General features: G+C 33.8%; 5 protein-coding genes, 3 long non-coding RNA genes and 1 pseudogene across 37 annotated transcripts in view; 3 read left to right on the forward strand and 6 right to left on the reverse strand.

Moving 5' to 3' along the window:
* Positions 1-5704: 5704 nt before the first annotated feature.
* Positions 5705-32986, reverse strand: LOC111898538 (uncharacterized). Of its 25 annotated transcripts, XR_002852607.3 has the most exons (19): positions 32464-32984; positions 32221-32386; positions 31577-31757; positions 30851-31026; positions 30549-30624; positions 24162-30437; positions 24040-24088; positions 23828-23861; positions 23259-23393; positions 22921-22981; positions 22599-22686; positions 17998-18064; positions 16913-16978; positions 16584-16638; positions 12124-12252; positions 7120-7321; positions 6811-7032; positions 6593-6627; positions 5705-6198 (listed from the first exon to the last, which is right to left on the reverse strand). It is a non-coding gene; the product is annotated as an uncharacterized LOC111898538 (long non-coding RNA). The 25 variants fall into 25 exon arrangements; XR_008232523.1 differs by lacking the exons at positions 16584-16638; positions 17998-18064 and having other exon boundaries at positions 32464-32536; positions 32743-32984; XR_008232521.1 differs by lacking the exons at positions 16584-16638; positions 17998-18064 and having other exon boundaries at positions 32464-32562; positions 32743-32984.
* A 12414-nt stretch (positions 32987-45400) lies between these two features.
* LOC111898536 (uncharacterized) lies at positions 45401-49101 on the forward strand. Of its 2 annotated transcripts, none has more exons than XM_023894441.3 (16): positions 45401-45850; positions 45969-46086; positions 46193-46371; positions 46463-46570; positions 46683-46747; positions 46895-47000; positions 47077-47160; positions 47269-47415; positions 47498-47626; positions 47706-47773; positions 47887-48005; positions 48086-48153; positions 48273-48386; positions 48455-48577; positions 48656-48747; positions 48843-49101. In XM_023894441.3, the coding sequence occupies exons 1-16, from the start codon at positions 45698-45700 to the stop codon at positions 48964-48966; spliced, it is 1797 nt and encodes a 598-aa protein (XP_023750209.1). In that variant the 5' UTR covers positions 45401-45697; the 3' UTR covers positions 48967-49101. The 2 variants fall into 2 exon arrangements, with proteins under 2 accessions (XP_023750209.1, XP_023750208.1); XM_023894440.3 differs by having other exon boundaries at positions 45402-45850; positions 46190-46371.
* LOC111898537 (uncharacterized) lies at positions 49006-50642 on the reverse strand. Its single transcript, XM_023894442.3, has 5 exons — positions 50213-50642; positions 49811-49932; positions 49558-49649; positions 49372-49458; positions 49006-49280 (listed from the first exon to the last, which is right to left on the reverse strand). Exons 1-5 carry the CDS (start codon positions 50575-50577, stop codon positions 49173-49175), a joined length of 774 nt encoding a protein of 257 aa, XP_023750210.1. The 5' UTR covers positions 50578-50642; the 3' UTR covers positions 49006-49172.
* An 8971-nt stretch (positions 50643-59613) lies between these two features.
* Positions 59614-60849, forward strand: LOC128126020 (U-box domain-containing protein 4-like; annotated as a pseudogene).
* Positions 60850-90494: 29645 nt separating this feature from the next.
* On the reverse strand, positions 90495-91235 carry LOC111898535 (uncharacterized). Its single transcript, XM_023894439.3, has one exon. It carries the CDS (start codon positions 91233-91235, stop codon positions 90495-90497), a length of 741 nt encoding a protein of 246 aa, XP_023750207.3.
* A 135-nt stretch (positions 91236-91370) lies between these two features.
* LOC111898553 (uncharacterized) lies at positions 91371-93955 on the reverse strand. Its single transcript, XM_023894452.3, has 2 exons — positions 93907-93955; positions 91371-93802 (listed from the first exon to the last, which is right to left on the reverse strand). Exons 1-2 carry the CDS (start codon positions 93953-93955, stop codon positions 91371-91373), a joined length of 2481 nt encoding a protein of 826 aa, XP_023750220.2.
* Positions 93956-95426: 1471 nt separating this feature from the next.
* Positions 95427-98969, reverse strand: LOC111898534 (uncharacterized). Of its 5 annotated transcripts, none has more exons than XR_002852598.3 (10): positions 98445-98969; positions 98301-98335; positions 97768-98211; positions 97501-97605; positions 97371-97417; positions 97201-97275; positions 96726-97110; positions 96463-96646; positions 96106-96152; positions 95427-95663 (listed from the first exon to the last, which is right to left on the reverse strand). It is a non-coding gene; the product is annotated as an uncharacterized LOC111898534 (long non-coding RNA). The 5 variants fall into 5 exon arrangements; XR_006192873.2 differs by having other exon boundaries at positions 97201-97417; positions 97768-97944; positions 98047-98211; positions 98445-98967; XR_002852599.3 differs by having other exon boundaries at positions 97201-97417; positions 97768-97944; positions 98072-98211; positions 98445-98966.
* Positions 98970-124823: 25854 nt separating this feature from the next.
* On the forward strand, positions 124824-126515 carry LOC111898533 (ribonuclease 3-like protein 3). The gene is made up of 3 exons (XM_023894438.3): positions 124824-125431; positions 125665-125811; positions 125991-126515. Exons 1-3 carry the CDS (start codon positions 125006-125008, stop codon positions 126264-126266), a joined length of 849 nt encoding a protein of 282 aa, XP_023750206.1. The 5' UTR covers positions 124824-125005; the 3' UTR covers positions 126267-126515.
* Positions 126516-136087: 9572 nt separating this feature from the next.
* The window catches only part of LOC128134195 (uncharacterized), a 9640-nt gene continuing 1548 nt past the window's right edge, over positions 136088-144179 (reverse strand). The window contains exons 2-5 of the long non-coding RNA XR_008232548.1: positions 144013-144095; positions 143653-143864; positions 142965-143032; positions 136088-142576 (exon numbers count right to left, since the gene is read on the reverse strand). This is a non-coding gene — a long non-coding RNA (uncharacterized LOC128134195). The remainder of the gene's footprint in view (positions 142577-142964; positions 143033-143652; positions 143865-144012; positions 144096-144179) is intronic.

Raw genomic sequence — 144179 nt, forward strand, 5'->3', positions numbered from 1 at the left:
CGAGTGCACTCGGGAGATTCGTCGAGTCTAGTCGATTCATGACAACCCCAGCAAGCTCCAACTCGGCGAGCTAACCCCTAACTCGACGGGTCACCACCTGACTCAGTTCATCGGGACAAAACCCTGGCTACTCACCGAGTCAGCGGCTCAACTCGGCGAGTCTATTCAGACTCTTTTGCATTCAGACCATTTTAGTGCAAGATATTTTCCCAAACTTCAGATCTATGCTCACAAGGCTCATTAATCACGTAAAGGTTCAATCTTTATGATCATGCATCGCACATCTAGCTCTAACTAACAAAATAACCCTCATAATGGTGTTTTAGGCTCAATACTCTTATGTGACTGCATAAAGCTGGGATCATGGGACTCTCTGGACCTCTCAAGGTCCAGATTTGATGTCTATGCCTCAAGGGGTCTTCACTTTCATCATAACTCAACTTAAAAGAGGGTAAAGAAACCCTAAATTCATGAGATCTACTAACCATACGAAAACAGGTGGAGATTTATACCTTAAACAACAACTTTGAATGAATAGTAGTAGATCTGAGCCCCTCCAACAATTTAGCTTGAACACTCTCCTTCTTCCTTGCAACATGCACCCAAAATGATGAAAAATAGCTCCCTCTTTCTCTCTATGCTCTTTGGATCAATTAGGGTCTCTCAAGGGAAGTGTGGCCGCAAATGAAGGCCATAAGGACCATTAAATAGGTCACAAACCCGGACAATTAGGGTTTTTCTCAGCAGCGTTGACTCGGCGAGTCAGATACCCGACTCGTCGAGTCCATTCATTAACACGTCACCAAAACACGACCCTACTTGACGAGTTAAGGCATCAACTCGTCGAGTCATTCCTCATATCTCGAAATGAATACTCAAAATATTATCCCTGGAAATCCGGATGTTACATCTCGTGTCGGCGGTGTACGATGAGTTCGACCGAGAGGGTTGGCATGGAGACGTTGAAGAGGGCAGAGGAAAGAAGAGGGAGGAATTCTTCGGTAGCGAGAAGAGAATGAACAGAGGCAGTATGGTAGGGTTGGGGCATAAAAGGAAACACGTCTTTTTTTTCTTTCAGATGTGGCCTAGAGTCTGACCGAATAAGAGGTTATTTTAAGATTAAGATGCAAAAGTAAGAGATAAACAAACACACTTAATTGGATGGATTCATACATGCTTATTTTTAAGAGGTATTAAGTGGTAACAAATAACCCCTTAGTCTAATTTGCACCATGAATATTGATTTGAAGGTATAAAAATCGTGTTGCTAAGGAATGCAATAAAATTATGATATTATATGCAGGCATAAAGTGTTTATATTATTAAAAATTTAATGTTAAAGCATACAAAATATAATAGATAAAAATGAATGTACATATCACTTAGGATGGATAAAGCTCCATTATTTGATTGGTTTTCACATTGATTAATGCATTATTAAATTGTCAATAAGAATCTTAAATTGCTTTATTAAATTATGAATGATAGTCGTAAACCGGTTTATTAAACAATGAATGGGAGTTCTGATGTATGTGTTGCACATAAAGTGTTTGATGAAATGCCTTAACAAAACTCAGTAAGTTATTAAGCTGTGAATATATGTTTTTATGTATAAATTTGTGAATATGTAAGTTAAAGTTGTGAATGTGTATTTTTTGATGCACTAAGTTGTGAATTAGTGTTTGAAATATTGAATTAAGATGTGAATTAGTGTTTTAAATATTATATTAAACTGTGAATTCGGTTTTTTTATCCATATCTGAATTTTGGAGGGAATGATGTTGGTGGTATTGGCACCTGTGGTTGATGGCGACATATGGTAGTTGGCGGTGTTGATGGTGGTGGTATAGTATGTATATGTTCTATTTATCATTCTTCGTCTTTGTTGATTTCAGATAAGTTATCCTCTTTTATGATTCATGTATATGTTTTTCTTTCGATGTTTGCCTCTGAAATATGAGATAATTTATATATGTCCTAAACTGTTAATAAGTTGTTTAATACACTGAAATATGAGATTATACTTATAAATGAGATGTGAATGTATTGTATTAAATTATTAAATTGTCAATAAGAATCTTGAATTGTTTTATTAAATTGTGAATTATAGTCCTAAACTGTTTTATTAAAATGTGAATGGGAGTTCTAATGTATGTGTTGCACACAAAGTGTTTGATGAAATGCCTTAAAACAAAATTCGGTAAGTTGTTAAGCTATGAATATATGTTTTTATGTATTAATTTGTGAATGTGTAAGTTATTAAGTTGTGAATGTTTACTTTTTTGACGTATTAACTTGTGAATTAGTGTATGAATTAAGTTGTGAATTATTGTTTGAAATATTGTATTAAACTGTGAATTCTATTTTTTTTTTCAGATATGATTTTTGGAGGGAATGATGTTAGTGGTGTTGGCACCGGTGGTTGATGGCGGCATATGGTAGTTGGCGGTGTTGATGGTGGTGGTGGTGGTGGTATAGTATGGATATGTTCTATTTCTCATTCTTCTTTTTCGTTGATTTCAGATAAGTTATCATCTTTTATGATTCATGTATATGTTTTTCTTCTGATGTTTGCCTCTGAAAAATATGAGATAATTTATATATGACTAAACTGCACAAATGGTCCCTGTGGTTAGCTCAAAACTGTCACTTTGGTCCAAAAAAATTTGAACTAGCACCAGTGGTCCAAACTTTTCATTTTGTTGCGAGTTTAGTCCAAAGCATTTTAAAAATTCTTCAAATGACGGATTTGCCCTTTTTTATTTATTTTTTCCTTTTCTTTTCTTTTCTTTTATTTGGTATTATTTACTTACAAATGGTCTCTCTCTCTCACACACACACACTTAAACTCATTCATCCCCTACAGATCCCATACTCATCTCCAATGACCCACCATCAACATCAACAAGTTCAACTGTTCCAGAAATCAGGACTTACCCCGACTTCTTATTCATGAGTTTCGAATCAGGTCGTAGGAATTTAAATTCCATCATGATTTATGACATTAATGATGGTTTACAACAAAAACAATACTACTTTACCCCTTTTATGTGTTCTTTAGCAAACGATTTTTGTTTGCCTTTTTCAACCTAAGAATCGAAGAAACCCATCATTCCAAAAATCAGAAATCAAAACCCAATTTCCAAAACAACATTATAGAAATGTTTTTAAGAAACCCACAATAAAAAATCTAAGATTTGGAGAACTCATACATGTGTCTAATCTCCTTATAGATAATGCTGAAGAAACCCAGATGCAGATGAACAAACAGGTGAAGATGAACATACATAAAGACTCAAATATCGACCCAGTCACATAAACACACACAAACACATGTCTCTCCCTCCTCCCTGTTCTGCCATGGTTCAAGAAATAGCGGAGAAACAAAAAGGAATCACCGGCGACAAGAATTTCAACAGAGAACCCTCGTTTGAAAGTAACGCAGATACGCTGGGAAAAAGGCTATTGATGCTGTCGTTGATTGGTTAAGAAATTTATTGGACGAAAGCTAGGGTTTAATGGAAGCACACCTGTGACGGCATTAGGCGGGCGATTACCGACATGTTCCATCGGCGGAGCACGAATCCTATGTAAATGAGAGCTTTATGGTTTCGCTGGTTGAATTGGAGTCGTAAGGAACAAGAAGAAGCAGCAGACGAGGTGGGGTAATTGGACGAGGGTTTCTTGTGTGTGAGAAAGAGAGAGAGAGAGGAGTTGTAATTAAATAATACCAAAGAAAAGGAAAGGAAAAAATAAATAGAAAAGAGCAAATCCGTCATTTGAAGAATTTTTAAAATGATTTGGATCAAACTCGCAGCAAAATGAAAAGTTTGGACCTCTTATGCTAATCCAAACCTTTTTGGACCAAATGACAATTTTGAGCTAACCACGGGGACCATTTGTGTAGTTTAATCTTTATATATATATATATATATATATATATATATATATATATATATATATATATATATATATATATATATATATATATATATATATATATATACACACACACACACAAAACTATGAATAAGCTGTCTAATACATTGAAATATGAGATTATACTCATAAATGAGTTGTGAATGTATTGTATTAAACTGTGATTTTTTTTGTATTAAGTTGTGAGTTTTATTCATAACTTAATATAATAAATTCACATTTTAATATATAGAAATGTCTGCAGATATGAATGCATAAATATAAAATTTAAGTTGAGAATATGGATGTAAGTATATAATTTTTGTGTATTAAACTATGATTTGTTGTAATAAGCTATGAATTTTATGAATATATATATTTTTTGTGTATTAAATTGTAAAATTTGTTGTATTAACTATTAAGCTGTGAATTTTGTATATTAAATTGTAAATTGACTGTATTAAGTTGTGAAACAACTGTGTTAATCTGTAAATTAACTGTATTAACCTGTGATTTTTTTTCTTTTTATAAATTATGTGTTTAGTTCTGAAATGAGAGGAGCAAGAATCATTATATATAGATCTTGTTTTCTGTAATTTTAAATATATTATGTAAAACTTAAACTGTGAATATGGTGTAAATTAAAATATGAAAGAAGCACTGCCTTCAGATCTAAAGGTGTAAATGTATGTTTTAAGTTAAGAATATGACAATTTTGTATATTAAATTATTAATTTGTTATATTAAGCTGTGAACTCTATGTATCAAATTGTATTAAGTTTTCAATTGATTGTTTTTTGCTTTGAGTTTTTCATGAACCTTTTGTTAAAATATGAATTATTTATGTTTTATTTTTCTGATGAATATTTTTTGTTGTTGTATAAGTATGTAATAATGCATTACTCTTTATAATTGTTTTGCATTAAATTCAAAATGAATGAATTAATAGGTTTATTAAATTGTGAATGTAATATTTAAGCTGTCAATACATGAATTTATATACATATATGATTTTGAAGGAATGATGGTTGTGATGGTGGCACGGCCGGTTAGTGGCGGCATGTGGTGGTGGTGGAAGTAGAGTTTGAGTTTGACTTCTTTAAATATGTGAATTATTGTAAAATGAATTGTATTAAGTTATGAATTGTGTATTAAATTGTAAATAGGTTGTAAAAAGTTGTATTCTATATAAATTTTATGTTAGAATATAAATGAATGTATGAATATAAATAGTAGACTATAAAATTATGACCTTGCCATTTTTTTTACTAAAAAGACAAAAATTAGGATTTTAACATTTTTAGTAATATTCACTATACATATTTACTTATGAACTGAAGGTTCCTAAGGTTTTTAATCTTTTGTGGTTCTCATTTGAACCATATATATATATATATATATATATATATATATATATATATATATATATATATATATATATATATATATATATATATATATATATATGACATTTTGAAAAATCAATTCATTTAATTTGAGAAGGCGTTTTGAGATTGTTTATTTAAGATGTTTATTATAGTTTGGTACTATTAACAATAATTTTTTAGTGTTTAGATAGAATAAATAAAAAGTGATTATCCACTTATATAAATAATTTAGATAAGTTATTTCCTCTTATAACTTATTTTTAGGTGGTTTATAACCAGGTTCGGTCCTGAAAAATTAAATATTTTTAAAGGCTTAGGACAAACAATCGTTATTATAAGTTCTTATTTTTAAATAAAAATATATAATAAAAAAAAATTAGACCCAGTGTAACTGCCTATTTTGCTCCCCTCAATGCCTCCATGTTAATAACTTATTTGAAAGTGTTTAGAATAACACCTCCAAGTTTACTTTTTGTCAATTCGATCGTCATATGTTTGCAATAATATTCACCACAAAAACAAACTGAGGGTGTAAATTGATAAGTAAACCACCTGGAGGGGGTACTCTAGACATATATTATAACCATTGGGCATATGAAGCCTTATCTTTAAACTTGAGGGTGTGAAATCTCATAATATGGATTGGCTTGCTTTTAACTTTAACGTGTACCATGCTCCTACGCATATCCAATTGGCACATCCAATTGAATGATCCCGAACAAATGTCATGTCCTCGAATAATAAACTCGGATTTCAAATACATCTCCCGTAGAAGAAAGTAACACCAACACCGTATGATGGTTGTGATTCAATGATATCAATGTAGTATTTTTTTTTCTTCTTGTTATATCCCACAAGGATGCTAACAACAGGACAAAGTGTTGTCTCTAATCTGCATTGAAAACAGGAAAATATTAGGGGTGTTTTGGTCTGTTTTTTAAAGAATGGAACCTGTCAATGAAAATAAGAAATTCAGGGAATCAGAACTGCAATCTGTCACGTTTATTCTTCAATTTAGGGTTGCAGATAGTAGGGAATGGAGGCTTAAATTTGGGACTGTAGTGAAATAGTATATGCCTATTGGTTTATCTTTTTGAGATTCTAAGTTCAGTATTTATCTACTCAATTATTCCACTTTTTACTTTGTCATTCCATCCAACAAAAATGAAGATTGCAAAGCAATTACGAAGTCCACAATTTGTTTGATTGACATCAAAACTCAAGAATGCAAACAGAAGACCAAAAAGTAAACATAACCAGGTAACAACAAGAACACAAGAGCTTACCATATTTACTCTTCTGGCGACACCAATCCTGCAACCTATGTGAAAAACGAAATCAATAAGTAGAGAAACACGCAGAAAGGATCAAAAAAAAAAAAAAAAAAAAAAAACACATGATTACGTGGACCATCAAATACGATAACCTCAGAGCTGTAAGCATCTCAACCCTGGTGCTGAATCTGAATGCTAAACAAATAAAAACATTCAACTACATGTCTTACTCTTTGTAAAAACAGATCAACAACCTTGCAAAACTCTTATTTGATTACGAAGGCATTCTTTTGGATTCACTTTGCAATGATTCCAATGTCCACGTGGACCAGCAGATAGTGGGCTAATATGTGGTGAAACTCTCAGAAAATGGAACACCACTGGACGTATCTCAGTACTTTCATCGAACACTTGGCGTGCCAACTTTGAACCTCCACCTCAACATGTAATTTCTTTGTGGAAGGACCAAATTTTCGAATCAAATCAGCAGAAGAAATACAATTTAATAAAATATGAAAGAATTAGACATCATTAGTTACCTGATTCAAGATTAAAAAAAAAATCTCCAGAAATACGCACATAAAAACAGTCGTATGCTTCACTTCTTGCTAAAATCTTACAGAAATCACCACCACCGCCCTCTATTCAGATAATAACAACCCTAGTTTACTGCGATGGCTTTCCTTTCCGACGTCGTCGCAGGGATGGAGAATGTGTATAGTGGTGTTGGTGGTCCAGGCCCTGTGTGCAAACAAACTGAGATAATAGAAGAATAAAGGAAAAGATATATATATATATATATATATATATATATATATATATATATATATATATATATATATATATATATATATATATATATATATATATATATATATATATATCCGATTTTTGTGTGCATCGATTTATGTTTTTCGTGTGCAGAAGAAAGCAAAGCCCCTGTGGAATAGGTCAAGGCGATGGATAATCTGTATTGAAAAGAGATTTCTTATTGGAAGGAAACGGCGGTGAGACAAGAGGTGGCAAAAAGGGGAAGCACAGCTGGCGGAAGCTCAATGGAATAGGCATTGTTCAGCTGGAAATAACCCCACACACGGCAAACATGCAAGAAAGACAACCGACCGACTCAAATCCAATGGAAGATCACAAAAACCAATCCGAGAAGCAGAAACAGGAAACCACCAAAAGAATACCATGGTTACTGTTCATAAGAATCATAACTATTAAAGTATATAAATCTTAAAGTATTAAATAACTTGAAAATATGGAAACTTTAGTTGAGACTTTCCAAATTTTGCATATTATTAACCAGTCAAATTACTCTTATGACTGAGTAACTTGCGGGTCTACTTTATTTTTTTTTTATATAATACTAATATTATCATATGGCCGTTCGAAAATAATAGTTTGAAATGTTTTTTATTTAATAATAATTATTAATTTTTTATCTATAGTTCTTTTTTTTGAAAAAACTATAAAAATGATTCTATTTTTTTTGCTAAGGTCCAAAATAGTTTCATATTGCAAAAATTGTCTTTATTTGAGGGTTTTTCATTAGGGATATATCTCTAATTATAACAAACGTTAAAATGTCTCCGAAATACCCGAAATATTGCTAAGGGCCATTTTCTAGTCGATTGAGGGGTCCGGATATGTTGAAGGCCCTGAGAGGGGGTCCAGACGTGTCGAAGGCTCAGAGAGCGGTCCAGATAGACCGAAGGCCTGCGAGATGGTCCAGTCATGTTGATGACTCATTATGCATGTTGTTTGTTTATATGATATGATTATAATTGTATGACGTTGGTATTTTGGGGAAACTCACTAAGCTTCGGGCTTACGGTTGTTGATTTTGTTTCAGATACTTCTGATAATCGCGGGAAGGCGAAAGCGTGATCATACACCTCCTTATGTTTTTATAATTTGATTCTGGGATACTCTGACATTAAACCATTTTGAAAACATGTTTGTAAGAATTATTGGTTTTTGAATGATTTAAAAAGTTTTAAATTGGCTTTAATTTTATAGATGTTACAAGTTGGTATCAGAGCCTTGGTTTGAGTGAATTGGAGGAAACACTCGTGTGTCTCTAGTCTCAAACTAAGGACAAGATTTTAAAATGATTTTTCAAATGATTTTCAAAATACTAAAGGAGGATGCAAGTGTACAATCAGTCGGAGCCAGCGAAGTAGAACAACATGATAGTACTAGACTAGGGATCTTCAAGAATTGCATGATAGAATTGCTTGATTATATGTTGCCTGCTAGCCTAGGTTTTTTCCTTATGTGAAATTGACATCATTACTGTAGTTGCTTAGTGTATGCATCACGGCCGTACATAATTAAGATCTTATAGCCTGAGAATGTTTGGTTTGGCCTTATTTCTTGTTCTTGTCTGATTAAGGGCTTAGGTTAGGATCATGTATTCAAAAGTCTATAGGGTCCAACGTTATGTATGGCTAGCATACACGAGTGTTGCAGAGTTGGTGGAAATTTTATGGATGGGTGGGTAGTGCGAGGCCGCGAGGCCAGTTATGAGTTATTTAGCATTCCTCTAGGAGTGAGGATTGAGCGCTCGCTATGTTTATATATATTGTTAGGGTGTTGTGATGATACTTAAGACAAATATGGGTAGGTGTGGAAGGTAGTATGAGCCCGTACTACTGAAAGCACAAGACCCATATGTGTAGCAAGGAAGTCACAACCCCTAGGGTTTGGTTGGGAGTAGGTTCCTCGTTGTTTATGTGGATTATCTGATATCTTCTTGGTATACTTTCGGTATGGTGGTTATGAGACGATTTAAGGCCGGATCTAGGTTAGGATCAAGAGTTGGCAGCCAGGATAGGCCAGCTGTGACAGAGGATCGCGTCAGGGAGATTATTTGGGAGGAGGTGGTCGAGATTGTACGGATCGGAGATGTTTGGGTGTATTAAGACCTCCATGGTGAAGTACTTTGAAGAGCGTTATGCAGCCATTACTAAGACGGTTGCCATTGCAACTTCAGCAGTTGTAACAACGGCAGGGGGAGGAGCTAGCGGCCAGATTGTAACCGGGTCTTCAAATGGTGGACTGTCGCCAAGGGCAAGATTCGCGGTGGTAGTAATCGGAAATGGCACAGATTTGGCATTAGACAAATTCGCACGTTCAAGTAGCTCGAGTATGTATTTTCTTTGAGACAAAACAATGTCGGACCCCTGTTTAACAATTTCAACCCCCAAAAAATAAGATAACGACCCCAAATCTTGTAGAGCAAAAGTGCGACTAAGATTCTGAACAACCCGGTCGATATCAGCGGTATTGTTTCCTGTAAGAATAATGTCATCAACATAAACAAGCATATATAAGAGAACACCGTTAGAGGAGTATTTAAAAAGTGAAGGATCCGTTTTAGATACACGAAAACCAAGAGCATGAAGTGTTTCCTGTGAGAATAATGTCATCAACATAAACAAGCATATACAAGAGAACACCGTTAGAGGAGTATTTAAAAAGTGAAGGATCCGTTTTAGATACACGAAAACCAAGAGCATGAAACCATGCTCGGGGAGCTTGCTTAAGTCCATAGAGAGACTTGTGGAGAAGACAAACATGATCAGGTTTGTCCAGATCAACAAAACCCGGTGGTTGTTGCAAGTAGACTGTCTGTGTGAGAGCGTCATGTAAGAAGGCATTTTGAACATCAAGTTGTCGTAAGGGCCAATTATGTGAGACTGTCAAGGATAGAACCACCCGAAATGTAGTCGCTTTGACAACGAGACTAAAAGTCTCATGATAATCAAGACCATGTTGCTCATGATAACCTTTTGCAACAAGACACGCTTTGTAACGTGTAATTGCCCCAGTCGGATCCCGTTTGAGCTTATAGACCCATTTACAACCAACAACATTAGCATTCGATGGAGGAGGCACTAAGGACCAGGTGTTGTTGTGTTGAAGAGCAGAATACTCGTCGGCCATAGCCTGACGCCATTGAGGCGATTTTTTAGCAACGTTAAAGGTGCCTGGTTCGGTAGGAATAGTAGTAGTATGATAGGAGGCAAGATTATATGGTTGAGAGGGTTTAGGATTATGACGCAAATTAGAGGGACGAGGACGAGGTTGAGAGGAGGAAGTGTCGGGTTGGGAGGTAGAAGTTGCTTGTTGAGATGTGGTGGTTGTTTTAAGGCGTCATGCAAAAGGTATAAAGGAGAGGTGGAAAAGGAGGTTCGTGTGGAGATGTAGGGGAAGAAGATGATGAAGGAGATGGTGTAGGTGATGTAGGAGATGTATTGGAAGGAGATGGTGTAGGTGATGTAGGAGGTGTAGGGGATGTATTGGAAGGAGTGGATATGCCAGGTCCAGGATTAGGATAAGAGGATGTATAAGGATCAAAGAAAGATGTGGGTGGAGATGGGGGGCTGATTTGGTAAGGAAATAATTGTTCATGAAAACGAACATGACGAGCGATATAAAGGCATTCGGAAAGAGGGTCAAAGCACTGATAACCATGGTGGGAGGTGCCATATCCAAGAAAAACGCACAAAAGAGATCTAAAATCCATTTAATGCTTGTTATACGGACGGAGATGTGGATAACATCGACAACCAAACACACGAAGAAAGGAAAAATCAGGTTTGTGTTTGAAAACATGTTCGAAAGGTGAGATATTGGAGTTGGTATTAGAAGGCATACGATTTATGAGATAGACGGTTGTGTCAAAAGCACAATGCCAAAATCGTTGTGGAACACCAGATTGACCAAGAGTGAGGCCGGTTTCGACCACATGACGGTGACGACGCTCAACAACGGCATTCTAAGACAAATGATGAGTAATGCCGAGAGATGAGAAAAACTTAGAGAGGTTTCGAAATTCACCTCCCCAATCAGTTTGAACATATTTTAGTTTGGTTTGAAATTGTCGTTCTACTGTAAGAAGAAACTGTTGGAAAGTACTAAAGACATCAGATTTGGATTTTAAGGGAAAAATCCACATAAAACTAGAAAAATGATCAACACATAGTAAGAAATATCGATGGTCTTCAAAAGAAGTAACAGGGGCTGGTCCCCAAACATCACAAAAGAGTGAATCTAAAATATGAGAACTTTTATAATTAGAAGATGATAGATGAAGTTTTGAAGATTTTCCAATAGAACAAGAATCACAAGGTGAATTGACAAAATTGTTTGATAAAGGTAAACTATATCATGAAATCATTGACTTCAACAGCTGCGGATGGGGATGTCCAAGTCGTTGATGCCAAGTGACGGAAGAAGCACGGGTAGCGGAGAAAGCAACTTTAGACGAGGTAGACTGCAACTGCGGAAGGTGGAAGGAGTAAAGGCCGTCACTACTTGGACCATGAGGAGGGTAGTGTGAGTATTCTCGTCGTTCACAGCAAAAAAAGAAGTGTGAAATTCAAAATAAACATTATTATCATCGCATAAATTTTGAACAGAAAGAAGGTTTTGTTTGATTTCTGCAACATGAAGAATTTGTAAGAGATGAAAAGTTTTATTAGGAGAATAGAGTTTAGAGGAGCCAATATGGAGAATGGGTAAACCTTTACCGTTGCCAACAAATAAGTTGTCATGGTCATGGTATGCCTCGGAGTGATCAAAGCTCGAGAGATCGGATGCAACATGATGACTAGACCCAATATCAGTGACCCAGGAAGAGGAGGCCCGGGATCGATAATCTGCAAAAATAGCAGATGGTTGTTGTTGTCTCACACATATGGTGGAGGGATCTCAAAGAAATGACAATTTTTATTAGCTCAAAGATTAACATGTCACATCGTTTATTAGATGTCTCGGACTCGAGACTAAAACTAGGTCTTGTTAATCTGCATTTTCTTGTTTGACTTTATTTGTAGGGTTATGTTTAAATTCTTCACAAATAGAACCCAAGACAAAGAAATCACAAACAAAGCCGGACAAGAAAATGAAAATGAACAAAGGATCAACGCAAAACCTTAAGAGTAGAAAGAAAATAAATGGAAAAGAACTCTACAAACAAAGTTACACAAGTAAATGCAGTTAGAGAAGAAATCTAAAGCATAACCCCACAAACTTAACCCAAGAAAAGAATTCTACCGCAAGATAAGAAAATGAAGCCATATAAGAAAATGAAAATGGGAAATACTTCTAAAATAAAGCGCTACAACAAAGAGAACCCATTAAAACAATCCAAAAGAAAAATCTGTCAAACAACGCCACCAAGAACTCTAAAAACAAACAGAACCTATAAATAAAGCCAAACAAGAACTTTACAAAATAAATAAAATCAGAACCCTACAAATAAAGCCACACAATAACTCTACATAAAAAGTAAATCCCTACAAACAAAGCCACATAAGACAATGCAAATGGATAAGAACCCCAAAGTGGATTTCTTCAAACATAACTCTAAACAAGACCTCCAAGAAAAATCCTATAAACAAAGCTCACATAACATCTCTACAAACCAAGCACTAGCCTACAAATAAAAGACACAAGAACCGTACAAACAAAGCAAACCCACTAAATAAAGCCACACAAGAAACGATGGATGGATTCATAAGTAGAACCCTACAAACTGAACTCAAGACATGAATTCCAAAGCAAAATCTTACAAACAAAGCCACACATGAAACAAAGAAAGCAAAATCACACAAGAACTTCAAAGTAAAATCCTACAAACAAAGCCACACAAGAACCAAACAAAATAGAACCCTACAAACAAAACCACAAAAGAACTATCTACTAAGTAAAACCTTATAAACAAAGTTACTCTACGAACAACGTAGAACCCTACAAACAAAGCCACACAACAAAATACAAACAAAGAAATGTATAAACAAGGCATAAAATAACTTTGCAAATAAATAAAAACTTTACAAACAAAGTAAAACCCTACAAACAAAGCAAAACTGGTAAACAAAGCCATACAAGAAAAAAAGACACAGTTTCAAACATAGAACCCTATAAACTAAACCTAAGACATCAATTCCAAAGTGGAATCCTACAAACAAGACCACACTAGAACCCTACAAACAAAGTCACACAAGAAAGGGACACAAATTCAAAAGTAGAATCATACAAACAAAGCCACACAAGAAACAAACAAAGTAGAACCCTATAAACAAAGCCACACAATAAAATACAAATATATAATTTTAAAAACAAAGCCACATAAGAACTTTGCAGACAAAGCAAAACCCTATAAACAAAGCCACAATAACTCTCCAAACAAAGTAGAACCCTACAAACAAAGCGATACAAGAAAATACAAATGAGAAGAATTCCAAAGTAGAACCCTACAAACATAACCATAAAAACAAAACCATAGAACTCCACAAATAAACCCTACAAAAGAAATCTACACAAGGCCACTACTAATAAAGCTACACAAGAAAGTGCAAGTTGATAAACAATATCCAAAGCAGAACCCTACAAAAAAAGCCACACAAGAACTCTACAATGAAAGCAAAACCTCACAAACAAAGCCACACAATAACTCTGCAAACAAAGCAAGTACCATACAAAAACTCTACAAACAAAACAGATCCCTACAAATAAAAGCCACAAAAGAACACAAACAAAGTGCAACAACCCTAGAAACAAAGCTACACAAGAAAATGCAAATGGACAAAGAATTCCAAATCCGAAGCGTACAAACAAATTGTGTCTAATTAATATGTAAAATATATTGATAACGTAGGAAGAGTAATGACACCTTAATGGTTGATGATTGGCGGAGGGCAACTAGGGTTTGAACAAAAGTAACTATTTATGGAACTCTCAAGCATGACCAAAACTATAAAAAACCAATCTTGCTATCGCCCAAAAAAAAGAAACAAAACTTGTAATCAACACAAAATATGTTTAGGGCATTAAAGAAATGGATAGAAAGTAAGAAAGTGTGTTTAACTAAAGCAAGAAAGAATCAGGGAACATGACTGTGCAATAGCTTATGCAAATTTTTGTCGGTGGCTTTTTGAACATATTACTAGATTTTTCTAAAACAAATATTATTAACCATAAACAATTAACTAAAAGCGAAGTCTCTACAAAAAACACTGATGGTGCATAAAATGATTAATGACTTACCAATTAAGGGATACTTTAAAGTAAAACTACATTTGGAAAAAAAAAATCTATATACAGGTGAAATTAAACAACCAAAAGTAGAAAATAACACTATGATCAGGCTTATAACCAAGACACAATAGTTGTATTAGACAATAATAATATATCTAAAATCAAATAAGCATTAGTAACTAATAAATGCTTATGGACAAAGGCAAAAACCATAAAAATAAGAAATAACAATCCTAAATTGGGAAAGCTTTCAACAGATTCAAGAAAGAAAATTATCGGCGATAACATATCAAACATCCCAATCAGATATAACGTTATTGAATTGTATATCCTATCCTATTACACACAAACATATGAGAACCATAAACACACAACACCAATTATGAACTACGACAAATTATCAATACACATTGGAGGAATTCAAACACGAACAAACATTGAATCCATCAAAGAATATGGGGTTGAAAATCTTCCTGGATTTTCTTCTCACCTTTTACTTAAAACATAAAAAATAAAACTTAAAGACATATTAGTAAATATTTCACAACATTGTCGATGAAATAAATAACCAACATAAAAAAAACCCTAGCTACCTACCCACAGATAAAACTGCAATTGGACATGAACATGTAAACAAGAAGATATTTTCATGATCAGTTGTGAAAAGTCAAGTCTGACCAAGAAAAAGTTGTATCGGGTTTTAATATAAAAACTACAAGACAACATGCATAAAACACACCATATACAAATAAATGATTTGATGAAAACACTGCAAAACAAGAGCTAAAATGATGTGTTGATTGCTGTTAAAGATCATATATCCTAAAACTCTTTTAAGGATCCAGTTAGAATTACACTTACATTTCCAACTAAAATGAGGCAAATAAATAAATGTTACATAAGTTCAAATACAGAAACTAAACATTCAAAAGTAATAAACAATAACACTGAGTAAGTAAAAAAAAAAAAAAAAAAAAAAAAGCAAGTGTTGGCAAGACAACTTGTCACCAAAAGTAAAATTTCAAAACAAAGAAAACCATAACTTATTTCCTTGACACATGAGTGTTTCTTATTTAAAATTGAATCAGAATCAGATAATTAACTCATAAAAGATATTGAAACAATTAAACTAAATAGATTTACAAAACATAACAGATAAATACATCAATCAAAACAAGTAATCCACACAAGAAACAAATAAAGTAACCCTATAAACAAAGCCACACAAGAACTCTCTACAAAAAAAAAAAGTAGAACCTTTTAAGCAAAGCTACTCTAGTAACACAGTAGAACCCTACAAACAAAGCCACACATTTAGTCTACAAAAAAAAAGAACACTACAAACAAGAAAAGAGACATTCAAAAGTAAAACCCTACAAACTAAACCAAGACATGAATCCCAAGGCAGAATCATTCACACAAAGCCACACAAGAAACAAACAAAGTAGAACCCTAGAAACAAAGCCACATAACCAAAACAAAACCATACAACTCTACAAACAAACCCTACAAAAGAAATCTACACAAGACCTCTACAAATAAAGAAAAACCTTGCAAACAAAGCCACACAATAACTCTACATACGAACAAAGCAGATCCCTACAAATAAAGCCACATAAGAACACAAACAAAGCGCAACCACCGTAGAGACAAAGCTACACAAGAAAATGCAAATGGAAAAAGAAGCATAGTGTCTAACTATTATCTTAAACATATTATTACTAACCTAGCAAGACCAATGACACCCTAATGGTTGATGATTGGCAGAGGGCAACTAGGCTTTGAAAAAAGTTAACTATTAATTATGGAACTCTCAAAAAACTATAAAACACCAATCTTGCTATCACCAAAAACAAAAATAATCAAATATCTTTTTGACATAAAAGAAATGGATAGAAAGTAAGAAAGTGCATTTAACTATAGCAAGAAAGAATCAGGGAACACGAACCTGCTATTGCCTATGCAAATTTCGGTCTGGGTGGCTTTTTGTAGGAATCAAATATCTGTTAATAGATTTTTCTAAAGCACATAATATGAACCGTAAACAATTAACTAAGAGCAAGTCTTTAAAAAAATAAACCAATTAAGAGCTCTTTTATAACAAAAAAAAAAAAAAAAAAAAAAAGTTAATGGTGCATAAAATGATTAATGCCTTACTAATTAAGGGCTCTTCTTATAACAAAGAGAATGGGAACTCTCATATATCTCAAAATTAAGAAACACCACCTATGTTATCAAAAAACTTGTAAATAAACTTAATATAATAATGAAGCTAACCTGCCATAGATGCTGCAAATTTTGATCAGACGGCTATTTGAATCTGCCACTAGACTCGGTAAGAAACTGAGAGGGAAAAAAAATAAATCAAAAGTGAGTCTTGATATATACCAATAATAAATAAATAAGTGAGTAATTTGACCATTAAATATAAATAAATAAAGCCAGAAATGGTGTAAGTTTTGAATTGACAGCTTTTTGCATTTCACATGAATGATAAATTTAGAACAAAAACTAATTAGTAATATTAAATGGAAAATATAAAAGTAGCTAGCCCAAGTGGGTGAGGGATATTTTAAAGTAAAACTACGTACATTAGGAAAAAAAAAAGTAAGACAAGAATCATATACAAGCGAAATTAAACAACCAAAAGTACAAGGCACAATAGTTCTATTAGACAATAATAATATATCTGAAATCAAATAAGCATAAAAATGTAAACAATATATTTTCAGAGGTAAAAATGTCAACTCTGACCAAAAAAAAAAGTTGTATTGGCTTTTAATATAAAAACTACAAGACTACCTACCACCTTTTACAAAACACAATATACAGATGATTTGATGAAAACACTGCAAAACAAGAACTAAAATTATGTGTTGATTGCTCTTACAGATCATACATTCTAAAACTTTTTTTTTACATTTCTAACTATATAGCAGTATAAAATGAGGCAAATAAATAGATACATACTACAAATAATCATGTGGCTACAAGAAATTAATAAAAAAAAGTAACAATGCCATAAATGTGACATAACTTCAAAAGACAGAAACTAAATATCCATACAAGTAAGTAATAAAAAAGCAAGTGTTGGCAAGAAAACTTGTCACCAAAAGTAAAATTTCAAAACAAAGAAAACCATAACTTATGTCCTTGACACAAGAGATTTTATGAACATAAAACTTATTTAAAATCAAATCAGATATATAACTATTAAAAGATATGAATATATTTCATTAACTTGAGTAAACAATTAAATAATTTGTTTACAAAATAGAACAGGTAAATACATCAATCAAAACAAGTAAACAATTTACAAATTAAAAGTAACAGATAGAATGTAAAAAACAGGAAACACAAACCTGCCCATATGCAAATATTTGATCAAGTGGCTTCTGAAACTGATTTTTCTAAAACAAATATTATCAACTACTAAAAACAAATAACCATCAACAGAGCATACAAAAATGTAAGGAATAAAATACATTTCAAAACCTGTCATAAACATAGATATGCTGTACAATGCTTTTATTGGTAGGTTGTCAATGTAAAATGTCTTGATAAGAAATATCTGAATGTTGTAACACAAAGAAAACGGAATACTGCAGTGGGTTGATTTTACAAGAGAAATGTTCTATGATTGCTAATATTTTCAAAGTAAAATGACTAGATACTAGATAAGAAAAAAAATGCAAAAATTTTTTAAAGTAAAATGTCTTGATAAGAATTTTTTTGAAAGTAACAATGTTGTAGTGGAAAAAAAAAACCTAATAGGTGCAATGTTTATAATTGGGTTGATTTTCATAATAAAAGACCTTGGTAAGAAATTTTTGAAGCAGAAAGAAAACTGAAAAATCAAATGCTATAATTTTTAACAGGATATGTGCTTAAAATATAAAAAGTGAAAGTACAATGCTATAACTCATAGATTTTCCAAAGTAAAATGATTTGATAATGAAAATTTTTTAAAACAGTTAAATTTTTCGAAGTAAAATGCCTTTGATAATAAAAATTTTGACAAATTAAAGTAAAATGACTTGATAAGATAAGATTAAAAAAAAAGTTGTAATATTGCAACTAAAAGAAAACAATTGGGTTGATTTTTCAAAGAGACAGGCGCTTATAATTGGTAGGATTTTTCAAAGTAAAATGCCTTTATAAAAAATGATAAATTTTTCAAGTAAAAAGATTTGATAAGAAAGTAAAATGCTATATATGGTAAACTTCTCAAAGTTAAATGCCTATATAAGTAAAAAATGTAAAGACTTGTAAAAAATTTCATGATAAAAAATATTTGAAAGATAACATGACTTACTAGAAAATTAAAAAAAAATAATAAAAAAAAAACTAAAAAAATGTAATGTTGTAGTTAAGATGATATTCAAAAGAAATGTGCTTTTATTAATAAAACACAAAGTACAATGTCGTAATTGGTAAACTTTTAAAAGTAAAATGCCTACTTTAGTAATAAATGTAAAGATTTTTGTTAAAAAATATTTAAAAGTGAACACGTTTAATAGGAAAAAATATCTAAAAGAATGCAATGCTCTAATTGGAATGAGTTTTCAAAAGAAATTTGCTTTGATAAAAAAAATCTGAAAGTATAGTAGTATAATTGGTAAAATTTTCAAAGTAAAATGCCTAGATAAGTTAAAAATGTAAAGATTTTTGTAAAAAATGTTTTTATAAAAATATCTAAAATTTAACATGTTTTATTTGCAAAAAAAAAACTAAAAAAATGCAATGCTTTAATTGGAATGATTTTTCAAAAGAAATGTGCTTTTATTAAGAAAGCATAATGTATAATGCTATAATTGGTAAATTTTCTAAGATAAGTAAAAAATGTAAAGATTTTTGTAGAAAATGTCTTGATAAAAAAATATCTGAAAGTAAAAACCAAAAACAGCAATGCTTTAATTGGAATGATTGTTCAAAATAAAAGTGCTCTTATTAAGAAAACAGAAAGTAAAGCAATATTAATGGTAAATTTTTCAAAGTAAAATGCCTAAATAAATAAAAAAAATGAAAAGATCTTTGTAAAAAATGTCTTGATAAAAAATAATCTGAAAGTAAATATATTTTATTAAAAAAAATAGAAAAATGTAATGCTTTAATTGGGATGATTTTTTCAAAAGAAATGTGCTTTTATTAAGAAAATTGAAAGTAAATTGCTATCATTGGAAAATATTTCAAAGTCAAATGCTTTGATAAGTAAAAAATATGAAGACTTTGTAAAAAATGTCTTGATATAAAATTATTTGAAAATAAAATAGCTTTACTAGAAAAACCAAAAAATGCAATGCTTTATATGGGATGGTTTTTTCAAAAGAAGTGTGCTTTCAATAAAAAAACTGAAAAGTACAATGCTATATCTTGTAAAATTTTCAGAGTAAAATATTTATACAAGTAAAAAAGGTAACTAATTCTTGTAAAAAATGCCTTGATAAATGAAGATTTGAAAGTAAAAATGTTGCATTACAAAAAAAAAAAGCAAGGCTAAAATTGGGATGAATTTTTAGAGGAAATGTGTTTTAATAAGAAAACTGAAAGCACAATGCTCTAAGTTGTAAAATTTTCAAAGTTAAATGCCTATATAAGTAAAAAAAAAACATTTTTTTGTAAAATATGTCTTGATAAAAGAATATTTGAAAGAACAATGTTGTAATTGGTAAACTTTTCAAAGTAAAGTGCCTAGATAAGTAAAAAAAGTACAAAATTTTACAAAAAATGTCTTGTTAAAAAAATATCTGAAAGTAAAATGGTTTAATAGGAAAAAAAACTAAAAAGATATAATGCTTTAATTGGGATGATTTTTCAAATGAAATATGATTTTATTAAGAAAATTGAAAGTAAAATGCTATCATAGGTAAATTTTTCAAAGTAAAATGCTTTGATAAGTAAAAAATATAAAGATTTTGTAAAAAACGTCTTGATATAAAATTATTTTAAAGTAAAATAGCTTTACTGGAAAAAAAAACTAAAAAATGCAATGCTCTATCTAGTAAATTTTTCATAGTAAAATACTTTTATAAGTAAAATATGTAAATATTCCTTGTAAATAATACCTTGATAAAAGAAGATTTGAAAGTAAAAATGTTACAATGCAAAAAAAAAAAAAGCAATGCTTTAATTAAGATGAATTTTTAAAAGAAATGTGTTTTTAATAAGAAAACTTAATGAACAATGCTCTAAATTGTAAAATTTTCAATATAAAATGCCTAGATAAGTAAAAAATGTAAAGATTTATATAAAAATGTCTTGATAAAAAATATTTGAAAGTAAAAATGTTGTAATAATTAAAAAAAAACTAAAAGATGCAATGCTTTAATTGGAATTATTTTTCAAAAGGAATGTGATTTTAATAAGAAATTTGAAAGTAAATGCTGTAATTGGTAAACTTTTCAAAGTAAAATGCCTAGATCAGTAAAAAATGTAAGATTTTTTTAAAAATTGTCTTGATAAAATAATATCTGAAAGTAAACATGATTTAATAGGAAAAAAAACTAAAAAAATGCAATGCTCTAATTGGGATGAATTTTCAAAAGAAATCTGCTTTAATAAAAATAATCTGAAAGTACAATACTATAATTGGTAAACTTTTCAAAGTAAAATTCCTAAATAAGTAAAAAATGTAAAGATTTTTGTAAAAAATGTCTTGATAAAAAACTATCTAAAAGTAAACATGTTTTATTACGAAAAAAAACTAAAAAAATGCAAAGCTTTAATTGGGATGATTTTTCATGAAAATGTTCTTTTAATAAGAAATAGAAAGTACAATGCTGTAATTGGTAAACTTTTCAAAGTAAAATCCTAAATAACTAAAAAAATGTAAAGATTTTTGTAAAAAATGTCTTGATAAAAAACATCTGAAAGTAAACATGTTTTATTAGAAAATAAAAAATTAAAAAAATGCAATGCTTTAATTGGAATGATTTTTCAAAAGAAATGTGCTTTTGTTAAGAAAATTGAAAGTAAAATGCTATAATTAGTAAAAATTTCAAAGTAAAATGTCAAAAAAAGATGTTTAGATTTTTTTATAAAATGTATCGATAAAATAATATTTGAACTTAAAATTGTTATCATAGGAAAAAAAACTAAAAAAAACACAATGCTTTTAAAAGGAAACTGAATGTACAATGCTAAAATTTGTAAAACTTTCAAAGTAAAATGCCTAGTTGTAAAACATGTATAAAATTTTTAAGAAAATGTCTTGATAAAAAATTTGAAAGTAACAATGTTCTTAAAAAAACAAAAGAAAAAAAAAAGAATGAATACTAAAACGGTGTAAAGCTTTGATTGGGCTGATTTTTCAATCGGAAATGAGCTTTTAATAAGAAGACTTAAAGTACGATGCTGAAATTCATAGTAAAATACCTTAATGAGTAAAACATGTACAGACTTTTTAAAAATCTTGATAAAAAAAATTGAAAGTAACAATATTGTAAAATAAAAAAAAATAAAAAATAAAAAATAAAAAAAAAAAAAAACACTAAAAAGGTGCAAAGCTTTAATTAGGATAACTTTTTTAAGTAAAAGTGTGCTTTTAACAAGAAATCTTAGTGCAATGCTATAATTGTTATAAATTATAAAGTAAAATGCCTAGAGAAGAAAATAATGTAAGGACTTTTTAACAAAATGTCTTGATATGAAAATATTTGAAAAAAAACAATGCTGTATAAGAAAAAAAACTGAAATAGTACAAAGCTTTTAATTGCAATGATTTTTCAAAGGGGAATCTGATTTTAATAAGAAAATTGGGAGTAACATTGTTGTTATAGAAAAGTCCAAAAAAGTGCAATGTCATTATTGGGTTGATCTTTAAAGAGAATGTTTTAAAGAAAAAAAAAACAGAAACATAATCTAAAATGCATAGATATGAAATGCTAATCATTGTAAACTACCATAGAAAACAAGAATGAAGAAGACACAAAAACATAAAGATGTTAAGTAGAACAGAGCATACCTGGAATAAAAGCTGAAAGTATTTTGGTATTTCTCAGAAAACTTGGAGCATAAGAAAGATTCAGTATCTCCACTATAACTGACAACAACTAACAACACACAACAAAATATACAAAAGTTTAGTATCATTCTCAATTCTATCTTACTCTTACATTGTCACTAAGAATATTCAAAATAGAAAAGATTGAAAACAGCAAAACATGCCTAGCACTGAGAAAGAATTCCCACATCTCAACTTAAGTGTCAAAAGCCTTCAGTTTCACCTTCAAATTGGTGTCTGTTATAAAGAATCAAAAAAGAAAATAACAAAAGATTTACTTGACCTTAAAAGAGCATACAATCTTCTTCCTGATCCTATAAACAGGTTGAATTTTGGTTCCTCTTCTTGCAAAAGGATAAAATGAAAAACAAAAAAGAATAATAATTACTCGCATATAAAATTAAATAGCAATGTATTTTACTGTTTTGAAAAATAATATGTAACAAAAGTGCAATGTCAATATTGTTATCAAAGTGAAGGAAGGTTGCTACTATAGATAAAAATATATATAAGTTTGTTGCAATTATGGGAAAAAGTACATATGTACATTTCTATTATGCATAAAAAAATTAAGTGCAATGCCTAAATTGATGAAAAAAATGAGTATATCATATTGTTTACCTCACAATCGATTTCAACGTTGCTTATTGCATTTGAAGGCTTTGATTCAATTATATCAATGTAGAATTTATTGTTGTTATATCCCACCATAATTCTATCTCCTCTCCTGTTGTTAAACAAGACAAGTTCTTTAATCTGCATTGAAAACAGGAATGGAATCTGTCAATGAAAACAAGAAATTCAGGGAATCGGAATTGTAATCTGTTGCATTTTTGGTTTCGTATTATTCTTCAATTTAGGGTTCCAAATAGGAGGGAATGGAGGCTTTAAAATTGGGATTGCAGTGGAGTAGTAAATTAGTTACTTAGTTTTTCTTTTTGATATTCTAAGTTCAGTCCATATCTACACATTTATCCCACTTTTTACTTTGTCATTCCATTCCAAAAAAAATGAAGTGCTCCAAAAGAAAAAGAATTATGGTAGCTTTTGAACCCAATCCTGATATTTCTCAAACTCAAGATTATTTGACAAAGTCCATTGTTCGTTTGTTTGACATCAAAACTCCAGAATGTAAACAGAACACCAACAAGTAAACATAACCAGGTAACAACAAGAACACGAAAACTTACCATTTTACTCTTCCGGAGAGACCAATCCTGCAACCTATGTGAAAAACGAAATTAATAAGTAGAGCAACACGTAGAAAGGATTTAAAAAAATGGAACATATGCGCACCAATTGAACCAATTAAGGGCTTTTTTGTAACAAAAATAAACCAATTAAGGGCTCTTTTTATAACAAACAAAAAAATTGATGGTACATAAAATGATTAATGACTTACCAATTAAGAGCTCTTCTTATAACAAAAAAAAATTAGATCTCTCCCATATCTGCAAAGTTAAAAAACACCACCTACATCATCAAAAAATTTGTAAATAAACTTAGCATAATGATGAAGCTAACCTGCCATAGATGCTGCAAATTTTGATCAGGTGGCTATTTGAATCTGCCACTAGACTTGGTAATAAATTGAGAGGAAAAAAAAATCAAAAGTGAGTCTTGATAAATACCAATAATCAATAAAATAAAAGTGAGTAATTTGACCAATAAAGAAAGCCAGAAATGGTGTAAGTTTTGAATTGACAGCTTTTTGCATTTCATATGTATGATAAATTTAGAACAATAACTATTTAGTATTATTAAATGGAATATATAAAAATAGCTAGCCCAAGTGGGTGAGGAATATTTTAAAGTAAAACTACGTACATTAGGAAAAAAAGTCATATATATATGTATATATATATATATATATATGAAATTAAACAAGCAAAACTACAAAAATAACATTATGATCAGGCTTATAACCAAGACACAATAGTTGTACGTATTAGCCTATAATAATATATCTGAAGTCAAAGAAGCATTAGTAACTAATAAATGCTTATGGACAAAGGCAGAAACCACACGATACATAAAGATGTAAACAAGATATTAAGAAAAAGTTGTATAAAAAACTACAAGACTACCTACCACCTTTTACAAAACAACATTCATAAAACACCATATACAAATGATTTGATGAAAACACTGCAAAACAAGAACTAAAATGATGTGTTGATTGCTCTTAAAGATCATATAATCTAAAACTCTTAATAAGAATTACACTTACATTTCTAACTACATAACAGCATAAAACGAGGCAAATAAATAGATACATCATACATACTACAGATAATCATGTCGCTACTAGAAATTTATAACAAAAAAAAAGTAACAATGCCATAAATGTGACATAAATTCAAAAGACAAACTAAATATCCATAAGTAAACAATAACACAAGTAAGTAATAAAAATGCAAGTGTTGGAAAGAAAACTTGTCATCAAAAGTAAAATTTCAAAAAAAAGTAAACCAGAACATAAAACTTTTTTAAAATCAAATCCGATAATTAACTCATAAAAGATATAAATATATTTCATTAACTTGAGTAAACAATTAAATAATTTATTTACAAAATAAGCAAATACATCAATCAAAACAAGTAAACAATTTACAAATTAAAAGTAAGAAACAGGAAACGCAAACCTGCCCATATACAAATATTTGATAAAGTGACTTCTGAAGCTGATTTTTCTAAAACAATTATTATCAACTACTGAAAACAAATAACCATCAACAGAGCATACAAAAATGTAAGGAATAAAATACATTTCAAAACCTCTCATAAGCATACACATGTTGATAATTAGTACAACATATTTTCTTATTGAATGTTGTAACAGAAAGAAAACAGGACACTGCAATGCTTTAATTGGTTGATTTTACAAGAAAAATATGCTATGATTGGAAATGACAATGTAATAATTGGGTTGATTTTCAAAGTAAAGACCTTGGTAAGAAAATTTTGAAGCAGAAAGGATACTTGAAATTGAAATGCTATAATTGGATTAAATTTTCGAAGAAAATGCGTTTGTTTTAAGAAAACTAAAAGCGCAATGCTTTAAATTGTAGCTTATAATAAAAAAAATTAAAAGAACAATTTGATAGATTTTTGAAGCTAACATGCTATAATTGACATTTACAATGTTGCAACAGAAAGAAAATCGAAAAGCGTAGTGCTATAATTAAAAGATTTTTCGAAATAAAATGATGTAGAAAAAAGAAAAAGGAAAAAAGAAAAATGCAATGCTATAAATCATAGATTTTTCAAGTAACATGCCTTCATTAGAAAAAACTGATAGATTTTTCAAAGTAACATGACATTAAAAGAAAAAAAACATGAAAGTTACAATGCAATAACGGAAAGAAAATTGAAAAGTGCAATGCTATAAACGAGTTGATTTTTCAAAGGTAAATATGCTTATAATAATAAAACTGAAAATGCAATGCAATATTTTATAGATTTTTCAATGTTGTAGTAAAAAAGAAACATACTGAAAGTGCAATGCTAAAATGAGGTTGATTTTTCAACAAGATATGTGCTCAAAATAAGAAAAGTGAAACTACAATGCTATAACTCAATAGATTTTTTATAATGAAAAAATTTGATAGATTAAAGTAAAAAGAATTGATAAGATTTAAACAAAAAAAAAGTTGTAATGTTGTAGCTATAAGAAAACAAATGGGTTGATTTTTCAAAGTAAAATGCCTTTATAAAAAAAATGATAAAATTTTCAAATAAAATGATTTGATAAGACTTTTTAGACTTAAGATTATTAGATTTTTCAAATTAAAAAGTTGTAATGATGGATTATTCAAAAAATAAAGTGTTTTGATGAGCAAAAAACCAGGATAAATTTTCTAAAGTAAAATACCTTAATAAAAAAAAGTTTATAGACTTTTTAGACTTGATAAAATAAAATATGAAAGTAATAATGTTAAACAAACAGCAAAATGCAAAATGATGCAAAATGCAATGCTATAAATGTGTTGACTTTTGAAAGAAAAATGTGCTTATTTGAAGAAAACTGAAAGTACAATGCTATAGTGGGTAGGTTTTCTAAAGTAAAAAGCTTTGATATAAAAAAATGATAAATTTTTCTAAGTAAAATGCGTTGAAAGAAAAATGAAATAGATTTTTCAAAATAAAATCACTAGATATGAAAAAATTTGATGGATTTTTCAAAATAACATGCCTTGATGAGAAAACTATTATTATTTTTTCAAAGTAAAAAAAAAAAAGGATAGATATTTCAAAGTAAAGTGACTTGATATGATAAAAGACATTGATAACAAAAAACTGCAATTCTATAAATGGAAATTTTTTGAAACAAAATGTGCTAATAAGAATTTTTTGGAAGTTACAATGCTTTAAACTGTAAAGATTTATATTGTATGATTTTTCAAAGGGAAATGTGCATTTAATAAGAAAACAGAAAAAATAATGCTATAACTGGTAAAATTTTCAAAGTAAAATGTCAAGATAAGTAAAAAAAATGTAAAGATTTTTAATAAAATGTCTTGATAAAAAATTATTGGAAAGTAATTGCGATGATTTTTTAAAGTACAATGCTTAAATTGGTACAAAGGAAAATGTTTTTTTAATAAAAAAACTAAAGCTATAATGCTATAATTGGTAAATAGCTAAAAATAGTAGGCTTAGATATGTAAAAGATGTAAAGTTTATTTTTTCTAAATTTGTCATAAAAGAATATTTGAAATTAAAAATGTTGAAAAAAAGCAATAAAATAAAAATAAAATAAACTAGAAAACTGTAAAGTTATAATTGGGGTGATTTTCAAATAGAAAATGTGCATTTAGTAAAAAAAACTGAAAGTACAAAGCTATAATTGGTAAAAGTTTAAAAGTAAAAAGCCTGATATGTATAAATTTAAAGAGTTTTTAAAAAAAAGTACAAAACTTTATTGGGACGATTTTACTAAAGAAAATGTGCTTTTAATAACAAAATTGAAAAAAACAGTGCTATACTTAGTAAATTTTTCAAAGTAAAACGCTTAGATAAGTAAAAAAATATAAAGATTTTTGTAAAAAAATGTCTTGAAAAAGAATATTTGCAAGTAAAAATGATGCAATAGTAAGAAAAACTAGAAAAACATTTAATGCTTTAATTGGGATGATTTTTTCAAAAGAATTGTGCTTTAAAAAAAGAAAATTGAAAGTACAACGCTATATATGGTAAAAAATTTGAAGTAAAAAGTTTGAGAATTTTTGTAAAAAATGTCTTGATAAATGAATATTTGAAAGTAAAAATGTTGTAATAGTAAAAAAAAGCTAAAAAATGAAATGCTTTAATTGTTTTTTCTAAGGAATTATGCTTTTAATAAGAAAACTGAAATTACCATGCTATAATTTGTATGTTTTCAAAGTAAATGCCTTAAAAAGTAAAAAAAAATGTAAAGATTTCTGTAACAAATGTCTTGATAGAAGAATAACTGAATATAAAAATGTTGTAATAGTAAAAAAAAACTAAAAAAATGCAATGCTTTAAGTAGGATGATTTAATAAAAGATATGTGCTTTTAATAAAAAAAACTAAAAGTACAAAGCTATTATTGGTAATTTTTTCAAAGTAAAATGCCTAAAAAAATGTTCTGATAAAAGAATATTTGCAAGTAAAAATGATGTAAAAGTAAAAAAACTAAAAAAATGCAATGCTTTAAGTAGGATGATTTTATAAAAGATATGTTCTTTTAATAAATGAATAACTAAAAAATGAAAGTACAAAGATATAATTGGTAAATTTTTCAAACTAAAATGCCTATATAAGTAAAAAAATGCAAAGAATTTTGTAAAAAATGTCTTGAAAAAAGAATATTTGCAAGTAAAAATGATGTAATATTAATAAGAAAAAAAGTTAAAAAAAAATGCAATAAGAAAACTGTACAACGCTGTAATTGGTAAAATTTTCAAAGTAAAATGCCTAGATAAGTAAAAGATGTAAAGACTTTTTAATAAAATGTCTTGATAAAATAATATTTGAAATTAAAATTGTTTTAATAGGAACAAAAAACTTGAAAATTCAATGCTATATTTGGTATTATTTTTCAAAAAAATGTGCTTTTAAAAAGAAAACTGAAAGTACAATGCTATAACTGGTAAACTTTTCAAATTAAAATGCATAGTTGTAAAACATTTATAAATTAATTTTTAATAAAATGTCTTGATCAAAATGTTTGAAAGTAACTATGTATCTAAAAAGGTGCAAAGCTTTGATTGGGATGATTTTTCAAAGTAACTGTACTTTTAATAAGAAAACTTAAAGTAAAATGCTGCAAATGGTAAAATTTTCAAAGTAAACAGCCTACATAAGTGTAAAATGTAAAGATTTTTGTAAAGAAATGTCTTGATAAAAGAATATTTGAAAGTTTAAATGTTGAAATAGTAAAAAAAAAAACTAAAAAAATGCAATGCTTTAATTGGAATGATTTTTCAAAAGAAATCTGCTTTTAAAAAGAACAATGAAAGTACAGTGCTATATTTGGTAAATTTTTTCAAAGTAAAATGCCTAGATAAATAAAAATGAAAATATTTTTGAAAACAATTTCTTGATAAATGATATTTGAAAGTAAAAATGTTGTAAAAGGAAGAAAAATTAAAAAACGTAAGGCTTTAATTGGGATGATTTTTCAAAAGAAATGTTCTTTTAATAAGGAAACTGAAATTACAATGCTATAATTGATAAATTTTTCAAAGTAAAATGCCTAGAATAGATAATTAAGAAATGCAAAGATTTTGTATAAAACGTCTTTGATAAAAGAATATTTGAAAGTAAAAATGTTGTATTGGTAAACAAAAATTAAACAAATACAATGCTTTAGATGGAATGATTTTTCAAAAAAATATGTGCTTTTAATAAAAAAAAAAAAAAAACTAAAAGTACAATGCTGTAATTGGTAACCCTTTCAAAGTAAAATGCCTAGATAATTTAAAGATATTTTGATAAAAGAATATTTTGATTTAAAAATGTTGTAACAGGAAAAAAAAAACAATGCTTTAAACGGGATGATTTTTTTAAAAGAAAATGTCTTTTAATAAGAAAATTGAAAGTACAATGCTATAAACAGTAAATTTTCAAAGTAAAATGCCTAGATGAGTAAAAAATGTGGATAATTTTGTAAAAAATGTCTTGATAAAAGAATATTTGAAAGTAAAAATGTTGTAATAGTAAAAGAAAATTTAAAAATGCAATGCTTTAATTGAGATGATTTTTCATAAGATATGTCTTGAAAAAAAAAATATTTATTCTAAAAAACTGCAAAGCTTTAATTGAGATATTTATTCTAAGGAAAATGTGCTTTTAATAATAAAACTTAATACAATGCTATAATTGTTAAAAATTTCATAGTAAAATGCCCAAAGAAGAAAATAATGAAAGGACTTTTTAACAAAATGTCTTGATATGAAAATATTTGAAAGTAACAACGTTGTAAAAGAAAAAAAACTAAAAAAAAAAAATTGCGATGATTTTCAAAGGGAAATGTGGTTTTTAATAAGAAATTTGAAAGTAACATTGTTGTTACAGAAAAGACCTACAAAAATGCAATGTCATAATTGGGTTGATTTTTAAGGAAAAAATGTTTTTTATAAAAAACAGAATCTAAAATGCGTAGATATGAAATGCTAATCAATGTAAAGTATCATACAAAAACAAGAATGAAGAAGACACAAGAAAATATAAAGATGTTTAGTAGAACAGAGCATGCCTGGAATAAGAGCTGAAAGTATTTTGCTATCTCTCAGTAAACTTGAAGTATCAGTTTCTCGACTATAAGTGACAAGAACTAAAAACACACAACAAAATATATAGAAGTTTAGTATCCTCTCAATTGTATCTTACATTGTCAATATTGAGTTTATTCAAATTGGAAAAGATTGAAAACAGCAGAACATACCCAGCACTAAAAGAGAATTCCTACATCTCAACTTAAGTGTCAAATGCCTTCAGTTTCATCTTCAAATAATTGGTGCCTGTTATAAAGAAAAAAAAATATATTAACAAAAGATTAACTTAACCCTATAAAAACAGGACACTTCAACACACAAATACCCTAATATTAAATGGTAAAGTTAACTAATCATTTACTTTTAGTTCAATTTGTTATCCACAATAGCAACTTCCAAGATATTTTTAACCAATAATAGCAAAATATATTAGTAAGCAAAGTGCAAGTACATTCCTATTAATAAAATATACCTTTTGCTTTTGAGAGGCGGCATTAGAACTGAACACGAGTTTTCCCTGAGTTTGGTGGGAGCTAGAACCGGTAGGAGGCGGCAGTGGCACACCTCCACCAGTTGTTTTCCATTGGAGGCGGAAGTGGTGGAAACAGGAGGTGGTTGGTATTTTAAACAGGTTCAATTTTGCTTCCTCTGGTTGCAAAAGGATAAAAGGGAAAACAAAAGAAATGGTAATTACTCACATATAAAATTACAGGTGAATTGCAGTTAAATATCAATTTACTTTACTGTTTTAAAAATTAATATAGACAATCTACTCTATTTCTCTTTACCCACGAGATAGCAATATACTTAACAGCACTTTACCTATAACAGCCAACCTACTTACATACTTTTACCAAAATGTGGCCCAAAATAACAATCTACTTACATTTTTATTTACTGATAATCGTAATATATGTAAAAAAAGTGCAATGTCAATATTGTTATCAAAGTGAAAGTAGGTTGCTACTATAGGTAAAAATATATGAAAAGGTTGCTTTTATGGATTAAGAAATCTAAGCATGTTGCCATTATGAGAAAAAGTACATAAGTACATTGCTTATATGCATAAAAAATGAAGTACAATGCCTATATTGATAAAATAAAAAGTATAGCATGTTACTTCCTACATTTTTCCCTAAAATCATCAGATAACATAAGATCAAATTTATAAAACTGCTTGAAAACATGCAAGTAATACCTTGGTCAGGTGGCAAGGATGATAGGGGTGGGGCCTCTTTGGTTCCTTGTAATCAAGACCACAATCGGTTTCAATGATGGTTATTGGATTTGAAGGCTTTGATTCAATGATATCAATGTAGTATTTCTTGTTGTTATATCCCACAATGATCCTAACAACAATCCAAAGTGTTGTCTCTAATCTGCATTGAAAACAGGAAAATATTAGAGGCATTTTGGTCCGTAGAATGTCTTTTTTAGGAGTGGAAGCTGTCAATGAAAATAAGAAATTCAAGAAATCGGAATTGTAATCTGTCACATTTTTTGTTTCGTATCATTCTTTAATTTAGGGTTGCAAATAGGAGGGAATGAAGGCTTAAATTTGGGATTGTAGTCGAGTAGTATAGCCTTATTAGTATTAATTACTCTTTGTTTAACATCAAAACTCAAGAATGCAAACAGAACACCAAAAAGTAAACATAACCAGGAAACAACAAGAGGGTTAGTTATATTTGGTGATCGATTTTTCACACTAAATCAATGTGCATAGCTGAAATTGGAGTAATTCCATTCAGAATCCAAGATTACGCACACCTTAATATCATATGATTAATTACAAAAATAATATATAAATAAATAAATCAAAGAAGGGAGAAACAATGTTACCGAGTAAGCAAGTGTGAATGATTCGAATTGTTGCAGGGGATTTGGAGAGCGGAAAGGTTTGTGGAAAAGAGAAATTGTGGTTGGAGTTGGAGTTGGATAGAAATAGGTTTTGGGGAAGACACAAAGGCAAAAACGCGTCGGGGTCGTAGTGTGGATCACACATCTCCTAAACCAAAACCAGAAGAATTCCGTTAGAGGATTATTTCGTTTCTATTAACTTGTTTAGAGAACGGATAAAAATACCTGAAGAAAAAATGCAGAGCATGAAAGAAGAACAGCTAAGAACGCTTGCTCTCCGACATCATCGTCTGTTCCACTGTCGCCAATTTCTAGAGATTAGTTCTGTTTTGGAAGTGGCATTATTTACTGGAACCGGAGAAAACGACTAAAATCTAAGTGTTCCTTTCAGAACCCAAGAATCTACATATAGTGTGTTTAAAACCCTAGAAAAACGCATATGTATTTTCGATGAAGAGAAAGAAAACGACTAAGAGCATACCAAGAACGAGGAAAACGATTAACCTCGTAATTTGATGAAAACAAAGGTGGATACGAGAGATCAGGAAGAAGAAATATGAATACCGAAGAGTACAAGAGCCTGGCGCTCTTTTGTAGTCAAACGAACCGTTTATGGAAGATCATGATTTTAATTAAGAATTGGCATTAAATAACTTGAAAATATGGAAAGTTTAGTTAAACCGACATTCCAAATTTTGCATCTATTTCGTATTAGGGTTCCTTCATATTTAGTATTAACCAGCCAAATTGCTCTTATGACTACCGAGAGTATCTTTTAGTATCTAATATAATCATGATTGAGAAATTAAATATTTTCTTATTTTATTCCTATATCTTCCTATCTATTTTAGATTATGATAATATTTTTTTATTTTTTGTTCCTAATATTTTCCTATCTATTTTAGATAGTGACAAGTGTTTAAATTTGATTAGGATGTTAAATTTGTACACCTCTCATCATCTTAAATAGATAGGAAAAAAAGATATGAAGATTTTTAATTTCTCATAATCATATTGGTCGTTCAAATTAATTGTTTAAAATGTTCTTTTACCAATAATCATTATTTTTTATTATACCTCTTTTTTTTTAAAAAAAACTGCAAAACTGTTCCATCTTATTTGTAATTTTTTTACTAAGGTCCAAAATAATTTCAAATTGCAAAAATTGTCCTTATTTATGAGTTTTTCATTATGGAATTATCTGTTTTCTTCAACATGCGCCCCTCATATGAGGCTAGTTTTGTCTTTTCTTCTTGAGGAACCAATTTCACAAGTAAATGTTTGAATTTCAGCTATTAAATGTCGTCTTTCGAACCTGAGTGTTATTTCAAACCCACGACCAAGAACATAGTGCTATGCTACTATGTAAATTTTGTTGTTGAAAGAAAAAACAAAATCCAACAATGAAGTTGCCTAATTAATGCTTATATTTGCTCACATGTCTTATAGTATTTTTGGGATGAAGCAAATACAAGTACATGCTTTACACATAATTGGTCTTTGATCGATTGTAAATTAAATGTTACTCTTTATGAAGCCATGAACAGATGAAGACCAAATGTTAAATTATTTCATATTCTTGGTCAGTGGCGAATCTAGAACCAAAATTCACGTGGTTCCTTATTTAAGTGAAACCGAAGAAATGAAAGATTAAACAAAATAGGATCGGGTCAGGTCATATATCTTAAAATATTTAAACATAAACTCAAAATTTATATTAAAGTTCCCATAATTATAGTCATTTTCATTATTTTATCTAAATCAAAGGCGATCTTGTTACGTACATATCTCGAAGTCGGAGATGTTGTTGATAGGCGACGTTTCACAAAATATAGTTATGTTAATTTTTTTCTTCATTTAAGTTTAAATAGACGAGGCTATTACCAATTGATTAAAATTTAAGTGGAGTGTGACATTAGACTATTTTAAATGGATTGAGATATAAGATATGACTTCAAATGGTTTGACACATTTCTTTTCTAGACATGATTAGGTAGGTCCTTATAATTTGTAAGGTAGGTCTCCAATTTTTTTATATATAATATATAATAGATTTTAAAATGTTAGTAAAATGTTAGGTGGGTCCTAGGACCCACCTTCAATACACATGCCTTCGGTTGTTGATGCTTCATAAAGAATAATAAAGATAACTTAGGAAAGTTTGAATGTAAATCAGAAAGATGAGTCTTCTTAGTCTACTATTTCACTTCGGCATCTTTTCTCAAAATCCCACTTAACCTATTTATGTTACTAGATTTATGATTGATCGTGATTTACTTTTTGTTCCTCCTTACGATTTAGGGTTGCAAATAGGAGGGAATGAAGGCTTAAATTTGGGATTGTAGTCGAGTAGTATAGCCTTATTAGTATTAGTTACTCTTTGTTTAACGTCAAAACTCAAGAATGCAAACAGAACACCAAAAAGTAAACATAACCAGGAAACAACAAGAGGGTTAGTTATATTTGGTGATCGATTTTTCACACTAAATCAATGTGCATAGCTGAAATCGGAGTAATTCCGTTCAGAATCCAAGATTACGCACATCTTAATATCATATGATTAATTACAAAAATAATATATAAATAAATAAATCAAAGAAGGGAGAAACAATGTTACCGAGTAAGCAAGTGTGAATGATTCGAATTGTTGCAGGGGATTTGGAGAGCGGAAAGGTTTGTGGAAAAAAGAAATTGTGGTTGGAGTTGGATAGAAATAGGTTTTGGGGAAGACACAAAGGCAAAAACGCGTCGGGGTCGTAGTGTGGATCACACATTTCCTAAACCAAAACCAGAAGAATTTCGTTAGAGGATTATTTCGTTTCTATTAACTTGTTTAGAGAACGGATAAAAATACCTGAAGAAAAAATCGAAAGGAGAACAGCTAAAACATCATCGTCTGTTCCCCTGTCGCCAATTTCTAGAGATTAGTTCTGTTTTGGAAGTGGCATTATTTACTAGAACCGGAGAAAACGACTAAAATTTAAGTGTTCCTTTCAGAACCCAAGAATCTACATATAGTGTGTTTAAAACCCTAGAAAAACGCATATGTATTTTCGATGAAGAGAAAGAAAACGACTAAGAGCATACCAAGAACGAGGAAAACGATTAACCTCGTAATTTGATGAAAACAAAGGTGGATACGAGAGATCAGGAAGAAGAAATATGAATATTGAAGAGTACAAGAGCCTGGCGCTCTTTTGTAGTCAAACGAACCGTTTATGGAAGATCATGATTTTAATTAAGAATTGGCATTAAATAACTTGAAAATATGGAAAGTTTAGTTAAACCGACATTCCAAATTTTGCATCTATTTCGTATTAGGGTTCCTTCATATTTAGTATTAACTAGCCAAATTGCTCTTATGAGTACCGAGAGTATCTTTTAGTATCTAATATAATCATGATTGAGAAATTAAATATTTTCTTATTTTGTTCCTATATCTTCCTATCTATTTTATATCTTCCTATCTATTTTAGATTGTGACAATATCGTTTACTTTTTGTTCCTAATATCTTCCTATCTATTTTAGATGGTGGCAAGTGTTTAAATTTGATTGTGATGTTAAATTTGTACACTTGTCATCATCTTAAATAGATAGAAAAAAAAGATATGAAGATTTTTAATTTCTCATAATCATATTGGTCGTTCAAATTAATTGTTTAAAATGTTCTTTTACCAATAATCATTATTTTTTATTATACCTCTTTTTTTAAAAAAAAAACTGCAAAACTGTTCCATCTTATTTGTAATTTTTTTACTAAGGTCCAAAATAATTTCAAATTGCAAAAATTGTCCTTATTTATGAGTTTTTCATTATGGAATTATCTGTTTTCTTCAACATGCGCCCCTCATATGAGGCTAGTTTTGTCTTTTCTTCTTGAGGAACCAATTTCACAAGTAAATGTTTGAATTTCAGCTATTAAATGTCGTCTTTCGAACCTGAGTGTTATTTCAAACCCACGACCAAGAACATAGTGCTATGCTACTATGTAAATTTTGTTGTTGAAAGAAAAAACAAAATCCAACAATGAAGTTACCTAATTAATGCTTATATTTGCTCACATGTCTTATAGTATTTTTGGGATGAAGCAAATACAACTACATGCTTTACACATAATTGGTCTTTGATTGATTGTAAATTAAATGTTACTCTTTATGAAGCCATGAACAAATGAAAACCAAATGTTAAATTATTTCATATTCTTAGTCAGTGGCGAATCTAGAACCAAAATTCACGTGGTTCCTTATTTAAGTGAAACTGAATAAATGAAAGATTAAACAAAATAGGATCGGGTCGGGTCATATATCTTAAAACATAAACTCAAAATTTATATTAAAGTTCCCATAATTATAGTCATTTTCATTATTTTATCTAAATCAAAGGCGATCTTGTTACGTACATATCTCGAAGTCGGAGATGTTGTTGATAGGCGACGTTTCACAAAATATAGTTATGTTAATTTTTTTCTTCATTTAAGTTTAAATAGACGAGGCTATTACCAATTGATTAAAATTTAAGTGGAGTGTGACATTAGACTATTTTAAATGGATTGAGATATAAGATATGACTTCAAATGGTTTGACACATTTGTTTTCTAGACATGATTAGGTAGGTCCTTGTAATTTGTAAGGTAGGTCTCCAATTTTTTTATATATAATATATAATAGATTTTAAAATGTTAGGTGGGTCCTAGGACCCACCTTCAATACACATGCCTTCGGTTGTTGATGCTTCATAAAGAATAATAAAGATAACTTAGGAAAGTTTGAATGTAAATCAGAAAGATGGGTCTTCTTAGTCTACTATTTCACTTCATCATCTTTTCTCAAAATCCCACTTAACCTATTTATGTTACTAGATTTATGATTGATCGTGATTTACTTTTTGTTCCTCCTTACGATTATGAAACTCTAATCACTCCAAATGTTCATATATTAAATACTTTGCCTAAAACAAACACAAGAGTACATCTTTCGGTTCACAATAAATCCAACAAGAGGTGTCAAATCAATTATTCCCAATAATCATCAAGTTAAGGGGAAACTACCATCTACCGGTTCACATATGTACATTCATAGAACATCTGTCCAACACATCTCAGGTCCATCTAAAGCATTTATTTAGCTAGAACATACGCTTATTCGACCATTACGGGACATAGTGCGAGTGTATTTTGGGTGATGGCCTTGTCAAAGCTTAGGGTGACATTTATGTTATTACGTTTTAAACATCACTTATTTGACTTTTAGGTTACTTTAAGTTCTTGATTCTTTTTGGGTCATGGGTACATTTTTATATTTTGTAATTTTGTGATATGCTTCATTATCTATACACAGCCATGTGAGTTTCACCACAAGTTTTATGTTATTTAATTATGAGGGTGTGGGTAGATTGGTATCACGGTGGAGTGTTGTAGGTTCATTGCTATCACAGTGGAGGTTGAGGGCAACAATGAAAGTGACTAAATGCTTTAACAATGCCTAAATATCAACATATAAAGTTTATTATGGGTGGGAAACAATAAGGTACATGACTCGTGTGTTTTTCTAAAGGATTCACATGGCCCACAATATCTATGGATATAAAACTACAAACGAGAAAAAAAAAGTTTAAAATTGGTTACAGATGATGATGTGTTGTGTTGAACTTTAATTTAAATATAATCTATTTTATTTCAGGCATATATATATATATATATATATATATATATATATATATATATATATATATATATATATATATATAGGTTATAATGTGGATGGAGAACTATTGCGCGGACGTATGGACAGTGTTATTTTATAAGATTTACTAATAGAATAGGTTGTTTAGTAATGTATGCGTCCAATCTCACAAAACTATTGTCATTTTCATACATTCTCACTATTTTTATTCATTTTTGTTCTCACGCATCGTTTTTCACTCATTTTCATTCTTACAAAATACGACTCAATAAACAATCCGACAACAGTCTCACAGAATGAGAATAATAAAAAAAAATATAATAACCTTATAGATAGTTTAATTAGTGAGAATGTGTGCTAAAGACAATAGTAACAAAAATAACGTCTCCCTCAAGTCCTCAGCACCACCTCTCTTTCTCTCTACAACTAATTGGACGATCGACCGACACTGCCGCCTCTCTTTCTCTCTACGAATAATCTAATGATCTCTTACACTTCCATCCTTCACGCTCTCACCATCAATGGGCTCACCTATAACCAATTCTAAATTGGAGAAGAGATTCTGAATCCGAAATATTTTGTTCAATCTATAATCGATTATGAACAAAATTCCTAGTTCAATTATGCTTTCGGATTGATTTGTTCCTCCGATATTAAGTTCTGATAATGATCGAGGCAGGAAATTGGATCTCAAAAAAGTTATTTGTGATCGGTACATGTGATTCAATAAACTCAACAACAATACGATGTTTCAGATTTTGTGATTTCCAAATGCTTTCACCTTCACCGTCAATAGATCTGTTAGATCTACGGTGTCCTCTTCGTTAATCATGGTAATTCCCCAAAATCGTTTGACCTAATTAGTATAGGTGTTTTAGATCATCGTTCCTCTTTATCGTTTTTCTAATGCATGTATTATGTTTTTTTTATGAAACTAATACATCAATTTTTGAGTTAATTGTTCCAGAGTTGTTTTTTTAAACGTCATTTCCTTATTTCATGTCCTAAGTATTATGTTTCAGTTATCTTCACTCTTAGGGGCTGTTTGACAGGATCTGAATCTTTAAGAACTGAATTTTTAAGAGGTCTGAATTTCTAAGAGGGTAAATTTTTAAGATCTGAATTTTCAAATGTTGTTTGATTGGAACCTCTGAATTACAGTGCTGAATTATAAAAATGACTATTTTACCCTTCTATTTTATTTTGCGCTTAATGTAATGATTTTTTTTTATAAAATAACCAAATCAACTTTTTTTATAAACACAATATAAAATCCAGATTAAACATAATTGAAAATTAATATTAATCCAAATCAAACATAACACTGTCAACAATAAATTTCAACATATCAGCACATAATAACAAGATCAGCAAATGAAAAAAATCAGCAACTTATAATAGCAGTTAGGAACACATTTTCTATAAAAATTCTATCTGAAGAATCAGTTGAACTTCTATAAAAAATTTCTAAAGAACCAGTCCTGTCATGTATATTCTTCATTACCTAACCATGAGCTGCACGACAAATCAATGGAAACATGAGGAAGGAAGGACCAATCAAGTATGCATCAAAATAATTATACCTAATTACATCTACTGTTCATTGATTTCCTATACGATAAAAGCAAAATTAATACCTATGAAAAGAAAAAAAAAATGCAGAAAAACATAAAAACGGGAATGAATTTCAAAACTCGATTTTTAGACATAATTTTCAGTATAGATTCTTTAAAATCTCGATTTCAAACAATTTTCAGGTTTCGATTTCGATTTCGATTTCAATAACTAGATTATGAGAAAACCAATTTCAAAACTCGATTATGAGAAAATCGATTTCAAAATTGGAGAATGAAAAACACACCAACAGAGAAAGACCGGAGGAAGGTGGTGATCGGTGGTGGTTGTTGGGGAAATCCATTACATGAACTCAATTTCAGAAAATTTAGGAGTGATAGAATTTCAGCGATTGGAGAAGAACGAAAGCCATACCTGATGCCTTGCTGTCGGACCGAGGGTCTAGGACGGTGGCGTCGGAGGTCTCGTGTAACAACGTAAATTTTCAAACAAAATTTTCATTTAAAAATCGCATACTTTTCATAACATATTGTATAAAAATCTCGTTTATTCAAATTACAAAACATAACTCCATTAATAATCCAGGATCCTCATAACTCTTTCTCTGGTGTGTACAATCAAGTCGGTGCCCTCCCGCGATCCTGAGAAACCTGAAACACATAACACATTACACGGTAAGCACAAAGCTTAGTGAATTCCCTAAAATACCACATACAACACATAAGCCACTGGAGGCTATAACTCGGTATGACCCTCCGGTCAATGTGTCTCAGCAGGACCCTCCAGTTCCGTAGCTCGTTGGACCCTCAGGTCCGGTCTAGCTCATTGGACCCTCTGGTTCGGTCTGATCGAGGACCCTCTGGCCTCATGAGTCGTTGGACCTTATGGTCGGTCTATATAACACATAGCATACATATAACACAATGCACATAAATCTCAAACATACACATACACATAAGACCCTCCGGTGTAACATCCCGGGATAGCAAGAGTAAAGTTGAAGGGCTAAAAGAGTAAAATGGGAAAGAGCGACTCAGCGGGTCGCAACTCTAGTCGCGTGTTAAGTGACCAACTCGACAAGTAGCATGGGTGCACTCGGCGAGTTGGTGCTGAGTGGAGAAAACCCTGAATCCGGAGGTTGAGCCCTATATAAAGAACATTATGTCTTCTCCCCAGCCTCCTTATCATTCCTTGAGTTCCAGAAACCCTAAATTCGTGAAGAAACCCCATTGTTGAGTGAATTGGAGCTTGGAGAAGTGGTTGTTGAAGAAATCTTGAAGGAGAAGAGACTTGGATCAAAGGGCTTTGCAAGGATCCAGATTAATCTTCTCTTAGAGCTTCCTTTTGAGGTATTATTTCATTGTTTGAGCTGCTATTGTCTAGATTCATCATTTTTGGGGGTGTTAGAGATCATATCTTTTGGTGTATTGGAGTTACAGGTTAGATCTGAGGTTGCTACCTCAGATCTGGAATGGAGAAAGGCTTGAATGCATAAAAGTCCCTGTTGGTGAGTGTTTGAAGGAGCTATTTTGTCCCAAACCCTATCCCTATAGTGTAAGTGTCTAGATCTCCTTGGATTCACGTAAAGTTTGCCACTTTACGTGATGGATGGCCTAAGGAAGGGTAGATCTATGGTTTGGATCATCTGCATGGCTTGGAAAGCCACTGTATGGATTCAGACCCGGTGGTACTCGGCGAGTCACATGGGTAGACTTGGCGAGTTGCTTGAAGATAGGCTGGAACTCGACGAGTTGGAAGAACAACTCGGCGAGTTGGATGAAGATGGCGTGGAACTCGACGAGTTGGAAGAAAAACTCGGCGAGTAGGTTGAAGATAGCCTTAGAATCGACGAGTCTGTTCTTGGACTCGACGAGTCTTGTCGAAGAGTCCCAATCTTTTCTGGTTGAGCCGTGAATCGGTGAGTCGAGGGGATGACTCGGTGAGTTGTGTGTGAGTGGACTCAGAGTTGTTGAACTCGGCGAGTCTCGGGGTGACTCGGCGAGTCATCGGGTTGACTCGGCAAGTAGAGTCAGTCAGGGGTTGACTTTGACCAAGGGTTGACCAGTGGTTTCCAGGGGCATTTTGGTAATTGTTGGATATTGTTTTGAGTTCAGTGCATTGGTGGTTGTCTAGTAGTGGAGATCGTATCAGTGATCGGAGCAGTTTGGGTTATCTGTTCAGTCGGCAGTTTCGAGGTGAGTTATCCTCACTATATTAACAGGGTCTAAGGCACCAAGGCCGGCCCTTATCGGATTGAGATTATACTTATAAATGAGATGTGAATGTATTGTATTAAATTATTAAATTGTCAATAAGAATCTTGAATTGCTTTATTAAATTGTGAATGATAGTCCTAAACTGTTTTATTAAAATGTGAATGGGAGTTCTAATGTATGTGTTGCACACAAAGTGTTTGATGAAATGTCTTAAAACGAAATTCGGTAAGTTGTTAAGCTGTGAATATATGTTTTTATGTATTAATTTGTGAATGTGTAAGTTATTAAGTTGTGAATGTGTACTTTTTTGACGCACTAACTTGTGAATTAGTGTATGAATTAAGTTGTGAATTATTGTATTAAACTGTGAATTCTATTTTTTTTTTTTCAGATATGATTTTTGGAGGGAATGATGTTAGTGGTGTTGGTACCGGTGGTTGATGGCGGCATATGGTAGTTGGCGGTGTTGATGGTGGTAGTGGTGGTGGTATAGTATGGATATGTTCTATTTCTCATTCTTCTTTTTCGTTGATTTCAGATAAGTTATCATCTTTTATGATTCATGTATATGTTTTTCTTCTGATGTTTGCCTTTGAAAAATATGAGATAATTTATATATGACTAAACTGCACAAATGGTCCCTGTGGTTACCTCAAAATTGTCACTTTGGTCCAAAAAAGTTTGGACTAGCACCAGTGGTCCAAACTTTTCATTTTGTTGCGAGTTTAGTCCAAAGCATTTTAAAAATTCTTCAAATGACGGATTTGCCCTTTTTTATTTATTTTTTCCTTTCCTTTTATTTTCTTTTATTTGGTATTATTTACTTACAAATGGTCTCTCTCTCTCACACACACACACTTAAACTCATTCATCCCCTACATATCCCATACTCATCGGACCCATACTCATCTCCGATGACCCGCCACAACTGTTCAAGAAATCAGGACTTACCCTGACTTCTTATTCATGAGTTTCGAATTAGGTCGTAGGAATTAAAATTCCATCATGATTTATGACATTAACGATGGTTTACAACAAAAACAATACTACTTTACCCCTTTTATGTGTTCTTTAGCAAACGATTTTTGTTTGCCTTTTTCAACCTAAGAATCGAAGAAACCCATCATTCCAAAAATCAGAAATCAAAACCCAATTTCCAAAACAACATTATAGAAATGTTTTTAAGAAACCCACAATAAAAAATCTAAGATTTGGAGAACTCATACATGTGTCTAATCTCCTTATAGATCATGCTGAAGAAACCCAGATGCAGATGAACAAACAGGTGAAGATGAACATACACAAAGACTCAAATATCGACCCAGTCACATAAACACACACAAACACATGTCTCTCCCTCCTCCCTGTTCTGCCATGGTTCAAGAAATAGCGGAGAAACAAAAAGGAATCACCGGCGACAAGAATTTCAACGGAGAACCCTCGTTTGAAAGTAACGCAGGTACGCTGGGAAAAAGGCTATTGATGCTGTCGTTGATTGGTTAAGAAATTTATTGGACGAAAGCTAGGGTTTAATGGAAGCACACCTGTGACGGCGTTAGGCGGGCGATTACCGACATGTTCCATCGGCAGAGCACGAATCCTATGTAAATTCGTAGGGAACAAGAAGAAGCAGCAGACGAGGTGGGGTAATTGGACGAGGGTTTCTTGTGTGTGTGTGAGAGAGAGAGAGAAAGAGAGAGGAGTTGTAATTAAATAATACCAAAGAAAAGAAAAGGAAAAAATAAATAGAAAAGAGCAAATCCGTCATTTGAAGAATTTTTAAAATGATTTGGATCAAACTCGCAACAAAATGAAAAGTTTGGACCTCTTATGCTAATCCAAACCTTTTTGGACCAAATGACAATTTTGAGCTAACCACAGGGACCATTTGTGCAGTTTAGTCTTTATATATATACTAAACTGTGAATAAGCTGTCTAATACACTGAAATATGAGATTATACTCATAAATGAGTTGTGAATGTATTGTATTAAACTGTGATTTTTTTTTTTTTGTATTAAGTTGTGAGTTTTATTCATAACTTAATATAATAAATTCACAATTTAATACATAGAAATGTCTGCAGATATGAATGCATAAATATAAGATTTAAGTTGAGAATATGGATGTAAGTATATAATTTTTGTGTATTAAACTATGATTTGTTGTAGTAAGCTATGAATTTTATGAATATATATATTTTTTGTGTATTAAATTGTAAAATTTGTTGTATTAACTATTAAGCTGTGAATTTTGTATATTAAATTGTAAATTGACTGTATTAAGTTGTGAAACAACTGTGTTAATCTGTAAATTAATTGTATTAAGCTGTGATTTTTTTTTCTTTTTATAAATTATGTGTTTAGTTCTGAAATGAGAGGAGCAAGAATCATTATATATAGATCTTGTTTTCTGTAATTTTAAATACATTATGTAAAACTTAAACTGTGAATATGGTGTAAATTAAAATATAAAAGAAACACTGCCTTCAGATCTAAAGGTGTAAATATAAGTTTTAAGTTAAAAATATGACAATTTTGTATATTAAATTATTAATTTGTTATATTAAGCTGTGAACTCTATGTATCAAATTGTATTAAGTTTTCAATTGATTGTTTTTTGCTTTGAGTTTTTCATGAACCTTTTGTTAAAATATGAATGATTTATGTTTTATTTTTCCGATGAATATTTTTTGTTGTTGTATAAGTATGTAATAATGCATTACTCTTTATAATTGTTTTGCATTAAATTCAAAATGAATGAATTAATAGGTTTATTAAACTGTGAATGTAGTATTTAAGCTGTCAATACATGAATTTATATACATATATGATTTTGAAGGAATAATGGTTGTGATGGTGGCACGGCTGGTTAGTGGCGGCATGTGGTGGTGGTGGAAGTAGAGTTTGAGTTTGACTTCTTTAAATATGTGAATTATTGTAAAATGAATTGTATTAAGTTATGAATTGTGTATTAAATTGTAAATAGGTTGTATAAAGTTGTATTTTATATAAATTTTATGTTAGAATATAAATGAATGTATGAATATAAATAGTAGACTATAAAAATTATGATCTTGCCATTTTTTTTACCAAAAAGACAAAAATCAGGATTTTAACATTTTTAGTAATATTCACTATACATATTTACTTATGAACTGAAGGTTCCTAGGGTTTTTAATCTTTTGTGGTTCTCATTTGAACCACTTTATATATATATATATATATATATATATATATATATATATATATATATATAAAAGACATTTTGAAAAATCAATTCATTTAATTTGAGAAGGTGTTTTGAGATTGTTTATTTAAGATGCTTATTATAGGTACTACTAATAATCATTTTTTAGTGTTTAGATAGAATAAATAAAAAGTGATTATCGACTTATATAAATAATTTAGATAAGTTATTTCCTCTTATAACTTATTTGAAGGTGGTTTATAACCAAGGTCGGTCCTGAAAAATTAAGTATCCTTAAAAGCTTAGGACGAACAAGAAAAATGGGTCCTTATCGTTATTATAAGTTTTTATTTTTAAATAAAAATATATAATAAAAAAATTAGGCCCTATGCAACTGCCTACTTTGCTCCCTCAACGCCTCCATGTTAATAACTTATTTGAAAGTGTTTAGAATAACACCTCCAAGTGGTTTACTTTTTGTCAATTCGATCTTCATATGTTTGCAATAACATTCACCACAAAACAAACTGAGGGTGTAAATTGATAAGTAAACCACCTGGAGGGGGTACTCTAGACATATATTATAACCATTGGGCATATGAAGCCTTATCTTTAAACTTGAGGGTGTGAAATCTCATAATATGGATTGGCTTGCTTTTAACTTTAACGTGTACCATGCTCCTACGCATATCCAATTGGCACATCCAATTGAATGATCCCGAACAAATGTCATGTACTCGAATAATAAACTCGGATTTCAAATACATCTCCAGTAGAAGAAAGTAACACCAACACCGTATGATGGTTGTGATTCAAGTTCAGCTTCGACCACACCCATCCAGCTCCAACCTCAATGGCAATGGCTTTTCTCTACACCCTTCTGTTTACAATAATATCCAGAGATCAAAGAAGCTATCTCTGCAACTAAGAGCGGCCTCTTCAAGAACTCAGGTACACATTTCTTGCTTCTGAATCCTCAGTTCCGTTTGTATAATATAATGCACACAAGGTGTTTGATATTCGTCCTAGCTGAACCATGTGTCTAAAATTCGGTTCCCTTGCCTTTTAGAGGATAATGGAGAGCATTTCAGTAGGTGGGGAAGTTGGAGGAGCTGGTGGGGCATACTCTTATGATGCTTTAAAGAGATTGGATAATTTGTGGTCTACTATCTGCTCTGCTGAAACAGGTCGATAGTTAATTTCAATACCATCATCAATTCAATGTTATGCTTTCCCACAATTTGGCAAAATTTAATATGAAATTTACATGTGAATTGCATTGCATTGCAGCAGCTATTCAAGAACCCAAAAAAATTGTGACAAATACCCTTGGATTGTTTGATAATGACATGAATGAAGTGGATAAATTTGATGTGTTGGTTTGTGGAGGTACTTTAGGGATCTTCATTGCCACTGCATTAAGTTTGAAAGGCCTCCGTGTTGGAGTGGTGGAAAGGAACTTACTAAAAGGGGTATGTATGTACTATGTGCTTTCTTGTGTGCTATTTTTTTTTAAATTTTAAGTGAATTAAGCTATTGACATTTTGGTTGGATTAATATCAGAGGGAACAAGAGTGGAATATATCAAAGAAAGAGCTCCTGGAACTTGTTGAAGTTGGCATCTTAACAGAAGATGACATTGAAGAGGCCACAACTTCAGTTTTTAATCCCGTAAAATAATACTTTATTACAATAGCATCCAGCTTTCAGTTAACAAAATTTTAATTGGTTTATTTATTTTAAACTCAAAAGATCATTCATTCTTGTTATTTCTAATTTGCAGAACAGATGTGGATTTGAGAGGAAAGGGGAGATATGGGTTGAAAACATTCTTAATCTTGGTGTTTCGTAAGTTTTTCATTTGAGTTTTTTCTTCTATAATAAATAATTAATTAATTCATGATTTAGTGGTTTATATATATATATATATATATATATATATATATATATATATATATATATATATATATATATATATATATATATATATTGTAGGCCTGCAAAACTTATAGATATTATGAGGAAGCGATTTGATTCACTTGGTGGAGTAGTCTTTGAGGGCTGCAGTGTGTCTAGCATAAATGTTTATCAAGATACAGCAGTAAGATCTTTATTACCTATTTGCTTAAATAAATAGCTTTGGTTGATGAATATTGATAACTGACTCTGTTTTGAAGGTATTGGAACTAATGGAGGGAAAGATTTTGTCGGCTAGTCTCATAATTGATGCAATGGGGAATTTTTCGCCTGTGCTAAAACAGGTCATGACAAAACTAAAACAATTCTTTTTCTTCAGATTATAATCAAACATAATATAAGAAGCTGATTTTAGTAGAAGCATAATATAATAATATATAAATAAACAACAGATCAGAGGTGGCAGGAAGCCGGATGGTGTTTGCCTTGTTGTTGGTTCTTGTTGTCGTGGTTTCAAGGAAAATTCTAGAAGCGATGTCATTTATAGCAGTGCAGAAGCAAAGCCAGTTGGAAACTCTCAAGCACAATACTTTTGGGAGGTAATTCACTAATTATCATTTATCATTTGGAATTGGATTAAAATACTAATTGAATTAATGTTTTTTGGTAAACCAACAACAGGCATTCCCTGCTGGTTCTGGACCGTTGGATCGAACTACTTACATGTTCACTTACATTGATCCACAACCTACTAGCCCTAAACTTGAAGATTTACTAGAAGATTATTGGGATTTAATGCCCAAGTATCAGGTAAACTTTTATTATTTATTTAAAAAAAAAAAAAAAAATAGATGCCTCATGATTTTGATCTTCTTCCACTTCCACCCAGGAAGTCTCGTTGGATGATCTAGAGATTCTGAGGGTTATATATGGAATTTTCCCAACTTATCGTGACAGGTAAGTAAAAAAAATGCAATCTGATAAAATCTTTTTCTTTTTGTCTTTTTCCCATATAGTATAAAAATCTAATTTTTCTCATTTTAATTCATTGTGGAGAAATGAATCTGCAGTCCACTGCCAGCAGCTTTCAATCGTGTTCTACAGTTTGGTGATGCAAGTGGAATACAGTCTCCAGTTTCCTTTGGTGGTTTCGGGAGTTTGACTAGACACCTTGGAAGAATATCAAATGGTAATTAAAAAGTCAAAAGTCAAAAGTCAAAGTCAAACCAGCCTCCATGATTATCATTCATTTCATCTTTTTTTTGTCAGGAATACATGAAGCTATCAGTTCCAATCTCCTGGATTCTGACAATCTATCGTTATTAAATCCATACATGGTCCCCATTTCCTCCCCAATAAACCCTAATTAAATTAATATTACTGTTTTAGTTTAATATAATAAAATAAATATATATATATATATATATATATATATATATATATATATATTTTTCAGCCAAACTTAAGTGCATCTTGGTTATTCCAAAGAGCCATGTCAGCAAGAAAACAAGCCGGGGTCCCACCAGATTTCATCAACGACCTTCTCCATGCCAATTTCATCAGCATGCAGGTATGAACCTTTTCTAGCTTTTAACTCGCCATATTAACCATGGTTAATTATTCATAGCATTTCCTCAGAGTCTAGGGGAACCAGTGTTAAGACCGTTTCTTCAAGATGTTATACAATTTGGTCCTCTCGTGAAGACACTAGGCCTAGTTATGCTAACCAAACCTCAAATCCTTCCTTCAATATTTAAACAGGTAATAATTTTATATATTTATATTCACTAAAAGAACATCAGATTTATAAACTAACTTAACCATGGTTTGGTTTAACAGGTTGGGTTACCTGTACTCATAGACTGGCTAGGACATTTTTCGCTTTTGGGTTCTTATACATTTCTTTCCATATTCATTGACCCATTATTAAGGTATTATCTTTCATATAATTATAATTTATTAATTATTATATAATATGTCTTTTACATTGTAAGATGATTATACCAAATTTTTAACTTTCTGATAGGCCTGTGATTGATACGTTTTCAACCGAGACAAAGTACAAATGGAATAGGAAACTTGAAGCATGGAAATATGGAGCTGGTTTAGACTACAAATTTGAAAGTGAAGAAGTAACCAAGAGTACATAGAACCAAAGGCAATAGTATCAAATTTGTGGTTATTTAAAGTGTAAAACATGAGTTTATATATTAATAAATGCTTTTCTAGCATAGTGTAAACATATGATACAAGTATACAACAAGATTGACTAAATTATTTATTCATTTAACTTATTTACAAAAATGATCATAGGCATGTATAACAAAGTAGAAGAAATCTACTGACTTTTGACTTATTAGGTAGATCTTTTGGCACCCAACATTCTTGAAAGCTCTTTAATCAGAGGCTTCTCTTTAATGTCTTCCTTCTTCTCCATATGCCATTCCTTAGCTACTCCTTCTGCCTGAAAATTTTGTAAACCACATTAAACTGATTTGAACTTTAGTAAACTAATTAAAAATCTTAGCGAAAAGTTATTTGATATTTTAACATACCCAAGTTCTTAAAGGGCCCATTTGTTCCTTGATTGATTCGAATTTTGGTTGAATGATATCTTTTCCTTTGGTTCGAATATCATCAGTCTGAAAAACACATGAAAAGTTCATTGAAATGTCAACAATGTAATCTTCACAGATAATCAATAACTTTAAAGATCAAGAAACTGCAAAAATATCACTTACTGTATGTAGCTCAAGCTGTGAAACTGCAAGTCCAATAGTCAATGTGGCTCCACCAAAGATAATAACAGTGGCAGCAGCAAATGCTTTTGCAACTAGGGTTCAAAAAAGATAAGGTTCTTCAATCAATATAATAACAAATACTACAAACAGCAAATCTCAGTTTCAGAACTTGTAATGATTATGCATCAGTATGAAGTCATCTAGTGAGTGAGTGAAAGATGAACAAGTTATGAAAACATGAAGCGAAACCTACTTTGTGATAATCCAACAGCTGCAGCCTTCAACTTCTCAGGATTAATCGGGGTGTACTTGTCATTACGCAGCTCATTTGCTGTTGAAGGAGAAAATGAATGCTCTGTGTTAGGAAACTGCCATCTGCAAGTAAGATAAAAACCTCAGAGATCGATTTGAAAACTGAAAACCATGGTTCCTAAAACAACAAGGCTTATCGGGATTTACTGAAACACAAAGTTAATTATCTTCTTTAATGAGATTTCATAATGTTCTTGCATTCCAGAAAGCAAAACCATATGATTTAGAGCTTGAGAAAATAAATCAAATGCTTCATTTAACATTAAGCTCGAAATTACATACGTTTGTCCAAAAATCGAGCGAGTTATATGTAAGGCTAACAGAGTACGCAAAACTGAAGTACCTTTTGGGTCCAAAAGTAACTTGGGGAAGGGATACGTAAGCCCTAAGAGGGTTTATAGCATCACGCGATACAGAAGAGACGCCGTTGCTTTCATCGGAGTTGAGAAGCCACTTGGATCCATTCGACAGCGTCGAATCGGAAGGTGGTCGGAAAATCCTTGACGGTAAATTATGCTTCAAAATCTCCGGAAGGATATCGCTTTGGTTGTCAGGGACTTCATGAATTGTGGGCGCCGGAGGACGATTAGTGGCGGCAGTGGTGGACTTATTGGTTTTTTCAACGAGTCGACCGACGGCGTGCTTGGATTCTTGTAAGAAGTAAGCGCCTTCTTTGCCTGCCGCCAATCTTCCGACGATAAAACTCATCACAAAACCTCTGAACTGAGATGGAATTTGGTTGATTTTGTGTTTTGGCAATGGCAGATGAATTTGTATGAGGTGATTTATATAGGGTGAAAAGATATGGTGGTGTTTGGTTATGGGAGAAAGTCTATCCCCTTTTTGTTTTTCTTAAAATAGAAATGGGTAAAAATGCATTTTTACTACAAAAGCGACCTAGTGACTAGTGTTATATGTGTGCGGTTGTTGGGTTAACGTTGATAGAATATAAATTGTTTTTTTTATAATATTATATATAAATGTCAAAATATTTAAGGAATTTAAATTTTTTTGAAAATAAAAAAAATAATGAATTATTATAATAGAAATATTTTTATCTTTTAAATTGAAAAAAAAATTTTAAATAAATAAAAGAAACTAATAAACTTTAATTTTGAGAAAAAAAAAATTAAATAAATAAAAGAAACTAATAAACTTTAATTTTGAGAAAAAAAAAATTAAATAAATAAAAGAAACTAATAAACTTTAATTTTGAGAAGACTAAACTGTACAAATGGTTCGTGTGGTTTACTCAAAATTATCACCTTGATCCAAAAATATTTGTATTATTAGCACCACAGGTCCAAAATTTTCATTTTTATTGCTACTTTGGTCCAATTTGTTTTAGAAGTATTTAAAATGACAGATTTACCATTGATATATTCTTTTTCAATATTTTTTATTAATAAAATAAAAAAATTCTCTCTCTCTCTCTCTCTCTCTCTCTCTCTCTCTCTCTCTCTCTCTCTCTCTCTCTCTCTCTCTCTCTCTCTCTCTCTCTCTCTCTCTCTCTCTCTCTCTCTCTCTCTCTCTCCACCGTATTCCCCCCACATCTTTTTTCTTTTTACCCAAAAAGAACACTTCATCTTCTTCATCTCTTCCTTCTTAAATCGATATGGGTTTGTGCAAACCAGATTCTGGAGTTTCTGGATCTATTCTCCATGATTCCATCATCGTCTCTCAAAAACCCATAAAGCAATATAAAAAAAAAACCCCAAGAAATCGATCTAGGTGCAGATTCAGAAATCAACCTAAAATCCATACATGCGGATCTTGATCTGATGTGGATTCTTCAATAATGTAACGACGGGAAAAGAAAGGAAAGATTTCTGAAAATCTGTCTGATGACCTTCATCGGCTGTTACTTTGAGTTTTCGATTTCCATCACATCTTTAAGAATCTTGAGCTCACCTTGAGCTTGCTCCAGTTGAGTCTCCAACCCTATAATTTGCGTTCAAAGCTTCTATTAGTTAATCGGCTCAAAAGTTGCACTTCTCGACGATCATTCAGTCATTAGATGGTGGTGTAGCAGATTAGAGTCGAAAAAAAAACATTGAAACTCAAGAACCGATGATCTGGAAAAAAAAAAAAAAAAAAAAAACACAGAACCCTAGATCAACGTTTTTAATGGTGTCCAGATTCGAAGATACGTATGTGTTCATCTTCACCTGATTGTTCTTGTTTTTTCATCTTTATCTAGGTTCTTGAAATCTTGGGTTGTTCGGTGGTAGGTTTTTTTTGAATTTGGGTTTTTTTTATTCATTTTCGTAATGGTGGATTTCTCAAAAATCAAGAACATGAACTCAGAGATGAACACATATTTCTGTAAAAATCTCCTTAGATATTCGATTCTATTCTTGGTTTGAAGATTAAAAAGAAAAATCATTTCCTGAAGAACACACATTTGATTTCTCTTATTTTTTAATGATTTCTGGAAATGTATATATTCTTGAAATTGGGTTTTCATTTTTGATTTTTGGAATGATGGGCTTTCTAAAAATATATAACATAAACTCAGACATGAAAATATATTTCTACAAAAATCTCCTCATATCTTTGATTATTTGGTTGAGGAACACACATAAAATCGTAGAGAGAGAGAGAGAGAGAGAAGGGGAGAGAGAGACAGAGAGAGATCGTTGAGAGAGAGGGAGAGAATTTTTTTTCTTTTAATAAAAAAACATTTAAAATAAACTAAAATTTTGAAAAAGAAAATATCAAGGGTAAATTTTTCATTTTAAATATTTTTAAAACAAATTGGACCAAAGTGGCAACAAAATAAAAATTTTGGACCTGTGGTGCTAGTCCAAATATTTTTGGACCAAAGTGGCAATTTTAAGTAAACCATAATGACTATTTGTACAGTTTAGTCTTTTGAAAATTTTGAATTTAAAAGATAAGTTTATTAACGAAATTGATTTTCATTTATTACTATATTTGTTGCAATTATTATATTAAAATATTATATAAAATTTAATAAAATAAAAAAACTTATAAAATAATATGTAGAAAAAAAATTATTTCAAAATAACAACAAATGACATTTGACAAATTGAATGAGAATATGACAAATGACAAAAAAAACCCTCATTTATTTGAGAGGATTCTATTTTTATTTGTTATCGTTATACTATGAAATTGTTTATTTAATAAAAATTATAAAAGTTTAACTAATATTATAAGGTTTACTTAATATTTTTTTTTTAAATGGTGAAATGGCATTTTTACATGTCATAAAGACAAACATAAATGTAGAAAAAAATGTTTACATAGATCATTTTATACATTTAATAACATGTGTTTTATGATTGCTGAAAATACTAAAAATAATGAAAATTGGATTTTGGTTAAGTTTAAGCAAGTGTCCAAAGTGTAGGTCTAAAATGAAACATTGGCCGTTTTTAAAAAATATTTCCAATTTTGGTCCTTATTACTGTAACGTCCAAAATTTCAAAACAATTAAAACTTTTCAAAAACCACTCATTTTAATAACGTTGTTACAAAAGGTTTTCAATACATTATTTAACAGAGTATTTTCCCAGGTTCATATCATAAACATCAACGCGAGGAACGGTACGATCACGCCTTTGCCTTGTCACAGACTCTTGAGAACCTGAAACATAAAACCACAACTGTAAGCCCGAAAGCTTAGTGAGATACCCCCAAAATACCAACCACATATACGCCCTTCCAGGCCACGACCTTCCGGTCCATGTGTCTCAGGGGACTTTCGTCCCTGCTGGGTAAACCTTCCGGTCCTACCCACGCCGACCTTCCGGTCCACAACACAACATATTGCCTTCCGGCCCATAACATATTGCCTTCCGGCCCATAGCATAAAATGCATACATAACATAACAAATCATAGATCGACCCTACATATCGGGTCACACCCCAGATCTAGCAATCATAACACATAATCATATAGCAGTTCACAGACACCAATCGATCAACAGATCACATATCATAGCATTACTCTAAACAAGATACCGGTCTAGCCGGTCACTAGCATAACATTACCCTACGAATCAGTCAACATACTAAATGCATACATACGCCTTTCCAGGCCATGACCTTCCGGTCCACATAGCAATGCCTTCCGGCCCATATCATGTAATGACAACTACCCGGATTTCCATCCGATAAAAGGGTCGGCCTTGGTGCCATGAACCCTAGCGATATAGTGAGGATAACTCACCTCGAAACTGCCGACTGAACAGATAGCTCAAGCTGCTCCGATCACTGATACGATCTCCACCTCTGGACAGCCACCAATGCACTGAACTCAAACAATAAACAACAATTACCAAAATACCCCTGGAACCACTGGTCAATCCTTGGTCAAAGACAAGGTCAAAGTCAACCCCTGACTGACCCTACTCGCCGAGTCAACCCTATGACTCGCCGAGTCCCCATACTCAGAACTTCACTCAACCCGCGATTTAACTCGCCGAGTCACCCTAAGACTCGCCGAGTTCAACAACTCTGAGTCCACTCGCCCTTGACTCACCGATTCTCTAAGATTCCCTTTCTACACGTCGAGTATCCCCCTTGGCTCGACGAGTTCCTCCTGGACGAATCGCGGGGCCACCCCGACTCAACTCGCCGAGTCTGAAGAACAACTCGACGAGTCCCAGTTAATCTTCAAGCTACTCGCCGAGCCTGTTCATCGGACTCGGCGAGTCCATGCCATGCACCCGCTCAAACTGCTTTCTAAGGTCAGAACCGCTCCGACCATTCATAGGTCTGGCCTTCCTAGACTGATTCATCACGTAAGGTCCTCATTTCGGTGCTCATAATACACCCCATGACTCATAATTACATTTTGACCTAAGGTATAAGGATTCCAATCCAAAACCTCCATTGATTTCCGAAATACTCAGGCATGGGACATTCTGGACTTCCAAAGGTCCCAATACATGGTTCCAATCGCTTGGGGGACTAAGGTAACACTCAATCTAGCCACAAAAGGGTTCAATAAACCCTAAATCCATATACACATCAACATAGAAGAATGTAACTCGAAATATTACCTGAATAATGTGCTCTCTGTGTCCCCAATCCACAGAACGTGACTTCTCTTGTTGTTCCCTTAACCAAGCCTCCTCTTCCTTGCAAAACAACACTTCCAAAATCAACAATGGTCTTCTACCTTGCTCCAGATGCTCACAATCGAATTAGGGTTTCTCTCAGAGGACTAGGGTGAACAATGACGGCCATAAGGTCCCTCATATACGTCCCAACCCTGAACGGTTAGGGTTTTCGCTTAACAGCGCAGACTCGCCGAGTCCATATCCGGACTCGTCGAGTCCAGTCGCGAACCCGCGACCAGATCCGCGATCCTACTCGGCAAGTCTAGGCTCCAACTCGCCGAGTCCCCTCTTAAAACACTCAAAATCATAAATATAACAATACCTGGAATTCCGGGCTGTTACAATTACATTTTCCACCCATTTTTGCACACTATAATCCTAGCAGAAGTAGAAAGGAAGAAAGAGGAGAATCTGCATGAGCAGACTATAAATCTAACTTTCATCTCATAAAAATAATTCCTAGCAATACAGACACAACATGAAATAGCATTGTACTTTTGTTTCTTTGACATTATTAGCGTCCCACTTTCATTTTTTTTTAAAACAACAGTAAAGGTGCATAACAATCTAGATACACTACACACATATAAAATGAAACTACATTAACATTCCCACACAAACATCAGCACACACGTAAATAACATGAAATAACATTGTACTTTTATTTCTTTGAAATCTTAGCATCGTACTTTCGTTTCTTTGAAATAGACAAAACAATTAAAATACATTAATATGCCCACACACAAACATTGTAACGCCCCGACTCTCGAATACCAATTTATGGTTATAAATTCTTATGAATTCAAGATCTACTCCACGAGTTGGCTGTCTGAATCGTCGAGTAACAGCGGGTTTAGGCCTCGTGTTTAAGTGACAAACTCGCCGAGTCGGAAGAGTGACTCGACGAGTTGGAGCTGGAGGGTGAAACCCTAATTTCCGGGGTTTGGCACCCTATTTAAGGGACCATTAGCCTCACTTAGTTCCTTCGTATCCTCTTGAAAGTCCAGAAACCCTAATTCGTGTGTGTGCTCCATATTAGTGTAAATTTAAAGCTTGGAAAGAAGACCTTGATGCAAGAAGCTTGAAGATCAAAAGGTTTGAGGCAAGAACGTTTGTGGGTCTGAAGTCTATCTCAGCTAGCTTCAATTGAGGTATCAATTCATGATCTTGGCCTTATTCCTTTCTAGATCTCTTTGGATGAAGTTAGGGCTTCTTGGCTTGGTTATGAAGCTATTCTTGGTTATGAGCTCAGATCTGAAGTTGTAACTTCAGATCTGAACTCTCTTTGATTTGTAAGTCCATAAAGCTATCATCATTGGCAAGTATGAACCCCTTCTTAAGTGTAAAACCCCATCTCAAGCTTGGTTTTGGCATTTTGGGTCATTAGAGCCTTGCATGCACGTAAAGTTTGCAACTTTACGTGATAAGCATGCCTTTGGGAAGTTGAATCTGCAGTATGGAGCCTTAGCATGACTTAAAAAGCATATGTATGGATGAAGGATTGAAGGGACTCGGTGAGTCGCAGGGTAGACTCGGCGAGTCATATGAAGATGGTCTTGAACTTGACGGGTTGGATGAACAACTCGGCGAGTCCGATGAAGATTGCCTTGGGCTCGGCGAGTGGCATGGTGACTCGGCGAGTTGGCAAGTTATGCAAGGAACTCGGCGAGTAGATGAGGGTACTCGACGAGTTGAGGTCAACGTGGACTGTTGACCTTGATAGTTGACTTTGACTTTGACCAAGGGTTGACCGTTTTGACTTTTGAGGATGATTGGTACGCGGATATTTATGAATTGGATCATTGATGGTTATACGTATTGGAGTTTGGGGCAATGTTTCAGGAGTGTGATTTCGTGGTTCGGTCCGACATTGGAAGGTGAGTTATCCTCACTATATCAACAAGGTCTAAGGCACCAAGGTCGACCCTTTCTCAGATTGTATACTTGTATTTGTTTGATATGCTTATTGATTTGTTAGATCGGCATCCTGGTAATTAGGACGGTATTATGTTTAGTGACCTGGTTTAGGTCGTTATCCTGGTATATAGGATGATGCTATGTTAGTGACCGGTTAGGTCGGTATCCTGGTTAGGATGTTGCTATACTATATGATCTGCTAGATCAGTTTATTTGTCTATGGACTATTATGTGATTATCTATTATATGTGCACATGGTTGTTTGTTTGGGGGTTGGGTTGAGGCGGGTCTTGCTTTGTGTTGTAGGCCAACATACCACTACTAGAAAAAAGGCCTTTTACGACGCTCATTGCGCGTCGTAAAACGCTCAGACGACGCGCAAATGCGTGTCAAGGAAGGCCCTGTCATAAAGAGAGACGACGCGCATTTACGACGCGCAGTTATGACACGCAATGCGTATCAAGGAAGGCCCTGTCATAAAGGAAGATGACACGCATTTGCGTGTCGTAACCTTACGACGCGCGTGTTTATGATACGCAATGCGTATCAAGGAAGCCCCTGTCAAGAAAGGCCATGTCATAAATAAAGATGACACTCATTTTTGCGTATCGTAATTTTAAATGTTAAAAAAAATATTATTTATAGATTTACTAATTTTCAAATTAAATTTGCATTTAATATTAAATGCAAATTTAATTTGAAAATTAGTAAATCTATAAATAATATTTTTTAACAGCATATTGAAATTATCATAAGAACGATAATTCATTTCAAAAAAATATCACATGTCAAACAAGTTACCTAAGCATTACATGTCAAACAACACTACATGTCAACACTAATAACACTTAAAAACATGTTTTTTCCTGCATTTGGAGCATCCACAATTCCTATATCAGCAACCAACTTTAGGTCCAATTCTAACCACCTGTAAAAGAACAACATTGTAAAAGAACATTAGAAGATCAACATTTGCTTGATTTGACGATTCAACATTACTTGCCCTTGGACCAATTTTAGGTGTAGAGTGTGGTGTAGCAAGTTTTGAAGGGTACCTTTTTGATGAGAACGCCCTTGCATTGTCGTTCCCCCTAAAGATAAACATGAAGCACAAACTAAGTTTGCTCTTGTCAGAAGCTGCAATTTCTGCTGTCATGAGTTTGTATAAGTTTTGAAGGGTACCCTGAGACATACAATCTCCTCCATCAGACCATCTCTTGTCCATGCTAAAAAAGAGATAATTCCAGTGAAATTCCTTCAACTATGCCCATGTAACTTATAATTCCAATGCAATTACTTCAACTATGGGTGTTTTAGTCTCGGGTGTCAGGTTCACTATTGGGGCATGTGTATCTGTGTTGGTTAATACCCGGGCAGATAGATCGGGCAGTTGTGATTCATTAGTTCCAAAAGTGGCAATTGGGCTGTGGCAAACTGGATACCACCTGAACACTTATCCTAATAAATATCAATCAGAAACTTATCAATAAGCCTAATCATTATCATTAAAGAGGGATAAAAGGAGGGAGGGGTAATTAAGTAAATAAACCTGGCACCAGTTGAAACTTATCAATAAGCCTAATCAGTGGCAGACCCTACAACACCATAACTGCCTTTTCCAACCACGTCTTGAACTTCATATCTTCCTGCCTCTCCATATTCGGTGAAGAACTCTCTTTCGAGCTGTATACAAGAAACAATTACTTGGTTTTTGTCAACAGTAACAGTCTTTAGTAAACAGTAACTTTAATTTTAAAATTAAATTTCACATTAGAAATAAAGAGATTTTACATCTTAAATGGGGTTGATTCAATATTCAAGATTCAAGGAATGGGGTTGATCTTACATTCTAAGGTGAAAAAGTTAATATTTTCAAAACATAATGGTTGTTTTCACATATAGGGTTGATTCAAAATTCAAGATTCTCTCTCTGCTCAGATTTATATTTACTTTTACTACTATAAAAACTTGTAAAATGTTTCTAAGAAGATAGTGTATGTGTGTATCAATCATTACTTTCCATGGATTCTTTCAGCAGAGAGACTATAAAATGTTTCCACCAATAGTAAATTGGGACAACATGGATTAGTCTACCAGGAGACCACAAATGGATTTCCCTGTTCAGGTATTACACACTATATATATATATATATATATATATATATATATATATATATATATATATATATATATATATATATATATATATATATATATATAGAATATAAGAAAACCATACCTCTTCAAGAAATCTAAATCGATGATAGCATGCAAAACGAACATTTCCAACAGAGATTATTTTGAGAATGTGATGCATGTCAATGAAAAAAGTTTTTGCACTGCTTGCAACAGGAAAGAGGTCAACAGAATCTGAGAGTTGAAAACAAATGATTAGTATAAGTGTAAAATCATAATTTAATTTACAGACTTACCCTTTTCACTTGCATAAACATATATAACTCCATCTTTCATCTTGAAATGAGAGTTTGCAATCAAGTCCCATACAAGAATATTTCCATTTTGATCATCAGATATCAGCTCAGTCTGCACACCCAAAAACAAACCAATAAACCAAATTATATATAGGTACATGGCCAAAAAAACAAATCTAATTTTCACAAGGAACAGAATCATGGACACCTGATTTGGATACAAAACCATAGTGTTAAAAGATTCAAAACTAGTAGAATTCAGCCAAACCTCTTCACCATCGAAGGCCAAACCAATAAACCAAATGAAACATATGGGATATGAAAAGCCATCGGCTATTGTCTTAAAAGCTATAAGGAAACAAGTGGAAGGATCTGATCCCAGCTCAGAAACTAGGTCAAAAATTGCTGATTTGTTAAGCTTAAGAACAAATCAAGAACTTCTAATCGAAGCTGTTGCACTTGAAAACTTGAAGGAGAATGCTGAACAAGCAGAAAAGATTGGGGATTTGGAGTATATTGAAGAAATGATTGCTCTTGTTACACACATGCATGATTGCTTTGTGGAAATGAAACAATAAGAAAGCTCTAACCCTGTTCCAATTCCTCCAGACTTCTGTTGTCCACTGTCACTTGAATTGATGACAGACCCTGTGATTGTAGCTTTTGGGCAGACATATGAGCGGGGGTATATTCGTAATTGGATCGATCTTGGACTCAATGTTTGCCCTAAAACAATGCAAACTCTTGTTCATAATAATTTGATTCCTAATTACACTGTGAAAGCATTGATTGCTAATTGGTGTGAATCCCACAATGTTAAACTCCCAGATCCTGTAAAGCAGCCATTAAGGTTAACCTTGAATCAACCTACTTCACCTAGATCGAATGGAATCCATCAGGAAGAAGCTTCTTCTCCAGTGCATCGTCATGTTCATTCATCTTCAAAAGATTCTGGAAAGGGGAATGAGTTTAATACGGTTGAATCCGGTGAGAAAAGTTTGGATTTCGGTGGACCTGGACCTGGACCATCTGGAGTGGATGAAGGATCACCACCGGAGGCACCTGCAATTGAGTCGTCTTCTTCAGCTCCGGCAACCGCTTACAACAGTGATGCTTCAGGGGAGCTGGCGGCAGAGCCTCAGGCTGCCATTGCTGCTTCCCAGCATGCAGTTTCACCTCGATTTGGAAACAGAGCACGAAACCAAATATGGTGGAGATCATCTTTTGGGCCGAGAGTTGTTTCTTCTGCTACTGAAGCGAGACCTGATCTCACGGAACTCGAAACGCAGGTGAAGAAATTGGTCAGCGACTTGAGCAGCGCTTCCATTGATACAGTCAGGAACGCCACCGGTGAACTCAGATTACTTGCGAGACAAATGAAATTGAAAGGTAGAGGCGCTACACTCCTTTTTTTGTTCGTGTCACCACACATCAACATAGAGAAATCGAGAACCCCTGCAGGTTTGATCTGTTCAGAAGACGGGATCAAAGATTTGGTGATATTGCGATTTTGTTGTGGGAGAAAAGAGGATTTGTGATGATATTAGGTTTTTTTTGGGTATTAGAGTAAGAGAGATAGAGAAAGAGAGAGAGTGAGTGAGTGAGAGAGAGAGAGAGAGAGAGAGAAGAAAGATGGAAATAAGATAGAGGATAACAATGGCGGCATTTCAAACTTTTGGGATTTTCGTTTCCCCCCAGCTGCAAAAAAAGAGAACGCGCCTTTCATTCAAAAAATATAAAGCGACATTTCTAGACGACGCCCATTTTTAAATAAGTGCCCTCCGTGTTTTTAATTTTTTTTCTTGGACATTAATTTTAGGGCACGCACAAAAGCGTGACCTCTATCCTTCAAAAGTTTGAAGAGATGACATTATTTTTAGAGCGCACGCTTTTGCGTATCGTAAATCACCGCGTGTCATTGTTTGCGCGTCATTAAAGGCTGTTTTTCTAGTAGTGTACCCAGGGCATACCGGATAGACTATAGGCCTAGGAGGGCACCTAGTTAGGCCGAAGGCCCGACGAGTGGTCCGGATAGGCTGAAGGCCCCAAGAGTGCGGTCCAGACATGCCAAGGCTCGGAGAGTGGGCCAGATAGACTGAAGGCCCGGTGCGGGCGGTCCAGTCATACTGTAGACTCAAAGAGTGGACCAGGTGGACTGAAGGCTCAGTGCGGGTGTACCAGTCACACTGTAGAATCGAGATGCATGGTTGTTCTGTATTTGTTGATATGATATGATTATGGTTATATGAGGTTGGTATTTTGGGGGTAACTCAATAAGCTTTCGAGCTTACAGTTTCAGTTTATTGTTTCAGGTTCAGCGGATGGCCGCGGGTAGGCGAACGCGTAACCGTACACTTCCTCGATTAACGATTATGATTCCTGGGAACTCTGATGTATAAACTATTTTGAAATCAAATTGTAATAATTGAATGGTTTCAAATGATTTAAAAAAGTTTTAAATTTGCTCGAATTTTATGGGTGTTACAAACATGTTGCTTTCACTTTGCGCCTTTGTGTCATTTTAGATCCCTCATAACCCAACACATGGTTGATTCTTCAGTTACACAAGATATTTCAGTTAATACGAACCATAATCAACTAAGTTTTGTTTAGATGGCCACTTCATCATTGATGAATTTGGTGATGAGGGTAAGTGGTGGTGTTGTATGGTTGTTTTTGATGGCTTATAGTGTAACATCCCAAAAATTAAGGCCAAAAACACGGGCGTGTAACGCCCAAATTTTTTTCTACCAAGGTACACCTAAATTTATCAAAAATCATTTAAAAGTTTTACAAATAATCTTAGTGTACAATGGCACTTTGGTATACAAGAAGTTATCACAAGGATCGTGCTGGCAGCAAGCACATGATCGAGCCAGGCGTCACAATAAATCTACCTGCAAAATAGATCATCACAAAAATGTAAGCCTCATGGCTTAGTAAATAACAACTACTAAAACATAATCAAATAAATCATAAATCATACAAATAATGTAAATCATGTATATTCCACATAATTGTCACATACGTAATCATTTCATCAAAGGACTCATTTCTTCGGTAATAATCTATCTATCAAATACCTGTCCAATCAATAATCAATATCACACTCATATTAAATCTCATGCTCAATGACCAATATATCAAATGTGTTATATCTTCCAATCATAATATATCTACGGATCAAATATTAATCTATTAATATATCATGATATATCTCAATATTTCTTCAATCTCTCAGTCAACAATTAATATTCTAAATAACAATCAATTATATAATAATCATCACAATTATCACAACTATGAATATTAGAGCAGCGTTACTCACCTAGTAAGTCGACATGCTATGTTGGATTAGGTGTCTAAGCCCGTAAATACAATTGGTATATACTTAAATTGAAAGTAGCACAGTCCTTTTGGGTTGCCTTCACTCTCGCAACTTGACATAATGACTTAGAGAGAGAGAGAGAGAGAGGTTGAATTTGTTATTTGAAATAATAAATTGATATAATTGATTTATTAATGTATTATGAGAATGATATATTAATTAGAAATCATGTTGTTTAATTAATATTTAATCAGAAATTAATTTGGAATTAATTTTGGGATTAAAGGAATTAATTAAAAGTGCATGGTTGTTTTGCAATTTATTGGTAGTTATGAAATTGGACTATTTGATCCCTTAGACCAGAAGGAGTGGGAGGGAAGCTTCCCTAACTTTTTGTGGGCCATACCCTCCTTTCCCACACTTTTCTTTCCATCACCTAAAACCCAAGGAATGGGTGGGAAGCCCTTCCCTCATTTTTTTTATTAAATAAAATTAATTTTTTTGTTATGAATTATAATTTTTAAATTAATACTAAACACAAAATTTAATTAAAAATAAAAAGCATTTCATTAATTAAAATAAAACTTACATTAAACCTAAAATTTAAAAAAATAGAAAATTAAAAAAAAAACACACACACACACACACAAACTAAAAATCAAAAAACCAACAACGACCTACGGAAAATATTTTTCAGAATTTTTTCCCTCTACTTCATCACGAGCTCGAGAGCCGGTCCCGAGAGATGATCGACGTTTTCTATCAAAAACTTTATGTATTCCATTTCTTGTCTCTCCGCCCGCTCCTTTTTCCCTGTTTCTTCTTTTTCTTTGTCGAAAGCCAAACGTTCGGAGAAATTTAGATTATATCGATCAAACGACGATGTTATCTTCCGCATTTCGTCAATGTCCACGCTAAAATCAGATGCACTCGAAGAAGTCCCTTTTCCCTTTCTTTTCGCTTTGTCCCTACCCATTGGGCGGACAGTTTCTTCTAGCTTGAGTTTGTCGTCCTGATTTAAATCTAGACCGACCCGAACATCGGAGGAGGCTGTGTAACCATTAGAGCCCGTTTTCGTTCGCTTTGATTGTTGGACTCCAAAAATAAAATCCCGCTCATATTTTTTCCACCTAGGACTTCGGACCAATAATTTCCAACAATCGTGCCACTTGAATGGTTTTCCGACTTCCTCAAGGTAAAACTGCAACGCTTCTTGAAGTATTTTCTTCATCGCCTTGGCCGCTTTTTCGTTGGGTTTTTAGGTTGTTGTACAACCTGTTAATTTTTGAAATCCACTTTGCTATTTCTCGAAACTTCGAATTAAGTTGATGTTTCGTACGATAGTCGTCACATTTTCCTAGCTCCTCTCGAAATCGTTCTAAAATGTGAAACCAAAAATGTTCTCCCGGTTGTGCGTTTCCCTGAATCGAATCTTCAGAAATATCAACCCAAGCTTTGACCAAAACTAGCTCTTCGTGTGGAAACCATGTTGTCGGCTTTTGTCTTCCCGGTTGTGCGACACCCTCGCGCGTTTGTTTTTTTTCCCTTTACGCCTTTGTGGTGGTGGTGTTGGTTGAGTTTCAGGAACCATGCCTTCTTCTTCCGCGTCATCCGATTCATCGACAAGTTAGTGTTGTTATTGGGTTTGGGTTTGAGTTTCAGTTTGAGTTTGGGGTTGAGGTTGATTTGATGATTGTTGATCCGGAAACACAACAAAGTTCGAAAACATTTGCGATGGAACATTTGAAACTTGCATTGGGTAATATTTGCCAACATTTTGGTATTGGAATTGCAGTGGGGATTGAATGGGGGCATTGAGTTGGGGGCAGTAAACTCCTTGCGGGGATGAATCGATAGCAAAAATGTTGCGAGGAGGGATGTTTATACTCGAACCATGACTTTTTTTTTTCCTTCGATCGGAAGTGGGGATTTGATTGTCGGGATTCATATTTTTTGTTGATATAAAATAGAGAGAATAAAGGATAGTGTGATGTGTTTTAAGTTATATTTATGTATTTATAGGAGTGGTAAAAGGATAAAAAAAATTAAAAAAATAAATATAACCACAAGTAGCCGTTATAGCAAAAAAAAATTACATTTTTTACCGTTAAATAACGGTTGTTTTTCAAAAAAAAAAAATGCCGGCCAATCGCAGCAAGAGAGAGAGAGAGAGAGAGAGAGAGAGAGAGAGAGAGAGCGGGAGAGGCTCCCCTTTCCGTTTCCCGCACCGACGGTGCGGTGTTCCGCCGGACGGGAAGCTACCCGCTTCCGTTCCCCGTGCCCGCTCTGTCCGGCCTTAGAAAGGAGTGGACGACAATTATAGAGATGACCTATAAGTTTTCGTCCAAGACTTTTAGATAAGGAGTCAATGGGCTCCTTAGGCCCTTAGCTAAAAACTAGGGTTCCTCCAGCAAACCCTACCTTTGGGACTAAGCAACCAACAACTATATAAGTAACACCCCGCTCCCGAGTTCAACTTAAGGAGAGAAAAGAAAGGAAATGGGAGGAAATGAGAGGAAAGCAAGAGAGAATGATGCTCCCGAATTTCATTAAAGGAAGGAAGTGGAAGGAAATGGAAGGAAAACTTTCCCTCCTACCTTTCCTCCCGATTTAGGAGGATTTTAAAAGAAAGAACAAAATGTTTAACTTTCCTTCCATTTCTTTCCAACTCGGGAGTACAAATGACAATTTCTTTTTCCTTTCTTTTCTCTTCTTTTCTCTCCTTACTTTCTTTTCTCTTCTCTTCTTTTCTTTGCTATAACTCGGGAGCGGGGTGTTAGAATTTAGGACCCCCATGCTATCAAATCCTAGTAGAGCCAAATTCTAGTGCTTACTCCTCCTCTCTCCTCTCATCCTCTTGCATAGAGTGTTGTAAGCCATTAGAGATTAAACTACATTTTAACACAACTAATTTCGCAGATACACAGATATTGATGTATCTCAATATCTTAAAAGTTAAAACATATTTTGCATTGGCCAAAAACATAACGACTATTTAAAAAGCAATTATATATCATAGCGATAAATATTGTATTCTATGCTAATTTACATGTACAAGAGTTTTCCACTTTCCAACAAAAATTTACTAAAAGAGGCGAATAAAATATTTCGCATCAACCAAGAACATTAAAAACGTCTCTCATAGCACATTCAGAAATGACTATTTAAAAAAAAAAAAAACTGTTATATGTTGTAGTATCAAAATAACATCTTATGCTAGATTATATGTATCAAAGTTTCAGTAAAGAAAAAGATAAACTAAAAATGGTCAAAAACAAAATGATAGGGCCACAAACTTTTTTCAGGGCATCTTGAGAAACGGCTACTAAAAAACAATTCCTAGTGCTAAAATATGTATCAAAGTTTCCAGTAAAGAAAAAGATAAACTAAAAATGGTCAAAAACAAATTGGAGTATTATATTCTACTTTATATGTATAACAGCTTCAAGCAGAAAAGATCAATAATATGTTTCACAAAGCCAAGAACATCCAATAACATTTCTTAAGGTGTCACGAGAAATGATTGTGGTCTAATATATATATATATATATATATATATATATATATATATATATATATATATATATATATATATATATATATATATATATATATATATATATATATATATATATATATATATATATATTGCTATCAAAGACTTTTACATGTATATTAGCATACCATCAATTTATTACTTTGCCACTATGAAATGTTCTTGGCCATTGCTCTTAGACAAACTCCAATCGACAGACAAAATGGTAATTTGTCAGGCCAAAAAAGTTCCAATCGACCAATATATGGAACATTATAACGGTGATTTAGAATAATAACCATCGTTCTAAAAGGCATGACTAAGTCATCAAAAAACCTTCATTGCGGCGATGTTAGATGTGGCTTTGACAACACGTTACCGCTCATCCACTAGGTGGTTAGGTAGGTCCTAGGACCTACCTAAGTTCTCAATTTCATTTACAATCTTTTCTAATAAATGAAATTTTTTTTGTCACTTGTCACACTTTCATTTAAATTGTTAAATGTCATTTTGTGGTTATTTTGAATTAATTTTTTTTTCCACATGTCATTTTATAATTTTTTTTATTTTTTAAATTCTACATAATGTTAATGTAATAATTGCAATAAATCTACCATAATAAATAAAGATCTTTTTGTCATATGTCATATTCTTATTCATTTAACCAAATGTAATTTTATAGTTATTTTAAATTAATTTTTATTCCACATGTCATTTTATGGTTTTTTCTATTTTATTAAATTCCACATATTATTTAAATTTAGTAATAAATGCATATCAATTTCATTAATGGATTTTGATTCTAATTTCAAAATTACTAAATTAAAGTTTCATTAATTTCTTTTATTTATTTATCTAAATTATCTGTTTAAATTGAAAAGAGAAAAAAAAACAATTTAATTTTTATAATTCAATATTTTTCTTACTTTTCTTATAAATTCAAACTTTTCAAATATTTTGAATTTTATATTTAAATTTTCTTTTAAAGGAACTCATATAATACATGGGTCTAACGTTTAGTTTATATAGTAGAAAAATTATGAATTGACTTAGAAAAAATAGATGACCTACCTTGAGTTTGTTTTTTTAAAAAAGCTTCTTAAAAAAAAACCATTTTAAAAAGAGAAATATATAAGTTATTAAAGACAAATTGTTATTTTAAATTATGAGATTGATAACAAAAAGTTAATCACTCTTAATCGACACTCTCAAAATATTAATAAATAAATAAGTTGTTCTAATAAAATGAAAGCCCACATGCCAAAGACTCTCACTCTCCGTTCACTGCTTTATCAATGAACTAATAATCAACTAGTTTTTCGTTAAAACATATGCATTTTTCAGTTATATTTCAATCGGGTTTTTAAAATTTATAATCGGTGGCACAAGGTGCATGAGCCGATTGAGCTGGTTCAGTTCTTTTAAGGTACATAAGCCGACCCGACCCCAAAAGTGTTGTTGATTTTTTTTTTATTGGCATCACTTAATTTAGAAACCACATGATTTTTAGTTTTAGATTCGTCACTGACTATGACACGAGGTTGGTTTTTTTTTTAGATCATGAATGAAACTATTGAATATGTGTTAAACCTTTTATTATTAAAGAGTTGATATAGTTCTTCTAAAACCTTGAGGTGGAACTCGATGATCTAGAGTCCGATGGTCTCAACACCACTCCCCAAGATAATCTCATTAGCCATTTAGCCCCACTTTGAAATCACTTTGTTTCAAATATTTCCTATATTATCCCCCATATTTGGCAATGTTCCTACCAAAATCCAAATGGATGGTTAGTATCGAATTTTTCATAATATTTGGTTACTTTTTTTTAAAAAACTTAAAAACAATTATTTATTATAAAAAACAAAATTATGACTATTTTTATTCGCTTACATCATAAAATTTGTAGATATATAGTTATACACTATATTGAATCAAATAGTAATGAAAGGTTAAATCTAGGGGTGTTCAAAAATATCCGCATCCGAAATATCCGATCCGAAATTATCCGAAATTTCGGATATCCAGTTTTTCGGATACGGATAGTGAATTTATAAAGTTTCGGATATTTCAGATATCCGATATCCGAAAAAAATAATTTTTCTTTATTTTTTAATATTTTAAAATGAGAAATTAGAAACATTGACATGCTTAATGGACTAATGTTCCCCACCATTTTCAACTTTTTCGTGACCATTCTTTTCAAACTTTTATTGCAAACCTTTCCTTTTACAATCGTTATATATTTGTTTGTTATAATCCAGGTTCGTTGACTTATAATCAAAAACTATTTAGTAAATGCTACATATATTTATTTGTTGCTATCGATATCCATCTATGTCGCAAGATTTAACATAGTTGCTATTATTAATTTTAAGAGTTGCAGTATTTTTTACGGATCGGATGTTCGGATGCGGTTTAAAACTAATGAAATTCGGATATCCGGTTTAATATCCGAAATTTCGGATACGGATTCGGATATCAAAAATCAACTATTCGAATTTTCGGATATCCGGTTTTAAACATCCCTAGACTTAAACCATATTATCATGTCAACATTATGTCAAAGGTCAACATTACTTGGAGTATGTCCCAAGAAATATTGACTAAAACAAATAAACTGAATACAATAAAATAGTGCGATTATACGTAAATCTAACAAAGTTTTTCCATGACTCGTCTTTATCAAGAACAATTCATAATCAAGAGAAATGGCCAATAAAAATGGAAGGATTTCATATTTTATTAAACATGTATTTATCGTTAGATGACTTGTAAAAAAAGTCATGGATTCTGATTTTTATATATAAAGTATAGTTGAATACTGAACTATGGCCTAAGGGTCAAGGATGTTGACGTGATGTACTGATGTTAATATAAAAATTAATAAAATTAGACAATGAGTCTTAGATTATAATGCGAAATGGAATATGTTTGAATGAAATAATATTATATCCATAATGTAATTATTATGGATAATCATTTGAGAAAAAGTAACAAACTTTTAATTTTGGTTATATTTAGTCATTAATTTTTTTTTTTCGTGTTTGATTTACCCTTGAATTATTCGAAATTGTTCATATTTATCCTTATGACTGGTAAAATTGTTTACATTTTATCCTTATGACCAGATGTTACCGGTCATAAGGGTAAAATATGAACAATTTCGAATAATTCAAGGGTAAATCAAGTACGAAAAAGTTCATAAATATGAACAAAATTGAAAATTTGTTACTCTTTTAAGTAATTATTCTGTAATTGGTTCTAAGCGGAATATGAAGGTCATTTTGTGATATTATTGTATAAGGTATCAAAAACAACATTTAGAAATGCACCAAATCGACTTTAATCACAAAGAAATTGAAGGAAAAAAATTGTGGTGGTTTCATACATACTTAGAACACAGGCAGCGGTTTTCACTCCGGATAGTGGAGACGGTCGTTATAGATCGATACTTTTCTTCCTAGTTGTTACTTGCATCTACCTTTTCTATTTGTATGTTGGTTCTATATGTACTTCCCATTGTGCTCCTTTTGATTTTCTTTTTAGTTTTATTGCTCGTATGTGTACTTTTGCTTTTGTGAAACTCTATTGATTATTTCTTCTTTGTGGGTTGACGTTTTATTTACAGTTGAATAAAAATATTCTAGTTAAACGTTTATCTCATGAACTAGGATTTAAAGTCATGAACTAAAACATGGTTATTTGGTACGTACTCTATTACGTAATACTCTTTACAAACACAAAACAAAACAAATCATAGTGAATGAAATCAAAATTATCAATCTAAGTAATTTTTAACGGTAAACAAATAAACTAACAAATTATTACAAAAATGGACAATGACTTGAAAGGGTAATAAACTTTCAACTTTGTCCATATTTAGTCGCTGAACTTATTTTTGTGATTGATTTACCCTTGAATTATTTGAAATTGTTCATATTTTACCCTTATGACCGGTTGTTACCGGTCATAAGGGCAAAATGTGAACAATAATTCAAGGGAAAATCAAACACGAAAAAAATTTAGTGACTAAATATGACCAAAGTTGAAAGTTCTTTACCCTCTCAAGTTATTATCCCAATAATTATTAACTCGAAACTTATTAGATGTAGTAGTTTCATTGTTTTAAGATCATTAGGTCGAAATTATATATTAATGTTTGTTTTTCAAAAGACGTGCCTTATTTTTTTATTATTAAAACCTAAGACATTTAGTATTTAGTATTAACTAGAAATTGCCTCTTTCCCGATTTGCGGGGAGGCACCGGTAATTTCCACATTCCTTTGGTAAACTCATAAGTTTTAATGTCCGCTCTGTGGATGACATAATCTATAAATTTTCTATTAGACAGAGACCCTTTTTCTAGTTTTTTTAAACACATAGACCATTTATTGTAAAAAAAACATCCACACAAGAACTTTTTTTGTAGATTATAGGGACAATTTTGTAATTTATTTTCTACAAAGTGACTAAACCTGTCAACATACAAAAGTCTTGTAACTAAAATCTCAAACCCAAAGAATATACTATTTAAATATATTGATCATTTCTTAAAAAAAAACTACACATAGACATTTTCTATAAATTATATACACAACTTTTATAATATTTTCTAAACATGGACCAACCTATCACCATTCAAAAATATTGTGGCCAAATTAAGTCTAAAACACAAATCTATACTATTCATATACCGGTTGTTTTTTATTTTATATAATAATGTATTCTTTTTCTAAATGATTCAATTTTAAATCTAGTAAAAGTTGAAAAAACATAAAAATAAAAAGTCGGATCATTGATCCCTCGTATACAATTACATTTTTTCTACTATATTTACTTGAAAAGCAAAAAAAAAAATAGTAAAAGGTAATAAAAATGGTTGAGACACAATACTATCAAACAAATTAGTGCCATTTTATAGATGCCTATGATTAAAAAGTGTCGAATTTTTATCATCCATAAACCCATATGATATCAACCTCAAACCTTTTTTTTTCTAAAATACTCTAATCCGTAAATGATTACCCCCTAACAAATACACTTTTCAGCAAAAGAGAAACCTATAAATGAACATTAGAACAGGCACAGAAGACCAACTCGTTGCCATATAGAGATCACCAAAGGGCAAGTAGCAAAAAGATGGTCCAAAATCTATGCAATGCCTTCACAAATAGGGCATATAAGTGAATCCACATCCACTCCATACACATACAAATTTACCCTTGCTGGAAATATGTAAGTATCAAAACACCAACCCAAAGTATTTACTTTATAGGTTTAAACTTAGTCTACTAAGTCGGTTGACCACACATATCGAAGGTACAAACATTAATTAGATGTCTTGTAGAAGCAAATAAAAACTCCAGTGGTATCAAGATCCCAAACTCACTCATTACCTACCATTGATTGAATGGAAGCTCTAACGGCTCTTTGAAGCTCATGCAATTGCAATATCTCAACCCCATCTTGGTTTTCCTCACCATTTCCATATTCACACCCATTACCGATTTAAGCACTCACTCTAAACTCTTTATTCACATAAAAAGCATAAAGTTTTAGAAATCTATGACGAAACGATGATGCTCATAACCAAATTTCTTCCCAAAAAAGTAGAATCGTCATTATCAACCTTTTAATGAAAGTATACCTCGAAATTGATTCATTTACTCCCTCCGTCCCAAAATTATAGTCCATCTTTCCTTTTTAGTTTGTCCCAAAATAATAGTCCACTTCTAAAAATAAATTATATTTTTACCAAAATACCCCATAATTATTACTTAACCAACCAAACATTTAATAAAACATATATTAAATGCAAAATAAGGACAAAACTGTCATTTATTATATAAAGTTAGTGATAATTAATGTTTTTCTTAATCTGTGCGTTTTTTTGTTTGTGGACAATAATATTGGGATAGAGGGAATATATTAAAGGTGTTTAAAGGACAAAAATGTTACTCGAGACACTTTTAGTTTTCCAAAAACCTATAAATTTATATTAAAGTTGTTTAAAGAGACAACAATATATAGGCATTGATGGCAAAGCTTTAGCAAAATGTAGTATTCCCGCTACTTGGCTTTCGATTTCTAAAACTAAAGAGGAGCTTGAGGAATAGAACATTTCATTTGACAACCTTCTTGTAAGGAAGATTGGGGTCGGAGACAATACGTATTTCTGGAAATATATTTGGTTTGATAGCAGGCTCTCAAGGATGTTTCTCCGGGTTTATACAACATCAAATCTGACAAAAATTACAAAATCACTGATTGGATTCTTAGACCAGGTGCTTCGGGGAATTGGTGTCGGAAAGGGAATCCGAGGGGGAGGAATGGTGTTGAACACACACAATTACATGCCATTAACTATTTAGTAGTTGATGTCTAACTCACTTCGACCCATGATTCTTGGTATTAGGTACTAGCATCAAATCTTCTTTGTAAGCTCATTGAGAACTCTCATGGATAAGATGGTTATTGGAGATGACTTATTAGTTTTTCAATGGGTGAATTGGGTTTCTATTAAAGCAAATTGTTTTGTCTGACGGATTTTGCTTAACAGAATCCATGTGGCTGTCAATCTTACAAGGAGAGGCGTTAATTTGGAAGATAAGGTGCTTTTTGACTTGGTATTAAGAATCTCTGCTCTTGTTAAAAAACACAAGTCATTAAAAACTATTTACTTCCACAACTTTTCTAGATTCGATGGTATTCTCTTGCTAAAGCACCTCTCCTACCCATTCTATTCAACTATTGATAAGGGTATCGACCATCACTTCTTTGGGTGCTACTTATCGGCGAATATCTGGAGTTAATTTTATAAATGGTCAAATCTTTTACCCTCTCCCTCGGTTTCCATCTCGGATCTGTTTGCAAAGTTGAATTATTGTGGTCTTAGCAAGAAGTTTAAAAGATTAAGCTTGATCTTATCTACTTTGTTATTTGGTTGACTTCGTAAGCCCGTAATGCTCTTGTTTACAAAAGGATAAGAAGCTTTGCTTTAAAGACGATGAAAGAGATTCAACTTATTTCGTACAAGTGGTTTAAGCATCGAGTCAATCTTGATTCTCTTAAATGGAATGTTTGGTGTTGTTCTCCTAGTTATGCTTGTAATAACTTCTTGTAAATTTTTTCTAGCAACTTGCTAGCTTTTTTAATGTTATTTTCACCGTTTTATAAGAAAAAGTTACTTAAGTTATTGGTTTGGTGATGTTTTAAAATGTTTTGAACTCTTAAAAATATGGGTTAATGGTGTTTTAACTTTTAACGTAAGTTATTAAAATTTGTCGTTTTTAAGATGTTAATCGTAAATATTTAATTTATTAATTTGTTTGTTTTTAAATTATTGCCTTATGTCTTATTGATTTTGATATCGTTACAACTAATAGTCTTTAAACTCTTAAAACCACAAATAAGTTAACAAATTCACACGGTTAAAATTGCATAAAAAACACGACACCAACCCCACAGAGTTAAAAACTTCAACCACATAAAACTAAACCATATAAAATAACCGCATAGCCTCACTGTTACATTAACCGAACGACCATTCGGTTTCTAAAATTTAATAACCCCATTCCGCCTAGTTAGGCCGAAGGGTGCGTGCCGGAAGTTTTTCCTCACTTTTTGGATGCCACATCATCATTTCCTCCACTTTTCTTTCCCTCACTAAAAGCGCGTGGGGGAAGATTCCTTCATTTTTTATAAATAATAATAATTGATTTTTATGATTTATAATTATTTTTGAATGAGTAATAAACATAAAATTAATTAAAAATAAAAACCACTACATTAATTGAAATAAAAATTACATAAAAAATCTAAGATTTAAATAACTAGAAAAAAACAAACAAACAACAATCTACGAAAAATATTTTTGCATAATTCGCTCATTTTTCTTCAAAACGAGCTCCAAAGCATGTCCCTAAAAATGGTCGGTGTTTTCCATCAAGAACCTCATATCCTCTATTTCTCGTTTATCTGTGTGCTCTTTCTTTTTTGCTTCCTCTTTTTCTTTGTTGAACGCCAAACGTTCAAAGAAATTAAGATTAATTTTCCAGAGTTTGGGGTGTTTGAATTCGAAACATTTATTTTTTTTTCTTTCTATCGGAGTTTGAGGTTTGGTTGTTGGGATTCATTTTTTTTGAAAAAAATAGAGAGAAACTGATAGAAGGAGGTGTGAGTTTGAACATTAAAGTATATATATATATATATATATATATATATATATATATATATATATATATATATATATATATATATATATATATAGATGTTGTACATGGTAAAAACTTTAAAAACTCAAATTTTGGATATGTAGCCGTTAAGTAAAAAAAAAATATATATTTTTTATTTATTATCGTTGAAAAACGGTTGGATTGGAAAACAAAATTTATTTATTACCATTTTTCAACGGCTAAATTGAAAAAAAAAAAACAAAAATTCGGCCAATAATAAAAAGAAAGAATGCGGCAACCCCTCCCCGCACCGGCATTCCCGCACTCCCGGTGCGGTGTTTCGTTGAGCGGGAAAGCGTCCCGCTGCCCTTCCCCCGACGCTCTGTCGGATCTTACAACACACACCCTTCCCGAGCTACATGCAATTTATTAGAGTCTTTTTTATCAAATCTTCAAATTTACCAATATGATAACTTAATTGTTTATAAATAAAAAACCAACTCTTAAGTAAATTGCTTCAAATTTCATCCTTAAAACAACCAAAAGAAAATAAAAAAAATCTAAAACTTGATTTTTTTTATTTAATGCACCACTTGGTTCATTTTTTTCAGCATCACATTAGAAATTACTTATTTCATAAAACTACTAAATATTTTAAAATATAAATTTAATTTAATTAGTAGTTCTTGAGTTCTTGGTATATTGTTTTCATAAAGATACTAATAAATATATAATAAAAACAAAAATGCTCGCATGCATAAACCAATTAAAAATATAACAACATAATCATTCAAAACAGCACGCACAAACCTACGGTCAAGTAAAGTGGAGCTATGTGTTACCATGTCCATGAGCACTACTATACTCCACTCCTTTAATTTCTTATATGTTATCGACTTTTTCTTAAACCCTAAAAAGCTATATTCATTGATACATTTTTTATAATTAATTAAGTACAAAATATTTGAAAACTATATTCAAATGTACCTAGAGATAAAATGAAGAGGGTTTTTTCACGAATTAATAAAATTTGTACTATGCACAATAAGGTACATGTACAAATGAGTACACAAAATAATGCACATAGTACATGCAGAGGAAGCAAGATTCTGAAAAATGAAAATAGAGTTGTAATATGTAAAATACATATGTGGCTAGGTTGAAAGGACACATGAGGAAGAGAAACACATGCATGCACTTTATTTGTGTAAGAGTGTGATATAAGTGCATGGTGGATTGGTGGTTGTATGTTATAATTATTGGAATTAAACACTATCCTATTCAATTAATTCAGGGCCCTCGATCGACTTCTATTTTTGCTACAATTTTAATCATCATAACAACAAAGATCCAAAATATATATTCTGTTTTTACTTTAATCGTATCTAATTGTAATAATATGCACAACCAAATGAATAAGATTATCTAATTAATCACTAATTAAGGGTTAGTATTGACTTGTGTAAATTCTGTACAAAATTGGAAGACAAACAACTACAATCAAACATAATTTAAGCTTAGTGGCTAGTTTATATATTTTCAAAAACCTATGTTTGTGAAAACTCTATAAGGTGTTCTTCAAATTCTATGACTTAAATCCTAGCGTGAATCAAGCGAAGAGAATGGGAACAAGGGGAAGAAACAGATTGTTATATAAACATGAAATCCGAGGAGATTTGGATAAGAAGCTAGAAATATGATTAATTTAACCTAATTTCATCCATGGATCATCGTCGTGATTTTCAGGTTTTCAATCGGAGGAACAAAACTGAAGCTATATCCGATGACGATCAAGAGCGTTGATCGATCGTGTATGTCAGTTTAAGATTTCCGATTACAATTATAAACAATAGTCAACAGATATCTAAATAGAATGATTTAATAATTAAAATAATTCGTAAGAGCCTATACATATAACTCAACACATCCTTGATTCAGAATCTATTAAAAGTAAGATAAGTTAACAATAGATTCTGAATCACCAACCTCTCGTAACTCTATATACTATATCTGATACAATCAAAAGGATGTATATATACGAAGAGTAACCTGCTTATGATATGATGATATTCTACAAATAATCTCCTTGCAGGTTGCTCTAGAACTTTCGTTTGTTATGCAGTGGATTTGAACCTGTGGGAACTCTTCGCTTCTCAGATCTAATAAGATCTGTGGAATCTGCAGGCGGCATAGTTGTAGTAGAGGGAAGAAAGAGCTGTTCCGTTGCGTGCAATTGGCCGGGAAAGGCTGCCGGAGGTAGGGCCTTGAATCGTGAAGATGAAGTGATGACGGAGCTATAGGTAGCAAAGAGGAGGAAGAGGAAAGAGAGAGTGATGTGAAAGCGTATCATGGTTTTGAAGAATTGAGGAATGTAAAATGCGGGCTTTGCCTAACACCAAAGATGGAAAGGTAGGTGTAGTGACTTTGAAACCCCCACTTTTATACATGCAAATTGTAGGTTGCTCAATTTTTTAGTTTTATTTATTTATTGTATATTTTAAAAATATATACAAATGATATCGAATTATATGTAAAGTTTAAATAGGTTATTGAACAAAAATTAATCAAACCGTGCACACAATTAAATATTGTAAGCATGTTTATGTAGACAAAAATCTTTCCCTTTCGAGAGTCTAACGTTGAGGTTTGAAATTTCATAATCTAGAGGTTCAATCTTAGCATGCAAATAATATTACAAGTACTTTGTGATTTACTCTCACATTAGGAGCTCAAAAACGAGTTCCACGTGATATGTGGAAATGATATGATTTACGGAGTGTACGTTTGTATAAAAGGAGTTTGATCTCGGTTCGACCAAATAGCGGAAGTCAAGGGGGTTGCTCCCCCTTGTGGGGTCCTAGGGGTAAAGCCTCTTGTGGGGTCCAAGGGCAACAATTAATGTTGATTTAATCTTATCTTTGGTAATCATATAATTTGAAAGGCTATAAAACCATAGTTTGTGGTCTTATATCAGTGTCTTGATACGAAACTGTTCCTTGAAGGATTATTCTCATGATTTGGATTTCGTATAACCTTAACAAAGAGTCAAAATATCATATTCGGAAAGTGATCACACAATGCATCCTTCAAGCAGATCAAGTTTTATCATCAATTTCAAAAACCTTCTTCCCATCCTCCAAACCCTAACAATCCATGCCTAAAACCTCGAAGGGAAAAGAAAAATCATGCAATGCTTAAAGGTTTAACAAAACGAATCATTAAACCTTTAGGGCGTAGTATGGTTGTTTTTTAGGGAGTATACTTGTATAAAATGTCACATATTTTAATATGAGGAGTTGTAAGGTGAGAGTTCTAATTAATTCATATATGGGTCGAGTAATTTTGAACATTGAACCCTTTATATAAGTAGCCACCTAATGAATAATTATGGGCGTGTTCGGCATGAAGTGTTCGAGAGCTTCTAGTTTCTAACGTTCGTTTGAACATGAAGTCTTGTTCAGCACTACAAGTTTCTAGTGTTTAGTTTAAACAAAACGCTCCAAATGCAATTGCTACTTCATGTAGCGTTTAACAAAACGCTATACGCTACAAGTTACTCGCTACCCGCTACAAACCACCCGCCACTAGATAATTTTGTCGAACACACCCTATGTATCATATTAGATATGTATTCACTTTATATCTCATATGGTCATTATGGAAGGGAAGAATGTATGTTAGTTTTGGCGAACGGTAAAGAAAAAATAGCTTTTGGTTAATAACTTTTTGACATTAAATAACTTAATTACATGATAGTCATTTCATCATACCGACAACAATAATAGATTAATGTGTGCTAATGTATCTCATACTCATACATACAACGTGGTTCAATATGTCTTTATATATGTTTTGAAAAATTTCTATTTCCACAAGTGTTATAATCTAAGGACTCTATATGACTATATATATCTAACAATGTAAGGAAACATAATCACAAATTAAGCAAACACTCTCTTTGATCGCTTTTTAGTTCAAAGATTTACAGAAAATATTTATGCATAGTTCGGTAACTTTCTTACGTATTTAGTTGTAAATATCCTTAAATTCACCATTGTGAATTTAATTTAAAATTAACATATTAAGATAAAGAATATTAATCATATCAATTACCGTAGTCTTTTGAAATTGTGTGAAATCAAATATTTAGGTTTAAAATATCCGCAATACGCGTTTGGTCAAATTAATATGATAAAATGGAATTCCGACCAAGTGAGGACGGCATGAGACGGTTGTTGAAGGTGGTGGGAGGTGGCGGTGACGTTGTAGGTATTGAAAAAAAGACACCGAGTGCCTAATATGAAATATTATTTTGACTTTTGAAAACTCCTCTAAATGGAAACTAGACAATGGGTTCCACACACGAGGGTATAATCGTTATTAAATGAATATTTAAAGTCAAAATGCCGACGCACTCAATTAGATGGTTGAAGCTCTATAAGTTTGAAGCAACGCGTATGGCGCTCCTCACATCCGAACAGCATTTATTTTGACTTTCATCGGTGGAAGTGGTTTGATTTCGACTTTTCACCTTTTTAAATTCCTCTTTCATTTTTACCCAAAACTAATTAATAGACATTTTTGTATATTTATTGGTGTTACCAACGACGTGACACCATATGACAGAAAATAACGAAAGGTCTAATAATTACAAGTCTATGCCATAAAATATGTTGGTGGAATAGGTACGAAAACAAGTCGACATAATTTATTTTTTTAATATGGATTAAAATAGATTAGATCGAATTAATTGACGTACTGATCTCTATACTTCATAGAATTTATTGTATCAAATATGATAAGAGGTCAAAAGGCATTCTTGCTCAAGAATGTGAAGACCATGTTTTTTGGCCTTGTTCAAGAATGTCGGAAATGATAAGGATTGTCTAGTTATTGATCGGGTGATGAGTTGCCATTGGAACTGTCATAGAATGGTTCTACGAGTGGAGGAAGAAAATCAACTCACGAGGATTCTTCTTTAAATCAAAGATGTTTATTCCGTTGTGAAAAATGGATTTGGGATACAAATAACTTTGTTAGTGTGTAGACTATAGATTTAGGGTTCCAGACATCCTTAGGGTTTAAGTATTCTTTATAGTAATTAACTCTTATCTATTCTAATAAATGAAGATTTTTTTGTCAAAATATGATACTCTCATTCAATTTGTCAAATATCAATTTTGTAGTTTTATATATATATATATATATATATATATATATATATATATATATATATATATATATATATATATATATATATATATATATATATATATATATATATATATATATATATATATATATATATATATGAAAGTTAGGAATAGTAAACTTCTTAAGTATTTGACAAGATTGATCCCTAAGGTTATGTATGTTTGCTCCTTTTTTTGTCACTTTTGGTCCTCCAACTTATGTTGGTTTTAAAAAACTACTTATACCCTTCACTTTTATGCTTTTGTTCACAAACAACCTTTTCACTTTCGTTTGAATTTTTCATAACCATTGTCTTTTGTTACATATTATTAGTATTTAGTCTTTTAACAGAAATGGTCCCTCATTATTATTATTATTATTATTATTATTGTTATTATTGTTAAACAAAATTACACGATTAGTCCCTATGGTTTACCATATTTAACACATTGAGGACAATGATGGAAACCGAAATCACTCTTTTACTCCTAATCCTATTTGTTTTTTATTAATTTATATGTTTCTTTTTGGTTTTAAATTAATGTTTTATTTATTAGAAAATACTCATCCAATACCATAAAGTCACCCACCAGCTGCCATCACCACCACCACCACCACCGCCAAAATTACATAAATGGTCTATATGGTTTACCCGTCGTCACAATTCAATCCCTACTACCTTAAAAGACCAAATTACCCTCACGTTAACGGACAAAAAACAACGGTCTATATTTTCCGGATTGGTTTTTCGGCCACTGCCATACATGACAATAAAGTTCAATTTGTGAGATCATTTCTTTATTTTCCTCATTTATTGCAAGAAATAATTATTTAGATTGATTTACTTATGTAATTAGATAACATTGTTTATCTTCCTTTACTAGATTATCTCAATGCAATTCAACATGCTACTTTACTTTACAAAGCAATACCTTTCGACCCCGACAACGCCGGTGAATCTTTTCTAGTTTTGAATTAATTTTTTTTCCACATATCATTTTATGAGTTTTTTTGTATAAATAAATTTCACATAATATTTTAATGTAATAATTATAATAAATGTAGTAATAAATGGTTATCAATTTCATTAATGGATTACCTTCTAATTTTGAAATCCCCAAATTAAAGCCCATTAGTTTGTTTTATTTAAATTATTTGTTTAAATTTAAAAGACAAAAAAACACATTTCAATTTTAATAATTCATTATTTTTTTTATTTTCTTATAAATGCAAAGTTCTCAAATATTTAGACCTTCATAATTAACTTTTTTTTAATTAACTCATGTAATACATGAGTCTCACAACTAGTTTGAGTAATAAAACAAGTTGTTATCTATCATGATACTAGGTTTAAGTTAAACCATATGCGCGCTAACCATAACTGCTGGTCGTTGACATCTAACGACCTTTTGTAGTCGTCGGATTCCATGTCCCTTTCTTAAATTTTCTCATCTTTCTCATCCTAAAGAAAACTCTAGCTACTTCCGGCCTCGACTTCGCTAGAGAATCAATTCTTCCCCACCATCACTATATCTAGTTATAACCGCTAAAGTCGTCGCTGCCACTACAACCGCATGTATATCTAGTGCTTGTGTCAAGTTTATTTTATTTATTTATTTTTATATCATCGACCATTTTTGCCCATAAGATTCAATATAATCAATATCGTCATAACCTTACCGGTTTACGACATCGACTTCACTGGAGCTCTAGTCTGTGCAATTATCTTCATATATGTTTTATGTTCTATGTCTTTGTTTTTTAGTTTAATAGTCTCCTCCCAATCAAATTTTAGGGAGTGGGTTGGTGGGGGGTTGGTGTGTAGGATTAGAGTTTATGTATTTTCTATATATTTCTATTTAATAGTCATTTGAGTTATCAAAGAAGCTATTATCTATCAAGCTTTTAGGAGTTCATGTCTAATGTCACGAGAAAGTGTTTTGATAAGTATTTTTTTGCCAGTAGCAAATCGTACGACTAGATAAAATTGTTTCGTTCTTAAGATAATAAATATTTTTATTTCGAGAGCCTAGGTGAATAGACTCCCTAATACGACCAATGTAAAGTATAAGGGCATTGATGTCCCTTCGGTTCTTTATCCGGTTTGCAAAGATAATATAGAAGTTTTTGATATTTTTTGTATGAAATTATTGCGGAACTTGGAACACCATTTTTGTTTGGCTTGAATTGTAGGTCTTGGTATTTGGTTTGTTTTTGGAAATGATCCCGTGGATATACTCGATTCGGCTTTTTAGTTATACAAAATAGTTATCGAGGTGATTTCATTCACAACTTGTTGGGGCAGTATGACGTTTTAATTATAAATCTCTTTGTCTTTGTTGACAAAAAGCATAGAAAAGAAACAATTGTTGAGTCAATTAAAGAAATGTTGTATTTATGGTTTGAAAAAAGACTTGTCATTACTAGGTGTTTTGGGCTTAAAACTCAGCTAACACTACTCATGTAATTTTTGTTTCTAACATAACGTTTTGTTACCATTGGTACCTTCCCCCACCCCCCAAATTATCTATCTCCAACCCAACCATCTAATCCACCGTCGATCTCCTCTTTCTCCTAAATTCCGGCAACCTCTTCTAAATTTGAACATGCTCTCTCCATTGTCTTTCTCTTGCCTACCATTAAAACCCTCGTTAACAAAAGTGGTCGTATGGTGGAGTTTGTAACACCCAAGGGATCATGTGTGGGTCTTGGGTCATGTACTACAAATGGAGTCTAACACTCTGTTACCGAATTCAACTTAACGATAGAAAGGAAAGGAAATGAGTGCAAGTGTGAAGATGATAAAAGAAATTGGTGTTTCAGAATTTTATTAAAGGAAGGAAGTGAAAGGAAATAGAAATATCATTTTCCCTCATAACTTTCCTTCCGATTTGGAAGAATTTGGAGAGAAATAACAAAATATTTAATTTTCCTCTTAGTTCTCTCCAACTCGAGAACACAAAATATTTTTTTTTTTGCTTTCATTTCTCTCCTTACTCTTTTTTTTTCCTTTCTTTTCTTTTCTTAAACTCAGTAACTAGACATAAGGGAGGAGGGAGTCGTTCCATTCCAACTCACTCAACATATTGCCACACCAGCTCTACTTCCATTCTTCCCAACCCACAACGTATGAAAACTTCATCTTTCTCAATTCACTAAATTAATATATATATATATATATATATATATATATATATATATATATATACACACACACACACACACAAAACAACTAAAATACAAGTCTTAAAACACATAGTACAAAAACAAAAGATAAAAAAAGGGAAATGATTCGTATACAACAATTTTTTTTGCCATACACAATAATTCATGCATTATATAGTTGTACAATACAACATTTTAAAGCACAAAATGTTGTGTATGAAAAAAAATTGTTGTATACGGATCAGCTCCCTTAAAAAAGAGAGGAAACGGGTTAGTAAAACTACAAAAACGTGTAAATGAGCCGAGTCGAGCCGAATACTACCAAGCTCGAAGCTCGGCTCGACTAAAATACTCGAGCTCGAAACTCGGCTCGAACTCGACTCGAGCCTTGATTTTAAGCTCAAGCTCGAGCTCGTGAAATACTCGACAGTCTCGAGCTCGGCTCGACTAATATTTAAAAAAAAATCAAAATCACTAAATTGAGTAAAAAATATTAAACATTCCACATGTAAATGTCCAAACTACAAAAGAAAAAACCACTATTAATCACCTAATATCAATATAACATCAACCATATATGTCATAAATGAATAATTATAAAGAAATGACATATATCTTATAAATGAACAATTATAAAGAAAATGACATTTATGTAAATTACACTAAGCTCGCGAGCCTTACGAGTTGAGTATTTTTGTACTCAAGCTCAGCTCGATAAGGTACTCGAGTAGCTCAAGTTCGAGCTCGGCTCGATTAAGGTCGAGTCGATTTCGAGTATTTTCCGAGTTGGTCTCGAGTTTCTCGCGAGTTGGCTTGTCTCACTTACACCCCTACAGTTACCACTTCCAACCTACGGAGGAGAGAATGGTATCTTGGAGGTACCAAGCTACCAAGGGTACCTCCCCTTTTTTTGCCATGTCGGCAAACTAAAAATAAATATTATAAGAAAAAAAGATAAAATGTGTAAAGGGAAAAAATAAATGCTCAATCTACATTTATTGAGATGGGATATAGAGCCCTAATTTAAATTTACTTAACATGGGATTCATGTCCAATTTACACTCATGTAACATGAGATTCATGATGGATTTGGCAACTGATCAATGGTGTTAAATTTTCAAAATTAGTAAAATATATAAATCGTAAGGACCAAAACTAATTTAATCTATACCTAAATTATTAAATAGTGCTCGAATGGAAATAGTTGTATCTAAATTAAATTTTATAATACGAACGAAATATGAGATGTTATAATTTTACATATATTTTTCTGTATTTGAACCGAAATTATATTGTGACAAACCTTCAATTCACTGCAACAGACTATTCAAGATATTTTCCATTTCGTTTACTTTATACATTGTATTCTTGTTCATTGGTATTTTGAAAACACCCTAAGTATAAATAAAGACACTTCCCCACTATAAATAAAGACACTTTTTTTAGTCATCCCTAGTATATTCTTTGTAAACTTTTCTTTTAACAATTAAGTATAAATTAAGTATAGTTGTATATATAACCAGTTTCGGATCGGTCTCAGACAATATAGTTTGTTTTGGTCTTTAGCAAATTGGTGATGAATTCGATATCATCTTAATTCATTCAAAGATCATAAGGTCCTTTCATAATACAATAAAAGGAAAAGAAATCTAGCTAGAAAATAGGAGATAATAACAAACATAAAATAAATCAATGCTAATACAACCCCTCAAGCTGGAGCATGGAGATCACAAATGCCCAACTTGTCTAGAAGAAAACGATGATGTTGACCGCCTAAACCTTTCGTGAACAAATCAACAAGCTGGAACTTGGTATCAACATGCATAGGTTGTGCTTCCTTTGAATCCACTCTCTCACGGACAATATAACAATCCATCTCCACATGCTTGGTGCGTTCATGAAAGATATGGTTATTAGCTATGTGACGGGCAACTTGATTATAACAAAAAAGTGTAGTAGAACCATGTTGATCAACGCCTAATTCCTTGAACAACCAACACATCCACATAATTGATGGGTTTTGAGCAATACATCAATCCTATGGTGTACATGCAAACCCTAATAGCTTTGGATCTAGTTTGTCTAATGAACATGCAATTGATAATCCAAAACCATAAACCCTAGATCTAACATATTATGAACTGAAATAAGGTTTAGAGATTACATTTGATTGTTATGTAGCAATAACAATCAATTCCTTGCTTTGATTGGATTTAGAAAGCTTAGTGCCTCAAGTGTTGCACCTCTAATGGAGTCACAAACACCACTAAGCAACTTGGATGAAGAGGGAGGAGAGATGAGGCACCAAAAACGGCTGGAAACCCTAAAGGAAGTATTCACCACGTTTTTGGGGCCATAAGGGTTCCTTATATATGCTGGCTATTAGGGTTTACAACTAGGAAACCCTAATCTGATTGCTTAAGCCCTAAGCAGCCCATGGACTCCCTCTTTAGAAGCCTTGGACAATTTCTAATGGGTTCCCCATGGAATTCGTCTACTCCAACTTCTATGGAGTCCATTAGCCCATCTATGTAATTATATTATAATTACACAATAAGTCCCTTAAGTTTAATTAATCTCTTTTAGCCACAAAATTAATTCTTAATTAATTCATGACTAATATTAATTAAACAATATGATTTCTCCTTTAATATATTATTCTCATAATATATTAATAAATCATAATTAAACCTTTCTCTCCTTAATTCATCCTACATATTGTTATGGTGAAGGCAACCCAAAAGGACCATGCTCATAATCGGGTCAAGTACATACCAAAATAGTTATGGACTTAGACACTAATCCAACAATAATTTCACACAGTAGTGGTCATTGCTTGGTATTCAGCTTTGGTAGAAAATCAGGAAACCGCAAATTGTTTTTTAGTTTAAGATATTGTAGCATGGCATCGTAACAATTGGATAGACAAAATGAGAAAAAAGATACTAGTGATTTATATTAATGTATTATAAGTTCTAATATATTAATACGGAATCATATTATTTAATTAGTATTGATCAAAAATTAATTTAGAATTAATCTAGTGATAAAAAAGAACTAATTAAATATGGTCTCTTATATAAAATGGTGGGCCAAGTTCATTTAGGTTGGGCTAAGCTTTCATGGATAGTCCATGGAGTGTTTAACCCATGGATCCTATGGAAATGAAAGGTCATGGGTATTAGGGTTTACATGAATGTAACCCTAATCCTCCACACTATATAAAGAGGTATATGGTTCATGAAATAGGGCTAGGTGCTAGACACGAGAGTGCATGTACACAAAGAGGGCAAACCAATTTCTTGAGGGTGAACCTAAGTATCCTTATTCTCTAGTTATTCCAGGGGTTCTTTGTGTTGTGTGAACCATTTGAGGTGCAAAACTTGAGGCACTAGGCTCTTAAAGGTTCAAGACTTCAAGCTCCATCAAAAGGTATGTCTTTTTACTAGATTCTTGTAGTATAGTTACTTCATATTATGCTAGTTAGGATGAAACCTTGGAATATTTAATATTTGCATGTATAATAGAGAAAACATTGATCCAAGGTTTATAGGGTTTCATGTACAACATAGGAGTGTTAGGATGCTCAAAACTTATCACAAACTCTGTCTTGTATGTGAAGGCATTGGTATACTCATCAATGGACATGTTGCCGTTTTTCAGTGTAAGAAACTGGTTCTCCAATTCTAGCATGTTTTGTGTTGAGCATAACTTGCATTTAAAGTGTACCAAGAATTCTACCCATGTCAGTTATATGGTCTTTCCCAAAGTGTTCCACCAACGAACAACCCCACCCTAAACTGACGCACAACATAAGTGGTTTGTAGCTTGCCCTTGCAACCACATGTTATGAAAGCTAGCTCCATCTCAGAGATCCAGTCCATTACTCCGATCGGATCTTCTTTCCCTGTAAAAGTTGACGGTTTGCAACTTGTGAAGTCTTTATACTTGCATCCATTCTTTTCAGTTCCTTCATCACGGTTGTTTCTCCTAACCACTTGTGGTTCATCTTGAATAACGGTTCTACTATAATTTCCTTCCTCTGAATGTTCCTCATTTAGTTCAGGTTGCACAACTAGTTCAGCAGGTTCATCCCTATTCTCTAGAAGCAGACGCCTTGTCTCTACTCCATTTATCGATCTAGCATGACTTGTATCATTGACTGAACTCCTGCTATTGTGATAGGTTCTGGAGCAGGTGCGGCGACTGGTGCACGCTCATGCCCAGGTTGTTTAGGGATGTTCGTTTGGATGGATCGGTTTGATCCGATCCAATCAAGTGAATCCAAATTGATTTCGGTTTTCAAAACATGGATCCGAATAGTCCAAACTAAATTTAAATCCAATCTGATCCGATCCAATACAGTTCGGTTGGATCGGTTTTCATAATTCGGTTTTCAAAAACCAAAACATTTTAAAATGACAAATAATTATAATATTACTTAACTTTACACAAGAAGCAAAAACAAATTACTTAGTTATGATTTGAAATTTATAAACAACTAATAAGAAGATATACTATAGTTAAATTTTTTATAGATAGAAACTTTTGAGTGAAAATACATATTAATGTTTCTTTATCGGGTGAAACTTTCCTATTTGAAAAAATAAATTACAAAATTAATAAAAAAACTATAGATATATATTATAAATAGATCAAAATTAAATGTTTATTCGGTTATTTTGGACTATTCGGTTCTTATTTTATAAACCAAAATCAATCCGAAATCCAAAATAATAATTCGGTTTTGTTGAAAACAAATCCAAAAATCCAAATATCCGAACCAAATATTCCAATCAAAATTGTCCAATTGGATAATTCGGTTTTATCCAAATAGTAAACAGTCCTAAGGTTGTTGGTTTCCATTACTATTTCCCAATCCACTACGAGTTCTCACCATGACGTTATGCAAACCAAAGCAGTTTTTCAACATACTGGGACGCGTCTTTATTTGATAAAGAATGTTTTAGTTACGTATATCCTCATTATCACTCCGAAAAGTTACATGTCAGTTCTAATACAATAACTAAACTTTTAGAATCCTGAACACATAAAATTTCTTAAATCAAGCTCGGTAATAAACCTTAAGTCTAATCAAGTAATAGCAAGTTAAGTAAGCAGCCTAAATCAAGCTATAATACAAATCAATTAGCACATAACAACAAATTAGGTATCTTATTCTAAAGTAAGCAAGTGCTTTGTGTCAATTCAGGTATGCAACCTAGAATATTTTAGACACACACACCTCATCATCATCACTTAGCATTATAAGTTTAAGTCTAGAAATCCTCAAAATTCCTAGTTCGCTCAAACTAATGCTCTGATACCAACTGTGACATCCCCAATTTCTCGGCCAGAAAACACCAATTTGATTATGCTTATTTAAATCAGAGTATTATTTTCAAAAGAGAAATAGTGCGGAATTTGTTCCCAAAAAAACATGACAATATCATTATCAAAGAATTTCCGAGGAAATGTATTTCATTTATATTTAAAAACCTTGGGATGTCATGGTCAATACAACAACATAAGCATAAACATAATATTACAGGCCTTACAATAGTTTATTATTCTATTGGCCTATTCTCCTTTAAATCTCACTCCAGATTTAAACTCATCACACCTGTGCTCTTATGCCGCTACCTGTGATACAAAGAAACAGAAGACTTGGGAGCCTGATGAACACATAGGGTTTTCAATCCATAATAATAATCTTTAAAATCTTTTTAAATATAAACACACAACACCAAATAAATAAACTGATTACCCGTTCCCGTTATTTTCACTCATTGACCCTAAAATTATGATCACAAGGGACCTATCATAAAGGATCTTTATAGCAACGGGTAGACAATATCACTCTGGGGATACCTGAACGATATATGTCAATAAGACAACCATGCCGGGGATAGAGTACACCGAATGAACACACCGTTCATTAAGACCTATAGGTTGTGAGCCTTCAATTATAAGCTACTTGATATATGTCGTCTAGGAGCTACATTTGTTTTCTTTCTTTATTTTGTTTTATTTACAAGAATGAATGAACGAATAATGGAGCTACATTTGTTTTCTTTATTTATTTTGTTTTATTTACAAGAATGAATGAACGAATAATGATTGATTTTAAGAATAATGCTTGTAATTTTTGTTTTTTATTGTAAAGTAATGGTTTGTTTTATTTCATTCTAATAAGAATATCTCACATTTCCTTAAGAATATTTTCATATTATTAAATAAATATATTTTTTATAGATTTTATTTATTTCCAACTGATATTCTTTTAGTAATATTGTCTTGTTTCAAAAAAAAATCACATTATTTCAAAATGTAAAACACATTCTGTTAATTTTAAGAATGAAATTGTACTCTTTTATAAAATTTCAAAACGAAGTTAATACTTTAATTAATGGGTTTTTAAATTTTCAAAAGTTTTGTTCAAACCTAATAAAAAAAGTCAAACAGAATCTCATGAAATTTTAAATTTCCTATAATAAGAATACACAAAATGTCCATAATACCATTTCATTTATTTAAATAAAATATTTAATAATTTTGTTTTTTCATTCTCTCAAAAATCATTTTGATTTTCATTGATCAAATGGTCATGATCGAATTGTACAGTTACAGAGTATTTATTAGTTATAAATGAATTTAACCATATCTCTCTCTCTCTCTCTCTCTCTCTCTCTATATATATATATATATATATATATATATATATATATATATATATATATATATATATATATATATATATATATATATATATATATATATATATATGGTTGAATTATTGTGACAACTAAAAAAAAGCATGTGAACTTGGGAATTCATAATCAATTTATCATTTTTCACACCAAAAACACCAATCTTTTTCAAATGGTCCGTCTAAACCATATATAGGCTAAAAAAAGATTTGACAACTTTTTTATTTATTTTCGAAATTTGCATGTATACAAAATAAGTAGTTATACGGACTGTTGATGAGCACAACCAATAGTCATATGGATTAAAAATGCGAACAATCGGCAACCATATAGACTGCTGATGAGCAATCATCAGTCCATATGACTGCTGATTGAGCTCATCATTAGTCCGTATAACTACTGATTGTGCTCATCAACAATCATACACAAATAAAAAAAACTTCAAATCTGTTTTTTGAGCATAAATATGGCTTAGACGCACCATTCAGAAAAGATTGATGTTTTTGGTATTAAAAAATGATGAGTTGATTATAAGCTCGCAAGTTCTCATAAATCTTTTGGTTCTAAAAAAACATAGCTCTCTCTTTCTCTGTTTCTCTCTCTCTCTCTCTCTCTCTCTATATATATATATATATATATATATATATATATATATATATACTAGCCGTTTACCCGCGCTAAGCGCCGGGCGGCAAAAAGTTTCTTTCGGAAGATAGTTTTAATAGTTTCCTTTAGACGTGAGTTATTCATTGCGGCCATTTGGTAGACTATTATGTGTCGAATAGTTCATTTCAACATATAGTTTCTTGCTAGGTGTATACTCATACAATACGATAAAAGTTGAGTCTACATCTCAAATAATTCATCTGATAGTGCATACTTGATTTTAACAATATATAAATAATAACAATCTGCAACCATATAGTTTTGTACATTTATAACATGTCCAATATATAACCTACACCAATCTGCAATCATGTTGCTTCATCTGCTAGCCCTGCATTAAACATCAAATAAGCATCTAAGATACATATTTGAAGAAATTGTATAATAATAAGTTGTTGATTGTACATTGTTAATCACATAACACTTCTTTGTACACAACGTTTGATGTGTAGATTCCATCATTATGAAACGTTTTTTCCGGCTTTACTAATACCTTGGTATTGACACGTGATATTCCTCTGGACAACGCCACATAAAGCTGGCCATGTGAGAATACCGATTCTGGTAGATAAACACCTACATTTGGAATTGTTTGTCCTTGAGCTTTATTGATTGTCATAGAGAAACTAAGCTGAATTGGAAACTGCTTTCTTTTAAGTTTGAATGGGAACATCTCATCGTCAGACGGACATAGAGGAATTCTTGGTAAAAACACTCTTTTTCCAGCATGTTGGCCAACCGCTATCTCTGCGTCAATGACATTTTGTTGGAAAGCTCGACATATCAATCTGGTGCCATTACATAACCCATTTGAAGGATCGATATTTCGCAAAAGTATTACAGGGCACCCAGTTTTTAACCGAAGATAATGAGGGGGTACACCACTAACATTTAGCGAGTTCAAATACTCCATCGGATATAAGTTATTTTTGTCATCTTCCGCTTCATCAAAACTATAGAAAACTTTTTGCTCGCCAGAAAATCGTTCGATCAACTTATTATTAATCTCATCAACACTTTCATTTTTAGTTGACAGTATCGCCCTCGAAATGATAAATTTTGAGTCGGCGCCGTTGGATTCCAAAGAAGGAAATATTGCATCAATCAGAGCGTCCACTGATTTAGTTTTATCAGTGTACCGAATGGACATGTTATCAGGTATACAAATATAGGACTCGTCCAATGTTTCCTCCTTTCCATCACCGACTCGTAATAAAAAATCAGAAAACCATGGGTCATTTACCGCTCTCATGTTGATACTTAATCGAAGTCTTTTAACTGAAGCTCATAGAGGTGACATTCGTAAGCTAGAGTCAACAATTTGTGCTCGAGTGCCACATCTCACGACCGGTAACACTTGTCTAAAGTCACCTCCCATAACCATTATCTTTCCACCGAAAGGGAGCTTCTCATATGTGATGTCTTGCATTGTGCGATCAACTGCTTCTACTGCCTGCCTCTTAGCCATTGCTGCTTCATCCCATATGATTACCTTTGCCTCGCGAAGTACCTGAGCCTTCCCACTTTGTTTAGTGATCTTGCACATCGAGTTATTATCAAGATTGAGCGGAATTCCAAATCGTGAATGAGCTGTTCTCCCTCCTGGCATGTTGTTAGCTGCAACACCTGACGTGGTAGTTGCAAGTGCAATAAGACCACGAGCACGAATATTAGCCAACAAAGCTTTGTACAAAAATGTCTTTCCAGTTCCACCGGGACCATCTATGAAGAAGACACCCGGGATATTTTGATCCACATGCCTCATTATCTCATCATATGCAAACTTCTTGTCTGGATTGAGAGAGTCTCGCGCATGTAAGTCTTCATAATCCACATTTATAGAGTATTCTTCTTGCACCTCACGATAGCCTCTTGATTGTAAATCGATGTGTGGACTGACCTTTGGAAGGTCGTAATCACTAAGCTTTTTACTCATAGATTCTAGGAAGACTCTAATGTCGATGAGGACCATATTTTGCACTCGCTCGGCGCATCCATATTGTTTCCTGTAATCTTCAGAAAGAGAATCATAGTGGTCGTCCCATAACTTGCGAACATTTCCTGGTTCACAAAAAATCAGCATCGTCGCAAATAACCTTCTAAGTGCGCTGGGAAATTGAAATAAGGAAGCCTCTTCAAGACACTGTGATAATTTATCATCCGTCTCTATTAAACCTCTTTCGAGAGCTGCTTTTCGAAATGTAGGGTGTAATACACCATTGGCTGTGTATAAATCTTCAAAGCAGGTAGGCCCGGTGATATGACATAAAAGCAGGCGTAGGTAGTATCTCTCTCCTTCAGCTGGATTAGCATAAACAAGTCGACCCACCATTGATTTATGTGCGCGGGTCCTCCAACAATGGTTGCCCCGATTCCATGTAAAATGTTTTGGAAAATCCTTATACAAATATTCTCTCGCTTTGGAATCTTCTTTATTCTTCTTGAAAAATGCCGTCAACATTGAATCTTTTTCTTTCTCTCTATCAACAATGTCTTCCATTCTGTCAACGTCTTTGAACCTAACCAACTGTTGATTCGGGAGATGTATTTGCAACGCCAGCACACAAGGGTGGATTTTTGATAGAGGAAAGCTAAAAACTCGCCATAATGCCTCGGGAGGGGACACATAACGTGCGTCTTGAAACTTTTTTATCTCATTAATAACAACATTTTCTTGGTCTTTATCAATATGGATAACTTGTTTGTCATGGCCCTTATAAAAATATTTGAAGAGGTACTTCACAGACTTTATACTCGAACAAACCTCAACGTTGATATGACAATTAAACATCATTAACAACTTCGGGTTGTATGGAGCCACCCATCTGTTATCCAATGATGTATTTCTTACAGTAACCTCAATTCCATTATTTCTCCTTCTATATAATGGATATGAGTCCTCTCCTTGTGATGTCTTTTCATTGAATTGCCTAGGATATCTGAAACGACATATTTTTGGCACACCCTGCATACACGGACTTTTTTCTCGTAAGCTACCACAGGGACCGTGCATCATGTGACTTTTGACAAGATCATGCATTTCAGGAAACCTTATTGGGTCGGGAATTTCCGCACACACAAGTTTGTCATAATCGTCTGGATTATTCATCTTATATCCAGGGGTCATTATTAAGAGGAAATGTGCATGTGGCAATCCACGCTTTTGAAACTCTATCACATACACATATGACCCCACCACACCGATTATATGTCTCTGCAATAATTGTACCTTGAGATCCTCTAACTTAGCATGAAAAACTCTTGCAACAAGGTCCGGTCGATCTTGAGCTGACTGTCCAGGCAATAACTCATCATCGATTTCTTTCCATTTTGGGTTGCAAGTCATTGTAAGAAATATATCAGGCCTCCCATCATCTTGAACTAAAGCCATGGCATCCAGAAATCTTCGGCGCATGTCACGTGGACCTCCAATGAAACTTGCAGGTAACACAACTCTCTGTCCAACCCTACTTGGTTGAGCCTCACCGGCATTAAAACAATCAACAATGCCCTGGTATAAATCAGCTCTAATTTTGGTTTGGTTCTTTTCAACAAAAACCAAACGTGTAGTCTCAATCTTTATATAGGTATCTACTGCAAACTTCTGGAACAATCTCCCTCCCATCAAAATCACATTATCATTCGACCGTATCTGGAACTTGTAACAATAGTACTCCCGCATACTTGCAGTGTTTCTGCCTTTTTTTGAAGTAGATCCTGTGATATCATAATTTATGTGAAAAATATAAATTTAATATCCAAATATTTAAGGCAATACGTGTTACATGTTTTAAATATGTAAAAGAATGTTAAAGGCGTACCTTCTGAACCTTCATCATTGTCTTCATTGTCACTAATAATTTCATCCATGGCCACCCCATATCTTGGTATTTTAGGATGCCATCCAGACTCACCATTAGGAAAGAAAATGTAATATTTTTATAAAGAAAAATACTTGTGATAAATTATGAAAATGAATATAAGATATAAATAGTTTTGTAAACATACATTTTGAACAATGAGAACCATGAAAAGTTTGTTTGCTCTTGAATCCCTCCAAATGAAATCAACACGAACGGATGTCAAAACATACCACAAATGGTAGTTTAGTAGCAACGAAAATGCATCAACGTAAATATGACCATTCATGATTCTACAAAACGAAAGTCGGATGTGATTGATGTAGAATTGATTTATTTAATTATTTATATTAAAAACTATATTGATTTGAGATTACCAAAGTATAATAACATATGTATCGTGCTTTTGAAATATCCAAGCAATAAGAGTTTTTATTACATGGTAAAATGTAGATATCATATTGTATTAAAATTAAAGTAAATAATTTAGTACTTAAAAAAGCTTGAAGTTAGTGTTAAATTTGTTGAAACATTAAACAATATAAATTTTATAGTTCACACCAATAATTTTTATGAATAAAAGCTTCGGGTTTTAAGCAAATACTCATTAATTTGTGATGTTCAAAAAACTGTTGAATTTGTTGTGATGCTCAAAAACTAATTACATTCTTTTTAAACTAAGATTTGGGCTTATAAACTTAAAGGTGTGGGCTTATTTTTTTTGTGATTATATATCTTAACGTTAGTTATGTTATTTTTAAATAGAAAAACAGATAGTTGTATTTTCGAAAATTTAGTCTATCAAACATTAAAATATTAAGAATAATAACATGAAAAATAGCGCTTTAATGTGGATAGATTTTCTAGGTGATTTATTATTGGAAGCTGTAAGGTTTATTTATATTAAAAACTATATTGATTTGAGATGCCCAAAGTATAATAACATATGTATCGAACTTTTGAAATATCCAAGCAATAAGAGTTTTTATTACATGGTTTATTTATTAAATATTACAGAAAACCTAAAGCATATATTAATAACAAATAATATTTATTAATAAAAATGTAACTTGTCAAATAAAAAAAAGTCTAATTGTATAAATTATAATAAATTATTATATCTAAAACCCATCAATAATAATAATAATAATAATAATAATAATAAAGATAATATATAGTATTGATAATGAAGAAACAAACTGTGGTGTTTTTTCTTTGGCAAGTTTCAATACCACAATCAATTTGATAATTAAAAGATATTTACTGATTAAAAATATTCAAAACAAATGTCCTAACTTATACATATACAAACCACACATATGCAGAATGTCAGAAACAAATAAATACACACCTAGAATTCAATTATATACATGTATTATTTGAGATAAAGAATAAGAAGATTGATCAATTTAGATAGAATACAAACAAATACATACACACATATATACAAATTATATACATGTATTATTTGAGATAAAGAATAAGAAGAGTGATCAATTTAGATAGAAGACAGAATAATATCAACAGTTGAAACAAAAGAAGTTTATCACTTCAAATAGAAGTAAGAAATAAAATATTATACACATTTGAAGTTACAAAATATAAAAGAAGTAAAGAGAACCTGAATCCGTGTAAGAAACGCAATGAAGCAGTGTAGCAGTCTTCCCGATTCCAACTCAATGATCAAATCGTCCCAAAACCTCAACTGTGAAATTTTGCTGTGAGTTAAAAATGAAGAACATAACTTAAATTTATAGGTTGAATAATCTATTATAGAATATAATGTTGTATTTTTGGATATTGATAATCATTCCAAAATTAAGCAAATTAAAATCTTACCATGAATATTAAAACCCATACCAAAAATATTTAAAATCTTACAAAATTAACAAATATACTAATTATCAAAATCCCTACCAAAAATATTTTAAAATCATATGAAACTTAACAAATATACTCAAAAATTTAAAAACGAATATAATATTTGTCGATTTTATTTTTGGAAATATATTGTAATCTAAAAAACAGTTTAATAGATCGGTAGTCAAAACATATTATTAAGTCACTTAATCTTTTACACATTACAGAATTAAAAAATCGATACGTGTCATACAGAAACATAATAAGTGAAAAAAATAAAACAAAAAAGAAAGGGCTTACAGTTCTTTGTTCTGTTGGAGAAGCAATTGCAAGACCAGAAGCCAAAGCTGCAACATGGAAGGGTTTATTATGATTACACTAAAGCAAAATTACAAAAAACACAAAAACACTTAACAGGAACTTAATGTGCCTTGGATTTCCTTTACAAAACAAAAAAGAGAATATGTTCATATTCTTTAATTAATACTTTACAATATTTTTATTATCTGATTGTATTTTCCTTTACAAATAGCTAGGTAGAGATAGATTACAATTTTATGGGATCTATGTATTGTTCATTTTGTGTTAAAATTCATACAGTGCAATATTTTCTGTAGATTAGGCTTTAGGGTGAATGATAATATTTTCATTTTTTACCTTTTCAACCAACGAATCTTTATACTCCACAATAAAGGGATTTCGCATTTTCGATATAAACTCCATCTACAAGTAGAGATTGTAGATTAGTTTGGACATTTTGAAAGTAAAAGACTTTTCCAGATAGCTCATTCTTTAAGCTTGCAAGACCATCATCAACTGATGAGCTCTCCAGCATTGCAAACTGCAAAAGGGTAAATCCGTAAATTCAGAAAGAACGACTTAATCCAATAAGCTATATTATAGAGAAAAAGAAAACATACCTTTCCTTCAAGATCATCAGTAGTTAGCTAATTAAGAGCTTCTGCCTGAGACTCCATGGTCATAACTAACATCAAAGAAAAAAAAGTTAAAAGGGCATTCATGTCTTTTGTTTTGTTTTAAGATAGAAAGAAATGGAACTTTTTTCTTCCATCTTCTCAAATGTTGAAAGAGCACTGCTTGTATTCACATTCCCCAACATTTCACTTACTTTTGTTGCAGTTCTATACAAAAATACATTAACTGCAACAAGTTATAGCAAAATCTCAATGTTATTTTAAAAAAAATAAAAAAAAAATAAAATAAAAAAAATAACTTTGCAGATTGTGCAAGTGCTTTGAGAGTATCTTTCTTTGACTTAGCCTCTTGTATCTTGCTTTCTAGAATCTGTTAAGAGAAATGTATTATTACACATTTGGAAATAAGCAAAAATTTCAGATGTTGGAAACAATATTTAAAAAGAGGTGAAAAATATACCCGAGTGTTATTCACAAGATTATCCACAACACCTTTCTGTTGATCAAGTTGAGTCCTCAAAGAAGCTGCATTCTCCTGTAAAACAATACAATACAATCATATATTTTTATATAAAAGTATCAAAAATCACCTCCAGTCCTAGCATTGGTCTTTTGAGTTTTAGTGAATACAAGCTTTTCAAATGATTTGAAGCTGGTCCCAAATTAACTCCAGTCTCCTGAAACAACATAAAAATGCAACTGCATATTAGCTGCCAACTCTTGTATAATTATATAATTTTATCAATTGTTACTTTACCACCTTCATGTGCATTATATACAAGATTTCCAGATTCGATGAGTTTCGAAGCAAACAAAGAGCACCATGAAGCTGTTCTAAAGTGAAATCCCATCCTTATCCAAAACCCTAATAATAGACAATCTAGTATATCAGCCACTTTTTTTGTTAAAATTAGATTCAAAATCGATTTTATTTTATAGAAGAAACAGCTTAACAAATCAATTTAAAATAACAAATCAATTTAGAGAAGAAAGAAAAGGTGTTCAGCGATGGATAAGAGAAGCTTACATGTTGAGGAAGGCAATGAATTGGTGGATCTAACAGAGGAATTCCATGGAGTGGTGGAGGAAATGACTGAAGTAGCTGGAGGTTTGAACCATATAACATTTGTGATGTGTGGGTGTCGAATGGTATTAGGGCACAAGGGGTAAGGACGTCAAAAAGAATCATTCATATTTCAGTTACCTGCAAAAGAGACAAATATAGATGGAGGAGTCAAAACAACAAGCTCTTTACCCGATTCAATCCATTATGTCTTAAAGAATCAACAAATTCAAAACGTCTAACTTATAGAGGGATCGAAAGCTTTTACGACTGTTGGATAAATGGAGGAATTGGTTCAGTATGGAAAAGTGGCTGATCTGGACGAATTTGCCCTTATGTGGATAAATTAGAAAAAATTTCACAAATATGGGTCACAACAATCTCCTGTGGCTTATGATAAATTCATGCCTGCAGAAAATTGAAGCACAAATATAAATCTGCAAGAAAACAAAATCGGTTTTTTCTATTTGATGAGAATTAGAAGTCGCAGAGGTTACGTTTGATGACTGTGTTGGTAGCTCAACATTTTCCTCTGTTAAAAAGGTGAAACACAAATTAGAAAGACAATGAAGTACTGATATTTGATAGATATAGAATACTCTAAAACATCCAGATGAGGTGCGGAGAATGAGTAAAGAAACCTGAACATTTCTTATGTGTGGGTCTCTTTTGCTATGTTCTTCGTCGGGATGGCAGAGATGCAGACAACAAAGGACGATCGATTTCAGGTTGAGCTTCAAATCAAACCCTTAAACTGCCAAATCCGATCGATTACCACAAATGAAAATGTAACTTGTAGGCGTTAGAGATACACACAAGCAGGTGATGGTTAGGGTCGAAGTAGAAACGGCAGGAGTGACGACTTGGCCAACAAGACGGGTTGAGATAGCGATTTCCAGAACTGCTCAGCATCTGGTCAAGAAACAAAAAGACTCCTCAACACCGTTTAGGGTTTTTATGTGTGTGTGTGTGAGAGAGAGAGAGAGAGAGGCGATAGAGAAGTGACGGAAGAGATTGGGAGAAACGACGGCAACCGTGGACCGTCGGTGGGAGACTGGAGATCACCGCATCTTTGGTAGAGACGATGACAATAGTTTTGATGGCGGCTGTGTTTAGGAAATTAGGGTAAGGTCTAGTGTAGTGTATGCGGTGTATGTAATATGTATACGATAATAGATCCGTGTAGTGTAATAGGTATAAGATTGGTTATATGTTTATGCTTAAAATCATTGTATATGAGGTAATATATGTTGTACCTCTTAATTTTCAAGAAGTGGGCAATATTCTTAATAATATAGTAAAGATTAAGATATATATATATATATATATATATATATATATATATATATATATATCTTCCTATCTAATAAATGAATAGAGTTAATCTTATTCTGTCATGTGTCAAACTATTAAATCAGCCACATGTAACACCTAAATTCAAATTCAAAATAGTCTATAATTAATTCCATATATTATTTGAAACAATTTCCGCATATTATTTGAAACATAAAAGTAATTTGGAAAGTAATAAATGATAAGATAATAAGATAACACAACAAATTTTCGTTCTTGTAGAGGAACACCAAATATATTTTCTTTATTTTAAGATAATTACCAAGTTAGCAATGTCGATTTTCCAAGTTTGTAATACATATAATCGGAAAATTTCAAATTTACTTTAATAATAATTATAACTTCAATGTCCAATCTAATTTACCTTTATTATTTTGATTGGGAACAAAACTTCAAGCTCGAATCATTAATGATATTTTTTTTATAATATTTGAAATATCTATATTTATAAATTAATAAATTTTATCTTATCTTTGTTCAATTATAATCTTATGATTTATTAATATTTTTTTTCTTTCTTATCCGTGGTGTCCACGGGTTTTAACCTAGTATATATATATATATATATATATATATATATATATATATATATATATATATATATATATATATATATATATATATATATATATATATATATATATATATATATAGGGTTAGGTTCATTTGAGACCACTTATATTTTGTGAGACCGTGAGACGTATTTGTTTATTTTTTTTTATTTATTTTTATTTTTTTTAGTTAATTCATGTTCCGAAAATAATATTTAAAAAAAGAATTTTTTGATTTTTCCATTTATTTTGCATTTTAAAATTATTTTTAGAATACGTACAGTGTAATATTCTATTTAGAATTTTTTTTTAATTTTTTTTTTTATTTTTTTTAGTTAATTCAAGTTCCGAAAATAATATTTAAAAAAAGAATTTTTAGATTTTTCCATTTATTTTGCATTTTAAAATTATTTTTTAGAATATGTCAATGAAATATTCTATTTAGAATATTTCACGTATTTTTCAAAAAAAAAGACGGAATTTTTTTTATTTTTTTTTATTTTTTTTATATTTTTTTTAGTTAATTCAAGTTCCGAAAATAACATTTAAAAAAAGAATTTTTGGATTTTTCCATTTATTTTGCATTTTAAAATTATTTTTAGATTTGGTGTTACGGTCTCACAAAATTAAAATGGTCTCAAATGAACCTGAACCTATATATATATAATTTTCAAACTTTGTGACATTTCCCGAGATCAAACCTTTTAGTTTCACACAAGAATTTAATAATCATAAAAAATAATAGACATGTTTCAAAATATTTTATAAGTGTTGTCATTTCAATAATAACTCCCTTCTATTGGACATTTAGCGATTCAAAAACCGTCAAATTTTTATTATTTCACAAATGTTAACCAAAACAACTCTTGATGTTGGAAAAAGGTTACGATAGTCGATAGACACTCCTTTTCAATATATAATATTTCAAAAAATTCAACAACCAAACATTCGTTACTATTCTAGACTCCATTTTCTGAGTTATATCTACAAATTTTACGACTAAAACTAATAATTACATTAGTGAAATTCAAATTAAAGATTATAAATAAAGTAAACTAATTATAATCAAATTATGCTAAAAAATCTAACCATTTAGATGACTTTCACCCAAATATGGGTCCGGTTATGCCTTAGATCGGCCCCAATAAACTTAAAAATGAGACCGGAGTGGAACCGACTTGAATTGTGATCCTTTTATTTCGATCTAATCCAATACAATGTCAGTTTTTGTGTTTATTTTAGCAGTTTTTAATCTTGTGGATGCAAGCCCAAAGCAAATAAAAGTGCTACCCCATGATATTATGGACAGAAGTCCAAGATAATAAGAAACCAACGGTTCAAAGTCCAGCAAGCCAATGGGAACATTTCGCCTAAAGTCAAAGTTCGGAAGTTTACTATTTTCAATTTTCTAGTACTGTAGCACAAGCCCGTTATCGTGGAGAAAAAAAAAAATCAGAACACGATCTGAAATTTTTAATTATTTCGTACGTTATAGATTTTACTTTTTAGCATGAGAGGCAAAGTGGGCAGCTGTACAGAGTCCAATTTTTTTATTATATATTTTTATTTAAAAATATAAAATTATAATAAAAATAAGGACTCTTTTTGTCTTGTTCGTCATAACATTTAAGAATATTTCATTTTTCAGAACCGGCCCTGCTTTTTCGTAGATCGCATTGTTTTCTATTTGGATTTCACTTTACATGGATTTGTTCATTTCAAGTTTTGTTAATGCGATTACGAATTTACGATTGCTTGTTGCCTTGTTTGTTGCTTTCTAATTTTAATTGTTTTACTAGTTTATTGGCGTTTTAGTTTGCTAAATCAGGTAATGAGATAATGCTAATTGGTTAATCATGTTTAACGTCGAAGTATAGCTTTTTAGGTGTATATTTTTTTATTTTGAAAACGTGATAATGGTCTAATTATTGCCAACAGAACTAGGATGTAATTAGAGGGTATTTATCGACGGATCATGTATCTTTTTAGTCAAAGTCTAAACATAAGTTTGCATTTGACTTAGATCCGGTCATGGACGAAGCTTGCTTAGGAACACGATAGGTTGTGAACACCCCCCCCCCCCCCTCCCACCACACACACACACACAAAATAAATGTCCAAGCTCCGTCATATAAGTTAGGATGTAATTAGAGGGTATTTATCTACGAATCATATATCTTTTTAGTCAAAGTCTAAACAGAAGTTTTGACTTAGATCCGGTCTTGGATGAAGCTTGTTTAGGGACAAGAGAGGTTTCGGGTTAAGCTGTGAAATTTTAAAAGAAATATGACTTTTAACATGAAGAACTTTTTAACTCAGGCTTAAGCATAAAAGATGATGAACCATCACCTCATTTATAAACTTAAAATTTATATAAACATGATCTAAATTAGTTTGGATTATCTAAGGCTATCTTTATTGGTGACCAAATTAACCAAACAAAGAATACGCCTAACTGTTGACCAAACTAACACCGGGAGATTTCCAAACATAAAAGCGAAGAATATTCAAAGTGTAACACCCCAAAAATCATGACCAAAAATTTCGTTTTAAAACCATTAATCAACCATGATCAAGTCATACATAAATCCTTATATGAAATCAAGTATCATTTCAAACATATTTATTTTATCAGAGTAAACATCCCAGGCTAAAAACTTTTTGGTGTGTGCCATGCAATCATCTCAAGCTCTTCCCTCCGCTATCGGAAGTACCTGAAACCAAAACTACAAACCGTAAGCACGAAGCTTAATGAGTTCCCCACACTACCACATACCAGACATATAAACCACATACTGGGCCCCTTCCTACTGCATTGGGACTTGCTCCGGCATCGGGCCCCGCCCAACATCAGGCCTCGCCTGGCATCGAGCCCCGCTCGGTATACATATCTGTTTCTCTTAGTTCCGCCTGTCTCTGGGCCTCGCCCGCTAATCACATACAAACATATGACATAACACATAAAAATTGCTAAACATACTCAACTTTACTTATGGCCTCGTCTAACTTGGGCCTCGCCCCTGTCTTGCTACTGGTGAGTCATGGAACCCCGTCCACAACCCTACTGATAACGAGATACGACCCCCCCGCCCACACTCACCTCCCTCTTAACTCGAGCCTCGCCCCTGCCATGCCAATAATGAGATACGGAACCCCATCCATACTCAGCTAGTGATGAGATGCGGGACCTCGCCCACACTCACCTCCCTACCAGGCACATATAGGTATCACACATACAACAAGTATAACTAGCATACTAACATACCTCGGGCCACAATCGACTTCAGAACGCAATCCAGAACATATATCATAATAATGCCTAGGGCTAACCCCCGGGTCTTCCTACTATACACAACTGTGACATCCCCAATTTCCTGGCTAGAAGAGACCGATTTGTTTATGCTTTGTTTTTAAAATTAGAGTAATCGTTTAAAGAAAATTGTTGCGGAATTTGTCCCCAAAATAAAATAAATATGATAAGAATTTATCAAAGCATTTCTTAAAGAAAAGTATTTTCATTATATAACAAAATCTCGGGATGTCATGTTCCGATACAGACACATAAGCATAAACAGAACTTACATTTATTTACACTAATGATTTACATTTCCTTTATTCTCTCAATGAAATATGTCTTCGTATTGATACCTGTGATACAAAGAAAACTAAGTGGGTCAGGCTTGGGAGCTTGGTGAGCATATAGGGTTTTCAACCCACAATAATACATTTATCATATTCAATTATCAACAATCAACCTCAAATACCCATCCCCATTATCTTCTTTATTTATTAATGTTTTACCCTAAGAATCAATTATACTTTCTTCATTCATTCCTAAGGGTTTACCTAAGGAACTGGCACACAGTCCATTTTCTACCACGGTTTATTCAACAGGCACTACGTCGCATAGTCACCAGGGTTCATACAATTGACACTACGTCTCATAGTCACCAGGGTTTACACAATAGGCACTACGTCTCATAGTCACCTGGGTTTACAAAAAAGGCATGAAGTCACATCGTCACCAAGGTTTATCAAATAGGCACGAAGTCGCATCGTCACCAAGGCTTACTCAATAGGCACGAAGTCGCATCGTCACCAACAATTCCATCTACCCATGTTCTACCCAACATTTTTGTAGATATAAATACAAACACAATTTAAATCACTTAACACCCGTATAAAAACATCAATTCCAAATCTATCTCAAATAGATAATTAATATATAACACATAGCACGTATTTCATAGCTAATACTTTATATTTATGTATTAGAAGAAAGTAACTATGCACTCACGCATATAAACAACAATATATATAAATATACACATAACACGTATTTTATAAAATACTTCATATTTATGTGTAAGATGAAAGTGACTATACACTCACTTGATCAGAAGATGATCGGGCAGCACTACGGCTTGCAGAAGTAGTGTTTCTCCGTAAATCTGAAAGATCTTCACAAAAACCGGCTCCTCGCGGGCAGCTCTTCGGCTCGGGAATAACGCTCTTCGGGATCCTCGGGGCTTCGGATCTTGCTTCGGGACTCGGGAATAATACCGGGGCTTCGGGATATGATTGGCACGCAAATCGAGGCAAAAACTTAGAGAGAAAGTAAGAAAAATCGCAAGGAAATGGCTGATCTCGAGTTCTATTTATAGGCTGCTGGGTCTGGGATTACGCGGGGCGTAATCTCAAATTACGCAGGGCGTACTTTGACGTCATTGCGTGTGTCGACTGGTGGCACTCGAGTATTGGTCAGACAAGTTGCATCCGACTGAGTACGCTGGGCGTACTCAAATTACGTTGGGCGTAATTGACTCGTCGAACTTCTAAATTGCGTAACTTTCGTATACGAGCTCCGTTTTCGACGTTCTTTATATCCACGCGAAGGTGAGATTATGCTCTACAACTTTCATTTAGACTCCGTCAGCAAATTTGGACTTTATTTTTATTATATTATTTTTAGTAGGCCGGGACAGGAAAACTTCGTTATAAAATCATATCTTCTTCATCCGACGTCCGTTTTTGTCTGTCTTTTTACCGTTGCACTACTAATGATGAGATCTTCAATTCTCATTTAGATTGTTTCGGCTAAAAACCGCTCGATCTCAAATCGAGTATTCGGGCTGCATACCGCTAAGTCGAAACTTAGAAAAATCATCACTTCCTCATACGAAGTTAGATTTGGACATTCTTTTTATGCACGCTCACGGTTTAACGAACTCTAAAACTTTCATTTAGATCACTAAGGCTAAATATCGCTCTAACGTAAATTCACTTTTTACGTCATTCAACGTCATGTCGGTTCTGTCGCGAAACTTCGACAGGTCATAACTTCTTCGTTATAACTCGGATTTCGGCGTTCTTTATATGCACGGAAACCTTTTGACATATACTACAACTTGGTTAAGATTAATCCTTCTAAATAATCTTCCATCAAAAAGTCATTTTTTGATGCTTATCGTCTTTAAAATGACTAGCCCTGATCTACGGGCGTTACAACTAGGGCTGTCCGTTTGGATGGATTTGTTTGATCCGATCCAATTAAGTAAATCCAAACTGATTTCGGTTTTCAAAACATGGATCCGAATTGTCCAAAGTAAATTAAAATCCGATCCAATTACAATTCGGTTGGATCGGTTTTTATAATTCGGTTTTCAAAAACTGAAACATTTTAAAACGACATATAATTATAATATTACCCAACGTTACACAAAAAGAAAAACAAATAATTTAGTTGTGATTTGAAATTTATAAACAACTAATAAGAAGATATATATTATAGTTAAATATTTTTTAAATACAAAACTTTCGAGAAAAAATGTATATCCATGTCTTTTTATCGGGTGAAACGTTTTGAACCTATTTGAAAAAATAAATTACAAAATTAATAAATAGTTATAGATATATATTATAAATAGATAAATAATAAATGTTTATTCGGTTTTTTTGGACTATTTGGTTTTTAATTTATAAACCAAAACCAATCCGAAATCCAAAATAATAATTCGGTTTTGTTGAAAACCAATCCAAAAATCCGAATATCTTAACCAAATAGTCCAATCCAAATTGTCCAATTAGATAATTCGGTTTTATCCGAATAGTGAACAACCCTAGTTACAACAACATAATGGGCTGGCATTGTGGCCATAGACCCATGGACACAGTGAGGAGAATCACCTCGCACTGTTAAACCCTGCTAATACTTTTCTGGCTGTTGGCTGGAAAATTCCCGAACTGCTGACCCTTCGACTTCCCAAACTACCAATACCAAACATCACTTAGTCCAATACAATCATCCTTCTTAGGGTAAAATGAACATTCTACCCTTATCCAAACTTTGTCCATATCTAAGGCCTAATACAAGGTAAGCTTCCCAAGCCCACTAATGGCCTACTTTGCTAAATCGAGCCCAATCCCTCTAATGGGCCTTACCCTGAGCCTGAACATTTCCTTTGCCCATATTATTTGACTTCTGATGGCCCACTAAGGTCCAAGAACCCAAAGCATGGCCCAAACCGAGGCCCAAAAATGCAAAGCCCAAACTAACAGAGTACGCGGGGCGTACATTTATGTATGCTAAGCGTACTAGCCAATGGTGTGTACGCTGGGCATACCTGCATGCACGCTCAGCATACTCCCCCTGTTAAGTCACTTTCCCATTAAGTGCTTAATACTCTACTTCAGAAGCTACAAACACAGATCCAAGTCCTTTTCCATGTCTTAATCCATAAAGTCACTGACTTTGTGACTTAACTTGGCCCATACAAGCCCAAACTCCCAAAATGACATTCTTTTTCCATAAAGAGGGCTAAATCCCATGCATGAACTCATTAAGTCATTTAAGATGGAGACTTTACTCCTTATGGGACCCTTTTAGCTCTGAGGGTGGCAACTCTAAGCTCACAAACAAGATTTCATCATAAAGGTCCATACTTTGGACTAAAAGAGTCCATCAACTCCTCCTAAAAGAGATCTAAGAGAACAATCATCAAGCTTAGAACTTTATACCTTGAAAGGGTCTAGAAAGAGGCAAAAGTCCCAGATCTACAACTTCTCCTTCGATCTACCACCTTGCTTTGCTCCTTCCTTGCTTGGAAAATGGTTTTATAACACCAAAATGCTCACTAATGGCCACCAAAGCTTCAAGAACACTCAAGGGAGGATTAGGGTTTTGTGGTGGCTGACTAAGGGTGAAATGGAGGCTTACCCTTGAGGCTTATCATTCTTTTTATAGTGGCATGCCCTAAAATTTAGGGTTTCTGGATTCTGGACGTACGCTGGGCGTACGCCTAACGCACCTGCGACCTTATGACCTTATACGTTGGGCGTAACCCAGCCTTACGTTGGGCATACTCGCTCGCTTACCACCTTGCATGCATGGTCCTTCTTTGTTATCTATGTCCATTAAGGGCCAATAACATCAATAACTTCAAAGTGTCATAACTCCTTCATTCCAAGTCCGTTTCCGACAAACTTTATATCCATGAAAAGGTGGCGAAAAGCCCTACGCTTCTATATAATTATTTTTAAATATATAAAAAATAAATACATTAATAAGAAAATTAATTAAAAAATAAATTAATAAGGACTCAATAGTCTTTTTAGGTAAGACAGGGACCAAACGCGCAACAAAAATAAACAATAAGGACCATCCGAGTTAAAAAAAATAAGTTAGGGACTAAAAACACAAATTCCCCCAAACCACAGGGACCATTCGTGTAATTTACTCTTACTTTTCGATTTGTTCATATTTAGATAACTATTTTTTTGTACACATCTAGGTAATGAACTTGTTGAAAGTGTTCACGTCTAGGATGTGACCTGCTACAGCAGGTCATAATGGTCATATGTGAACACTTCCAACAAGTTTGTTACCTTAATGTGTACAAAAAAAAAAGATAGTTACTCAGATGTGAACATACCGAAAAATTTATTACCTTAGCAAATCATTTTCCCTTAGCTTATTGCTTATTTACTTATTGTTGTGGGAATAAATATATATTTTTTTAAAATGTGTTTGGATTAGCTTATTGCGGTGAGAATAAGCAATAAACAATAAGCATTTTAAGTGTTTGGCAAACAAAACAACTTATATGAGTAAAATGACCAACAAGCAATAAGCATCCCCCATATTGCTTATTAAAATCAACTTATTTAGCTTATCTCTACCGCAATAAGCTAATTTTTAAAGACTACTATCCAAACACTTAAATTTGCTTATTGCAGTGGGATTAAGCAATAACCAATAAGCTGCATATTTTTTCTCTATCCAAAAACCCCCTAAATATTGAGAGAGTTTGAATAGTTGTGATGAAAGAGACGGTTTTAGACTCACCGTTGTCCATTGTATAAAAAATGAGTGAATTGTATACTCATTTTTATTTTTATAAACTTATACAAAAAAATAATAAATTAAAAAAACCCACAACATGTTTTTGTGTTTATTAATGTCATTATATATATATATATATATATATATATATATATATATATATATATATATATATATATAATATTTTAAGAATTAAAAGCAACTCATTAATAAATAAGAAATGATATTTTTAGATATATAAAATAATATTTGTTTAAGATTTTAGTAGATTAAAACAAAAAAGTTTGCAATGTAACCATATTATCTTATATCAATGATAAATTATTGATTTTATTTCTTTTAACTTGAGCCTAATAGATTCAGCCCAAGTCCATAACCCTAGAAAGTCTAGGGCATTAGAAAACAATCTGATAGTAGTTTTGAGCCCCAACGTCAATAGCAACACTTTACCTCCTGAGTTGAACTCCAAGTTGGTTAGGGTTTTCCTGCAAGAGGATCCATCATTTGATTCAATGTATGGTTATAAACTCATCACATTTTACCTTAATTTAACAAATTGGTTTTAAGGTAGTTAGTACTTCAGTAGTTGTTTTATACAACACTACTATATATCTTCGTTTTCCCATTACATTCATATTGTGATTTTCTCACATTGAGTAATGTAATCTATTTCCTAGTAACATGAGCATTCATTTAAAAAGGGGGCCTATAATTCTAACTTTATGATTCCTTAGTTTATACATTAGGATTATATATTAATCGGATCCGATAGGTAGTAGGATGAGTGTTTTCTGCTTCATTTCCTGTTCCTTATTTGGTTGTAGGCTTGGTGCATATTCACACAGTCTACTATCTATTCGATCTTAGTTAAATATATAACCCGTATACACAAAGTAATCATAAGGAGTATCAGGTATAGGTCAGGTCATATCATACAAATTCAGTATACCACTTTCTAAATACAAAAACATACTTTCGGATAGATCATTAAGTAGGTGAAACTAGAAACTTATCTATAAAAGGTTTGATACGCATTGTTAAACCGGTATAACTTAAAGGACCTTTAGTGGTTAATTATATAATACCTTAGTTTATACATCAAGGTTATATATAATTAATACCCGATATGTAGTGGAATGTGTGTTTACTGCCTTACTTCTTGTTCCTTGTTTGGTTGTAGGCTTATGGCAGATTCACACATTTAACTGTCCATTAGATTATATATAACTAGTATAAACTAAGTGATTATAGAAGAAACCATTGCGGTTAACATTTTACTAAAGAAAATATATGATTTTCTTAAGGAATGTTGTCTTCAAATATACAATAACTATTACAGTTAACTCCGTAAGTACCAAATGAACACACTAGGGTTATATACAATGAAGATCTAACAAACAATGGGATGTGTGTTTTCCGTCTCATTTCCCGTTCCTTGTTTGGTTGTGGGCTTAGGGCAGATCCACACAATCGATTGTCTGCTTACTCTAAATTGTATATAACTTGTATCTATTTAGTACTCATAGAAGGAATTATATAGTCATTTTTACTTATCATTCAGAACATAAGAAAATATAAGATTTTCTGGAGGAACATGCGAACTTTTCTAAAAAAGAACTTATAGTATACGTTTCATAACTACATTACTTATGAACTCACCAGCTTAAATGCTGATCTACTCTTTCAAAATAACTTGTATTCTCAGGAAACTAGTAGACAGGTACGCGCACATGGATTTAGAAGATGGAGCATAGTAGCTTAATGTCTTGTTTTGTTATTTACTTTGGAGTCAATCTTTTGTGACTCTAATACATTGTAAACACTCAAATATTAATGCAATGGTTGTTTGTTACTTTGATTACTATGATGCATGTGTTGTGATACTGCATATGACGTCCTCCGCCCCCGAATGTTTCCGCCGTTCCGGTTTGGCGGTGTTATAGATTGGTATTAGAGCATTGTTTATAGTGAACTAAGTATATCAACCTATAAAAGATATACAACTATAAATGCAATGGGGCCGAAGTGCTCTGCCTAAAAGTATATTTTAAAATATAACAATATTTTCAAACAACATAACAGCCCGAGCCCTAAACCCAAATTGGATATCCCTTGCAATGTATTTTCTGATCCATTTTACTAGATAACTTCCATCATTTCCAGTCATCCAATTCCATTAGTTCATTCTTCTACCATATGAAAAATTAATCTCCTAGAAACGCCGGTAAATAAGGGACCTAGAAAAGAAGAAGAATTTGTGTTAGGTTCTAAGAAGGAGAGAAATAGAACCTGGACCGGTGCGTAGATGATCGCAAAGAAGAATATGAAGCGAAGAAGGCATGAAAAAACGTGAGCAGCGGTCAAAGTCATGGGTGGGGTGAAGGGAACTGCACACTCTTAGAAGGAGGTTGAGAAACCGATTGAAGGGGTGTGGAAGAATACTACCGCTGACTTTGAACGTGGGAGAGAAGTAGGAGGAATCGTGGAGACGATCAGAAGGGTAACCTCCAATTAACCGTAAATGTTGAATTATTAAGGTGGAGATTGAATTTTAAGGGCTGAGATTGATCCGACGATTTTTCACTCACCATCAACAATAATATAAAGAATAGATATCTCTTCAATGTAACTTATATATGATTTCAAGAGGTAATTTACATAAATGACCTCTAGAGTTAAAGTCATTGTTTTTAACAATTTTACCTAAACTAATGAGCATCACATTTGAAAACATGATAACATTAATAGCTCGTGGTCAAATGTGAGTATTCATTCAATAACAAAATTATTAAGACTATCAATAATAACTTTTTAAATTTAAAATAAAATACAAAAGTCAAAAACAATAATAGCAGAAATGATCTATAGTGTGTTGATGCTTTATAATAAAAATCGTTCATAAATAAAACTCACCCACAAATGCATGTAATTGTCGTCGTAATAATAATAATAATAATAATAATAATAATAATAATAATAATAATAATAAATAAATAATAAATAAACAAAAAAAAGTCAAATCAAATTGAGTTTAGTTACGTCAGATGAAAAAAAATATATTTTTATCAAATTAAAAATATATAACAACGCCCTTGATTAAAACGTAAATTATTAATTAACTAAAAAACAAAACATAGTAGTTGTTTTTAGTTAATGACCGCTTATGAATAATCATATCTTCTTTTTCTCAATCTATTTGTCACATCATTATTTTTTATTTAATTAAATTAGAACATATAAAATAAAATAAAATATAACATTTTTTTAAAATAGTGTTTTGCTAATTTAAAACAAATGAGTGAATTGTATATTCATTTTTATTTTTATAAACTTATACAAAAAAAAAATAAAAAAAAATAAAAAAACCACACAACATGTATTTGTGTTTATTAATGTCTATTATCTTTTTTTATATGTATTTTAAGAATTAAAAGTAACTCATTATTAAATAAGAAATAGTATTTTTAGATAAATAAAATAATATTTGTCTAAGATTTTAGTAGACCAAAACAAAAAAAAAAGTTTGCAATGTAACCATCTTATCTTATATAAATTATTAATTTTATTTCATTTAACTTGAGCCAAATAGATTCGGCCCAAGTCCGTAAACCTAGAAAGTCTTGGGCTTTACCTGATAATACGTTTTAACCCCCAACGTTAATAGCAGCAGCTTCTCGGCTTCTCCTCCCGAGCTAAACTTCAAGTTGGTTAGAGTTTTCCTCCAAAAGGATCCATCATTCAATTCAATATATATATGTATATATATATATATATATATATATATATATATATATATATATATATATATATATATATATATATATATATATATATATATATATATATATATATATATATATATATATAGAGAGAGAGAGAGAGAGAGAGAGAGAGAGAGAGAGAGACGAGTTCACAAACCCGCTGCAACCGATTAAAGGCTTCATCCTGTTGGAACCGCCAATCAAGGATTCACAACCCAACGGTACTGCCGGTACCACCTCAACCATTCCCAACCTGAGGTTTGACTCCGTCCTCCCTAAAGGATAAAGTAGCACATTCAAAAACAGTTGTCTATGTGGGCGATCTTATATGATTAAACATTTAAAATCTTAAAATAAATCATATTAAAACTTTAGTTTTAAATATAATTTTAATATTAATATTAAAAGATGTGTCATAAAAACATTAGGGTCCCAAATAATACATTAGTATGGATGACAATGGGATGTATATGAGATCGATATTGATTAACTCAATAGTGTATCTCAAATTCAGTCATGTCTTGTCCGACTGGTCAAATATCAAACTAGTAACTAATTATCAAGTTTGTAAGTATTTTGTAACATCCCAAAAATCATGATAAAAATTTTTCATTTTTCAAAAAACTATTTTCTTAAACCACAAGTCATATAAAAGATTGTTTCCAAACGTAGTCATAAAATAAGAGTATCTAATAACATCTCTCAATCATAAGTCCCAAGGATGATGTGTACAATAACGTCTTCTCTTTGTCCCGATCATCTGATATACCTAAAACCACAAAACCAAAATGTAAGCCAAAGTTTAGTGAGTTCTTCTGAAATACCCCACACAACATAAGATATACAAGTATTCATACTAGGTCCATAGTCATCAGACTGGATTACCCTTGGGTCCACAGTTATCGGACTAGATTGCCCCGACCCACAATCATCGAACTAGATTGTCCTAGGTTTGTTGGCTTACAACACAGAGCAGTAAAACCTCAACCCAACCACACTATGCTGTCATATGCAACATATAACAATAACTGTAAGTACAAGTAATCATACAAATTTACTAATCTAACAAAACACTACAACACAACAACATCCTATACACAAGGATACATAACTCAACCTAGTTGGCCGGTATTGGTGCCTTCGACCCACGAGTACAACGAGGAAAACTCACCTCAAAGTCTAGAAGATAATTGAACTGATCACTGCTCCAATTACCAGCTCTACAGGTCACCTAAACAACCAACATGGACCAAGCCTCAATATACATATTAAATTACTCTATTTGATCTAAAGTTAAACTTGGTCAAAGTCAACGGTCAACGGTCAAAAATTCAAAGGTCAACATTCAGCTGGTCCCCACATCATGGCCATCCTTAGCCACGTCGTGGCAGCGAAACGATGAAACAGACGAGTTCTTACCCAATCACCTCGCCGTGACAACATAAGGCTATGCGATGGGGACTGGTTTGGATAGTTTAACCTATTAAGCCATTTTCCTACAACTCCAATAACTTCAAAGCTCAGATCTGGCCCTTCCCATAGTCTTGATGGATAAAGTTTCCAACTTTATCCAGTAAGACACCTCAATAAGACAAGATCCCAAACCCTAAATCCGTAAAGGTAGCTAAAGGCATGCAAACACCCATTAAGTACCTAATCACTAGAGTTACTCTTCCAAAGTTTCTAGAAGGGTTTCTTACACCTAACCGGCCATAAAAATTATAGCTTTATGTACATGCATGTCCAATGCATGTCCCTTCCATTTTTGGTCAAAAACATGGCAATAAGGAACTTAAAGCTTGGGCATGGGACCAAAACTCCAAAGATCCTCAGATCTGGAACATATGACACTAAGATGACCACAAGGATCCATAAAGTTGTCTACTTTATGGGATCTAACCTTCCAAATTCCTACACCATGGAGATTTAGGGAAAAAATGACTAGATCTAGAGACAAGTAACATAAAAATCAGATCTTGAGGAATTTCAAAAGTCCAGAAAACGTGCACAAGGTGGATAGGGAGAGTTGTTTGTTGAAAAAAAGCATAATGACACATTCTTCTTCTTCCAAACACCACAAAAGATCAAGATTTGGCAATGGAAGCTAGGGTTTGCTTTTGGGGGCTGAGGGAGAGTGTTTAAGGTTGATGATGGGCAACCCTAGGCATCACATCCCTTAAATAGGGGCACAAACCCCACATAAGGTTTTTCCATGAAACAACGACTACACCATAGCGAATAGATCGTCACGTTGTGGCACTACCTTAGTCTCCATGCAATTATTGACCTTGACCACGTCATGGGACTCCATCACCATGCCGTGGCCACCAAAAATACAAAATTCGATGTATTAATTTACTTAAAAGAGACATTACTCAAACTTGGCATTACATATTTTATAATTGATATCTCATGTTATGATGTTAATAGGTTAAAATTTATCCATTGGAATTTCCATTACTTAAAAATCTAATTACAATCCCATTAAAAAAACAACTTGATTTTCTTAAAATTTCAAAATTTTACAACATTAACAAATTAAAATGCCAGGGGACAACGAATGCAAAATACTTTAAATGTTACACCTCTAAAGGGTTGAAGTTGATTGGAATTATGCTTTTGCCATTGGTTGAAGGAAGCTATAGACATTTTTTTTACTTGTTCTTAACAAATCATTTTTTCCCAATTTTTTTTTTCAATTTAATAATATTGCCGTTCCAAAAATGAAATAAAAATAAAAAATAATTACATAATATTAACTAAATTGAGCTTGTTGTATTGTGTTCAAAAATATTCTCGTAATTAAGATGGATTTTATGCATTAAGTTATTATTTAAATAACATTTTATTAGATTATGTCTCAAATCATATGTTATAATTTTACGTTTCAGTTGGATGAATTTAGTAAATAATTCAATATCTCCATTGTCTAAAACAATTACAACACTTTCAAACTTCCATAGTTATTAAAAGATTATGTTTTTCTTTTTAATATATTTTATTATAGTTTGACATGTTTACCTATCAATAATCATTATAGAATTATTTATGATTTGTTTTGATTCTTTTAGAATTGGATATGTTGCTTGTTATTTAACTAGTCTCTCATTTTAGTATCTCTAGTAGCAGTGAAATAGTGAATTCTAAATGGTTACTTGTTCGGGTTTCAGAAAATAAGAATGTTGTTTCACCCAGAGAAGAGAATATCTCCGTACCAAATCTTTTGTCGGCGACTCAGCTTCTTTTGTACCACCACGTTATGGCATGATCCTATGGAGGTTTAACTCCTAGGATTGTGGTCCTCTATTATTTAGTGGGGAGCTCACAAAAATAAAAAAATGTTATTGGAAATGAAATATTTTCATAGAAGTATTAATACTTTAGTATTATCAACATATGGATTTTTTTTAACAAAATAATAAAAAGCTGATAATTTGTTCATTTAAAACGATACAAATTCAATAAATGTTTATATATTTGAGGTTTAACCGGTAATTTTGAATTGCAGACTGTAACTTCAAAAAAAAATTATACTTTATGCTCATTAAAAATAAAACAATATTTTTTAACATTAAAGAAAAAAAAAATGTATTATCTTCCTATATTATTACTGTATATTTTTTATATGATAAAAAATATTATAATACAATAATTTTGTTGTATTCTTTGACATGATACATTTTGTATGAAATAAGGTACTATATTTACTACAATTTTAATATATGAATATATTTTGTATAAAAAATAATTGTTTTTTTTTTTTAACTTTATGAGCAAAAATCCTCCTATCTCATTATATTAACTAATTGAAGATATGGAGTATTATGACATAGGGTCTTGTCTTAGTGTAAGTTTAAAACGTCGATCAGAAAATATTATCTGACCTGGAGAATATAACACAAGAGAGAGTGGGTGCGGCCTGGACCGCAATTCCCTTGCCACATAAGCACAAACACCGCCCCTGAGTGCGGTAGTGAGTGCGCTGCACCCTTCCAAGGGAGCATTCCTTCGAACAACCTTCAAGCAATGTGATTGGTTCCTTTTTCTTCTCTCCCTCTGATTGGTCCATTTTATTTATTAAAAAAATACCTAAGTGTGACACCACTCCTTGGGTGTAGTATGAAATCACACTTTTGTGATAACGAGTGAGGTGGCGCCTACGTGTCAGTGCGGTTTCATGAGGAAAGTGCGAGACCACTCCCTCCAGCCTAATAATATTATAAGATAACAATCTTTGTGGTTTTCTTTTAAAAGCATGACTTTATAACATTCAGATCCCCACCATATGAAGATGATATATACTCATGAAACAAAATGATATAATCTTCACCACCAATCCCAAGTGCACTAGTGTTGTATTTATGATCCTCGTGAAGAACATTCTTATATATGTGTTGGGGAACATACTTGAAAGTTGAAAGGACCAAAAGAACTTAATTATTTCTAGCTACTAATCCCCTTCCACCATATCACTTTCACATGAACCATTTCTCCCGAATGATACATAACACCATCAACATCACACGTTGTAACCATTTGTGGCTACACACCAAATTTAAAAGTTAATTTACCTCGTTGTTTAAAACTGACTTTCGGATATGAAGATAACCTGATATGATTATATTATGCATGTAGTTTTAATTTCTTGCCACCACACTAATCGACCCATAATAAGTTATACCCAAATGCAAATATACAGTTCAGATGATATCTGTATCTTGAAAAATACTCCCAAGAACCATCATTAATCTTCTCCCGCACCCACTACTAAAAGTGTGTTATAATATTATTGTATTTTGAATTTTTTATCAATTTAGCAAGTTAATATTCAAGCGGGAAAAATAGATCGAAAGAAACTATAATTTGGTTCAAGTGAAACTTAGCATAACATGCAACTTTGCAAAATTAATGCATTTCATGAGATCTTCACGTTACAAAATTCCTAAAAAAGGATAAATCACACCTCTATAGAATATCAGGTACAAGTAGTGAACTTGATATTTTTTTCCAAACAAAGCCCAAGACGATTTTATTTCACAAAACAAAAATGCAATACCGTAGAAAAAGATTGTAACGACTAACGTGGAGTAGTAGATGTGTCTATTGTATCAACCAAGAGAGGTAGAGGTGCTAGAGTTTGACATGACTTTGACGATAACATATGCTGATTGGATGCTTAACGATCACCCACACGAAGCATTTCAAGAACATAATGGGCAAATGAGATTCATATATACATATATAACAACATTCATTTTTGGGGGAAATGACTTATAAGCCCAACAAAGTTTTCAAATCATTCAAATAACTCAATTATGTTTTGTCTGTTCAAGAAAACCTAACGAAGTAACCTTTTGTCTAAAAAAGCCCAACTAACTTACACTTTCGTTCACTTCTCATTTAGGGTCAACCGACTAATGAAAGTCAACGAATGATGTGTAATTAAATATCGGAAAATGAATTGTAAGACCAACGAAGTTTCAAAACCAATCAAAAAACCTCAATCATGTTTTGTTTATTGAAAAAAACATAACGAACTTACGCTTTTGTTCAATTCTCATTAGAGGCAACCAAATTAATTACGTATATAACTAGTTGGCAAATGACATGACATTATATTTAATGACATGGAATAAACTGATTAGAATTGCCCTTTATATATCGATTTAGGGCTTGGAGAAGAGAAAAACGAACGACGTCTGTGTTCGATCTCTTGTAATAGCCACTTCTTAGTCTTCCTCTCAATCGTTGATGTCCAACTCAAGATCTACAAAGAAGATATTTGATGATGAAAACCCTTGTGGATGTGGACACCCTTGTTGGATTTGGACATCTAGAACGGAGGATTATCCAAAGAAAAAAGTTCAGGGCTTGTTCGAACATATGGGTAAGTGTAATCGAAAGCTTTATCATGTCCATATTCTATTTATTTGTTTGGTTTCTTTCAAACAAAATACTTATTGAAATGTACATGATAAAGCTTTCAATTACACTTACCCATCTATTCGAATAAGCTCTAAACATTGTCTTTAGATGCTTCTCCATTCTAGATGACCAAATCCGAGAATGGCGTCTACATCTACAAGAGTTTGCATCATCAAATATCTTCTTTATAGATCTTGAGTTGTACATCAACGATTGAGAGGAGGAAGAAGAACTAACTATTACAAGAGATCGAACACATATATTGTTCATTTTTCTCTTCTCCAAGCCCTAAATCGATATATAAAGTGCAATTCTAATATGTTTATTCCATGTAATTAAATATAATGTCATGTCATTTTCCAACTAGTTGTATACCTAATGAATCTGGTTGTCTCTAATGAGAATTGAACAAAAGCATAAGTTCGTTGAGTTTTTTTCAACAAACAAAACATGATTGGAGTTTTGTGAACGGTTTTGAAACTTCGTTGGTCTTACAAGTCATTTTCCGATATTTAATTACACATCATAAACCATGTTATTTGTTGACTTTCATTAGCCGGTTGACCTTAAATGAGAAGTGAAAGTTAGTTGGGTTTTTTTAGACAAAATGTTAAGTTCGTTGGGTTTTCTTGAACAGACAAAATATAATTGAGGTTTTTTGAACTGTTTTGAAACTTCGTTGGGCTTATAATTCATTTCCCTTCATTTTTGCAACACCTAAAATTTCTCCAACATATTTTCATGATATCAATATGATCGGTAATAAACATAGATTGACATACTTGACGATTAACCTCGAACTCGTTGAACCACTTAAGGAAGGACTAGTTGTACAAAAGTAAAAACTTGGAGAATGTGTTGGTTAGTAGTTTTCGTAGTTGTTATTATATTAAACACTATTTTTGAACAATGTATACACCTGTAACATCCCAAAAATACGAGCCAAAAATTTCATTTTTAAAACATGTACTTAGCAAAACGTTAGAAATAAAATGTTCAACAATCATATCATTTCACAAAAGATGTGGCATGTCTGGAAAACATTTTTTTTTATAAAACATAAAAGTGTCAGAGTACAAATCCCCAGGTGACATCATAATGCGGAATACGAAGCATGTGTGTGATGTACCGCTACCGCGCCAGCTCCTTCCCCTTCGAAGAAGAGGTACCTGGAACCAAAACTGAAAACTGTAAGCACGAAGCTTAGTGAGTTCCCCCATAATACCTCATACCATACAAACATACAATGAACAGCTAGGAGATACGGGCCTCGCCCACACTCATGAAGATACGGGCCTCGTCCACACTCCGCTAGCTGGGAGATACGGGCCTCGCCTACACTCCACTCTCAGAGAGATACGAGCCTCGCCCACACTCAGCTGCTAACCCATAATATTCAAGTATCACACAGACAACAAGTATAGACAACTCTATCATACTGGCATATATCATAATCAACTCAACCAAGAGATACGGGCTCGGCCCAAACTCTAATACTAACATCTCGTCTATACGGGCCGGCCTTGGTGCCTTAGACCCGTTACTACTGGAAGGATACTCACCTCAAAGTAACTGCTGATCTGTGTGCGAACTGACTGTCTGCTGCTGCTGCCGCTCCGAAAATCCTCCGACTATAATTCCCACAAAACCCTTAGTCAAATACTGCTAACCGACCTCAGGGTAAAATGACCATTTACCCTTAACAAATCAAGAGTCAAGTCAAAGTCAACTGTCAGTTGGCCCGACTCGCCGAGTTGACTTGTCAACTCGCCGAGTCCCTATCTCTTTGTCCGACCCTAAACCCGTCTCTACTCGTCGAGTTAAGCATTGACTCGACGAGTTCTCCTTCTAAACTAAAGGCCAATAGTCCTTCATCCTACTCGCCGAGTTGTATGAACAACTCGCCGAGTTCGTCTTCATCCGAAGAACACTCTAAACTGTGACTCGCCGAGTTGTATGAACAACTCGCCGAGTTGTTCTTGAGGCAAGAAGATTGCCTTGAACGCGCCGAGTCATGGCACTGACTCGCCGAGTTACTTCACGAGTGAGTCTAGCTTCCGACTCGCTGAGTCCTATCCCACGACTCACCACTCCACCCCACAAGCATGAAAAGGGGGAAACTCGGGGATTCGTGACTCGACTCGCCGAGTCAGATGAACGACTCGCCGAGTCGGCCACATGCAAATACTATACACGCGATTCTGCTTGAATCCAGCTCATGATATTCATAGATCTGGGTTCCTAGGGCATGAATAACATGTAAAGTTTCCAACTTTACGTGTAAATATTCACCAATGAAGGTTTTAGGGCTCAAAATGCACCAAAAGAGTAGATCTAGGGCTTTCATGCAATATGGATCCATAAAGGCAGTAGATCTAAGCTCCTGGAGCTCGATCCCACCTAGATCTAGAGGCTAACAACTTATTGCAAACCATAAGCACAATCAAGCTTGGGGAAAAACTCAAGAAGGACTTCCATGGAGCTAAAAAGGGACTATAAGCATGAAAACAGAGGGAAATCGAGTTATACCTCAAGGAAAACACTGAGATAGCTCAAAGATGCCTGGTCTTCTCCTCTTCTTCTTGGTCCACTCTCCTTCCCTCTCCAAATCTTTAAGAAAACACACTAAAATGCTTCAAACTCACAATGAACAAGGCTTGAACGAAGAATAGAGCTCTGAGGGTGAAGGGGGCGAGCTTGGGGGCAGATAAGAGGGTTTAAATAGGGTGCAAACCCTTGAAATTTAGGGTTTCATCAGACAGCGGAGACTCGCCGAGTCCAGAATATGGACTCGCCGAGTCGGACCTACAACTCGCCGAGTCCAAGGCTAAAAATGAAAAACACTAAGATAAATTTTACGTACCAGGAACCAGGTGCTACAACACCATTGATATATTTTAAGAACTATGTGTAAAACTCATGTATTACGTGAGTGAATTAAAAAAAATTAAATATAAATGTCTAAATATTTAAAAACTTTGGATTTATAAAAAAAATAAGAAAAATAATGAATTATTGAAATTGATTTTTTTATCTTTTAAATTTAAATAAATAAATAGAAGAAACTAATGATCTTAAATTTATGAATTTTAAAATAAGAAGGTAATCACATTAGTGAAATCGATATTCATCTATTACTACATTTATTGTAATTATTACATTAAAGTATTATGTGAAGTTTATTAAAATAGAAAAACTCATATAATGACATGTGGAAACGAAATTAATTCAAAATAACCATAAAATGACATTTGACAAATTGAATGAGAGTATGACATGTGACAAAAAAAACTTTCATTTATTAGAGTAGAAGAGTGATTCATTTTGTTGAAAATTTAACTACTCATAAAATACAAAGAAACAGGACTTCGTAAAAAGAGGTAATTTGTAACGCTCTAAAAATCTCAACCAAATTTAAACTTTTCAAAAACAACCCAGTTTCATAAAGTTATTACAAAAAGGTTTTCAATACAATTATTATCAGAGTCTTCCCAGAACCACATCATAAAACATAATCATGAGGAGCGGTACGATCACGCCTTTGCATTGCCACGGTCTCCTGAAGAACCTGAAAAACATTAAACCACAACTGTAAGCCCGAAAGCTTAGTGAGATACCCCCAAAATACCAACCACATATACCATACACGCACAACATGCCATATCATAACAGAACACAGAACAACCATGCACTTTGGGTCTACTGTGTGACTAGTCCGCCGTAACTGGCCTTCAGTCCACCTGGTCCACCCTTCGAGTCTAGCCATATACATCGAGTCTACAGTGTGATTGGTCCGCCCGCACCGAGCCTTCAATCCATCTGGTCCACTCTCTGAGTCTACATCATGACTGGTCCGCCCGCACTGGGCCTTCAGTCAGCCTGGTCCACTCTCCGAGCCTCGGCACGTCTGGTCCGCCCTCTTGGGGCCTACAACCTATCCAGACCGCTCGTTGGGCCTTCGGGATAATCGGTCCGCCCTGGGTATGTTGGCCTACAACACAAAGCATGACCCGCCTCAACCCAACCCTAGTCCAACAACCATGTGCACATAAAAATTCAATCATATAACAATTCACATCCAATCAACCGATCTAGCAGATCACATAGCATAACATCATCCTAACCAGGATACCGACCTAACTGGTCACTAGCATAACATCATCTTATATACCAGGATACCGGCCTTAACCAGGTCTCTAACATATACCATCCTAACTACCAGGATGCAAACATAGCAAAACAATAACATAACAACGATACCCGGATCACAATCCGATAAAGGGTCGGCCTTGGTGTCGTAGACCCTGTCGATATAGTGAGGATAACTCACCTCGCAACTGCGGACTGAAAAGATAAGACCGAGCTGCTCCGACTACTGACACGATCTCCACCACTAGCCAACACTAACACTGAACTCAAAACAAATGCCAACAATTACCAAAATACCCATGGAAGTCAACTAGTCAACCCTTGGTCCAAGTCAAAGTCAAAGTCAACCTCCTGATTGACTCTACTCGCCGAGTCAACCCGATGACTCGTCTAGTCCCCATGCTCAGAACTTCCCAACTCGCGACTCAACTCGCCGAGTCACCCCGTAACTCGCCTAGTCCCACAACTCTAAGTCCCCTCGCACTCAACTCACCGAGTCATCCTTTGACTCATCGATTCACAGCTTAACCATAAAAAGTTTAAGACCTCACGACCAGACTCGCCGAGTCCAAGAACAGACTCGCCGAGTCCAAGGCTATCTTCAACCAACTCGCCGAGTTGTTCTTCCAACTCGTCGAGTTTCTGCCCTCCTTCATGCAACTCGTCGAGTACACCCATGTGACTCACCGAGTGCCACTAGCTCTTAACCCATACAGAGGCTTTCCAAGCCATGCAGGGTCTCAAATCCATAGATCTACTCTTATACAATCCATCCATCACGTAAAGTGGCAAACTTTACGTGAATCGAAGTAGATCTAAGCATTTTACACTCTAGGGTTTGGGTTTGGGACAAAAGGGCTTCATCAACCATTCTTGAACAGGGACTTTAATGCTCTCTAGACCTTCTCCATTCCAGATCTGAGGTAGCAACCTCAGATCTACCCTCCAACTCAAAATACCACAAGCTATACTTTTCCAAAAACTCCAAAGTGATGTCAAATAACCCAAACAACGAAATAATACCTCAAAGGAAAGCTCCAACAAAAGAGAAGTCCAAATCCCTGCAAAGCCCCTTGCTCCAAGCCTCTTAACTCTCCAAGATCTCTTCCAAAATCTCTTCTCCAAGGTCCAAATGCTCTCAAAACACTCACAAACGCTCCTTAGGGTTTTCTGGACTTCAAGAGAGGGTAAAGAGGCTGGGGAGAGGGTATAATGTCCTTTATATAGGGCTCATCCTCCGAAATTAAGGTTTTCTCCACACAGCACCAACTCACCGAGTCCAGCCGCCGACTCGCCGAGTTGGCCACTTAACACGCGACCAGAATCGCGACCCTACTCGCCGAGTTTCCCTTTCACATTTACACTTTGAACCCTGAACTTGCACTTCTGAACTCGGGATGTTACATAATTTGTGGACTATTAGCAAACTGATTTTTAGTTAGGGATTTTCTAATATGTGCCCTAAGGACAATTGTAAGAATCATTAAATGATTGAAGTATTAATTAAAAGAAATATTACTATAATTAAATGTGATAAACATCAATCATTTTGGAATATTACCATAGTTAAATACAAAATACATTAATTATAAAAATATTATTTATAATTAATATTTATCATATTTATTTATGATAATAATATTTTTAATTAATACTTAAATTAATGGTTCTTATATATGCCATTAGGACGCATATTAGAAAATTCTTTTTAATTAAGCATGGCATGAATAATATATGTGAAGAATCGAAGGTAGTTGCAGGGAGGCAGTTACAAAGAAAATAAGGTTAAAGCTTTAAGAAATACAGGGAGACAATTACAAAGAAAATAAGGTTAAAGCTTTAAGAAATATTAATAAGAGTTATTTTACGAGTTTAATGACATATGCGAATTATTTGTGGATTCAATTTTGTCACTAAGGGTTTGTTTGAAAAACTAGCGGAAAAGCTAACTTTTCGTAAGTTTGATAAGTTAGTTTGCGATTAATAATGTTTGGCAAAAAGTAATTTATAAACTAGATTACAATATAAAAATGACATAAACGGATATTTAAATATATAACTAAAAGAAAAAAGAACACACCAAATATTTATACCTATCGATATCTGAAGTTGACGGATAAATGTGTTTCAGTCAAATGAGTGGACAAAAATGTTAAAAGAAATAATATATATATAATTAAAACTTAAAGTTATTTTTGAAATATTAAAAAAAAAACTTCATATATTCATTAAAAACTATCTTAAAGCAATTTATGAAAAGGTAGTTTATTTTGGACAAACCGGTATTAAGTTGAAAAAAAATAATAAGACATAATAAGAGTGATCATTTGATAATATTTATTGAAATGCTGTTTATGTCATGAGATTTCTATTGATGGGATTTTAGTGAACTTGGATATTATATTGATCTAACCTTACTTAGTTTTCGTTTTTAGGTTGGACGGTGTATGTGCTGAAATGGTAAAACTTAAAAGGAGCCTAAGCTCTGCATCCATGAACACTGCATTGTGGGTATGGTATAGGGTTTGCGGTTTAAAGTATATATACTAAAAATTATAAAAATAAATATATTAAAATTTATGTTTTTAATTCCCTAGAAAACAAATATAATACTTATATAAAATATATTTAAAAAATATAAAAAATTAAAAAAATAATTAAATATGACAATTTCTTGGGTTTTAATGAGTTGGTGGAAAGCTCACGTTTGACATAAAAAAGGGAATGGTGAAAAATAAATATAAGGTAATAATTTTCCCTATACATAAAAATGTAATAATTTTCCGTGTATCTCACGGTCTAAAACATAAATACACAAAATCACGATCTAAAACATAAATACACAAAATCGTTGTAATTATTATTATTAAAAAAAGACTTTAAAGAAAGTCATGTCGATAAAAAAATGATATCCTTATAAATATTTCTCATTATTTTATCCCAAGAGTCACCGTCTCCTCTCTCGCAAGTTACATAGTCAAACCTCAGATTTTTCGTCCATAACCAAATCATCTGCAACAAGAAAGAAGAAATCTCTCTCCTCAAGTTCTCCCTCTTGATTTCGTCTCCGAAATCATATTCCTCGAATCCTATCAAAAAAGTGATTCAGAAACCCAGAAGCAATGGAAGAAGATCAAGATATTATGGTTTCATTGAAAAACCTTGATTTGGAAGATCAAGCTCAGAAAGATGATTCAGAATCCGCAAAGGAGTCAGAATGTTCAGATGCGCCACCGCCTAGTTTGGCGGAGGTAGAGGAAATCACAGGATACAGTTTTAGAAACAAGGAGTTGCTGAGGGAGGCTTTCACTCATGGTTCTTACAAAGCCGATGACTGCAAATCTTACGAGCGACTCGAGTACTTAGGCGACTCGGTTTTGAATCATTTAGTTGCTAAGCTACATTATTTATCGTATCCTGATATGGCTCCCGGTGAGTTGACTCGGTTGCGCGCCGCCAATGTCGATACGGAGGCGTTAGCGAGGGCGGCGTTGAAATACAACTTGCATAAGTTTCTTCGCCACCAGAAACCTCTTCTTCAACGACAGGTAATTTTCGTTTTCAATTTCCGCTCCATGATTTATCTGCTAAAAAAATCTCAATCGCACGAGATGTTCATGACTACTTCTCCAACCAATCGTTAATGACGTTTCTCGTTATCAGAGATGAATAATCACAAATTGATCGAATAATCTTATGTCACTTTTTAGTTTTTCGTTCCACAGTTCTTAATCACAAATTTGAGCGATTCTATTCTGATAGTTTTTTTGAAAGTGATCAGATCCAAGAATTCATGGAAGGGATCGAACAGTACCCATCGCATTCACATGGTATGATCGATCCACCCAAAGTGCTTGCTGATCTTCTGGAGTCACTAATCGGTGCCATCTTCATCGATACAGACTCGTCAATGGATTCTACATGGGAGGTAATTAATTACTTGCATTTGCATCCATCATCTTTGTAATTTCTTGGTTTCAATTCGTGGGTCCCCTTCTCATGATAGGTGAAAAGTTGTGGAATATACTTTTTTTTTTTTTTTTTGTCTTTATGCATGGTGAATAGTGATGGTGGTATAAACTCCAATCTTGGGTTTTTTTTTTTCAGGTGGTTGAGCGGTTGTTACAGCCCCTAATCACGCCGGAAAACTTGAAGCTGCATCCTGTAGCAAAATTCAATGAAGCGTGTCAGAAGATGGGGTTGAAACCACAAGCGAAAGATCTGTGGAATAAAACAGGGGAAATTGAAATTTACATAGAGAATGAGTTGATTGGAAGGGGAAAATACAAGTTGAAGAAGATGATTGCAGTGAACAGAGCAGCAGATGATGCATACAAGAATCTTTTTCTTTTTGAGAAGAAAGATGGTGGAAATGGAGGTTAATCAAAATGAATCACCATTACTCCTTTTGTATCAAATTAAATGAGCTTTTTTTGCCTTTGTTAATTTACCAAGGGAAAAAGCTCCTTTATTTTGGAACGAAGTGAGTGACTTCTTATTCTGTCTGGCTTTATTGTTTCTTTCTTGATAGACTCCATGCCTTTTTCCTATTATGGTAACCATGTTTCTTTCATTTTACTTTCTTGTGACTTTTCTTACTATAAATGTTGAATGCCATTTGTCGCTTGATTATGTGCTCTTTTCTTTACTTCTAGCATTTGTACATATTTCCTTTTTTACCAATTAAGTTTCCAAATACTTTTGTCGCATATTGTAAAAGATATCAGTTATGTACCAATGAAAGAACTTATTTGATTCTGGTTCTTGATGATATACCTATGTCTTTGCTTGTAACAACCCTCCAACCATATCATAATTAGCACAAGCAAAAAAAAGAGCACTAACTTATGTGGCTTCGTTACGTTTTACAGAATGTACAGTAGGTTAAACTCCTTTGGAAAAACTAAATTGCAATTTCGTGTCATCCTTTCTTGGTGTTACCCATTTAAAATAGTAGTCTATGAATAAAAACATCCTTCATTGTCATGGATTCAAAGAACCAAAACAACAAAAGCCATATCTCCATCATTGTAAAACCCATTAAGCATAGCTATAGCTTTACAAGATACAAGACATGTGTTAATGTGTGACTTGCAATTTGATAACAATAACCCGACCCAAAAGGAGGCGAAGAAACTCGACACCATATAACGATGGGATAAGTATTTGGGGTAGGCCCGAAGCCCACCTATTTATCTATCGTGAGTTTCCTTGTATATGGGCTTGGCCCTATAGTTGCTATGGTTTTTGCGGTTATAAGTAATGGTAGCTTAGGGATTCCAATGTTATCACTTTTGAAACAACTTAGTAATAGAAATCTAAAAACCAAAATGTACTGTGTACTCGGTTTTGGTATCAATTTTTCCAATCCATTTGCTCAACCCTACCAAGAATCGGAAGGAAACAAAATACTTGTGAACCAAAAAACCAAAACCGAACCGTTTTACGTACTCGGTTTTGGTTCGGTACCGGTGCCGATTCGGCTCAGTTTTTCTGCTCCATTTGCTCACTCCTACCGCTAAAGGGGCAAACGGGAGTAGTAAGTCGAAGTGAAGACATAAACAAATAGTACATGAAAATACAAGTGAATACGTTCATGAACCTGCAAATGAATACTGAAAAGAGATTTAACAATAACATTAGATAAAATCATCATGAAATTAAAATAAACAATACTTATTTAAAGTCCATATTTTCTTTTATTTTGTGGCAAACATTTTTTTTTAATAACAAGATGATTTATATAGAAACCAGTCTAGCTAGCAAGAGGCTAGAATTACAATAAGATCGAAAATTGAGTTAGACAATGCATTAGGATTGCCAATTCAACAATTTATCCTTTTTTTCATCTAATTTTGATCCAATTGGAAAACAAGAGTTTCACCTCACTCAGCAAATCATGACTCCCCTCACGACATTGTTGAAGTATTTTCAAATAACCCACGTTGTGGCCATGAGCACGACATAAACTGTGTTTTTATTTTATTTTTTTGGGGATGGTACTGTTGTTGTCCATTTGAAACAATGTTTTAATAGAGCTGAAAATAATTGGAATTTTGCCCCCACCACATGTGAAGTATGTAACGAATCTGAATTGTAGTCGAGCACTCCATGAACAGGTGTATCTCTTATTCATCTCTACTGTTACAAAGAAGGCAAAGTGTCGATTGAATATGAACGCCGATTCTGTCCACGTTGAGCTTTGTGGGCAACCTCTGTAACCTTGCTCTCCATACTACGATGTTGACTTTTCCAGGACAAATACGATTCCAAAGGGTCTTGATCATGTTTTGCTTAATCAATTTGTCATCTATAATTCTTCTAAACCACGCAACTCTGTATTTTTCATTAGCATCTCCGATCCATCTCTATTGATTATCTTGACAATAGGTTGATATGTCGAATATTAAACGAGTAAGGTTAGGGTTGAAAATTTCAATTCCAATATGACTCGAAAATGACCCGTTTATTTATATGCAACTTTTTTAAATTCTTTAAATAAATTAAAAATATCCAAAACCAAAACCATAAGTAAAAGAAACTTTTTGAATTTAATTATTTTGTAATGTGGAAATGACATCGTCGTTTAGATCAAGATTTTATTTTCAATTTTTTTGTTCTCTACCAAACTATTTAACCCCTTTGACCATTCTACCATCGTCATGACCTCATCTTCCGCATTCCCATCTCCTACTCATTCCATTATGTCATATGAAATTGTTATGACTTTATCTATTCCGCCTCCAAACTATTACTTTTTCCTTTCCGCATACCCAACTCCTACTCTTTCAACATGTATATTATTTCAACCTCACATAACACGATATATTTCAAGGTATACTCCTAACACGAAACACGACACACTAATTAAACGGGTTGAGTTAGGGTCAAACACTTTCAACATGTGTACTGTTTTGACAAGACATGAACCCGTATGACACGACACAATTACCATGTCTAATTTAGTTTGTTGTATTAATATACTTACGTTTATATGAGTAAAAAGCCTGAAGGGTTTGAAATTAAAAAAGAATTGAAAAGACATTACACATATGGGGTGAATTCTAAAAAGTTATTAAAACTTCAGTTAGTTAGTATGTTTCCACCATATTGATACTCTTTTGGATGTTAGATGGGTAGGCATCGTTTCAGGATAAGCTCGATATCAACCGGTGATGCTCGAGATAGAGGTGGTATAGACAATAGAAAAGAAGATGAGACAATTGTGATGAGTTTTCTGATTCAAGAAGAAAGAAACAAAGAGGAAAAAGGGAAGATTTTCAGCATAAGCTGTAGGGCAAACCTAGAAAAAACTTTAGGGCTTTCAAAATTCTTTGAAGGGTTGCACATTAGTGGATATTCAACTATATATATATATATATATATATATATATATATATATATATATATATATATATATATATATATATATATATATATACACACTTTAACAAGGTTTATAGATAGTGACTCGGGAAAAATCGTCGTTAAAACCATTACCGACGGATTACCAACATATTTACACTAAATTTATATTTAACAAGAAAATTTGAGGAGTAGTTGTGCTACCCCATGCTCTATACTAGGTCCGCACATGGATCATGGATGCAAGAACTATGAGAACACCATTCTGTCTGTTCGACATCGAAGTTGAAAAGAACATGTGGCTTTTCCTCTTCATTATTTATGTAATCTTCTAGTGTGACATCCCCAAATTTCACTTCCAGAAAAGACCGATTTTGTTTATGCTTTATAAAAATCAGAGTACTTTTTTAATAAAAATGTTGCGGAATTTGTTTAAAAAAAAAAACATGATAAATATATTATCAAAGCATTTAAGAAATGTATTTTGTTCATATTAAAACTTTGGGATGTCATTGTCAATACTGAAACATAAGCATAAATAGACCTTACATTTATTTACACTAGTGATCTACATCTCTTTTAATCTCTCAGTGTAAAGTAGCTTCGTATCGATACCTGTGATACAAATAGACTGAGTGGGTCATGTTGGGAAACGTGGTGAGTACATAAGGTTTTCAACCCACAATAATATAATTATTATATTTAATCATCAAACAATCAACCCAATTACCCATCCTCATTATCTTCTTTAATCTCAAGGATCTACCCTAAGAATCATCTATCATTCATTCCTAAGGATTGACCTAAGGAACAATCACGAAGTCCATCGCTTCCCAAGGTTTATACAACAAGAACTAAATTCATAGCTGCCAAAGTACTAAGTCCATAGCTACCAATGTTCATCTATACGATATTAAATCCATAGCTACCAATGTACATATATATATATATATATATATATATATATATATATATATATATATATATATATGTATAAGGCACTAAGTCCATAACTGCCAGGGTTCTTAAATTACAACTGGTGAACACATAGTTCAAAACATCTGGTAAACACGTAGTTCAAATATACCTGGTAAACACATAGTTCAAAATATCTAGTGAACACACAGTTTAAAATTACTTAATGAACACCTAGTACAAAAACACCTAGTAAACACTTAGTTCAAAAAATACCTAATCCATATTTCCGGATCTAAAACTAACCTCTTTAACTGATCCATACTCTCGGGTCTGGTATGTCTGATCCATACTCCCGGATCAATAATTGTGCCCATTCCATACTCTCGGACTAAGGACAATTAACTATGTCTTAATCCATACTCCCGGATTAATAACAGATAACTATGTCTATACTCTGCTAGATGACTAGATCATTCTAAACATCGAAACCTCTTATCAATTTTAATTTCATCACACATCATCTAGCTCATCTACCCATGTTTTACCCAATATATTTGTAGATATAAAATACATATACAATTTAAATCAATTAAAACATGTATAAAATTGTTCATCCATCATAGATAGCAAGTATACAGATAATATATATACATAACACGTAATTTATATAAAATACTTCATATCTATGTGTAAGATGAAAATAATATGCACTCACCTTAATAGCGTGAGTTGATAGAATCTAACTAAAAACGGTCAACGGTTCGTGATCGTCGAGCTCGGGATGCGAAACGCCTTCAGCAAACAAGAGAGAAAGAAGAGTTTTAGGTGTAAGATTGGCTGAGGTCAAACTTGCTATTTATAGGCTGATTTTTTGCCCCTCACGTCGTGAGAATTCATTGCTCATGTCATAAGCCATGCATGATCACCTCGTAGCTTCACCACCTGCGTTCTAGGCTTGCATAGTGTCCATTTGACTCCTCACGTCGTGAGAGTTCATGCTCACGTCGTGAGCCCGTTCCGTAGACTTGCCATCTGCATTCTAGCCTTGAAAAGTGGCGTTTTGACTCCTCACATCGTGAGAATTGAATCAATTGATGCTCAAGTCGTGAGACCAGTCAGATTAGGGTTTCTGACTCGTGTCATGCTCTCAAATAGTTATAACTTCGGAAGACCATAACTTTTGCATACGAGCTCCGTTTTTGATGTTCTTTATATCCACACGAAGGTGGAGACGTACTCTAAAAATTTCATTAAGAATCCAAAGGCTAAAAATTACTCTATCATAAACTCACTTTTTTTGATTCCTGGTGTCGTGCCGGTTTTGTCACGAAAATTCGACAGGTCATAACTTATTCGTTATAATTCAGCGTTCTTGATATGTACGGAAACCTTGTGACATATAATACGAATTAGTTAAGATTATTTATTCTAAATAATCTTATATCAAAAATTCATTTTTTTGACGCTTATTGTTTCAAAACTGACTAGCCCGAATCTGCGGGCGTTACATCTAGTGACCGATAAACCACATCAACCAATATTAATATGTGTGGAATTTGAATGTGAATCAGTTTCAATTTGAAATATTTCATATTTAATGATGATCAATATTAGTAGTGGGATGTGTTGTTTTTCGACATGACCACCTTCCACCTCATAAGAGAGAGGAAGAGATAGATAGATAGATAGAGAGGGTGTAACGTCCCAAAATTCAAGACCAAAAATTTCTTTTTAATAAAACATTACTTTAAGCAAAGACATCATTCCAAAACATAATCTGAGTATAAGTTTTCAAAACACATGTTTATTATCAGAGTAAACATTCCAAGGCTGACTAATCTATGGTGTGTGCCATGCGATCACCCCGAGCTCCTCCCTCCGCTACCGGAAGTACCTGAAAACAAAACTGAAAACCGTAAGCACGAAGCTTAGTGAGTTCCCCACCTTACCACATACCATGAAAAACCACATACTGCACATACTGGGCCACGACCGCTATCCTGGGCCTCGCCCCTACCTCGGGCCTCGCCCGCTACAGCGGCCCCGCCGCTCCAGGCCCCGCCTGGCTTCGAGCCCCGCTCGGATACAGATCTGTTTCACTTAGGCCTCGCCTGTCACAGGGCCTCGCCCACTAACATATAATAGCACATAAACATATCACATAACATCACATAAGCTAAACATATACTAACAACTCTTTCTCTAAGGCCTCGCCTATCTCTGGGCCCCGCCCGTGTCCTGCTACTGATGAGTCATGGAACCTCGTCCATACTCCTGCTGATAGTGAGATACGGGCCCAGCTCACCCTCACTCCTTTCCTAACTTGGGCCTCGCCCCTGGACTGCTGCTACTGAGATGTGGAACACCATCCACACTCTGCTATTGGTGAGATACGGGACCTCGCCCACCCTCACCTCCCTACCAGGCACATACAAGTATCACACAGACAACAAGTATAAACTATCGCATAAACCATTCCTTAGGCACCCGCCCTCTATCATTGGACCTCGTCCGAATATCATACTAGCATACTGTACCTAGGGCTAACCCCTGGGTCTTCTACTCATAACTACATGGGCCGGCATTGTGGCCGTAGACCCATTCATACAAGGGGAAACTCACCCGCACTGGCTGAACTTGCTGATGATCCCACTAGCTGCTGCCCGACCACTCACTGAACTCCTGCTCTACTGGCTCCCCGAGCTATCAATATCAATGCAATACTTAGACAAACTGATCCCCGACAGACAACCAAGTCAACTCTGGACTAAGTCAAAGTCTTGGTCAAAGTCAACCTTCCAGGTCAACCCTACTCGCCGAGTCCACCTACTGACTCGCCGAGTTCACATACTCAGGGTCCTTCCATTCGCGACATGACTCGCCGAGTCAGCCCCTGACTCGCCGAGTCTACTGATTCCCGATTCCTGTCCTGTCCAACTCACTGAGTCCTTGCTCGACTCGCTGACTCGAGTCTTAACTCGAAGGGTTTGGGACTCCGCGACCTGACTCGCCGAGTCTAAGAACAGACTCGCCGAGCACAAGGCAATCTTCATCCAACTCGCCGAGTTGTTCATCCAACTCGTCGAGTTCATGCCCATCTTCATCCGACTCGACGAGCTGTTCATCCCACTCGTCGAGTTCCTCCTCATCTTCATGGTACTCGCCGAGTCCATTCAGATCTCCAAACATGCAGAGGGCTTTTAAGTCATGCAGGGACTCCAATCCATAGATCCATACTTCCAAAACTCAATCCCTACGTAAAGTTGCAAACTTTACGTATAACTAAAGAGATCTAGGCTCAAAACACATTAGGTTTTGGTTTAAGGACACAAGGGCTTCGCCAACTACTCATCTCCTGATGCTTTATGACATAATGGACCAACCCAACAATAGATCTGAAGTGGCAACAACACATCTAATCCCCTAACCCGATTTGGGTCTCAAACAACCATAAAACCCCCAAATCTCATGATAAAATAGATCTAGATGCAAAGAAGGGAAAATGGCAGCTTAATACCTCCAAGATGAACACAAACTGAAGTAGATCTCGAGCACACACCTCTCCTTTGAAGCAACCTTCTTGATCTTCAAGTTTCTCTCCAAAGTTTCCTTCCTCCAAAGCTATTTCTCTCAATGATGGAAGCTCACACGAATTATAGGGGTTTGCAGGTCCTCTGGGATGATATGGGGGCTGAGGGAGGGACATAACACCCTTTATATAGGATACAACTCCCGGAATTAGGGTTTTCCTCGCATAGACCAGACTCGTCGAGTCACCTTGGCCGACTCGCCGAGTCGGTCACTAACTCCTCGACCCGGATCCCGCTCTGACTCGCCAAGTTCCTCCTTGGACTCGCCGAGTCGTCCCTTAACATTAAGATTTTCTTTCCTTTCTTGGCCTTCAAAACTTGGGTGTTACAACTCTCCCCCACTTAAACTAAACTTCGTCCTCGAAGTTTGCCATTGCCCACCGCCTGCGATCTGCCTCCAATACCCCACCAATTAATCCAACACCAGCTGCCTACCTTCGCTGGTCTTCCTCCTGGTCATTCTGACTAGCATCAATCCTTGCGGATAATCATCTCGGGTCAACCCTAACCCTGAACATTCTGGAAACACAACTTACTCAACCGACAATCCTTCTGGTACTTTCCGAGTACCGCAACTGAACCTATAGGGGTTCACCCCTTCTTTCCTCACGCAATTCCCTTGCCTTCCCAAGGCGATGCTCCAAAACAACTATCTCCTCAGTCACTGTGAAGATCCTATCTTCACCAATCCCTTATTCCCGCTAAATCCAGTACGGGTCATTACCGCCATTAACCACTGACACTCCTCTCTTGTCGTAACTTAGTGTCGAGCATTCCTCGACTCAACTAACTGAATTCCACCATAACCCGCTTTCCCGCACTACTACTGACTGGATTTTTCTGCCATTCCTCCTCTGCCTTCCGGATGAACTGAGACCACTCTGGTCCCTACCAACCTATGAATATCAGGATTAACGGCTCCCACCAGTAGCTAGTCCCAACACCATCACTAGTCGCTCTCAGCGACTTCCAAGGAAACCTTGACCACCCATAACTGCTCAATCAATTCTGCCATTCAGGCACTACAACCCTAGGATCCCCGATCCCCTAACTTGACACTAAGGTCCCTACCAGGTCCCACCTGCGCTGCTAAAACTCACGGGCCTCGCCCATGGGTCCCACCCAACCATACTACTGAGCAACCCTGCTCCCAGGTCTCGTCTACACTGCTAATCTCATACGGGCCTCGCCCACGGGTCTCACCCAACTATATCCTGGAACGGCCTCTCCCAAGGTCTCACCTCGCTAGGGCTATACAGGCCACTCCCTATCATTCTCATCCACTACCCATCCTGATCCCTATCTGATCACTAGAAAATAAGGGCCTCGCCCCAACTCTGCTAACGAAGCGACTAAGGAATGCTACGGCTTACCCATAGCCTTACATCACCATCCATTGCTGACTGCTAGTGAATGCTACGGCTGCCTTGTAGTCTTACAACACTTCCACCACTGACTGCTAATACGAAGGCACCCATGTGCCATTAGCTCTCAAGATCCTCATTCCGACTCCTTCGAGTCCTTCGGGCGATCCACAACCCGAACTCCCAATCACCCATTAACCATTACCAACACACGCAACAACTGATGGGGAGTTTCTCAAACTCCCAACCCTGAATCCTCAAACCATCCAACGCTGAACTTAGTTCTTTTCTTCTCGGAGGTCGCGCACTCATTCCGGGTCTGCGCGCTCCTCTTCGGGCACACTCGGAGGATTCTCCCCCACTTCGATCCTGCTTACCCCTTGCTACTCAATACTCAAAAAGAAAACCCAGTCCTTGTTACCATCCCAAAATCAAACATTCACAACTTGATACTTATAATAAATCATGCATTTACAACTTAAAACTTATGTTTTTCATTGAAGCAATCAAATTTGTATAAAAAAATCATGCATTCATAGCTTAACATTTATGTCTTTCATTGAAGCAATCAGATCTGTATAAAAACCTACATTTAAAACTTAAGACTTAATAAAAAAAATCATACATTCACAACATAAAACTAAAAAAATCACAGTTAAAACTTAAATTAACGAAACTAAAAAATAACTGAAACACGAAAATATGAAGATTCATAGCTTAAAAAACCTAAATTGAAATTATTTGAGAAAACAGCAACACAAGAAAATTAAAACTTAAAAAATTCATGCATTCACAACTTAAATCTTATGTTTTTCATTGAAGCAATCCGATTTGTATAAAAATCATACATTCACAACTTAATACTTATGTCTTTCATTAAAGTTATAAAATATATTACAAAAACCATGTACATATACCTTAAAACTTATATTTTTTGTTGAAGAAAATCATCAAACACTTTGTGTGCTCTACGAAAAGATGTTTAAACATTAGTAAGAAAAATATGCATCCATACTCTTGAAGAGATAGCATGGATGGAAAATCAAAGAAAGAGGGCATTGGTTTATTGCGGTGGATTATCATTGCGATGACTCAAATCGGGTTGATAATCCATTGATTGTTTAGATGACCAATTGTTTATCTTTGACAATAGATTTGACATCTATATTGGTGATTAAGGTAGCTAGATTTTCAAATTTTAAGAAATATTCATTAGCATTAGGATCCACTTTTGTGATGTTCCGCAACTCATTGTCAATTTATATTAACCTTGAGTATTTGTTGTCCTGAAACTTGTCTCCAAAGCCATACACACTTGGTGTGTTGTAATGTCTGGTTTTAGCACATATTCAAGCAAGAGCTTAGCAATGGTTTTGAAAATCCACATCTACACGATTGCATCGACTTCCTTCCATTCAGCGGTGGTGGGAGCAATGTTGTGGACATCATAAGTGGAGTCTATATGGCCGAGAGCACTATATGCACGACAGTGGGTTGAAAAAAGAGTTATCAAAGAATCATATTTGTAGTGTTGGGGGTCCAAAATCAATGGGATATGGGACTTGATATTGGCAACACCGAAGACCTTGTGTGGAGAGGGAGCGGGATAAGACATGGAGAAATGAAGGGTAGATCGTCGACGGAAGGTTGGTAGGGGTGAATGGTGATGCAGGGGAAGAAGAAATAGTAAGTGACATTAGAGGATCAATAGGTAACATATACCATATGTAACGCCGAAAATTTCAAAACAAATTTTCATTTAAAATAATCGTTTAATTCATAAAAACACTTTGTTTAAGATCTCATTCATAATCGAATTACAAAACATAACTTCATTTCCACTTGTATGATAAACCAAGATCCTCAAAACATGACTCTTTCTCTGGTGTGTACAATCGAGCCGGTGCCTTCCCGTGATACTGTAATAACTTGAAACACACAACACAAAACACTGTAAGCATGAAGCTTAGTGAGTTCCCCAAAATACAACATACAACACATATTAGCCACTCGAGGCTATAACTCTATCCGACCCTCTGGTCAATGTGTCTTAGTGGGACCCTCCAGTCCCATAACTATGTGGACCCTCTGGTCCTAAGCTCGTTGGATCCTCCGGTTCGGTCTGCTTGAGCCTTCCGGCCTCAAGAATCGTTGGACCCTCCGGTCCGGTCTGTAAACTCCGCATAGCATAAATCACAAAGACATAATGCATAGCATGTCACATACAATAGGATAACATAATACTCAATGTAAGCACATACGACCTTCCGGTCACACATAACTACCACTCAAGGTAACGTATAGTGAGAAGACTCACCTCGCGTATCTCGATAACTCGCAAATCCCGGAAATCACTCGCGTTCGATCCTCCGAGCTATAATCCTCCTATAACACCATAGATCTCTAATTAACACTTTCTCAACTAAGGTTGACTACCCCTATCAAGTCAACACTGGTCAACTCTGGTCAACGGTCAACGGTTGACCCGACTCGCCGAGTCTGGCGTGGACTCACCGAGTCCCTACGGGAACTCGATCCCTCTGAATCTCTTCCGACTCACCGAGTCACTCACCCGACTCGGTTACTCCACCCCTGTTTCGTAATCACTGAACAACCCGCACCAACTCGCCGAGTCTGGGAATGGACTCGGCGAGTGCATTCCATGCACAACCCCAAACGACCTTCTAAGGTCAGATCCGCTTCACTAACTTATAGATCCAGTCTCCTTAAGCTTATTGACCACGTAAAGCTCAAGTCTTGATGCTCATCAAGCATTGAATAGCTCATGAATGGTGTTTTAGCCTCAAATACATTGATCCCAAGCCAATACCTCCATGGATGCATATAAAGCTTTGGTAAAGAGGTGCTCTGGACCTCTATGGGTCCAGATCCAGGACCTTAACTCGCTAAGGGACCATGAGGACACTAGATCTAGCCACAAATGGGTTCAAAAGCCCTAAATCTACATGAACATCACAATAACAGAGAATGATTCGAGATTGTACCTCATTTGTGATGTTATGGACCTCAAATCTTCAAGAATCCACCCCTCTCTTGCTTCCTCTTGGCTAGATCTCTTCTTTCCTTGCTAGACAACAACTCCAAGATCAATAATGGCTCCTTCCCTCACTTAAATCACTCATTTGCTCTAGGGTTTCACTCTGGGGACTGATGAGTGCAAATGACGGCCATAAGGCCCTTTAAATATGCCTCAAACCCGAGAAATTAGGGTTTCATTAAACAGCGTGGACTCGCCGAGTCCGGACGCGAATCCGCGCCCAAATCGCGATCATACTCGACGAGTCTGAGCTCCAACTCGCCGAGTCCCCTCACAAATCACCAAAAATTATAAGAATAACTAATACCTGGGAATCCGGGCTGTTACAATTCTCCCCCACTAGAACTAGACTTCGCCCTCGAAGTCTCGCTCTGCAAATAACTCCGGATGCTGCTCGCGCATCTCTCGCTCCGGCTCCCAAGTCATCTCGGACCCCTTACGATGCCGCTACTGAACCAAAACCCAGGGTATCTCCTTTTTCCTCAGAACCTTGATTTTCCGATCTCTGATTGCCACTGGTCTCTCAGCATAATTCAGGCTTGCATCCACCTGAATATCCTCTAATGGAACCACTTGCCGACTCATCGGCTATACATTTCCTCAGTTGCGACACATGAAAAGTGTCGCGAATCTGCCCCAACTCTGCTGGCAAATCCAAACGATAGGCCACCCAGCCTACCCTCGCGATCACTCGGAATGGACCAATATATCGGGGCCCCAACTTGCCCCTCTTCCTGAATCGAATCACTCCTTTCCAGGGAGAGACCTTCAGGAGTACAAGGTCACGACCAAAAATTCGAGCTCGGACCGGCGCCTATCCGCATAACTCTTCTGGCGACTCTGAGCGGTCAACAACCTCTGCCTGACCTGCTGTATCTGCTCTGACGTATGAAGCACAATCTCTGTACTTCCCATCATACGTTGCTCTACCTCTCCTCAGCAAATGGGGTCCAATACCCCCTTCCCTACAACAGCTCAAAGGGCGGCATACTGATGCACTAATGATGGCGGTTGTTGTAGGAAAACTCTGCCAAGGGCAATTACGGGCCACAATTTCCCCCCGAAATCTAATACACATGCCCGAAACATACCCTCGAGCGTCTGAGTCGCTAGCTCTCTCTGAAGTGTCCACAAACATCACTATGGTAAACTCTAGCTCGTTTCTCATATTCATCTTCGATACCGAGCACCAGGTCAGCTTTTGGCCCCACAGCTGAATCCCCAAAGGTCACACATAACATTATCCAAAACATCTCACTAACTTCCTCTCCGTGACCACTATCACGGCCCAGTGACACGCAAGTCACGAAATTCCCTATTCCTCATGAAGAAATACAATCCAATCAAAGATCGACTCAGCTCTAACCTCTGGCGTCTGATGCGCATATTCTCCCGTGCGCCTCGCTGACCCTCCCGATAGAGACGGAGACCCCAGTCTCGCCCCGGTTTTAACCACCAGGCTCCAAAAACTCGACACTAGGGCTACTCAAGCCTAAAACTCTTCTGCATCATGCACTTAGCGGAGAACACTCCATCATCACACTCTCTTGCCATCTAGTGGGTACTATGGCTTCCCACACATTACAACAGCCTCTGACTAGTGAGTACTACGGCTCCCCGTAGTATCACCACGCCAACTAACTCGTGAGTACTATGGCTCCCCGTAGTACCACGACTCCCTCCCTCTGACTTGTGAATACTACGACTCCCCGTAGCATCACAACACCCTCTGACTGGTGAATACTACGGCTCCCCGTAGCATCACGACTCTCTCTCTCTCTGACTTGTGAGTACTACGGCTCCCCATAACATCACAACACCTCTGACTGGTGAATACTACGGCTCCCCATAGTCTTCACCCTATACTCTCATTCTCATTACAACGCCACACTATGTTCACTAACTCATGCACCGAAGACTGTCATAGATAGCTACACACACACTTGCCCCGATATGCATTACAGACTCTGGCGGCAACCGCCATAACACAGAACCTCCCTCTGCGGAGATCCACTCCCTTAAATAATCCCTCTTGATGACAATACACGAAGGGCTCCCACTGGAACCGTGGATACATGATACATCACTGGTCATCTTAAGCCCAAGACTCTAAATAACTCTGGAATCGGGACGATATACGCGGAAACCACAGAACACCCTAACAGAGCATCACGATGTCCTGTCTCTACCACTGATTCCCTTACTCCTAGCACCATACACATACAACAATACAATTCCTCTGAATCCCATAACAATTTCCTATATCACTCGATGCGCAACTTCAGTGCATCCAAACACTCAATTGGAATACAAGGAAGGCACTAACCCTTCAGAACACACTGATGATCTTCCGAAACCCTTTCAACTACTGCTCAAAATCCAAGCAAGAATACACATCCCGGCCCGGGAGTTGGCTACTCGACAATCTTCTACCCATTTTTCAACCCAGAAGTTCTCAACTGCCCATACCATCATTACGAGCCTTCCACTTGAGACGACTCTGACCACCACGATATTCCTGATCATTGACCACCCGCCGTGGAGACACCCATCCTTCTCTCAGACATATACCACATGCATTATCTCGCCCTGCACCTTTCCTTGATCACCAATGACCCTGATCTCATGAATTCAAGCCGCAGGTTTCTGCATCCAACCCCTAACCGCTCTTGCACAAATCTCCGGGTCTCTCAATAAACCACCCGGTTCTCCCCCACTTAGGGTTCAAACCATCACTATCTGACACATCAACAACCTCACGAACTATTTTCACCAGCAACAACGCACCTGCCCCTGGAAAGTGCTACGCAACGCCCGGTAATCCCCTTTAAGGAAATCAATCGATCTCATAACTCTGAACCTCAGGTGAAATCCTCAAGAACTTCTCGTCACGACTGCCTCTAGTCGTTCCAAGTCTCGTACCAATCCAATACCAAGCAACTCAACTGTCCAATAACATCACTGAGTCATAAATTGGACCACGAAATCATCATATTCCCCCACCTCGACTCATCAACCGACGTTCCAACACATGGATCATCCCAAGAACAGGGACCCACTCCCATATTCAATACCCAACATAAATAGGAAAACCACTGCACTGATTAACTCGACTGGACTCCCCCACTGATACCTCCACAATACGCCTTACTATACTCAAATAGGTGTAACGTGGTCCTCGACTATCTCAGTCCCATCTGACTATCTGATCATGGTAAATCACTGTCTCGCAGCACACATGCTACCTGATACTCTGATGGAAAACCATCATCAATGACAACCTGCAGGGTTTTACCCCTAAACCCGAAACTTAAACATCAGGCCTCTCATGTTCCGCACACGAACATAAACAGCACCCCAGCGAAATTTTCTACCCCATCATCAATGACAACTTGCTCGACCTTCTCGTTCACCAATTCCGTCGCGCGCTCGCTCTCCAGCGAAACTTTCTACCCTGCCAGCACACTCATCTGGCTAAGGTTACTCCCTAGGCTCTTCCTAGATTCCCACACATCTTTGCCATCAGCTGCTGAAGAGCTCCTAATGATGCCAGCCATCTACTTCCTGAATATCGTCATATTCACTTGGTAGCTGACTCCCATCATCGAGAGTTCCACAAAGCACGAAGCAAGCAGCATTCGAGCATCGAAGAATATATATGACTCACTCTGGGTGATAACTCCGCTTGCTTTGCTCATCCTCGAAAGTACCACCGAACTCTGCAACTCTTCCCCTTGCGGATTCTAACTATTCTTTCTCTAAGTACCACGGTACTTATCTAGGTATCTCCCCTAGATTACTCCTCTACTCAAATCCCCTAAAGGATTCCAACTAAATATTCTCACTCATCACATACTCAAAAGCACATCGCATATAACAGCAATCCCTAGGCTAAGGCATCACAAATCAGGCCACTCTAGTCCTAAGATATGAAATACCTAGCCTGTCTCTAGCATGCAATAATATCTCATAAAGTGCATCATAAATATCTCATGACACAAAAGTAAGGGTATTTTGGGAAATCATCGTTCGGGCTCTGGCTGATTGTACACACTACTCTTTCCCGCTTTCTCTTTGAACTCTTATTCGCTTTAGAAAATTATTTCGTTGAAAATTTTTCTTACTTCCTCAGTTTGAGTCCAGATTTACCCGAAGGCGCACCCGAATCCCTCAAACCAAGGCTCTAATACCAACTTGTAACGCCGAAAATTTCAAAACAATTTTTCATTTAAAATAATCGTTTAATTCTTAAAAACACTTTGTTTAAGATCTCATTCATAATCGAATTACAAAACATAACTCCATTTCCACTTGTATGATAAACCAGGATCCTCAAAGCATGACTCTTTCTCTGGTGTGTACAATCGAGCCGGTGCCTTCCCGTGATACTGTAATAACCTGAAACACACAACACAAAACACTGTAAGCACGAAGCTTAGTGAGTTCCCCAAAATACAACATACAACACATATTAGCCACTCGAGGCTATAACTCTATCTGACCCTCTGGTCAATGTGTCTCAGTGGGACCCTCCAGTCCCATAACTCTGTGGACCCTCTGGTCCTAAGCTCGTTGGACCCTCCGGTCCGGTCTGCTTGAGCCTTCCGGCCTAATGAATCGTTGGACCCTCCGGTCCGGTCTGTAAACTCCGCATAGCATAAATCACAAAGACATAATGCATAGCATGTCACATACAATAGGATAACATAATACTCAATGTAAGCACATACGACCTTCCGGTCACACATAACTACCACTCAAGGTAACGTATAGTGAGAAGACTCACCTCGCGTATCTCCATAACTCGCAAATCCCGGAAATCACTCGCGCTCGATCCTCTGAGCTATAATCCTCCTATAACACCATAGATCTCTAATTAACACTTTCTCAACTAAGGTTGACTACCCCTATCAAGTCAACACTGGTCAACTCTGGTCAACGATCAACGGTTGACCCGACTCGCCGAGTCTGGCGTGGACTCGCCGAGTCCCTACGGGAACCCGATCCCTCTGAATCTCTTCCGACTCACCGAGTCACTCACCCGACTCGGTTACTCCACCCCTGTTTCGTAATCACTGAACAACCCGCACCAACTCGCCGAGTCTGGGAATGGACTCGGCGAGTGCATTCCATGCACAACCCCAAACGACCTTCTAAGGTCAGATCCGCTTCACTAACTTATAGATCCAGTCTCCTTAAGCTTATTGACCACGTAAAGCTCAAGTCTTGATGCTCATCAAGCATTGAATAGCTCATGAATGGTGTTTTAGCCTCAAATACATTGATCCCAAGCCAATACCTCCATGGATGCATATAAAGCTTTGGTAAAGAGGTGCTCTGGACCTCTATGGGTCCAGATCCAGGACCTTAACTCGCTAAGGGACCATGAGGACACTAGATCTAGCCACAAATGGGTTCAAAAGCCCTAAATCTACATGAACATCACAATAACAGAGAATGATTCGAGATTGTACCTCATTTGTGATGTTCTGGACCTCAAATCTTCAAGAATCCACCCCTCTCTTGCTTCCTCTTGGCTAGATCTCCTCTTTCCTTGCTAGACAACAACTCCAAGATCAATAATGGCTCCTTCCCTCACTTGAATCACTCATTTGCTCTAGGGTTTCACTCTGGGAACTGATGAGTGCAAATGACGGCCATAAGGCCCTTTAAATATGCCTCAAACCTGAGAAATTAGGGTTTCATTAAATAGCGTGGACTCGCCGAGTCCGGACGCGAACCCGCACCCAAATCACGATCATACTCGGCGAGTCTGAGCTCCAACTCGCCGAGTCCCCTCACAAATCACCAAAAATTATAAGAATAACTAATACCTGGGAATCCGGGCTGTTACACCATATTACGTTCTGATACCATATTTCTCATGGTTGATTAATGTTTCACTCTGTCACAATACCTATAACATACTCATGGTTATGTCTATATTTGTTTACTAGGTGTGAGACACACGTACTATACAGATTAACAAAATAAAACAATA

This window comes from Lactuca sativa, chromosome 5 (assembly GCF_002870075.4).
Source record: "Lactuca sativa cultivar Salinas chromosome 5, Lsat_Salinas_v11, whole genome shotgun sequence".
Classification (NCBI taxonomy): domain Eukaryota; kingdom Viridiplantae; phylum Streptophyta; class Magnoliopsida; order Asterales; family Asteraceae; genus Lactuca; species Lactuca sativa.

Excerpts from the sequence above, each read along its gene's own strand:
- LOC111898536 (XM_023894440.3), top strand. The coding sequence starts at position 45,698 with ATGATGGTTGTGATTCAAGTTCAGCTTCGACCACACCCATCCAGCTCC. Across the intron at positions 46,748-46,894 it reads ATTCTTAATCTTGGTGTTTC|GCCTGCAAAACTTATAGATA; the intron begins GTAAGTTTTTCA and ends TATATATTGTAG. Across the intron at positions 48,748-48,842 it reads TTCATTGACCCATTATTAAG|GCCTGTGATTGATACGTTTT; the intron begins GTATTATCTTTC and ends ACTTTCTGATAG.
- LOC111898537 (XM_023894442.3), bottom strand. The coding sequence starts at position 50,577 with ATGAGTTTTATCGTCGGAAGATTGGCGGCAGGCAAAGAAGGCGCTTAC. Across the intron at positions 49,650-49,810 it reads AGCTGTTGGATTATCACAAA|TTGCAAAAGCATTTGCTGCT; the intron begins GTAGGTTTCGCT and ends TTTGAACCCTAG. Across the intron at positions 49,459-49,557 it reads CACAGCTTGAGCTACATACA|ACTGATGATATTCGAACCAA; the intron begins GTAAGTGATATT and ends TGTGTTTTTCAG.
- LOC111898535 (XM_023894439.3), bottom strand. The coding sequence starts at position 91,235 with ATGTCCATTCGGTACACTGATAAAACTAAATCAGTGGACGCTCTGATT.
- LOC111898553 (XM_023894452.3), bottom strand. The coding sequence starts at position 93,955 with ATGGATGAAATTATTAGTGACAATGAAGACAATGATGAAGGTTCAGAA. Across the intron at positions 93,803-93,906 it reads CAATGATGAAGGTTCAGAAG|GATCTACTTCAAAAAAAGGC; the intron begins GTACGCCTTTAA and ends ATGATATCACAG.
- LOC111898533 (XM_023894438.3), top strand. The coding sequence starts at position 125,006 with ATGGAAGAAGATCAAGATATTATGGTTTCATTGAAAAACCTTGATTTG. Across the intron at positions 125,432-125,664 it reads AACCTCTTCTTCAACGACAG|ATCCAAGAATTCATGGAAGG; the intron begins GTAATTTTCGTT and ends GAAAGTGATCAG. Across the intron at positions 125,812-125,990 it reads CAATGGATTCTACATGGGAG|GTGGTTGAGCGGTTGTTACA; the intron begins GTAATTAATTAC and ends TTTTTTTTTCAG.